General features: G+C 41.6%; 1 protein-coding gene across 1 annotated transcript; it reads right to left on the minus strand.

Moving 5' to 3' along the window:
• Positions 1-32,859: 32,859 nt before the first annotated feature.
• Positions 32,860-116,494, minus strand: LOC120054984 (polypeptide N-acetylgalactosaminyltransferase 9). Its single transcript, XM_039002793.1, has 11 exons — positions 116,254-116,494; positions 105,779-105,962; positions 98,559-98,725; positions 94,151-94,325; positions 86,380-86,577; positions 82,538-82,655; positions 64,568-64,753; positions 62,583-62,720; positions 57,137-57,232; positions 33,427-33,594; positions 32,860-33,006 (listed from the first exon to the last, which is right to left on the minus strand). Exons 1-11 carry the CDS (start codon positions 116,492-116,494, stop codon positions 32,860-32,862), a joined length of 1,818 nt encoding a protein of 605 aa, XP_038858721.1.
• Positions 116,495-144,179: the final 27,685 nt, after the last annotated feature.

Here is a 144,179-nt window from a genome sequence, read left to right on the forward strand (position 1 = left end):
CTTCTTTGGACACTGTGTTAAGACGCTAGGGGTCCGAATTTTTTTCTTTTCTTAAAATATCATTCCCAAGGTAACGGACATTTTCTCTGGCCCAGATCGTAGAATATGCATATACTTTACAGATTAGGATAGAAAACACTCCAAAGTTTCCAAAACTGTCAAAATATTGTCTGTGAGTATAACAAAACGTATTCTGCAGATGAAAACCTGAGAAAATATAACCCGGAAGTGCTAAAAAATGTTTAACTGTGTTTCCTGGACCGTCTTTCTTCCATTTAAAGGGGTATCAACCAGATTCCTTTTCCAATGGCTTCCTCAGGCTGTGACCAGGCTTTAGACATAGTTTCAGGCCTTTATTTTGAAAAATGAGCGAGATGTTTCATAAGTAGTCAGGTGTCCTCCGAATAGTTCCTGCACGCGCGTGAGGAGCTCTACATTTTCCGTTTGTCTCTTAAAGAATAGGTTATGGTCCGGTTGAAATATTATCGATTATGCTTGTTAAAAACAACCTGAGGATTGATTATTAAAAGCATTTGACATGTTTCTACGACCATTACGGGTACTTTTGGGAATTTGTCGAACGGAACACGGCTTTGGTTTTCTCAACATAATGCGCAACCCAAATAGTTTTTTTGTTGTTGTGATAAAGTAATATTTATCGAACAAAAATAACATTTGTTGTGTAACTGGGAGTCTCGTGAGTGGAAACATCCGAAGATTATCAAAGGTAAGCGATTAATTTTTATTGCTTTTCTGAATTTCGTGACCAAGCTAACCAAGCTAATATAAGGCTAGCTGTTGTAGCATTGAAAGCTACACTCACAAAAGTTTGGATTTCTTTTGCTGTAAAGTATATTTTCAAAATCTGACACGATAGGTGGATTAACAACAAGCTAAGCTGTGTTTTGGTATATTTCACTTGTGATTGCATGATTATAAATATTTTTTGTAATATTTTTGCATTTGGCGCCCTGCAATTCTAGCGGTTGTTTAGGAAAGTGATCCCGTAAAAGGGATCCGTAGCGCGGAGAAGTTAACTAACCTCCAGACGAGCTTCAATACCATTCAACTCTCCTTCCGTGGCCTCCAACTGCTCTTAAATGCAATTGAAACTAAATGCATGCTCTTCAACCGATCGATGCCTGCACCTGCCCGCCCTTCCAGCATCACTATTCAGGACGGTTCTGACTTAGAATATGTGGACAACTACAAATACCTAGGTGTCTGGTTAGACTGTAAACTCTCCTTCCAGACTCACATTAAGCATCTCCAATCCAAAATTAAATCTAGAATCGGCTTCCTATTTCGCAACAAAGCGTCCTTCACTCATGCTGCCAAACATACCCCCGTAAAACTGACTATCCTACCGATCCATGACTGCGGCGATGTCATTTACAAAATAGCCTCCAACACTCTACTCAGCAAATTGGATGTAGTCTATCACAGTGCCATCCGTTTTGTCACCAAAGCCCATATACTACCCACCACTGCGATCTGAATGCTCTCGTTGGCTGGCCCTCACTTCATATTCATCGCCAAACTCACTGGCTCCAGGTCATCTATAAGTCTTTGCTAGGTAAAGCCCTGCCTTATCTCAGCTCACTGGTCACTGGTCACCCACCCGTAGCACTCACTCCAGCAGGTATATTTCATTGGTCACCCCCAAAGCCAATTCCTACTTTGGCCACCTTTCCTTCCAGTTCTCTGCTGCCAATGACTGGAACGAATTGCAAAAATCACTGAAGCTGGAGACTCATATCTCCCTCTCTAACTTTAAGCACCAACTGTCAGAGCAGTTCACAGATCACTGCACCTGTACACAGCCCATCTGTAAATAGCCCATCCAACTACCTCATCCCCAACACTGTTTTTTTTCTTCCTCCTTTGCACCCCAGTATCTTTACTTGCACATTCTTGTTCTGCACATCTATCACTCCAGTGTTTAATTGCTAAATTGTAATTATTTCGCCACTATGGCCTATTTCTTGCCTTACCTCCCTTATCTTACCTCATTTGCACACAGTGTAAATATAATTTTCTATTGTGCTATTGACTGTATGTTTGCTTTTTCCATGTGTAACTCTGTGTTGTTGTTTGTGTTGCTGTCACGGCTGTTGAAGGATGAGGACCAAGGTGCAGCGTTGTGAGCGTACATTTGACTTTATTTAAGAATGACACCGACAAAAAACAATAAACCATACAAAACAAACTGTGAAGCTAAAGGCAATAGTGCCAACAAACAAAGACAACTTCCCACAAAGAACGGTGGGAAAAAAGCTCCCTAAGTATGGTTCCCAATCAGAGACAACGATAGACAGCTGTCCCTGATTGAGAACCATACCCGGCCAAAACATAGAAATAGAAAATCATAGAAACACAAAACATAGAATGCCCACCCCAACTCACGCCCTGACCAAACCAAAATAGAGACATAAAAAGGATCTCTAAGGTCAGGGCGTGACAGTCGCACTGCTTTGCTTTATCTTGGCCACGTCGCAGTTGTAAATGAGAACTTGTTCTCAACTGGCCTACCTGGTTAAATAAAGGTGAAATAAAATTTAAAAAATAACCCATAATGTCTAAGTGAAATTATGTTTATTTTTAATTTTTATTATTAATAAAAAATGAAAAGCTAAAATGTTTTGGGTCAATAAGTATTCAGACCCTTTGTTATTGCAAGCCTAGATATGTTCAGGAGTAAAAATGTGCTTAACAAGTCCCATCATTTTTACATTTTTTTATTTGACATTTATTTAACTAGGCAAGTCAGTTAAGAACAAATTCTTAGATGGCCTACCCTGGGCCAAACCCGGACAATGCTGGGACAATTGTGCGCCACCCAAGGGACTCCTAATCATGGCCGGATGTGATACCACATGGAATCGAACCAAGGATTGTGGTGACGCCTTTTGCACTGAGATGCAGTGCCTTAGATCGCTGCACCACTCAGGAGCCGTAATAAGTTGCTTTGACTCACTATGTGTGCAATAATAGTATTAAACATTTTTTCTGAATGACTACCTCATCTCTGTACCACACACATACCATTATCTGTAAGGTTCCTCAGTCAAGTAGTGATTTCGAACACAGATTCAACCACAAATATCAGGGAGGTTTTCCAATGCCTCGCAAAGAAGGGCACCTATTGGTAAAAAAAAACACTAAAAAAGAAGGCAGCCATTTGAGCATGGTGAAGTTATTAAGTATACTTTGGATGGTGTATCAATACACCCAGTCACTACAAAGATACAGGGGTCCTTCTTAACCCATTTGCCGGTGAGGAAGGAAACCTTTCAGGGATTTCACCATGAGGGCAATGGTGACTGTAAAACAATTACAGAGTTTAATGGCTGTGATAGGGGAAAACTGAGGATGGATCAACAACATTGTAGTTACTTCCCAATAGTAACTTAATTGACAAAGTGAAAGAAGGAAGCCTGTACAGAATACAATATAAAACATTACTGAGTACCACTCTCCATATTTTCAAGCATAGTGGTGGCTGCATCATGTTATGGGTATGCTTGTAAATGTTAAGGACTGGGGAGTTTTTAGGATTAAAAAGTAATGGAATGGAGCTAAGCACATCCAAAATCCTAGAGGAAAACCTGGTTCAGTCTGCTTTCTGGGAGACACTGGGAGATGAATCCGCCTTTCAGCAGGACAATAACCTAAAACACAAGGCCAGATCTACACTGGAGTTGCTTACCAAGAAGACAGTGAATGTTTCTGAGTGGCCGAGTGGCCGAGTTACAGTTTTGACCCGAAAATGGTTGTCTAGCAACGATCAACAACCAGAGCTTGAAGAATTTTGAAAAGAATAATGGGCAAATGTTTCACAATCTAAGTGTGGAAAGCTCTTAGAGACTTACCCAGAAAAACTCACAACTGTAATCACTGCTAAAAGTGCCTCTGCAAAGTATTGACTCAGGGGTGTGAGTACTTATTTAAATGAGATATTTCTGTATTTCAATAAATTTGCAAAAATGTCTAAAAACATGTTTTCACTATGTCATTATGGAGTATTCTGTGTAGATGGGGTGAGGAAAAAATATATTTAATTATCCATTTTGAATTCAGGCTGTGACAACAAAATGTGGAATAAGTCAAGGGATATGAATACTTTCTGGCACTGCTGTGGATATGCATTTTTGGATTCATTCCAGTATGCATATGTCACACTGCATATTGTCTTTCCATAGAGAATGCCTCTTTAAAGGGGAACTGCACCCGTTGATATGGCCTCATTATTTGGCTTGCTCCTCAAGAAATAATGGTGACCCAGACAGAAGCCAAACGTGAGTTGGCTTGGGGGTGTAGTTTGATGTTGGTGTTTTTTCAGTGTGTCCTTGCCACCACCAAGACACACCCATCTGTCAGAACCTTGCTTTCCCCCCACTCAATCACAACAAACAAACCTCCTGCAGGTTGAGTTAAAAAACTACAGGCAGATGTATGGTGAGATGCTGGAAGAAGCTTTGAATAGGTCAATAGCCTACAGAGTAATATGAGAAATATGCAATTCCGAATTTATGTAGATATTCTAAACTAAGTGTTTTGATAACTTGAAAATGTATTAACAGGTCCATGTAGAATAAAGAACCCTTTACAGAATACCATAGAAGCAGTGTTCTGCTAATATAACAATGTGGACCTTTCATTGTCATTCCCAGCCGATACAGATCCTCTGCCTATCAGCATTTTGTCTGGTGGTAATGGTGGTAACCTTATCAAACATGTCAGAGTGGTCATACCTTCCTGTGTGGTTCAGTAATTAAATTTTTAATACATTTGCAAACATTTCTAAAAACTTGTTTTTGCTTTGTCATTATGGGGTATTGTGTGTAGATTGATGAGGAAAAAACTATTTAATCCATTTTACAATAAGGCTGTAAAGTAACAAAATGTGGAAAAAGTGAAGGGGTCTGAATACTTTCCGAATGCACAGTATACAACAATCAATGTCTTATATATACACACAAGACAATCCCAATAGGATACACAATATGCACCAAAAGGCAGACATATGCTATCCTGGGCATTCTCTTATCACTCACTTTTGAGGCATGCTACTTTTTAGCAGTGTTTTCAGTTAGAACTTGAAACTGCCTATGGAGGTTATCAAGACTGAGTACAAAATGGTTTCTTTCCCCATACCACTATTACATCTAAAAGTGGAATAGTTGAATAGTTATGGTTATCTCGGACCAAGTTAAAGTAGTTATATTGGGGACCATACTGTGGATAATATTATGTACAAGACACAATTTAATCTGAGAGACTCTCTCCTCTACTGAGCCATCTGAGGCTTTCAAAGTGGGAATGGTCCAGATGAGTTCGTGCTGGAAGTTTAAGAATAATCCTGACTAATTTATTCTGAGATGTCTGCAGTTTGTTTTTAATTATCTTAGGGGCACTACTCTACCAGGAAGAGCACGCATAGTCGAAGTGGCACTGAACAAAGCCTCCACCAATGCCACCATTGCATTCTTATCTAGAAATTTGAAGGGGATCTTGCCAGAAACCTAATTTGATGTTTCACTTTGGAGATAACTTTTTGTGCCATGCTTTCCCCTGTCAGATGGTTATCTAGCACATATCCAAGATAATTAACTGAGTCTTTTGCTATGATGACTATGTCACCTACTACCATCTTAAAGTCAGGGGATTTCCTCAGTTTCACTTTGGACCCTTACAAGGTGGACTCTGTTTTTCCAAGGTGGAGTGACAGCTTATTGTCATACAGCCATTTACTGACATTCAGACGTTCAGCACTGACGGCTTTCTCAACCATATTGTTGTCTTTGTGGGAAACCAACAGTGCAGAATAAATCTGCATAGAGGAAAAGGTCATGTACAGGCAGATTTCAGATCATTTATATACAACAGAAAGAAAAGTGGACACAGCCCACTCCCTTGGGGTACCTGCAGTTCAAGGTTTTGGGTTTAGACAGGGTCCCACCCACATCTACCATCTGTTATCTTCCTTGCAGATAAGAGATAACCCACTTTATGGCTAAGTTGTTAATGCTCTTAGTTTGATTAACAGAATTTCATGATGCACTATATCAAATGCCTTTTGGAGATCTAACATAACCATACCACAAATGTTCCCTCCATCTACTTCCTTCCTGATGTGGTCAGTTAGATATAGTAGGCAAGTGTTGGTAGAATGGGATTTCTTAAAGCCAGAGTGGAGCTCATATAGTAGGTTATGTAAGGAAATATTTCTGTAAATCTGCTCGAACATAATCTTTACAATGTGAGTTACGCAGGGGGTGATAATTACCACAGCAGCCCTTAGAAATCTGCCAGGAATATTTGAAGGCCAGTTGCCTTGGAATGGTCAAGTTTTTTCAGCTTCTTTTTACAGTTGACTCAGACACTTTTTCAAGCGAAAAACTATCTACTTGAATCCCCCGCTGCGAGTCAAACTGCTGGACTTGACTCTCCCCATAACAACCTGATTGACCATGTAACTAATGTATTAGCTATAGTTGTAAAGTAGCTATTCAGAGTGTCTGCAACCATGGCCTTGTCTGATGTAACCTTTCCTCCAATGTCCATGCTAAGATTTCGATCTTTAGTCTTTAATCTGTTACTGTAACCTAACAGCTTCAGACACTTCCATAGTTTATTTGGATTGTTCCTGTTCTCAAACATTTTGTTATTAAAATACTCTTTATTTGCCTTCTCTATCATCCAGTTAGCCTCATTTCTTAGTTTCTCATAGTCTATAAAACATCATTTGCCCTGGATATCCTGAACTCCAGAAAGTGTTAATTTCTTAGCTTAATTGCCTTTAAAATGTTATCGTTTATCCATGGTTCTGTTCTTTGCTTAATTCCCCCCCAACATTCTGAAGCCAGCTTGTCAACAGCATCTAAAAACAATTATTTAAAATTGCCCCAGGCATTTTCCACTTTATTGCATTTCAATACAGTGACCAGTCCAATTTGCTCAAACAATTAACAAAAACATCTGCACTATAGCTCTTCACAGACCAAATCTTTATTAAGTTAAGACAAATAAAACCGCTTTCTGAACCTTCCTATTACAGAAAATGATGGAACGATCACTGAGCCCATAGTTTACAACCCCACTCTTTGATATCCTTGATCTCTCCGACACCAACATGAGGTCAATGATGGTTTAGGTAGAAGGACAGACCCTGGTGTGCCCGTTAATCAGCTGGTGTAAAGTAAACAGATTACAAAATTCTGAAGAGCTTTAAAATGAGCATTTTCCTTTTGAGCATGTCTGTATTAAAATCACCAGTAACAATAACCTCTGATTAAATCAAGCTAATTCTAGTTCGTCACTAATCATAGACAGCTAAAAATCCTATCTATTATTATGTCTCACAATGTGTCTGCATACCAATAACTGTCAAAGACATGACCAGAGGTGACTGTGGACAGATTTACAGCATATAGAGGTGAAACAGATTTACACTCTGATTAAATGTGACATTAATCAACTTCTATCGTCGGCCCATGAACTCTATTTCTACACTACAGCCATTGATGGCTGTACTGTAGGTCTTTAGCATGTATTGACTTGACCTCTGCTTGCCTTGTTTTTTATGCCCTACTGCACATGACCTTATGTCCAAGCCAGTAACCTCCCACTAACCAAACAAACCCCAACAGGAAAGCACGAGCCTATGCCAGAATGTCCTGGTTAATGTAGTGTTTCGTGAAGTGTTTCTGTGAAGCGTACAATGCCCATGCCCACAGATGTTCTATATGTGTATCATTTGTACAGTATGTTGTACCATATTGTACTGTGTTGTATAGTGCCGTGTTGTGGTCTCAACATCCCAAGGACTCCACACCACCAGTCGCTCTAAACATCCACCATTGTTACATTGTCAACCCTCACCAGATGAGCCAGAGCTGACTCAATAATAACCACCTGGCATGACGCATTTCAGGCCACTGAGCCTGGGATAGAACCGTACAATGCTGATTCCTCAGGTGGCTCTGGGGAAGTCGTGGGAGTGGAAGGGGGGTGAAGGGGAGCACAGAGATCCCCCCCCTCTCCTACAAGAAAGAACGTTTAAGTTCAAAGCATGGAAGACGTGTCTGCGAAGTGAAAACAATTGGCCCTTTCAAGTTCCCATTCATCAAAGTGACAGTTGTCGCCACGTGGAAATGAATGAATAAATAAAGGGAATGCATTCAGTGTGCAGATGAAGTGGAGCTGGCTGTGTAACGCAGACAGAACTACTGCAGCAGCTAAAGAGAAGACTGTCAGTGACAGTGGCTGGGTGGGCTGGCTGTGTAACGCAGACAGAACTACTGCAGCAGCTAAAGAGAAGACTGTCAGTGACAGTGGCTGGGTGGGCTGGCTGTGTAACGCAGACAGAACTACTGCAGCAGCTAAAGAGAAGACTGTCAGTGACAGTGGCTGGCAGCCCATGTCAGCAAATAACATCCCGATGGTTGGAGGAGCATTCATCTGTTTATACCCAGCATGATTCTCTCTCTCTTTCACAGCGGCCCACATAACGCATATCAATGCTTTTTGAAAGGGAAGGAAGTGTTTTTGTGTGTCCCCATGAAAGCTTGTTTTTTCGCCTTTTTGTGGTAATTTTTTTTTCACGAGTGTAGTCCAGGCCAGGGGGTTTGTGTGTTTGTGTTGTGTACACACATGGAGAATTTTAAGATTACTTTGAATGTTTATTGATTACCATAGGTACAGTATTTGTATGCATGCAATGTGAGTCATATAGAAATATGTGTATACCCATCACTGCCCTCCACTTGAGCTATGACCTGTCACATATTTATTATTGATTATCATATTCTGGGGATGCTGAGTGCGGAGGTTTCAGTTGCCTTGGTTACCCATTTAAGAAATCCATGTTGACCGAAATGTCCCCTTCTGTTCCGTGCTGTATTTAAAAGTGAATAAAAGCCTTTGATACAAAGCCTCAGTTTCCCATGGAGGTTGAACTCACAAATGATCTCACTTCTCTTATCGTGACCGGTTAAAAATGTACCATGAAAGTAGATTCAGACTAATAATGTAGTTATATGGTATAGTTTAATTTCACTGCATTGTTTATGAGGCAATGATCTGTAGGATCTACATACGAATTAAAGCACCATATTTCAGTCTCATCTGCCCTTCAAAATCACTTACTATTCTTCACTTGAAACCAACTTTTCATTGCGATATGTTGGATCAATCTATCATCTTGGAGTGAGACGTTATTGCATAGAGCTAGCAACTTTTTCTGAGGACAAAAAGCTGTTATTTTCATTATGGTGTAGAACCTCTCATCCATAGAGTATCAGTCTAAGAGTGACACCTTCATCATAAATTACACGGCAGCAGACGGCTTGGTGTCGCCCAACTTTGCGGAAAGTAGCCTATAACCAGCAGGTGGGATGACTTGCAGCGAACCTTATTGATTACCACTCATGTTCCTTTTGAATCAATCTCCATCACCCAATGGCTATTTTCTCCATTATATTTCATTTGGAGAGACAGATGATGGGATGGCCTAAAGGAGAGGCCTATCTGTTCTCTAGGAGAGATTCCATCATGTAAAGGGCTTTGTGTCCCTCACACACAACACAACGCTGGCTCATAGAAGGCGGCAACTCCTTGTCACTGCCTCGATTCCCCTGAGGATTCCACAGAAAACATTTACTTTGGCTGATTAAAACTGCTGCCAAATAACATTACTCCCTTTTTATTTTGGATCAGAACCCCTGTAAAGAGCAAATGAATGCACCGATTCCGCATGTGTTTCTCTGTTGCTCATTAAACTTCTTAGGGCTAGGCCCCTTTTTTCTCCACTTCCTGTCTGAATGACGTGCCCAAAGTAAACTGCCTGTACCTCAGGCCCTGAAGCCAGGATATGCATATAATTGGTACCATTGGAAAGAAAACACTTTGAATTTTGTAGAAATGTTAAAAATAATGTAGGAGAATATAACACAATAGATATGGTAGGAGTAAATCCAAAGAAAAACCAACCAGAAATTTTTGGGGAGCGAGACCATCCTCTTAGAAAGGCAAGTAAAAGGTCATATTAAAAATGTGTTCCCTGGATGCAATTCCTATGGCTTCCACAGGGTCTCTGTAGTCTATGTTCAAGGCTTCAGGCTTGTAACTTCCAAAATAAATTAGAAATATCAGTTTTAGCAGAAGGACATAGTCTTGGAAATTCGTGTTTGTGCGCGCCCTGAGGAAATTACGCACCTGCTAAAATCAGTTTCCTATTGAACATACTTCTTTCCGTAATAAATATTATAGTTTTATTACATTTTAGGGTATCTGAGGAGTAAATAGAAACGTATTTTAACTTGTTGAAACAAAGTTTAGGGGTAGATTTTCAGATTCCTTTCTCTTTATGTTGAACGAGTGTATTACTCAAATCCATGGCGCCAACTAAATGGACTTTTTGGGATATAAAGAAGGATTTTATCTAACAAAACGACATTACACGTTATAGCTGGGACCCTTTCGATGACAAATCAGAGGAATATTTTCAAAAAGTAAGTGAATATTTAATCGTTATTTGTGAATGTATGAAACCTGTGCAGGTGGAAAAATATTTTGATATGGGGCGCCGTCCTCAAACAATCGCATGGCATGTTTTCGCTGTAATACTGTAGCTACTGTAAATCGGACAGTGCAGTTAGATTAACAAGAATTTAAGATTTCAGCCGATATAAGACACTTATATGTACATACATGTTTAAAATCCATATTATTTATGATTATTTATTTGAATTGCGCGCCCTCCAGTTTCACCGGAAGTTGTCCCGCTAGTGGGACCCCTAGCCCCTTAAGAAAAATGTGATCTTGGGGGTGTGGTTCAATTAGGCAGTTACTGATGTTTTTCCCCCATGAGATACCATAGGAACAAAGCCAGTATCACTTCCACAAAATATAAATCTGTAATTAGCTCTGCTGAGGAGGTTTTAGTCATACAAGTTTACATCTATCTAAGGTGGTTGGTGCTGTGTTTCTCAATTTAAAAAATGCGTGACGTGTTGTCTTATGTGCTGCTGGGCAGTCTGTCTCACTGGCTGTGTGTTCTGCGGTAAGATTGGATAGAGGCAATCACTGCAGCTGTGTATCCCATGTTAGTGGGCAATTGGGCATTGTCAAAATCAAAACCCAACCCTCAAGTGAGTCATGACAAACTCACAAAACTCAGTTTTGGATGAGAATTTATGACAAAAATTATCCTATTTACACTTTGTAGTCAATTTCGACACTAGAATAAATGTTTCTGACTAATAGGCCATTTTCTGTCAGAGAAGTTGTTTATTGCCTTCAGTTGCACTTTAATGGCAGAAATCTTTGTGTTCTTTGAGCTTCTCCTGGTTGGTTCTGACGCATCAGGGAATTATTGAAATGGTTTTATTACTGACTCCAAGGAAAATCAATGCCTGATCTTAAAGCTTTTGTGTGAGATATGGTTTCAATTTACGTTAAAAATACTGTGCTGAGGGAAGTGTGAATGGGGATATATTTACATTGAAATTGAAAGATTACAAAGAAAGCATTGGAAAATGTATAAATGACATTACAATTTAGTAATACACAACAATTACACCAAACAAAATCAGTCAAGACCACATTATGTTTGAGCAGTAGTAACCTTACTGGTAACCTTACTGGTTACTGCTGACACAAACCTTATTGTGGCTTACCCTTAAAACCAATCTCCCCCTCTCCACTGAGTATCCTCTCATAAGCCCTTTCTGAGAGATATGTCATACCTTATACAGACTGTGTTCCGGCTGGATTTATATCCCTCCCTCCTCCCAGAGTGAGAGCTCTGTCAGCTCTTGTCCTTCACTCGCCCAAACCCCTCGGGTGCTCTCACCAATCTATCAGGTCCATCAGTGTTTCATGTGTCCTGTGGCACAACAGCGGGCAGCTCAATACTCCCTCTGCTTAAGCAGGCAGTGCCAGCAAGGCACTTCGCTCCTTCCACCAGGTACGGATCTCTCTCCTATAGTGTTTTTTTCAGAGAAATGTTAGACGCCTCAGATCTCCTCCAGGTAAGAAAACTCTCCCCAGTGGTCCACCTGTACCATAAATAATTTGTCTGGGGTATGTATAGGAATGGGTTCAGTTAGATCAAGTGTGGCCAAGTAAATTGGTGGTCCAACTGGCATTTGACTTTGGGATGTTGTCTGTGTACTTTATCTGTTTGTATATATTTTAGTCTGTGTATTCATCAAAGTGGCCTATGATATGCAGATTAGTAAGAAATCCTGAAGGAGATGAATGATAAAAAGAAGGCTAAGTTTTATATCATCCTCCATTTAAAAAATAGTGCAACTCTATAATAGCGGAGCCTATAGGCTTGCGAAGGACATTGCAGAGTGTTGATATACACCCAAAGCTGCCAGCATGTAGCAACCACATCTTCTCCCTCAGCCCGGTCCAGTCCACACAGCCTTCCAATGCCAACACTACATGAGGACGGTATGCCTTTAAATCAACTTGTCACCTATGCTTCCTGATCCAATTTACAAACAGTACAGTACAGTAATTGTTTGAAAAGGTCACCCTATTCAATTCCTCATGGAAAAAGTTGAAGGATAAAATAGCACTGTGTGCTCATAAATGCATTTCCCTCTAGGCACAGACGTCAAATCAATGTCTATTCCACGTTGGCTCAACCAGTGTGTGCCCAGTGGGTTGTTTTCTCACACTCTTACTTGGATGTAGAACATGTTGAAGGCTTATGTATGAATAAAAGGTCTCGAAGGATTACATTATAGGGTGTAGGAATTATTCAAAACCCTATACTGCCTAACTAAACCCAAACTCCCTTCACATCACAACTGCTCACTTCTCCAACAAGCAGCTCTTAGCTGTCAGCCTGTGAATGCTACTCGTACTCCTTTTGAGTGGAGTGCACTTTGGCCATCAACTGTATGGTTTTTAATAAAGGGATCTATTTACCCTGCTAACACATGGAAGACAAAAGTAGACCCCTAAATCCCCATGAAAGTTTCATGGAGTTGGTGGTGTGCTCTCTCTTCATGCTGCAGGTAACTTGATGTAAAAAGGTCTGATTGATTGATTGATTGAGGTAGCACTGTGGTAAAGCCAGAAAATAAAATGGTTGTGCTTTATTTTACAGTACATACAATTACCAGGTATTATTTCCAATAAAAATACTTTCTGTAAAACCACAGGAAAAAAACTCATGATTAGTTTTCCAATTAAGGGTTTAGGACCACAGAGAGGAGTAAGTGACCTTATGTCACGACTCCCGCCGAAGTCGGTCCCTCTCCTTGTTCGGGCGGCGTTCGGTGGTCGACGTCACCGGTCTTCTAGCCATCGCCGCTCCACCTTTCATTTTCCATTTGTTTTGTTTTGTTTTCCCGCACACCCGGTTTACATCCCCTCATTATTCTACGTGTATATTATCCTCTGTTCCCCCCATGTCTGTGTGTGGTATTGTTCGTTCGTTACGTGGGTGACGCTACAGGCTGGTTTTGCGCCGGGTATTGTTGTAAGCCGTGGTTTTGGTTATTTGTACCTATTTGTGTAATTTGTGCGCTATCGCTTTTTTCCTTGGGCCGGAGTGTTGTGACGCAGTTGCGTCCGGCTGTTTTCCCCTGCCTGAATAAAGTGTGCCTGTTCACTCATCTCTGCTCTCTCTGACACCTTATCAGTATGATATAATGAACAAGCCGATGAGAGCAACCAGCCATATCTTCATTATAAATATCACACTATCATCTATAGATGCATTACATTCTTAATGTATTTGTTCACATAATTTATAGATTCATTTAGACATCAAAATGTGTTACTTTTTTAAATATCAGGCAGGAAAAGGTAAATTAAACAGTGTCCTCTAAACATTATCAACAAATATTTTTATGTTTTAAGCAAGACTCCCCAGATTGAAACATAATGTAACCAAAAACTTTAAGAATTATCAATTTGTTCTGTTGTCAGTAATATGTAATATTATATACGGTAACTGAGGATTTGTCCAATACAGAGAGGGTTTCCAGTTGATTGCCAGAGCTAAGTTTGACCTCTTGTGCTTTTCTTTTGCATTGAGACTGAGAGAATAGAGTGGGATCTACCCTGACAGCCAGGGATATGAGCCCTGCAGCGGTGTCAGCTTATCTTCATCCATTTATCCTCTCCTCTTCCTCCTCCTCTTCATTTCCTGCACCAGACTAAATGCATCCTCCATGTTCCTTGTTTTTGGATATGTGACAGGAAATTGAGAGTGAAGAGTAGCCCAAGGTATGCAAATGTTTCTACTGTCAAGATAATGTAATGATGTTATATATACATCCATATACTGGCCCCATTCATTCCTACTGTACCTGTAAGAGACATAGAAATTAGGTGTGGTAGAGAGGATACACACACATACTGTACAATAAATGTCAATCGAGACAGGGAATCTGGTTTTCGTTTTGATGCCAAACCAACATTTACTTGTTATGATAGTAATACAGAGGCAAATGCGTTTCTATGTCATAACACAGTGGCTTACATGCTTTTTATGGCTGATTTCTTTTTTCCTTGCCATGTAATGAAAGAAATTTCCAATATGTTATCAGACAGTGGAAGCAATCTTGTGAGAATTATTTCTCAACCTTGACAATGATTTTTAGAATATGGAAATAGTTTCAAATGTAATATTGTTTTTGTATTGTTCCCTTTTGTATTGTTTGGGCATTTGTATTGTGGGTGTACTGTCGGTGAAGTTCAATCACTGGAATAAGTCTGATAATGGCTATTCAATCTCCCAGTCGGGTGTAAACAACAAAGTCACACATTCCCTCCAAAGAGCAAAGTGTCTTGGTCTCGTCATCATTGGTCATTGGAGTAAAGAGCTCCCTTGTGAGAAGTAGCAGTGAAATTCCCCGGTATTTTCTAACACCCTGCACACATTGTGCCTTCTGGCTGGTGAGTGGGGATGTTTGACTGCCTGGCAAGGCAAGCAGGAGGGATCCCTCGGCTCTGATCTGAGAGACCGTGGCTGATGTTCTATCTCCCTGGCATCACAACAACACTGACTCTTGTCAGACCCTGGGGGTCCCAAACTGTCTCAGAACAACTGTGGATCAAACACTGTGAAACAGAGCTGGTAAGACTGCTATTGTCTCTTTGCAACTTAAAAGGACTGACTCTGAGTAATGTTTATCAGTATGACATGGAGAATAACCAGACCTTATTTACTTGTACTCAAGTTGAATCTGGTTGGTTACCATATGATTTCACAGTACTTATGTTTCAGAATCATTGCACTGTCCTAGTTACTCACCACACATACTGTAGGGTTAAATCGACTGCAGCTATACCACCTCTTTCATAATTCACAAGCTCTGATGTTCTGAATGATGCACTGGGGATAAGATGGCCTGTTTATTTTTCCTTAGAAACCTGAGGTAACTGTGCCAGAAAATAAATAAATAAAGATAATACAAAAACAATATGTGGCATATACAGGGGGGAGTGAATAAAAAACAACAAGGTACTCTAGATATACAATACGCTGGAAAGATTAATGACCGTTCCTGAATATCCCAAACTGCTGTTGTACACACTCCTCTGACAAAACACAATTAATTACCAGCCCCAGTGCATACAATTAGTTTCAAAAATATTGTATTTACTACATGGGCAAAATGGCATGGTTTTGATTAATTGTTCTTGGGGACTAGTTAGACTCCTAGCCCTGATGTGAAGTCACAATAGGCCCTGCTACATCCTTCTATTAATGAAGGGAAATGCATGGTGATTTTAATCATTCAGGCAGGGGGAAACAGTACCAGCACCTAACAGTAGAAACTATAAACAATAAACAACTATAAGAAAATTGGGTCCAATGCAGTCGGTTTGATCGCAATATCAAATCATTTCTGAGTAACAATTAAGTACCTTAAAGTCATTGTTTTCAATGAAAATGGTCAAATAGAAACAAAAAGAGCAATTTCTCAAGCAATAATTTTGCTAGGACTGTCTGGGAGTGGTCTGAGTGGGGAAGGGGAAAACTGAAAATTAGCAGTTATTGGCAGAGAGGTTTGGAACTCTCGCTCTTATTGGTCTATTAACTAATGCACCTCTTGGTGATGTGACCATGCAGGCCAAAATTCCATCCCACTAAATCAGGCTGAAATTTCAGGCGGTCTTTTCAAACAGTTCTTACAACTAAAAGGGCATTATCACAATTAACACAATTTCACAGTATTATTCCAACCGCATAGTGTGGAAATATATATAAAACTTAGAAAAATTACATTTTTGAATGCACTGGGCCTAGGAGACTTAAAGTTTAGTTTGAAATGCCTAAATAAATTACATAATCTCACAATATAGACACAGCACCTTGCATGTTATTGAGAGGTCTTTGGCAAGATGGAAAAGAGAGGAAGGCAGAGGAATCACAGACCAACCTGTAAAATATACTCTGATCTGAATCGATGTGCCGTTTTACACTCTGAGTGGAACTGGAATACATTGATTGCGTCCCAAATGGCACCCTATTATTGCCTATGCTGTATAGTGCACTACTTTTGACCAGGGCCCATAGGTTCATAGGGTTCTGGTCAAAAGTAACGGACTAAATAGGTAATAGCTTGCCATTTGGTACACACACATTGCCTCTTAATCTAAGAACGAGAGAACAAAGACAGGTTGTGCAATATTGTCTGTGGTTATTGAAATTTTCATTAAATGTAAACCAGGACAGTGGCATGCCACAATATCATTAATATTGCATTATTTCTCCTCCAAACTTAGATTTGCCCTTTTCAAATGAGAAGACAAGGAAATGTACTGCAGGAAGCAGGCTCCTTCCAATAATAATGTATTGTTATGTAAAAGCAAAATACGGCATGTGTCATTTCAGATTACAGCGATATGACATGGCTGCTAGAGTGGGCACAAGGTGAACAATGATAAACAGTGCTATTTCTCAATTATGGGACAGCTTATAGCGAAGGGATAGCATGCTGTTCATAGGCTACAACATAAGGCACATTTGAAAATAACTGTAACTGAAATGATGAGTTCCATGCAGTGAGACAATCAGCACAACAACATCTACATGTCAATGAGAGATGACAATTTATTTCCACATCATCACATATGGCTTGCTGATGATTTGATTGGGCTAATAATTTCTTACCTTTTTGTAGACACTGTTCAGACAAAAATAAATTACATGTGTAATGTTACACCTGAAAAATCTGTTTTGATTATATGGACAGACTGTGCTTTGTGTTATTACATCCTCCCAATTACCTGTGTGCTTCCTGAGTATAATACATTGGTACGCATTAGTCCACATAGTCCCTTTTTAAACAATGGGCTACTTTCCCCTAATGATAATCATCTTCCTGGCGCAGCACAGAAATGGTGATTAAATGTTGATTTTCCATCTGAGAGAAGCTGCGGGTGATGTATTTTATCACATCACACTTCTCATAGGGCCGATTACGGAGGTTATCTAAGAGCAAGAAGCACTCTCTCCCTCCCTCTCCCTAGGAAAGACCTTGAGGATACTAGCCCTCTTCTCTGTCTCCTAGTAATAGTAGAAGGCTATAATTCCTTCCACACTAAAGTGGAACTCCTTGTTCTCTTTGGAAATGTCTGTGGACTGTCATGTCATTACAGAGACAGGAGTATGTATAATTGCTGACCTTGTCACTTATGTGTGCTGTGCAAATTTCCCTTCTACAAACTAAATCAAGGACGTGGGGTTATGCATAGATTTGAACAGACATGGTTGATTATTGAATGAGATAAAGCGAGAATAATTTGCATTCACATGGCCGTGGAGAGTACATTGTGGCCTCAAGTCAAGGCGGGTATCATTATTGCAAATTAAAATAGACTATAAGTGGCAGCCTTGGTCAAATTGACTGTATGACAATAACAATAATATAGGAAGAGAAATGAGTCACTGACTTAAAATTCATGTCCTTGGTTTTATAGCTAATATTCATTGGCAGCATGATACCAGTTTGAAAGCCATCGTACAATAGAATAAAGGCTTGTGTTAGGGAAAATATTCTTAGATTATGCCCAAATCCAGGTAGCGAATATATCTTTAGTAGAGCCAAGAAGCAGTCAAGTTATTTTACAAAGACATTCAAACAATAGTTGTTCAGAAATGTTTTGAGAAAACAAGAAATGGTTCATTTTCAGAAAAACTATACAAATCAAAGTCTACTCTCTCCTCATCCACATCTGTTGAAACTGGTTCCCTAATTTGGTTAGGGAACCATGCCAGCCTAATCTCTGACTGGCATTTAAACAAAGCTTAGAGTGTCCTGGAGTGGATTGACATTTGCTCTTAAGACAAGGGGCTTTGTCTGCTCTGCTTTCTGTATCTATCCCTGTAAAATCATACACCACATAACCAAAAGTATGTGGACACCTGCTCGTCTAACATCTCCTTCCAAAAGCATTGCCATTAATATGGAGTTGGTCCCCCCTTTGCTACTATAACAGCCTCCACTCTTCTGGGAAGGCTTTCCACTAGAAAAACATTGGAACATTGCTGCGGGGACTTGCTTCCATTCAGCCACAAGAGCATTAGTGAGGTCGGGCACTGATGTTGGGCGATTAGGTCTGGCACGCAGTCGGCGTTCCAATTCATCCCAAAGGTGTTCAATGGGGTTGAGGTCAGGGCTCTGTGCAGGCCAGTCAAGTTTTTCCACACCGATCTAAATAAACCATTTCTGTATGGATCTTGTTTTGTGCACAGGGGCACTGTCATACTGAAACAGGAAAGGGCCTTTCCCAAACTGTTGCCACAAAGCTGGAAGCACAGAGTCGTCTAGAATGTAATTGTATAATGTAGCGTTAAGATTTCCCTTCACTGGAACGAAGAGGCCTAGCCCGAACCACAACCATTATTCCTCCTCCACCGAACTTTACAGTTGGCACTATGCATTCGGGCAGGCAGCGTTCTCCTGGCATCCACCAAACCCAAAGTCCAATGGCGGCGAACTTTATAGCACTCCAGCTGACGCTTGGCATTGCGCATGGTGATCTTAGGCTTGTGTGTGGCTGCTCGGCCATGGAAACCCATTTTGTGAAGCTCCCAACGAACAGTTATTGTTCTGATGTTGCTTCCAGAAGCAGTTTGGAACTCGGTAATGAGTGTTGCAACCGAGAACAGACGATTTTTATGCGCTACACGCTGCAGCACTTGGCGGCCAAGTTCTCTGTAGCCTACCACTTTGCGGATGAGCTGTTGTTGCTCGTAGATGTTTCCACTTCACAATAACAGCACTTACAGTTGACCGGGGCAGCTCTAGCAGGGCATGAATTTGACAGACTGACTTTTTGGAAAGGTGGCATCCTATGACGGTGCCAAGTTGAAAGTCACTGAGCTCTTCAGAAAGGGCCATTCTACTGCCAATGTTTGTCTATGGAGACTGCATGTCTATGTGCTCGATTGTTTACACCTGTCAGCAACAGATTCACTAATTTGAAGGGGAGTCCATATACTTTTTATTATTTGACAAACTACGCTGAACAAATATCTAAATGCAACATTCAACAATTTCAAATATTTTACTGTTACAGTTAATATAAGGAAATCAGTCAATTAAAATAAATTCACTAGGCCCTAATCTATGGATTTCACATGACTTAGAATACATAAACTCAGCAACTGCGTTTATTTTCAGCAAACTTAACATGTGTAAATATTTGTATGAACATAACAACTGAGACATAAACTGAACAAGTTCCACAGACATGTGACTAACAGAAATGGAATAATGTGTCCCTGAACAAAGGGGGGGTCAAAATCAAAAGTAACAGTCAGTATCTGGTGTGGCCAGTGATGTGGCCATTGCCAACTTCTCTAGGATAGGGGGCAGCATTTTCACTTTGGATGAATAGCGTGCCCAGAGTGAACTGCCTCCTACTCTGTCCCAGATGCTAATATATGCATATTATTATTACTATTGGATATAAAACACTCTGACGTTTCTAAAACTGTTTGAATGATATCTGTGAGTATAACAGAACTCATATGGCAGGCAAAAACCTGAGAAAAAATCCAAACAGGAAGTAAGAATTCTGAGGCTGGTCGATTTTCAACTCATCGCCTATTGAAATCCCAGTGGGATATGGATCTGTTTGCACTTCCTATGCCTTCCACTAGATGTCAACAGTCTGTAGAACGTTGAATGAAGCTTCTACTGTGATGTGGGGCCGGATGGGAGGTGTTTGAGTCAGTGGTCTGGCAGAGTGCCAGTTCCTGGTCACGCGCATTCCACATGATATCGACTTGCGTTCCAGTACTTCTATAGACACAAAGGAATTCTCCGGTTGAAACGTTATTGAATATTTATGATAACAACATCCTAAAGATTAATTCTCTACTTAGTTTGACTAGTTTATTCGACCTGTAATATAACTTTTTGAAGTTTTCGTCCGACGTTCGCCTGGATCTGCGCGAGCGTTTGGTTATGTGTACTATACGTGCTAACAGAAGTAGCTACTTGGACATAAATAATGGACATTATCAAACAAAACAACCATTTATTGTGGAACTAGGATTCCTGGGAGTGCATTCTGATGAAGATCATCAAAGGTAAGGGAAAATGTATGATGTAATTTTGTATTTCTGTTGACTCCAACATGGCGGAGAAATGTTGTTTATATCTGAGCGCCGTCTCAGATTATTGCATGGTTTGCTTTTTCCGTAAAGTTTTTTTGAAATCTGACACAGCGTTTGCATTAAGAACAAGTGTATCTTTAATTCTATGTAAAACATGTATCTTTCATCAAAGTTTATGATGAGTATTTCTGTTATTTGATGTGGCTCTCTGCAATTTCTCTGGATATTTTGGAGGCATTTCTGAACATGGCGCCAATGTAAACTGAGATTTGTGGATATAAATATGCACATTATCGAACAAAACATACATGTATTGTGTAACATGATGTCCTATGAGTGTCATCTGATGAAGATCATCAAAGGTTAGTGATTAATTTTATCTCTATTTCTGCTTTTTGTGACTCCTATCTTTGGCTGGGAAAATGGCTGTGTTTTTCTGTGGCTATGTACTGACCTAACATAATCGTTTGGTGTGCTTTCGCCGTAAATCCTTTTTGAAATCAGACATGTTGGCTGGATTCACAACAAGTGTAGCTTTGTGTCTTTCATGTGTGATTTCATGAAAGATTGATTTTTATAGTAATTTATTTGAATTTGGCGCTCTGCATTTTTACTGGCTTTTGGCTAAGTGGGACGTTAGCGTCCCACATATCCCAGAGAAGTTAAGTACTAAGTATTGCAGTGCATCTCCTCCTCATGGACTGCACCAGATTTGCCCATTCTTGCTGTGAGATGTTACCCCACTCTTCCACCATGGCACCTGCAAGTTCCCAGACATTTCTGGGGAGAATGGCCCTAGCCCTCATGTTCCGAACCAACAGGTCCCAGACGTGCTCAATGGGATTGAGATCCGGCCTCGTCGCTGCTCATGGCAAAACACTGACATTCCTGTCTTACAGGAGATCACGCACAGAACAAGCAGTATGGCTGGTGGCATTGACATGCTGGAGGGTCATGTCAGGGTGAGTCTGCAGGAAGGGTACCACAGGAAGGGTACCACATGAGGGAGGAGGATGTTTTCCCTGTAACACACAGCGTTGAGATTGCTTGCAATGACAACAAGCTCAGTACGATGATGCTGTGACACACCGCCCCAGACCATGATGGACCCTCCACCTCCAAATCGATCCCGCTCCAGAGTACAGGCCTCGGTGTAACAGTCATTCCTTCGACGATAAACGCAAATCCGACCACCACACCTGGTGAGACAAAACCGTGACTCATCAGTGAAGAGCACTTTTTGCCAGTCCTGTCTGGTCCAGCAATGGTGAGTTTGTGCCCATAGGCGACGTTGTTGCCGGTGATGTCCGGTGAGGTCCTGCCTTACAACAGGCCTACAAGCTCTCAGTCCAGCCTCTCTCAGCCTATTGAGGACAGTCTGAGCACTGATGGAGGGATTGTGTGTTCCTGGTGTAACTTGGGCAGTTGTTGTTGCCATCCTGTACCTGTCCCGCAGGTGTGATGTTTAGATGTACTGATCCTGTGCAGGTGTTGTTACACGTGGTCTGCCACTGCGAGGACGGTCAGCTGTCCGTCCTGTCTCCCTGTAGCGCTGTCTTATGCATCTCACAGTACAGACATTGCAATTTATTGCCCTGGCCACATTAGCATTCCTCATGCCTCCTTGCAGCATGACTAAGGCACGTTCACGCAGATGAGCAGGGACCCTGGGCATCTTTCTTTGGTGTTTTTCAGAGTCAGTAGAAAGGCCTCTTTAGTGTCCTAAGTTTTCATAACTGTGACCTTATTTGCCTACCGTCTGTAAGCTGTTAGTGTCTTAACTACCATTCCACAGGTGCATGTTCATTAATTGTTTATGGTTCATTGAATAAGCATGGGAAACAGTGTTTAAACCCTTTACAATGAAGATCTGTGAAGTTATTTGGATTTTTACGAATTATCTTTGTAAGACAGGGTCCTGAAAAAGGGACGTTTCTTTTTTTTCCTGAGATTATATTATACGCATCTATTGGTCACAGATACCTTAAAAAAAGGTAGGGGCATGGATCCAAAAACCAGTCAGTATCTGGTGTGACCACCATTTTCCTCATGCAGCGCGACACATCGCCTTCACATAGAGTTGATCAGGCTGTTGCTTGTGACCTCTGGAATGTTGTCACACTCCTCTTCAATGGCTGTGCGAAGTTGCTGGATATTGGCAGGAACTGGAACACGTTGTTGTACACGTCGATCCAGAGCATTCCAAACATGCTCAATGAGTGACATGTCTGGTGAGTATGCAGGCCATGGAAGAACTGGGACATTTTCAGCTTCCAAGAATTGTGTACAGATCCTTGCGACATGGGGCCATGCATTATCATGCTGAAACATGAGGTGATGGCGGCGGATGAATGGTATGACAATAGGCCTCAGGATCTTGTCACGGTATCTCCGTGCCTAAACATTTCCATTGATCAAATGCAATTATTTTCATTGTCCGTAGCTTATGCCTGCCCATACCATAACTCCACCGCCACCATGGGGCAGCATGCTAACTGCACGCTCCCTCTAAACTTAAGATATCTGTGGCATTGTGTTGTGTGACAAAACTGCACATTTTAGTGTCCTTTTATTGTCCCCACCACAAGGTGCACCTGTGCACATGACGTCCATTACTTTGTATGTGGCTCTGGCTGGTATGGATATTGGAGGAGAACCTACAAGTTGTAGTAAGTGCAGCACCAACGCTACTGTAAGTCTTAATTGAGGTAAGAGTGACACATTATTCAAATGCTTATAAGGGAGTGTGCTCCCACAGCAAAGCATATTCTGGAAACTTCAGCACATACCTCTCACTGAAGACTGTGGTCTGAGTGAGAATGGGATCTGCAGTTCTGTTTGTTTATTGAAACAACTGACTTTTCTATAGTTGTTTTCAATAAACAATATTATTGTATGTGGATCAGAGTGGACAACAACTGTCAGTTGACATTAGCAGTTATAAAACACCAACCCACTGTTGTGAATGTGTTATGAAGTACTCATATACTGTAGGTACCCTTCAAATAAAGTAACACCACTTTTCTTTGTGTAGGGAAAGTCACTTCTTTTTTGTTTTGCTGCGAAAGTCACTTCCTTTGGTTTTAAGTGAACACTGAAGGGTCCAGCCTCCATCAATGATAAGTGCTGGTACTTTATCAGATAGGCTGCAGAGGCGTATTGTAGTTTCAGCACGATTCTTTAGTGACTTTCAGGAAAAATCAAGGGACGTTTGGCTCAAAGTAAGACTGTTGAGTACTTTTAGTTGAAGAGCGTTGTGAACCAAAGTGCTGAAAACTAATGTAATTAACTTTGTTAGAGAGACTTGAAATAGCAAATGTAACTCCCGTTGACGGAAATAAAAAGACTATCAATCATTCATGCAAGCACGCACACACGCACACGCACATACACACACAAACACAAATGTCCAGTACGTCGCTAAGGTTTAAGAGACAGTGAACAGAACAGATCACCTGTTTAACTGTGTCCACTCTCCTGCAGTACTTTATTCTACTTAGCCCTCTGCACACATAAAATAATGCATGTCGCATTACCACATCAGTGCTAGGGGAGATTGATTTCATTCAGCTGTATTATTAGAGAATTGGAGTAGAGCCAATGGACAGGCAGTGCAGTACAGGGGTTGTCTGTGACAATTCAATTACATGGCTCCATCTTTATGCCATTGCCAGTTGACCTGCCTGCTACAGTACAGTTGTTCATGCTAAAGATCTGCCTGATACGGATGGCATAATTTGTCAGTGTTTTGTACAGTTCTTATACAGTATGCCCAACTCAGAGGCCTTGTGGTTAGTGTCCAGCCTGAGTTTGAAAGGTTGCGAGTTTCATCCTCGGTGGAGTCATACCAAAGACTGCAAAAATGGGACCTGATGCGTCTCTGCTTGGCACTCAGCATAATAGGGGGGCTGAATGCACCACTTCCAGACTTGTTTTTCTGTTGCCCGTTAAAGAAAAAAACAGATTTTGGTCTTGGGGGTATGGTTTGATGTGGGTGTGTCATGTTCGCTATATCGTACCTTGGTAGTTATAGTTGTTTGTCCCTCTTGAGTCACGGTAGCAACATTTCCCCCTCTAAATAGTCAGAATTAGATAAATCAAGAAATCTGTAATTAATTTAGATTTTTTTGGGTCAAGGAAGTCCTACTCGTACAATTTTACATCTAGCTAAGGTGTTGAGTGCAATATTTCTCCAGTAAAAAAAATGCATTAAAACAAGTAGTGCACTGCAGTGCAGACAGTATCGAGTCATCTGTTGCTGCATTCCAGACTGATTTCTGAGAACATGTTTACAAATTCAACCAGATGTCAAACTATCATACAGCACAAGGTACATGCTGTTTATCAGTGCCTAAAATCACTATCTGTTCTGAACAAAAATCGAAAGTCAACATGCAACAATTTCAGAGATTTTACTGAGTTACAGTTCAAATTATTGGGAATACAGATATGCATCTCTTGGTCACAGATACCTTAAAAAAATGTAGGATCAGAAAACCAGTCGATATCTGGTGTGATCACCATTTGCCTCATGCAGCACATCTCCTTCGCATAGAGTTGATCAGGCTGTTGATTGTGGCCTGTGGAATGTTGTCCCACTCCTCTTCACTGGCTGTGCAAAGTGACTGGATATTGGCGGAAACTTGAACACGCTGTCATACCCGTCAATCCAGAGCATCCCAAACATGCTCAATGGGTGACATGTCTGGTGAGTATGCAGGCCATTGAAGAACTGGGACATTTTAAGCTTCCAGGAGTTGTGTACAGATCCTTGTGACATGGGGCCATGCATTATCATGCTGAAACATGAGGTGATGGTGGTGGATGAATGGCACAACAATTGGCCTCAGGATCTCATAACGGTATCTCTGTGCATACAAATTGCTATCGATAAAATGCCATTGTGTTTGTTCTCCGTAGCTTATGCCTGCCCATGCCATAATCTCACCCCCACCATGGGGGATGTGTGGGTGACCAAACCGCTCACCCACATGTCTGCCAGGTACAGTTGAAACCGGGATTCATCTGTGAAGAGCACACTTCTCCAGCGTGCCAGTGGCCATCAAAGTTTTTATTTTTGTTCAGTGTAGTTCCATCTCTGTGTATGTCAGTGAAGCTAGCTAATAGCTAGCAGGCACATTGAGCAGTCAGGCCATATTAGCTAAATCAGCAGGCCATGTTAGCTAAATCAGTCACTGGCGAGTGGCAAAGTGTTTCTGTGCCGTTTTGTTTTAACAACTTTCTCACTATCTATTACCGGAGATTGAGTCTGTCTGGCAGTGTTTCATAGCGAATCATGTACCAAAACATGTTGCGGTGGGACACAAGATACTCGCAAATGAGTTTCAAATTTCTTTATATTGGCAAGTAGCAGTTAGGATGCAAGTGTGCATCGTCTCAATTCTCAATTTACCCAAAACAGTCACAGACTCCAGTGATCAATATCAAACACATCAGCAAGACACCACTCAATTATGAAGTTAGGGGCCAAGTGTTCTTTCAACATAACATTTGCGACATTGTTGTTTCCTGTAAAGTCTGAGGCTCTACCATCCATATCTGACATGTCTATTTTCTTCTCTTGAGATAACATTGTGATGTCAGTTGAATGTTAGCAACGTTTGGGCATTGATAAGGATGTAGCTATAGTAGCTTACTGACAAAAACGTCATTGTAGTTGATGACTACTGACAGTATTGTACATTAACTCATGCTGGAGAAGTTTAAGAAAGTATGTTCTCTCTTCCAGTGATTGGTAAAAGGATAACATAAATGTGTTCTATAATACATGCACAGTTGAAGTTGGAAGTTTATGTACACCATAGCCAAATACATTTAAACTCAGTTTTTCACAATTCCTGACATTTAATCCTTGTAAGAATGTCTTGTTTTAGGTCAGTTAGGATCACCACTTTATTTTAAGAATGTGAAATGTCAGAATAATAGTAGAGAGAATGATTTATTCCAGCTTTTATTTCTTTCATCGCATTCCCAGGGGTTCAGAAGTTTACATACACTCAATTAGTATTTACACTCAATCAGGACTGTTTTGCTATCACAGACTGGAACATGTTCTGGGATTCTTCCGAATGCATTGAGAAGTACACCACATCAGTCACTGGCTTTATCAATAAGTGCATCGAGGACGTCGTTCCCACAGTGACTGTACGTACATACCCCAACCAGAAGCCATGGATTACAGGCAACATTCGCACTGAGCTAAAGGGTAGAGCTGCCGCTTTCAAGGTGCGGGACTCTAACCTGGAAGCTTATAAGAAATCCAACTATGCCCTCCGACGAACCATCAAACAGGCAAAGCATCAATACAGGGCTAAGATTGAATCGTACTACAACGGCTCCGGCGCTCGTGTTATGTGGCAGGGCTATTACAGACTACAAAGGGAAGCACAGCCACGAGCTGCCCAATGACACAAGCCTACCAGACGAGCTAAATCACTTCTATGCTCACTTCGAGGCAAGCAAGCACTGAGGCATGCATGAGAGCACCAGCTGTTCCGGACGACTGTGTGATCACACTCTCCGTAGCCGACGTGAGTAAGACCTTTAAACAGGTCAACATTCACAAGGCCGCGGGGCCAGACGGATTACCAGGACGTGTGCTCCGGGCATGTGCTGACCAACTGGCAGGTGTCTTCACTGACATTTTCAACATGTCCCTGATTGAGTCTGTAATACCAACATGTTTCAAGCAGACCACCATAGTCCCTGTGCCCAAGAACACGAAGGCAGCCTGCCTAAATGACTACAGACCCGTAGCACTTACGTCCGTAGCCTTGAAGTGTTTTGAAAGGCTGGTAAGGGCTCACATTACACCATTATCCCAGAAACCCTAGAACCACTCCAATTTGCATACTGAACCAACAGATCCACAGATGATGCAATCTATATTGCACTCCACACTGCCCTTTCTCACCTGGACAAAAGGAACACCTATGTGAGAAAGCTAGTCATTGACTACAGCTCAGCATTCAACACCATAGTACCCTCAAAGCTCATCATTAAGCTAAGGATCCTGGGACTAAACACCTCCCTCTGCAACTGGATCCTGGACTTCTTGACGGGCCGCCCCCAGGTGGTGAGGGTAGGTAACAACACATCTGCCATGCTGATCTTCAACACTGGAGCCCCCCAGGGGTGTGTGCTCAGTCCCCTCCTGTACTCCTTGTTCACCCACGACTGCATGGCCAGGCACGACTCCAACACCATCATTACGTTTTCTGACGACACAACAGTGGTAGGCCTGATCACCGACAATGACGAGACAGCCTACAGGGAGGAGGTCAGAGACCTGGCCGGGTGGTGCCAGAATAACAACCTATCCCTCAACGTAACCAAGACTAAGGAGATGATTGTGGACTATAGGAAAAGGGGGACCGAGCACGCCCCCATTCTCATCGACAGGGCTGTAGTAGAGCAGGTTGAGAGCTTCAAGTTCCTGGTCCACATCACCAACAAACTAGAATGGTCCAAACACACCAAGACAGTTGTGAAGAGGGCACGACAAAGCCTATTCCCCCTCAGAAAACTAAAGATTTGTAATGGGTCCTCAGATCCTCAAAAGGTTCTACAGCTGCAACATTGAGAGAATCCTGACTGGTTTCATCACTGCCTGGTACGGCAATTGCTCAGCCTCCGACCACAAGGCACTACAGAGAGTAGTGTGTACGGCCCAGTACATCACTGGGACTAAGCTGCCAGCCATCCAGGACCTCTACACCAGGCGGTGTCAGAGGAAGGCCCTAAAAATGGTCAAAGACCCCAGCCACCCCAGTCATAGACTGTTCTCTCTACTACCGCATGGCAAGTGGTACCGGAGTGCCAAGTCTAGGACAAAAAGGCTTCTCAACAGTTTTTACCCCCAAGCAATAAGATTCCTGAACGGGTAATCAAATGGCTACCCAGACTATTTGCATTGTGTGCCCCCCCAAACCCTCTTTTACGCTGCTGCTACACTCTGTTTATCATATATGCATAGTCACTTTAACCATATCTACATGTACATACTACCTCAATCAGCCCGACCAACCGGTGCCTGTATATAGCCTCGCTACTGTTATTTTTCACTGTCTTTTTACTGTTGTTTTATATCTTTACTTACCTATTGTTCACATAATACCTTTCTTGCACTGTTGGTTAGAGCCTGCAAGTAGGCATTTCACTGTAAGGTCTACTACACCTGTTGTATTCGGTGCACTTGACAAATAAACTTTGATTTTATTTGATATTTGATAGCATTGCCTTTAAATTGTTTAATTTGGGTCAAACGTTTCGGGTAGCCTCCCACAAGCTTCCCACAATAATTTGGGGGAATTTTGGCCCATTCCTCCTGACAGAGCTGGTGTAACTGAGTCAGGTTTGTATGCCTCCTTGCTCGCACACGCTTTTTCAGTTCTGCCCACAAATTTTCCATAGGATTGAGGTTTGGGCTCTGTGATGGCCACTCCAATACCTTGCCTTTGTTGTCCTTAAGCCATTTTGCCACAACTTTGGAAGTGTGCTTAGGGTCATTGTCCATTTGGAAGACCCACTTGTGACCAAGCTTTAACTTCCTGACTGATGTCTTGAGATGTTGCTTCAATATATCCACATAATTTCCCTATCTCATGATGCCATCTATATTGTGAAGTGCAGCAGTCCCTCCTGCAGCAAAGCACCCCCACAACATGATGCTGCCACCCCCGTGCTTCACGTTTGGGATGATGTTCTTCGGCTTGCAAGCCTCCCCCTTTTTCCTCCAAACATAACGATGGTCATTATGGCCAAACAGTTCTAATTTTTATTTAATCAGACCAGAGGACATTTCTCCAAAAAGTACGATCTTTGTCCCCATGTGCAGTTGCAAAGCGTAGTCTGGTTTTATTATGGTGGTTTTGGAGCAGTGGCTTCTTCCTTGCTGAGCGGCCTTTCAGGTTATGTCGATATAGGACTCGTTTTACTGTGGATATAGATACCTTTGTACCTGTTTCCATCAGCATCTTCACAAGGTCCTTTGCTGTTGTTCTGGGATTGATTTGCACTTTTCGCACCAAAGTACGTTCATCTCTAGGAGACAGAACGCGTCTCTTTCCTGAGCGGTATGACGGCTGCGTGGTCCCATGGTTTTTATACTTGCGTACTATTGTTTGTACAGATGAACGTGGTACCTTCAGGCGTTTGAAAATTGGTCCCAAGGATGAACCAGACTTGTGGATATCTACAATTTTTTTCTGAGGTCTTGGCTGATTTCTTTTGATTTTCCCATGATGTCAAGCAAAGAGGCACGGAGTTTGAAGGTAGGCCTTGAAATACATCCGCAGATACTCTCAAATGATGTCAATTAGCCTATCAGAAGCTTCTAAAGCCATGACATCCTTTTCTGGAATTTTCCAAGCGGTTTAAAGGCACAGTCAACTTAGTGTATGTAAACTTCTGACCCACTGGAATTGTGATACAGTGAATTATAAGTGAAATAATCTGCATGTAAACAATTGTTGGAAAAATTACTTGCGTCATGCACAAAGTAGATGTCCTAACCGACTTGCCAAAACTATAGTTTGTTTTCAATAAATTTGTGGAGTGGTTGAAAAACGAGTTTTAATGACTCCAACCTAAGTGTATGTAAACTTCAGACTTCAACTGTATATACTGTAGCTATGCAGATTTTAAGTCATTACACAAATTTCAGGGTAGGATTCAATTTATTTCAAAAAGCTCAAATGTTTTAATGTGCTGCCCATTTATTAATGTATTTACTTTTAGTGATTTGGTGCCCAGAATTATATGCATTTTGGTTAGGCCAGAATTAGACAGTAAAATAAATATTGGATGGAGAAATTATAATTTTATCTCAGGGAGCTCATAAACATTAATACATTAGACGCAACTTATTAAAATTCACCATAAAGTTACCTCTGAAAAATAGTCAGGAATTGCACAGGGTGTTTCTTGAACTGAACTATTATTCTTAATTAATTACGAGTTAAGATTCAACAGAATAGATAATAGATGGATTATAATGAATGTTTTGGGGCTTTCAATTGTAGACCAATGGGATATTTTATTTTACATATCTTCAAAGTATCCTATATCTACAGCCAGGCTTATGTTTATTTTGAACCCTCATTAAACTATATGCTTCAGTGCTCTCCTCTTTCTTGTACATCCCAGTAATTGCCATCAATGTTTCTGTAGAATAATTATCTGATTGCAGTAACAAGCTGCCTACATATATATGTGATCAGACAACACAACACAGTTTATAGGCCAATAGTTTGCAATGTTCCCAAACCGAGTCTCACAGAATCTCACAGCAGTGTGACTGACTGTATTTCGCAATGGGTCCTATGAGATTCTATGTGACTCACCCTTCCGCCTTAATTTGTCAGAGAGTGCTCCCTTCGTCTGTCTGAATAATGAAGTCACCTCTCCCTGTTGGCTGGGACCCAGGCATAAAAATACTATTGTCAGCATGACAATGAGAAACTACCAGGCCCCCTTCCCATAAGAGCTATGTGTCCTTGTCCACCTGCACCTCTCGCACCCACACCGCTCCCCTTTCTACCACCCCTCTGCCACCCAGCTCATCACTCACTGTCACACTATCTGTCTGTACGGCACGTGAGCGAGAATGAAACGTGTAATGCATACCCGGTCCGACGAACCGCTTTGGTCTCCGCTAGGAGGTGTACAATAGCTATTGTCTCATATTCAGCCGTTTAATGCTAATCCACTAGATGACATTCAATGACATTTCTTGCAAGTAACATTCATCAGCTTTCAAAATATCATCCCTTTGTAAAGAAAATGTTATGGGCACATGTGTCATAGCAATCACAATCCCCTTTGCACCTACATTTTGACCATTCAGTATAAATAAATGAGAGACAAAATATGAGAGGCACCAAAAAAGGTTTAGAGAGAGTTATTTATCTTCAAAGTTGTTCACTTTTTGGCTGGGCATCAGAAAATACAGTGGGAAAAGAGTTTCTTGCTGAGCGTAATAAATTGGAACGCTTTCAGTACTTTGTGAAGACCTGTTATTCTGTGGGTGGGTTTTAACGATTAGAGAGTTGCGAGGCCAGAATCCAGTAGGAGGCTGTAAGTGGAAACACAACAAAGGCAGGTAAGTGGGCTTACGCTGTCAAAGTCAAACAACCACCCGCATCTGGCTTTACATCTGTAAAAATAGGCCCTGGCTTCCATGTAACATGCAGTGAACAGCATTGTGGGTAAGGAAAATCTTTAGAAATCTTGAAATGTTCCAATATGTACACTGCCTGGCTCTGTACACAATGGTTTAAAATATAGCATTTTTTTTTATTAATGCAGTTAATTAAAACATTTTATTATCCTAACTTTTCTTGGAGGACTGATACCAATTTCTATTTCACAATATATTACTATTATTTAGACATCTTTACATTGGTTTATATATTAATTACTTTAACATAATTTTTACATGCTTGTGGAATTGACATTCCCTGGTCAGATGAAGCATAAGGATGTAAAAAGGCACGCTATTGCTCTGATAATTAGTGGCAAGCAATACAGTCAAAAGAAAAATACAAAATAATATCCTTTTGTATTTGTGAGAACAGTAGTTGCTTTGCATTCTTATAAGTTCACCAGGAAGATGAACAGCTTTTTGAGTCATATAAAAAAATCTCTTATCAGGATTGTGAAATGTCCAAAGCAATTATCCAAATGACAGCCTGAAGTAATTACAGATTGATATGGCGACTGATAAGCAATTTCATCTTTTGATCTGCTCAGTCGAATCAACAAAATGACTCGCTCCAACCTCATCTGCAAAGATTCCTGGGATTGGCTTTATATCAAAAACACAATTCTTGTCATTGTCAGTGTTGAACCACATTGTGAGTTTCATTCAAGTGTCTTATTATTATTTTGTACATGTAGGTGCATGTTCTGTAAGAAATGTAGAGTATTTCAAACAGTACTATATAGCTCGCTGTAAGCCTATGGTATAGTCTCCACATTTGACCCCCAGCTCAGCTGAACACATACTATATATTGATCATATTCTTCTGAAGATTCAGCAGTTGAAAGCTTTTTGCTCTAAGGGGAGGGCTCAGTGCACACAGTCCATAGAATAATCCACACACTGTGAACTCATCTCATCAGTCCCAGGGCCTATAGCTATCTCATATGAAATGCTCTCTGACTGTCTGTCCATGGGTTTGTCTTCCAAGACTGAAATTATATAATTTTCTCAGAGGTAATGTCTTGCCTCAATGCCTTGGATGCTTTATCCAGTTCCGTATCATCCACTTTTGACCAGAACACCTCTGCACCACCAGTCGAAGGCCAAAGTTGGCATCTTTGGACATCTCCACCTCCAGGCACCGTCCAGTGTCCCTGCTGATGATTGGACCATTCTGCAAAACAAGACACGAAAGGATCCTATCAAAAACACTGAGATTGAAATAGAACACATTGTTCCAAACAACTTTGTGTAACCTCAAATCACTCTCTATATTCCTGATGGTAGTTATTATGTTCAAATAGTGTTACTATTACCCGCTCCATACAGGCACACTCGGTCATGTGACAGTTGTGAATGCAAATGCACTGAATGGACGTGGGATTTGGCATACTCTTCTACAATGGAGGGACCTTTATCAGCAGCAACAACATTTAATCTCACATTTAACACGTAGCTCATACTATTATAGAGAACAATTTATTTTCCTCAATATGTATGCAATACATGACTCCGTTAATTTGAAGAAGCCAGAGGCTCTTCCAGAAACATTGATCAATTATTGTATTTGAATCCATTTGTGTTTTGTTTTTACCTGTGTAAAATCCCACAGCCTCTGCGAAACCCGCGAAACAGAGTCACATTTTTTCAAGCTGGGCGTGCGCCCTCTTCCGTCGTCAATGAGACATTTTGTATTGGGCAGGAAGGTGGTTGACCCTAGGGGTCCTAACTGCAGCAGGCCCTCTGTTGAGTAACGGGCAAGCTGAAAAACAGAGATGAACATCAGGCAGTTCATTTGATTATAACAAAAAGAAACATGGATCCAAAATGCTGTACATTTGAGTAAATGCTGCAAATAAAATTGGTAAGTAAATGCACCAGAAAGTATTTTCACCATTCATCTCTAATTCAGTGAGCAAATTCATTAGCTGTATGCAGACTTAAGATATTTATGGAGCTGCTAAGTCTATTATCTATGTTACTGTCCTAGGACATTATAATACAAACAAAGGCATAGTTTATTAATGCTTTTTTCAACCAGACATAATCCCTGGTCATTCAATCCAGTACTAGAAAGTGTGTGTGTCTGTGTGTGTCATATCTGTTACTTAAGGATACAGTAGAAATAGCATCCATTATTCATTACACCGATCCTCTAACAGAAATGAGAAGATAAAGATAGGTGGGTCTTCAATACAGCCCAACATCGCAATATTCTGCTCTTCCACATTGTTCCACAGTCATCCAGGTAAAAGGGGGTGTTGTAACGGAAGTAACTGTATGAACCAGAACAAGAGGAGGTCGGGGTCGATCAATATAACGGAATGCTTTTGAAACCATATATCAATATAACGGAATGCTTTTGAAACCATATATCAATATAACGGAATGCTTTTGAAACCATATATCAATATAACGGAATGCTTTTGAAACCATATATCAATATAACGGAATGCTTTTGAAACCATATATCAATATAACGGAATGCTTTTGAACCCATATATCAATATAACGGAATGCTTTTGAACCCATATATCAATATAACGGAATGCTTTTGAACCCATATATCAATATAACGGAATGCTTTTGAACCCATATTGTTGACGACCCGGCGTAGATGGACATTATGTGAGCCTTGCAGCTGAATGAATGGCTGCTGCTGCAGGCTGATATTTTCTGTTACCACTCCCTTAAACCAAATACTCAGAGCCGGATAAACAATATACAAGCCAGCTCATGTGGGGACAGTGGCTGTACTGGAGCTCTGGCTGAAGGTGACAGAGTGCTCTTTGTGCAGAGTGCTGCACAGAGTGCTGCACATAAAGAGACACCAATTTGGAACACATGAAAAATGTGGAATGGGTTCATCACTTACTTGTCCAGACTTTTCAGCTTTTACTACCTTGGGTCTGGTGAAGGTCCTGTGGCTGATTGCCTTTTCACTATTTCTATTGAAATACCAAGGGAATGTATTTCAAATACCATCTTTTCAAATCTTTTGCATGCTGAAAACAAGTGTACAATGTAGATCCTGGAGCAGTAAAGTTGATCCTTGAAGTTAAACTCTATCCATATTGTTCTGTGTCTTGGGATGTTAAAGTGACCTTATTGCCAACACACCGGCAGTCACGAATCATGACCAGTCAAACTCCACCTGACAGTTGAGACCCCCTAGGCTTCTCCAAAAGTGCGCTCTGATGCCGCTGATGGTCATTAGTAGCATACCAAACTTGCCAACGGCTAGTCGCTAATGGCCTGGTACTCTACTGTCCCTCTAATCACTCTGACATCAATGCAAATGGATTGAAAATCAAATCAAAAACTTAACCAGAGCCCTGGCATTAAGAGTCTGAGCGGAATAGGATCACCTGTTGAGCAGCGAGAGCCTGCTCCTCATAGCTGGTTGATACATGGAATGAAATGTGTTCCTATGAGCCTAACATATATTGCCTATGCTATGCAATTGCGTGAGAAAACAGAGTTTTGATGGCCTCTATTAAAAAGAGGAGGATCCCATCAGCTTTCTATAAGCTAGGCCTACTAATAGCCTACTAAGCATATTGCTTCACTTTACAACCGGAGTAGTCCACCTGGCTGGCATGAAAATGAACAGCGGGAAAAGTGTCCTCCATTAGTTATTCAAGTGCATGTCTATTTTCCCCTGCTCCTGTTCTGACAGTTGCATAATAATTGCCCATTCTACAGTAAATCAAAACAAATTTCACACATTTATTATTATGTAGATGTAAAGACAAGATTACAATGAGAATAGTCTGATGGGTGAGAATATTATCACTTGTGAATGATGCCCAGCAGGTGCAGAAATATGTATTTTTATAAACCCAGTCAATGTGCAATCGCGTGTGAAAACAGTTTTGACTTGCCACTATTTTAAAGATGATCCCAGTTTTCTTGTGATACAGTATATTTATTGTTCAATTCTTAAAATTAAGCACATGAATCCGCTTTACAACCGGTGTAACCTACCCGGCATATTAAAAATGTAACCACAGGAAGCTCTTCCTCCATTCACTATTCGAGTGAATGTTTTTTTGGGGGGGGCATTTTAAATTAAAAAAATTCCACACTTATATTAGTAGGCTAATTAGTAGGCTAGAGCACATACGTTTCATGCAACTTTTTTTCAAATCATCATCAGTCGCATCATGCAGCTTTAGTTATGATACAAACCTTAGCCTATATGTTTTGATTTCTAATATATTCTAAAGTTGCATAAATCACTCATGCAGTTATAAATTAAGCATACAGTGCCTTCAGAAAGTATGAACACCCTTTGACTTTTTTCACATGTTGTGTTACAGTCTGAATTTAAAATGGATTAAATTAAGATTTTGTGTCACTGGCCTACACACAATACCTACACACAATACCCCATAATGTCAAAGTGAAATGATGTTTTTAGACATTTTTACAAATTAATAAAACATGAAATATTTAACCCATTTGTTATTGTCAGCCTAAATAAAATCAGGAGTAAAAATGCACTTAACTCACATAATAAGTTGCATGGATTCACTCTGTGTGCAATAATAGTGGTTAACATTATTTTTGAATAACTCCCGCATCTCTGTACCCCACAAATAATTATCTGTAAGGTCCCTCAGTCGAGCAGTGAATTTCAAATACAAAGGCCAGGGAGGTTTTCCAATGGCTAGCAAAGAAGGGCACCTATTGGTACAGTACATTGGTAAAAAAACACAAAAAAAACACACATTGAATTTCCCTTTGAGCATGGTGAAGTTATTAATTACACTTTGGTTGGTGTATCAATACACCCAGTCACTACAAAGATACAGGTGTCATTCCTAACTCAGTTGCCACAGAGGAAGGAAACCGCTCAGGGATTTCACCATGAGGCCAATGGTGACTTTAAAACAGTTACAGAGTTTCATGGCTGTGATAGGAGAAAACTGAGGATAGATCAACAACATTGTAGTTACTCCACAATACTAACCTAAATGACAGTGAAAAGAAGGAAGCCTGTACAGAATACAAATATTCTAAAACATGCATCCTGTTTGCATTAAGGCACTAAAGTAAAACTGCAAAAAATGTGGCAAAGAAAATAACTTTACAGTATGTCCTGAATATAAAGTGTTATGTTTGGGGCAAATCCAACACAACACATCACTGAGTACCACTCTTCATATTTTTCAATTATGGTTGATGGCTGCATAATGTTATAGGTATCCTTGTCATCGGCAAGGACAAAGGTTTTTTTTTAGGATAAAAGGAAACAGAACAGAGCTAAGCAACAGGCAAAATCCTAGAGGAAAACCTGGTTCAGTCTGCTTTCTAACAGACAATGGGAGACAAATTCACCTTTCAGTAGGACAATAACCTAAAACACAAGGCCAAATATACACTGGAATTGCTTACCAAGATGACATTGAATGGTCCTGTGTGGCCTAGTTACAGTTTTGACTTAAATCGTCTTGAAAATCTATGGCAAGACTTGAAAGTGGCTGTCTAGAAATGATCAACAACCACCTTGTTAGAGATTGAAGAATTCAAAAATAATAATTAGGAGATCATGCCAGAGAAGTCGGTGTTTGGTGGATATATTGCCACGGGTGTTGTTAGGCCCGAGACTAAGTGTTATTGCTATGTATCTATGGACATGACACAGTTGTTCGTTCTAAATGTGTTATTGCCATGTCACGTTCCTGACCTGTTTTCCTTGTTTTTGTATGTGTTTAGTTGGTCAGGGCGTGAGTTGGGGTGGGCATTCTATGTTATGTGTTTCTATGTTGGGTTAAATGTGTTGCCTGATATGGTTCTCAATTAGAGGCAGGTGTTTGACGTTTCCTCTGATTGAGAACCATATTAAGGTAGGCTGTTCTCACTGTTTGTTTGTGGGTGATTGTCGCTGTGTCTGTGTTTTGTTGCACCACACGGTACTGTCTCGTTCGTGCATTCGTTTTTCCTGTTCGTGCGTTCTTCGTTTCATGTAGTTCTCATGTTCAGGTCTGTTTAGTTCGTTTTGTTATTTTGTAATTTCTAAAGTGTGCTTCGTCATCGTTATTCTTTTCTTTATTAAATTCATTATGTATTCATCACCCGCTGCGCCTTGGTCCGCTCATTCACCACAAGACGACCGTTACATGCCATATTGGTTGGAAACATTCTTATCCCTTGCTTGCTAGCTAGTCAACTACGGCTAACTTACAGTCACATCAAATGGCACAGTCAGAATAACAGCAAAGTAGCTGCATTTGCATTTGTTTAAGCTGTTTTCTAGTGACATTTATTTGGATACATCCATAACAATGAGCTAATGATGCGCGATTTCACCTAACATAGAAAATGTGCTCGTCAGGATACTGTTCAGAGAAGCTAAGTTAGCCAACAACACAGCTAACACAATCACTTCAAACTGAAGCTGGAAAGACTGAAAACGATCTACAATTAATTTCGTTTGACATGTTTTCTATTGACATTTGTTTGTATACGTATATCCATAAAAATTATGCCAGCTGATTCTTGATTTTGACTGGCTGAGAAAAGCTGTCTGCCTGTCTGTCTCATCCCAATTCCCAACATGTGCATTACTATGGGACAGCTGATGATCAAATTTCAATATTGAAACAATGTACAAATGTCAGAAAGACAGACAGTAAGGTTTATACAAATCTCCGCTGTTAACAACCAAATGCTAGTCTAAAAAAATGGGAGATAATGTCTAGATGCTTTTTATAGTGGAGATCAAGTTTATAAATTGCCTGTATGGGCTGATGAGACAGTGGATTGGTCAGTGAGATGGAACAGAGTAAATAGGCATTTCAACATCATAGTTTTAGCCGGTTGTAAATTGTGGGATACCAGCTGGAATGTGATTTTAACCAATCAGCATCCAGGATTTGACCCATGTGTTGTATAATGTGCAAATATTGTACAACTGTGAGAGAAAAATTACGTATTTACCTGATTTGTTTGATATTAACAGCTAACAATTAATAGTTAACAAATAGTAAGACATTTCTGTTCTATTAAAACCTGTCTAGCCCAGGCGTTCCGCTAGCGGAACTCCTCCCACATTCCACTGAAAAGGCAGAGCGCGAAATTCAAAAAATATTTTTTAGAAATATTTAACTTTCACACATTAACAAGTACAATACAGCAAATGAAAGATACACATCTTGTGAATCCAGTCAACATGTCCGATTTTTAAAATGTTTTACAGCGAAAACAGCACGTATATTTATGTTAGCTCACCACCAAATACAAAGAAGGACAGACATTTTTCACAGCACAGGTAGCATGCACAAAGCCAACCTAACTAACCAAGAACCAACCAAACTAACCAAGAAACAACTTCATCAGATGACAGTCTTATAACATGTTACACAATAAATCTATGTTTTGTTCGAAAAATGTGCATATTTGAGGTATAAATCAGTTTTACATTGCAGCTACCATCAGAGCTACCGTCAAAAATAGCACCGAAGCAGCCAGAGCAATTATAGAGACCAACGTGTATTACCTAATTACTCATCATAAAACATTTCTTAAAAATACACAGCGTACAGCAATTGAAAGACACAGATCTTGTGAATCCAGACAATATTTCAGATGTTCTAAGTGTTTTACAGCGAAAACACAATATAGCGTTATATTAACTTAGCACAATAGCAAACATCACAATAGCTCACAATAGCATTGATTCCAGCCAAACATAGCCATTACGTATAAACCACCAAAAGATATTAATTTTTTCACTAACCTTCTCAGAATTCTTCAGATGACAGTCCTATAACATCATATTACACAATGCATATAGAGTTTGTTCGAAAATGTGCATATTTAGCGGCACAAATCGTGTTATACAATGAGAAAAGTAGCAAAGCTGCCAGGAAAATGGCAGGAGAAATCTTTGAAGAGGCGCCTAATCTAATCAGTAACTATTCCAAAACTTGACTAAAAAATACAGGTTGGACAGCAATTGAAAGACAAATTAGTTCTTAATGCAATCGCTGAATTACATTTTTTTAATTATCGTTACTGCGCAATACAGGCTGCGATAACGCAATGCTATACTGCAAGAAATGGCGTATCATGCATTTTACTTTTAACAACAGAACAATTAATTAAAAGCATAAAGACTGCTTACTATTAGCTGAGCTTCAATCAGAATCTTGGGCAAGGTGTCCTTTCTTCAAAACAATCGTCTTTTGGCTGAAAGATGTCCTCTTGTCCAGTCGAATTAGCCGCTAAACGTTAGCCACCCACTGGAGAGGTGCCCAACAAATGGAAGCGCATGGCATTGAAATCCCAGAAAATCGCAATAAACTGCTATAAACTGCTATAAGTCGGTTTAAATTAACTACCTTATGATGTCTTTAACACCTATAACGAATAAAAACATGACCGGAGATATAGAAATACTAAAACGAAAGCGTTTGCAGGACGCCATTCTGATGTCTTCATGCGTCAAGCGCACTGTTGAAAAGAACGGTACTTCCTGTTCCACGGTCTAATATAAGGTCCCAGATTGCGCAATCGACTCCATTCAAAGTCTCACCGCTTACTGACATCTAGAGGAAGGCGTATGCAGTGCATGTACCCTCATAGCTTGCATGGGGACTTATAAACTGATCTCAGAACAGGGACCTGGATTTCTGAAATCTCACTCCCTGACAGGAAAAGTGCTGCAGAAGGAGTTCTGTTTCACTCAGAGAAATAATTCAAACGGTTTTAGAAACTAGAGTGTTTTCTATCCAATAGTAATAATAATATGCATATTGTACGAGCAAGAATTGAGTATGAGGCCGTTTAAATTGTGAACGATTTTCCCCCAAAGTGTAAATAGCGCCCCCTATCATCAACAGGTTAATGCTGTGTTTCTGTAAAGGGATGGTTTCCACTCTAGCTTCCTGCAGTTAGTCTGGGCGTATGGTCAAGGGAACGGGTTTTGCTAGAGATAGCTTTAGCTGACAATGACTTGGTGATAAATATCTACAGCTGGCATTCCATAGACAAGATGTGGTGTGTGTGACCCGAGACAGAGATAGCCTGGAAGAGTTTAGAACAATCCCTCATTGTCTCATCTTCATCCTGGCATCTGGGAAACTAAGCCGGGTTGGGGGTAAAACAACATCTATGCAGATAACCAGGAGATGAACCCAAGGTGGCTTGTGGTGCCCCCAAGTCAGCACGGGAGGGGTGGAACCAGCCCTGACTAAGCATGTTTAGGTCTCCTATATAAGATCTCTGTTTTTTCATTATCGGTTAAGCTCTCTGCAACATTCACTTTAGAGTGTGCTGTTGACCAGCTTCGTTATTGCAATAATTAATCGATATTAAATAAAGATGATTGTTTGAAGAAATGACAAAGTCTCTCTCAATATAAATTTCCACGACACAACCCAGGTGTGCAAAGCTTTTAGAGATTTATTCAGAAAAGACTCACAGCTGTAATCGCTGCCAAAGGTGATTCTATCATGTATTGCCTCAGGGTGTGAATACTTATGTAAATTAGATATTTTGGTATTTCATTTTCAATAAATTTGCAAACATTTCTAAACACACTTTGCCATAATGGGTGTTGTGTGTAGATGGGTGAGAAAATAATGTATTTAATCCATTTTGAATTCAGGCTGTAACTCAACAAAATGTGGAATAATTCAAGGAGTATGAATACGTTCTGAAGGCAATGTAGGAGGACCTGTGTTACGGCCGTCAAAGGAAGTGGACCAAAGCGCAGCGTGGTGAGCATACATATTCCTTTCATTTAGAATGACGCCGACAAAACAATAAACAATACCAAAACGACCGTGAAGCTTAAGGGCATATAGTGCCACAAACAAAGACAACTTCCCACACAGAAAGGAGAGAAAAGGGATACCTAAGTATGGTTCCCAATCAGAGACAACGATAGACAGCTGTCCCTGATTGAGAACCATACCCAGCCAAAACAAAGAAATACAAAAACATAGAATATAGAACATAGAATGCCCACCCAAATCACACCCTGACCAAACCCAAAATAGAGACATAAAAAGCTCTCTAAGGTCAGGGCGTGACAACCTGTTTCAAATGATCACTTTGTTAACCACTTAACACAGAACAGCTGCATGTGCACACTCCCTCAGAAATCGTTTGGGGAAAATATCCTTTCTATTTTATTCAGCTACATTCAATTGTGTTCTTCTTACCATATAATAATATAAAATAATGCCCCAGGAATTATAAGCAAATCTTATCTGCTAAATGAACTAGTGTAGCCCACAGCCATATGGCATAGCCAGATCTGGGCCTAACATAAGGACAACTCAGAATATGCTATTCTGTTCTTCTGAAATAATCCATATTTTCTTCATATCATTATGTTTCTTTAGACCTGCCTGTAATAATAGATTTATTGTGATGGTGTAGGCTATATTACATTTATTTACTCAACATTTTCAAATGTAGATGTTTCAAAGGTCCGCATCACTGGCTTGTATGCAATGCGTGGAAGCCTGGAGATGCTAAACGTATTTATGTTAATTTATGGTCAATTACCATGAGACCGGCAGTTATTTGGTTGACAGTTACCGTCTGACAAAATTTCATGACCGACACAGCTCTATCTATCTGTATCACAAAGTGGTAGCTGTTTTTCCATACTGTTTGAATCACTATAACCCTGTTTGAACATGAATTCCTTCCTGGCAGCAAGACGAATACATCTTAAACGATTATGTGATTTAATTTGTCATTCATTCATTTCACTCTTGTTTTTTCTTCTTTCAAATGTCCTCCAACTGACTTTCCATCCTGGTGTTTAGGGGTTGTGTAATGTGTGGCAACTGGCGTGATAAACTGATTCATCAGTAGTGGAAATGAGAACTGTAGACAGTCCAGCAATATAATCCCTGTTAAGATGTGTTTACAGCGTTAAGGAGTGGATGCCTTTATTTCCTAACGCAATTAAAATCTGACTATAACAAATAATTTTCCACCATAAGGAAATTATTATGCCAAGCCAATCAACCTGTTCTCAAAACATTAGAGCCTGATGCTCAATTACTTGGCGCAGTAAAGTTTGGGTGGGAGCCTCTTTGGGGCAGGCTAATCATGAGTTCACTAATTGGCTCATTAACACTAGGCTGGGGTACAGTATAGTAAATATGATGTATGTGTGTTATTGTATAGCAGGAAGTATTTCAGAGTGAGACTTCTTGCTATGGAAATCCCCCCTCCGCACCTCGTTCTACCACAGAGCGACAGCTCTGCAATGTGCCACTCTGAGATTGCTATACTGTACTCCACTGTACAATTACATTAGTTTGAGGCCTATCATCCCATTTCTATAAAGCTGCTGACTATGCTCTCCGAACAATTACACTGTATTGGTAGCTTTTCAATGTAAATAGTATATTTTTTTATGACTGCTGAATACCAACTATCAATCACTTAGATCATGTACTTTCAGGTAGAGATACCTCACGAAACAACTGCTCTATATCCCTCTAGATCGTGCGTTCTTCTGTCTCTTCTCTCAACTCCCTACTACATCGCACAGTTTGGGCTTGATCTAAATTTATCTATAGAAAAACTGCACATTGCGCTCACAGAAGAAAACTTAACAAAATGGAATTCAATTTAACTGAACTGATGTTGGTAAATTAGTTGTTTAATAAACAAAAAATACAGTTGAAGTAGGACGTAAACATACACTTAGGTTGGAGTCATTAAAACTCGTTTTCAACCACTCCAAAAATGTATTTAAATTTGTGTAATGACTTAAAATCTGCATAGCTACAGTATATACAGTTGAAGTCTGAAGTTTACATACACTTAGGTTGGAGTCATTAAAACTCGTTTTTCAACCACTCCACAAATTTCTTGAAAACAAACTATAGTTTTGGCAAGTCGGTTAGGACATCTACTTTGTGCATGACACAAGTAATTTTTCCAACAATTGTTTACAGACAAGTTATTTCACTTATAATTCTAATTCACTGTATCTGTCACGTTCTGACCTTAATTTTCCTTTGTTTTGTCTTTAGTTAGTATGGTCAGGGCGTGAGTCGGGGTGGGCAGTCTATGTTATGTGTTTCTATGTTTAGGTTTGTCATTTGGCCTGATATGGTTCTCAATCAGAGACAGGTGTTTTGCATTGTCTCTGATTGGGAACCATATTTAGGTTGCCTGTTTTCACTGTTGGTTTGTGGGTGTTTGTTTCCTGTGTCTGTGTTCATGCCACACGGGACTGTTTCGGTTAGGTTACTTTGTTATTTTGTATTTTTTGTCGTGTTCAGTGGATTATATTAAAACATGGACACTTATCACTCTGCGTCTTGGTCCGATCCTTGTTAAACCTCTTCAGAGGAAGAAGAGGACGACAGCTGTTACAGAATCACCCACCAACCAAGGACCAAGCAGAGTGGTAAAGGACAGCAGCAGCAGCGGCAGAAGACACAGGATTCATGGACTTGGGAGGAGATTCTGGACGGCAAAGGACCCTGGACTCAGCCAGGGGAATATCGCCGTCCCAGTGCAGAGTTGGAGGCAGCAAAGGCAAAGAGGCGCTGGTATGAGGAGGCAGCATGGCGACGCGGTTGGAAGCCCGAGAGTCAGCCCCAAAAATGTGTGGCTAAGCCAGGTAGGAGACCTGAGCCAACTCCCCGTGCTTACCGTGGAGAGAGAGGGCGTCGTACTGGTCAGGCACCGTGTTATGCGGTGGAGCGCACGGTGTCCCCAGTACGCGTGCTTAGCCCGGTGCGATACATTCCAGCTCCTCGTATCGGCCGGGCTAGGTTGGGCATCGAGCCAGGTGCCATGAAGCCGGCTCAACACATCTGGTCTCCAGTGCGTCTCCTCGGACCGGCGTACATGGCACCAGCCTTATGCATGGTGTCCCCGGTTCGCCAGCACAGCCCAGTGCGGGCTGTTCCACCTCGCCGCACTGGCCGGGCTACGGGGAGCATTCAACCAGGTAAGGTTGGGCAGGTTCGGTGCTCAAGAGCTCCTGTACTCCTTCACGGTCCGGTATATCCGGTGCCACCTCCACGTACCAGTCCTCCGGTGGCAGCCCCCGCACCAGGCTGTCTCTCCGTTTTCTCTCTACAGTTGCTCCCGCCTGTCCAGCGCTGCCAGAGCCTTCCTCTTCTCCAGCGCAGCCAGAGTCTCCCGTCTGTCCTGAGCCGCCAGAGTCTCCCGTCTGTCCAGTGCCGTCTGAGCTGCCCGTCTGTCCAGCGCCGTCTGAGCTGCCCGTCTGTCCAACGCCGTCTGAGCTGCCCGTCTGTCCAGCGCCGTCTGAGCTGCCCGTCTGTCCAGCGCCGTCTGAGCTGCCCGTCTGTCCAGCGCCGTCTGAGCTGCCCGTCTGTCCAGCGCCGTCTGAGCTGCCCGTCTGTCCAGCGCCGTCTGAGCTGCCCGTCTGTCCATCGCCGTCTAAGCTGCCCGTCTGTCCAGCGCCGTCTGAGCTGCCAGCCAGCCAGGAGCTGCCAGAGCCGTCAGTCAGCCAGGACCTGCCAGAGCCGTCAGTCAGCCAGGACCTGCCAGAGCCGTCAGTCAGCCAGGACCTGCCAGAGCCGTCAGTCAGCCAGGACCTGCCAGAGCTGCCTGTCACGCCGGCGATGCCGGAATTGCCCCTCAGTCCGGAGCTGCCCCTCAGTCCGGAACTGCCCCTCAGTCCGGAACTGCCCCTCAGTCAACATCTATGCAGATAACCAGGAGATGAACCCAAGGTGGCTTGTGGTGCCCCCAAGTCAGCACGGGAGGGGTGGAACCAGCCCTGACTAAGCATGTTTAGGTCTCCTATATAAGATCTCTGTTTTTTCATTATCGGTTAAGCTCTCTGCAACATTCACTTTAGAGTGTGCTGTTGACCAGCTTCGTTATTGCAATAATTAATCGATATTAAATAAAGATGATTGTTTGAAGAAATGACAAAGTCTCTCTCAATATAAATTTCCACGACACAACCCAGGTGTGCAAAGCTTTTAGAGATTTATTCAGAAAAGACTCACAGCTGTAATCGCTGCCAAAGGTGATTCTATCATGTATTGCCTCAGGGTGTGAATACTTATGTAAATTAGATATTTTGGTATTTCATTTTCAATAAATTTGCAAACATTTCTAAACACACTTTGCCATAATGGGTGTTGTGTGTAGATGGGTGAGAAAATAATGTATTTAATCCATTTTGAATTCAGGCTGTAACTCAACAAAATGTGGAATAATTCAAGGAGTATGAATACGTTCTGAAGGCAATGTAGGAGGACCTGTGTTACGGCCGTCAAAGGAAGTGGACCAAAGCGCAGCGTGGTGAGCATACATATTCCTTTCATTTAGAATGACGCCGACAAAACAATAAACAATACCAAAACGACCGTGAAGCTTAAGGGCATATAGTGCCACAAACAAAGACAACTTCCCACACAGAAAGGAGAGAAAAGGGATACCTAAGTATGGTTCCCAATCAGAGACAACGATAGACAGCTGTCCCTGATTGAGAACCATACCCAGCCAAAACAAAGAAATACAAAAACATAGAATATAGAACATAGAATGCCCACCCAAATCACACCCTGACCAAACCCAAAATAGAGACATAAAAAGCTCTCTAAGGTCAGGGCGTGACAACCTGTTTCAAATGATCACTTTGTTAACCACTTAACACAGAACAGCTGCATGTGCACACTCCCTCAGAAATCGTTTGGGGAAAATATCCTTTCTATTTTATTCAGCTACATTCAATTGTGTTCTTCTTACCATATAATAATATAAAATAATGCCCCAGGAATTATAAGCAAATCTTATCTGCTAAATGAACTAGTGTAGCCCACAGCCATATGGCATAGCCAGATCTGGGCCTAACATAAGGACAACTCAGAATATGCTATTCTGTTCTTCTGAAATAATCCATATTTTCTTCATATCATTATGTTTCTTTAGACCTGCCTGTAATAATAGATTTATTGTGATGGTGTAGGCTATATTACATTTATTTACTCAACATTTTCAAATGTAGATGTTTCAAAGGTCCGCATCACTGGCTTGTATGCAATGCGTGGAAGCCTGGAGATGCTAAACGTATTTATGTTAATTTATGGTCAATTACCATGAGACCGGCAGTTATTTGGTTGACAGTTACCGTCTGACAAAATTTCATGACCGACACAGCTCTATCTATCTGTATCACAAAGTGGTAGCTGTTTTTCCATACTGTTTGAATCACTATAACCCTGTTTGAACATGAATTCCTTCCTGGCAGCAAGACGAATACATCTTAAACGATTATGTGATTTAATTTGTCATTCATTCATTTCACTCTTGTTTTTTCTTCTTTCAAATGTCCTCCAACTGACTTTCCATCCTGGTGTTTAGGGGTTGTGTAATGTGTGGCAACTGGCGTGATAAACTGATTCATCAGTAGTGGAAATGAGAACTGTAGACAGTCCAGCAATATAATCCCTGTTAAGATGTGTTTACAGCGTTAAGGAGTGGATGCCTTTATTTCCTAACGCAATTAAAATCTGACTATAACAAATAATTTTCCACCATAAGGAAATTATTATGCCAAGCCAATCAACCTGTTCTCAAAACATTAGAGCCTGATGCTCAATTACTTGGCGCAGTAAAGTTTGGGTGGGAGCCTCTTTGGGGCAGGCTAATCATGAGTTCACTAATTGGCTCATTAACACTAGGCTGGGGTACAGTATAGTAAATATGATGTATGTGTGTTATTGTATAGCAGGAAGTATTTCAGAGTGAGACTTCTTGCTATGGAAATCCCCCCTCCGCACCTCGTTCTACCACAGAGCGACAGCTCTGCAATGTGCCACTCTGAGATTGCTATACTGTACTCCACTGTACAATTACATTAGTTTGAGGCCTATCATCCCATTTCTATAAAGCTGCTGACTATGCTCTCCGAACAATTACACTGTATTGGTAGCTTTTCAATGTAAATAGTATATTTTTTTATGACTGCTGAATACCAACTATCAATCACTTAGATCATGTACTTTCAGGTAGAGATACCTCACGAAACAACTGCTCTATATCCCTCTAGATCGTGCGTTCTTCTGTCTCTTCTCTCAACTCCCTACTACATCGCACAGTTTGGGCTTGATCTAAATTTATCTATAGAAAAACTGCACATTGCGCTCACAGAAGAAAACTTAACAAAATGGAATTCAATTTAACTGAACTGATGTTGGTAAATTAGTTGTTTAATAAACAAAAAATACAGTTGAAGTAGGACGTAAACATACACTTAGGTTGGAGTCATTAAAACTCGTTTTTAACCACTCCAAAAATGTATTTAAATTTGTGTAATGACTTAAAATCTGCATAGCTACAGTATATACAGTTGAAGTCTGAAGTTTACATACACTTAGGTTGGAGTCATTAAAACTCGTTTTTCAACCACTCCACAAATTTCTTGAAAACAAACTATAGTTTTGGCAAGTCGGTTAGGACATCTACTTTGTGCATGACACAAGTAATTTTTCCAACAATTGTTTACAGACAAGTTATTTCACTTATAATTCTAATTCACTGTATCTGTCACGTTCTGACCTTAATTTTCCTTTGTTTTGTCTTTAGTTAGTATGGTCAGGGCGTGAGTCGGGGTGGGCAGTCTATGTTATGTGTTTCTATGTTTAGGTTTGTCATTTGGCCTGATATGGTTCTCAATCAGAGACAGGTGTTTTGCATTGTCTCTGATTGGGAACCATATTTAGGTTGCCTGTTTTCACTGTTGGTTTGTGGGTGTTTGTTTCCTGTGTCTGTGTTCATGCCACACGGGACTGTTTCGGTTAGGTTACTTTGTTATTTTGTATTTTTTGTCGTGTTCAGTGGATTATATTAAAACATGGACACTTATCACTCTGCGTCTTGGTCCGATCCTTGTTAAACCTCTTCAGAGGAAGAAGAGGACGACAGCTGTTACAGAATCACCCACCAACCAAGGACCAAGCAGAGTGGTAAAGGACAGCAGCAGCAGCGGCAGAAGACACAGGATTCATGGACTTGGGAGGAGATTCTGGACGGCAAAGGACCCTGGACTCAGCCAGGGGAATATCGCCGTCCCAGTGCAGAGTTGGAGGCAGCAAAGGCAAAGAGGCGCTGGTATGAGGAGGCAGCATGGCGACGCGGTTGGAAGCCCGAGAGTCAGCCCCAAAAATGTGTGGCTAAGCCAGGTAGGAGACCTGAGCCAACTCCCCGTGCTTACCGTGGAGAGAGAGGGCGTCGTACTGGTCAGGCACCGTGTTATGCGGTGGAGCGCACGGTGTCCCCAGTACGCGTGCTTAGCCCGGTGCGATACATTCCAGCTCCTCGTATCGGCCGGGCTAGGTTGGGCATCGAGCCAGGTGCCATGAAGCCGGCTCAACACATCTGGTCTCCAGTGCGTCTCCTCGGACCGGCGTACATGGCACCAGCCTTATGCATGGTGTCCCCGGTTCGCCAGCACAGCCCAGTGCGGGCTGTTCCACCTCGCCGCACTGGCCGGGCTACGGGGAGCATTCAACCAGGTAAGGTTGGGCAGGTTCGGTGCTCAAGAGCTCCTGTACTCCTTCACGGTCCGGTATATCCGGTGCCACCTCCACGTACCAGTCCTCCGGTGGCAGCCCCCGCACCAGGCTGTCTCTCCGTTTTCTCTCTACAGTTGCTCCCGCCTGTCCAGCGCTGCCAGAGCCTTCCTCTTCTCCAGCGCAGCCAGAGTCTCCCGTCTGTCCTGAGCCGCCAGAGTCTCCCGTCTGTCCAGTGCCGTCTGAGCTGCCCGTCTGTCCAGCGCCGTCTGAGCTGCCCGTCTGTCCAACGCCGTCTGAGCTGCCCGTCTGTCCAGCGCCGTCTGAGCTGCCCGTCTGTCCAGCGCCGTCTGAGCTGCCCGTCTGTCCAGCGCCGTCTGAGCTGCCCGTCTGTCCAGCGCCGTCTGAGCTGCCCGTCTGTCCAGCGCCGTCTGAGCTGCCCGTCTGTCCATCGCCGTCTAAGCTGCCCGTCTGTCCAGCGCCGTCTGAGCTGCCAGCCAGCCAGGAGCTGCCAGAGCCGTCAGTCAGCCAGGACCTGCCAGAGCCGTCAGTCAGCCAGGACCTGCCAGAGCCGTCAGTCAGCCAGGACCTGCCAGAGCCGTCAGTCAGCCAGGACCTGCCAGAGCTGCCTGTCACGCCGGCGATGCCGGAATTGCCCCTCAGTCCGGAGCTGCCCCTCAGTCCGGAACTGCCCCTCAGTCCGGAACTGCCCCTCAGTCCGGAACTGCCCCTCAGTCCAGATGTGCCTTTCAGTCCTATGAGCCCATTTATTAGGGTTACCAGGCCAAGGTCGGCGGCGAGGATCGCCGCTCGTAAGAGGCCACGGGGGCAGTTAAGGAGGCGGACAAAAACTAGGGTGAAGTGGGGTCCGCGTCCCGGGCCAGAGCCGCCACCGCGGACAGACGCCCACCCAGACCCTCCCCTATAGGTTTAGGTTTTGCGGCCGGAGTCCGCACCTTTGGGGGGGGGGGGGGGGTACTGTCACGTTCTGACCTTTATTTTCCTTTGTTTTGTCTTTAGTTAGTATGGTCAGGGCGTGAGTCGGGGTGGGCAGTCTATGTTATGTGTTTCTATGTTTAGGTTTGTCATTTGGCCTGATATGGTTCTCAATCAGAGACAGGTGTTTTGCATTGTCTCTGATTGGGAACCATATTTAGGTTGCCTGTTTTCACTGTTGTTTCCTGTGTCTGTGTTCATGCCACACGGGACTGTTTCGGTTAGGTTACTTTGTTATTTTGTATTTTTTGTCGTGTTCAGTGGATTATATTAAAACATGGACACTTACCACTCTGCGTCTTGGTCCGATCCTTGTTACACCTCTTCAGAGGAAGAAGAGGACGACAGCCATTACAGTATCACAATTCCAGTGGGTCAGAAGTTTACATACACTAAATTGACTGTGCTTTTAAACCGCTTGGAAAATTCCAGAAAATTATGTCATGGCTTTAGAAGCTTCTGATAGGCTAATTGACATCATTTGAGTCAATTGGAGGTGTACCTGTGGATGTATTTCAAGGCCTACCTTCAAACTTAGTGCCTCTTTGCTTGACATCATGGGAAAATCAAAAGAAATCAGCCAAGACCTCAGAAAAAAATTGTAGACCTCCACAAGTCTGGTTCATCCTTGGGAGCAATTTCCAAATGCCTGAAGGTACCACGTTCATCTGTACAAACAATAGTACGCAAGTATAAACACCATGAGACCACACAGCTGTCATACCGCTCAGGAAGGGGACGCATTCTGTCTCCTAGAGATGAACTTACTTTGGTGCGAAAAGTGCAAATCAATCCCAGAACAACAGCAAAGGACTTTGTGAAGATGCTGGAGGAAACAGGTACAAAAGTATCTATATCCATAGTAAAACAAGTCCTATATCGATATAACCTGAAATGCCGCTCAGCAAGGAAGAAGCCACTGCTCCAAAACCGCAATAAAAAAGCCAGACTACGCTTTGCAACTGCATATACTTTTTGGAAAAATGTCCTCTGGTCTGATGAAACAAAAATAGAACTGTTTGGCCATAATGACCATCGTTATGTTTGGAGGAAAAAGGGGGAAGCTTGCAAGCCGAAGAACACCATCCCAACTGTGAAGCACGGGGGTGGCAGCATCATGTTGGAGGGGTGCTTTGCTGTAGGAAGGTCTGGTGCACTTAACAAAATAGATGGCATCATGAGATAGGGACATTATGTGGATATATTGAAGCAACCTCTCAAGACATCAGTCAGGTTAAAGCTTGGTCGCAAATGGGTCTTCCAAATGGACAATGACCCCAAGGATACTTCCAAAGTTGTGGCAAAATGGCTTAAGGACAACAAAGTCAAGGTATTGGAGTGGCCATCACAAAGCCCTGACCTCAATCCTATGGAAAATTTGTGGGCAGAACTGAAAAAGCATGTGCGAGCAAGGAGGCCTACAAACCTGACTCAGTTACACCAGCTCTGTCAGGAGGAATGGGCCAAAATTCCCCCAACTTCTTGTTGGAAGCTTGTGGAAGGCTACCCGAAACATTTGACCCAAGTTAAACAATTTAAAGGCAATGCTACCAAATACTAATTGAATGTATGTAAACTTCTGACACACTGGGAATGTGATGAAAGAAAGAAATGCTGAATTAAAACATTCTCTCTACTATTATTCTGACATTTCACATTCTTAAAATAAAGTGGTGATGCTAACTGACGTAAAACAGGGAATTTTTACTCAGATTAAATGTCAGGAATTGTGAAAAACTGAGTTTAAATGCATTTGGCTAAGGTGTATGTAAACTTCCGACTTCAACTGTAACTGACATTTTAGTTAATCGCTCAGCACTACATTGAGTACATTGAGTAGAAGTTTTCTACAAAACTTAGAAATGTGCTGTTTTCACATATGTAGACACTGGTATTGTGAGATAATGAAATGAGGTTGAAAAGTGGTGAAATTGCCCTTAAAACCTGTTGAGGATAGAGGGCGCTATTTACACTTTGGGGAAAAATCGTGCCCAATTTAAACGGCCTCGTACTCTATTCTTGCTCGTACAATATGCATATTATTATTACTATTGGATAGAAAACACTCTCAAGTTTCTAAAACCGTTTGAATTATATCTGTGAGTAAAACAGAACTCATTTTGCAGCAAACTTCCTGTCAGAAAGTGAAAAATCTCAAATCGAGGCTCTGTTTCAGGCCCTCCCTATCATTTTGCTTGAGATTTATGACTATACATGCACTTCATACGCCTTCCACTAGATGTCAATAGGCTGTGAGAGGTGAAATGGGGTCTCAATCTCTTTCTATGGTCAAAAGAGACAGCTTGGAATGACATGACCCCAGAATTCGTTTGTTCAGGAAGCGCATAAAGGTCACCAGTATTGGCTTCTGAAAAGCAATCGTTATAGACGTCTTATATCTCCGGCTTTGATTTTATTTGATAAATGTGAAAATATCATCGTAAAGTATGTTTTTTCAATATAGTTTTATTAGATTATTGAAATTTTTTCGGGAGTTTAGACGTGTTGCGTTCTTTGCGTTTGGTGACGAAGGAGAGCTTAGCGCCACTTGGCTAGTTTTGCTTGCTCATTCGAGAGGGAAAAATGGCATTCTAAAACCAAACAACGATTGTTCCCGACAAAGGACCCCTTGTACAACATTCTGATGGAAGCTCAACAAAAGTAGGACCCATTTATGATGTTATTTCATATATCTGTCGAACATGTGTACTATTAGTTTGCGCCCAGATTTTGGGCGCTCTCTCGCCATAACGTAAGCTGCATGTCGTAATGAAGTTATTTTTAGAATTCTAACACGGCGATTGCATTAAGAACTAGTGTATCTATCATTTCCTATACAACATGTATTTTTTAGTAATGTTTATGAATAGTTATTTGGTCAGAATAGGTGAGTGTCAGAAAAATATCCGGACATTCTGGGAAAAAGATGCTAAGTTTTCACAATGTATAACCACTGATATCAGCTCTAAATATGCACATTTTCGAACAAACCATATATGTATTGTGTAATATGATGTTATAGGACTGTTATCTGATGAATGTTGAGAAGGTTAGTGAAAAAATTAATATATTTTGCTGGTTTATTCGCTATCGCTAACGTGCCTATCGCTATCGCTAACGTGCCTTGATGAATGAATGCGGTTGTGTGGTAGGCTATTGTAGTAAGCTAATATAATGCTATATTGTGTTTTCGCTGTAAAACACTTAAAAAATCGGAAATATTGGCTGGATTCACAAGATGCTTGTCTTTCATTTGCTGTACACCATGCATTTTTCAGAAATGTTTTATGATGAGTATTTAGGTATTTCACGTTGGTCTCTATAATTACTCTGGCTGCTTCGGTGCTATTTGTGACGGTAGCTGTGATGGTAGCTGCAATGTAAAACTGATTTATAGCTCAAATATGCACATTTTTCGAACAAAACATAGATTTATTGTGTAACATGTTATAAGACTGTCATCTGATGAAGTTGTTTCTTGGGTAGTTTGGTTGGTTCTTGGTTAGTTTGGTTGGTTTTGTGCATGCTACCTGTGCTGTGAAAAATGTCTGTGCTTTTTTGTATTTGGTGGTGAGCTAACATAAATATACGTGGTGTTTTCGCTGTAAAACATTTTAAAAATCGGACATGTTGACTGGATTCACAAGATGTTTATCTTTCATTTGCTGTATTGGACTTGTTAATGTGTGAAAGTTAAATATTTCTCAAAAATATTTTTTGAATTTCGCGCTCTGCCTTTTCAGTGGAATGTGGGAGGAGTTCCGCTAGCGGAACCCCGGGGCTAGACAGGTTAATAAATCCCCTTAGGGCTAGGGGTCCCGCTTAGTGGGACACTTCCGGTGAAAGTGGAGGGCGCGCAATTCAAATAAATAATCATAAAAATTATGGATATTAAACATTTAGGTAAAAAGCTTAAATTCTTGTTAATCTAACTGCACTTTCCGATTTACAGTAGCCGTTACAGCGAAAGCATACCATGAGATTGTTTGAGGATGGTGCCCCACATCAAAATGTTTTTCCACCGGCACAGGTTTCATAAATTCACAAATAGCGATTAAATATTCACTTACTTTTTGAAAATCTTCCTCTGATTTGTCATCCAAAGGGTCCCAGCTATAAAATGTCATTTTGTTAGATAAAATCCTTCTTTATATCCCAAAAAGTCTGTTTAGTTGGTGCCATGGATTTGAGTAATCCACTCGTTCAACATACAGAGAAAGGAATCCAAAAATCTACCCCTAAACTTTGTTTCAACAAGTCAAAATACATTTCTATTTACTCCTCAGATACCCTAAAATGTAATCAAACTATAATATTTCTTAATATTTCTTTCCTATGTTCAATAGGAAACCGATTTTAGCTGTTGCGTTCTGTCTTCATTGCGCGCGCATACATGAATTTCCAAGACTGTGTCCCTGTACTTAACCTCTCTTGGGTACGTGAGACGTTAGCATCCCACCTCTTCAACAGCCAGTGAAACTGCTGGGCGCCAAATTCAAATACAGAAATACTCATTATAAAAATTCAGAAAACAAAACATATTTTACATAGGTTTAAAGATTAACTTCTTGTGAATCCAACCACGGTGTCAGATTTCAAAAATGCTTTACGGCGAAAGCATACCTTACGATTATTTGAGAACATAGCCCAGCAAACAAATCATTACTAACAGTAACCAGCCAAGTAGAAGAGTTACACAAGTCAGAAATAGAGATAAAATTAATCCCTTACCTTTGATGATCTTCATATGGTTACATTCAGCAGACATTAGTTTACTCAATAAATGTTCCTTTTGTTCAATAAAGTCTCTTTATATCCAAAAAACCTCTGTTTTGTTCGCGTGTTTTCTTCAGTGATCCACAGGCTCAAACGCAGTCAAAACAAGCAGACAAAAAATCCAAATTGTATCTGTAAAGTTCATAGAAACATGTCAAAAGATGTTAATATTCAATCCTCAGGTTGTTTTTAGCCTAAATAATCGATAATATTTCAACCGGACAATAACGTTGTCAATATAAAAGGTAAACAAGAAAGGCACTCTGTCGGTCGTGCGCATGAAAAAGCTCTGTGACACTTTAGGGTCCACTCATTCAGACTGCTCTTACTTCCTTATTTTTCAGAATACAAGCCTGAAACAATTTCTAAAGACTGTTGACATCTAGTGGAAGGCATACAAACTGCAATTTGAGTCCTAAGTCAATGGATACTGTAATGGCATTGAATAGAAAACTACAAAACCCCCCCCAAAAAAACTTCCCGAATTGATTTTTCTCAGGTTTTCGCCTGCCAAATCAGTTATGTTATACTCACAGACACTATTGTAACAGTTTTGGAAACTTTAGAGTGTTTTCTATCCAAATCTACCAGTTATATGCATATCATATCTTCTGGGCCCGAGAAGCAGGCAGTTTAATTTGGGCATGCTTTTCATCCAAAATTCCGAATGCTGCCCCCTACCCTAGAGAAGTTAAACTGATATTTCTTATTCGTTTTGGAAGTTACAAGCCTGAAGCCTTGAACATCGACTGCTGACACCCTGTGGAAGCCATAAGAATTGCATCCTGGGAGTTAGAATTCAGTATGCCCCTATACTTTCCATTGAAAGAGCATCGGCTCTCAAAAAAAAAAAGATTCCGGTTGGTTTTTCTTTGGATTTTCTCCTACCATATCTATTGTGTTATATTCTCATAGGCAAGTCGACCATACAGTACAGAATCCCTGGACAGAACACAGCACATTTCCTCTCCCTATGGGGGTTGAGCAACAGCAGGAGACCAGCGTGTGATGTGAAACACCCTGCTTGCATCCACAATGGCACCCTATTCTGTATGAGAATGACATCCTATGCCATTTGGACGCAGCCCCTGACTACTACAGATCCCTTTGCTGGGGTCTTAAAAGGCCTCTTAGCATAAATGGTTCAAGGACCATCCACTGCTCCATGTACACCACACAAATCAGGTATTCCTGCTGGGATGAGCCAGGTGGGTTGAGTGTGGTGACCCTGGCCCTGGAATCCCCATCCTCTGCCATGCCCTATATCAGGATTAGCCCAAATGGACAAGGTGAGCCATTGTCATCTTGGTTTTAAACCTCCTTACAAGAGGCATGGGGGAAACAGAGAGACTAATAAAGATTTATTCCGCACAATTACATTTTTTATACGTAATAGGAAAAGTTCAGTAAAATCAAAACGACTCTAAAAATGGAACTGCATCCTGTGTAGTAGCTTTGTAATCTAATGATACAATGACATAACATTCATTTCCATTTGTTTATTTCCCCTGAGGGTAGGATTAAAGACTCAGTGTAGCTTTACTGGACCGCACTGACCTCTCTCTGGAGGAGGGAAGGGGAAAAGAGCCAGCCAACACTCTGCAACTATTTTATATTCAGCATGCGACTGATAATAAACATGTCACTCCGCATCCAGAGGGGGAAAATATCAGCCATGAATAATATTTGCATGATTGCAGGCACACAAAAATAGTTGCAAAGACCCTTTTGCCCTCACACTCACAGGTCAGCACCTAGTGAATATTCTATAATGGAACTACCAGGGAGGCCATTGATTAAAATATTAGAATAAACAAATGGGAAAGCAAAAATCAATCGCATTATGAATTATACTGAACAAAATTATAAACCCAACATTCAACAATTTCAACAATTTTACTGAGTTACAGTTCATATAAGGAACAAAGTCAATATATGTATTTTTTTTTATTAGGCCTTAATCTATCGATTTCACATGACTGGGCAGGGGAGCAGCCATAGGTGTTCCTAGGAGAGCATATACAAAAGAGAGTGAAATCTGTTAACCTGTGAGGACATCCCGTGGCAGGGGTAGAGAATGGCTTTGTCATCGTCCTCTGATCCCTGGTCCAGACAGTAGCCACTGGCCTTACTGTTCCTGACCTGCAACACACCAAAAAACATAGACACTTTACTGTTCCTGACATGCAACTCACCTAGTAACGGGCACTTTAGTGTTCCTGACCTGCAACACACCAAACAACACAGACATTTTACTGTTCCTGACCTGTAACACACCAAACACAACATATACTTTACTCTTCCTGAACTGCATCACACAAAACAGCAGACACTCTACTGTTCCTCACCTGCAACACACCAAACAACATAGACACTTTACAGTTCCTAAACTGCAACACAAAAACAGCACCTAAAATGTACTGTTCATGACCTGGATCACACCAAACAACAGACACTTTAGTGTTCCTGACCTGCAACACACCAAACAACAGTCTATTTCCTGCTCCTAACCTGCAACAGATGAAACAACAGACACTTTACTGTTCCTGACCTGCAAAACACCAAACAATAGACACTTTACTGTTCCTGACCTGCAACACACCAAACACCACATATACTTTACTCTTCCTGACCTGCAGCACACCAAACAACACAGACACTTTACAGTTCCTGACCTGCAACACACCAACATCATATATACTTTGCTCTTCCAGACCTGCAGCACACAAAACAACAGACACTTTAGTGTTCCTGACCTGCAACACACCAAACAACACAGAGACGTTACTGTTCCTGACCTGCAACACACCAAACATTTACATTTAAGTCATTTAGCAGACGCTCTTATCCAGAGCGACTTACAAATTGGAAAGTTCATACATATTCATCCTGGTCCCCCCGTGGGGAATGAACCCACAACCCTGGCGTTGCAAGCGCCATGCTCTACCAACTGAGCCACACGGGACCACACGGGACCACAAACAACACATATACTTTGCTCTTCCAGACCTGCAGCACACAAAACAACAGCCACTTTAGTGTTCCTGACCTGCAACACACAAAACAACACAGACACGTTCCTGACCTGCAACACACCAAACAACACAGACACGTTCCTGACCTGCAACACACCAAACAACACAGACACTTTACTGTTTCTAAATTACAACACACAAAACAACTCAGAAACTTTACTGTGAATGACCTGCAACACAACTAACAACAGACACTTTACTGTTCCTGACTTACAACACACAAAACCACACAGAAACTTTACTGTTCCTCACCTGCAACACCAAACAACATACACTTTACTGTTCCTGACCAGCAACTCAACAAACAACCGATACTTTACTGTTCCTGACCTGGAACACACCAAACAATAGACACTTTACTGTTCCTGACCTGCAACACACCAAACACCACATATACTTTACTCTTCCTGATCTGCAGCACACAAAACAACAGACATTCTACTGTTCCTGACCTGCAACACACCAAACACCACATATACTTTACTCTTCCTGACCTGCAACACACCAAACAATAGACACTTTACTGTTCCTGACCTGCAACACACCAAACACCACATATACTTTACTCTTCCTGACCTGCAACACACCAAACAATAGACACTTTACTGTTCCTCACCTGTAACACACCAAACAACACAGACACTTTACAGTTCCTAACCTGCAACACAAAAACAGCACCTAAAATGTAACTGCAACACACCAAACAACATACTGTTCCTGACCTGCAACACACCAAACAACATACTGTTCCTAACCTGCAACACACCAAACAACAGATCATTTACTGTTCTTGACCTGCAACAGACCAAAGAACACATACACTTTAATGTTCCTGACCTGCAACATAACAAACAACAGATACTTTACTGTTCCTGACCTGCAACACACCAAACAACACAGTCACTTTACTGGTGCTAACCTACAACACACCAAACAACGATACTGTACTTTTCCTGACCGGCAACACACCAAACAACATATGATGTACTGTTCTTGACCTGCAACGTAACAAACAATACAGATACTTTAGGGTTTCTGACTTGCAACACACAAAACAACACACACACTTTACTGTTACTGACCTGCAACACACCAAAGAACAGATACTTTACTGTTCCTGGCTGGCAACACACAAAACAACATACACACTTTACTGTTCCTGACCTGCGAAACACAAAACAACATAGACACTTTACTGTTCCTGGCCTGCAACACACCAAACAATGCATACACTTTACTGTTCCTGATCTGCAACACACCAAACATGGCAGATACTTTACTGTTCCTGAACTGCAACACACCATACAAAAAACACTTCATGGTTCCTGACCTGCAACACACCAAACAACACAGATATACACACATGAAGATGGAAATCAGGCTACGCTTAGATTCAGGGAAAGATGTACTAAGTGCATGTGTCTGTGCAAAGTTTGCATTTATTATTTTCAGTAAGGGAATTAAATTTTATAAACACAAAACTGTTGTTATAACAGTCTTATCGAACCTATTTTCTATAATTTTTTATAACCTCTTGTCCAGAATATACTGTAAAATATATATATTTTTTAAATATTAGTAATAAGAAACGGCACTTTATCATCTCACATCTCATAAAGTAAGAATGTACACACTACAGTGATGAGAGATTCCATTTTAACCCAATGAGCCAATGATGTTTTGGACCCCTTTAAAACAGCTACAGACTTCTGGGATTTGTTCTGGACAATTGTATTTGTCTATTTCTTCTGCATCCATAGATACTGTACCAACCATTATTCTGTGTTTGTGAGACAAGGGCGGAACCAGAAGGGGCCCGGAGTCGGGTCTTTTTACAAAAACATATGTAGAGTCTTAATAGTTTGAGCTAGTAAAAGCTATCTATAAAAAGCTGAGACTCATGAATACGCACATGTGACATGTCTATGACACTGACAAGCATTAGAAGGTAAGGGGTTCTTCTACAAAGAAGATCACTGGAAATCCCAGGACATAGTGTCTATAATACTCTAATAAACTCACATAGTTGCTGTCACAAACTCCAAACTCCACACAGTTGTCACTGAATAGTTGTATATGAATTTCCCAGTGAGCAAACAAATTCATTTTTATCAGGTTTTTGCTTTGGCGGGCCTTATTTTTTTGATTGACATCTGTCAATAAAATTCATGAATGCTCCCAAGTTGCGCAGTATCACATCCGGCCATGATTGGGAGTCTCATAGGGTGGAGCACAATTGGCTCCGCGTTGTCCAGGTTTGACCCGGAGTAGGCCGTCATTGGAAATAAGAATTTGTTCTTAACTGACTTGGCTAGTTAAATAAAGGTTAAATATAAAATAAATAAAAAATAAAAAATGTGTTGTTTTGTGTTGTAATTATATTTAGCCTCACTTCATAGTGAGGCTAAATATAAGGGCTGAACATGCAGCTAAATTAATGTCAGATATATGAAAAGCCAATTTTTGCTGGGGTCTCGGGACTGATAGGCTTAATCTAAGATCATGTAAGCAAAATAAACCTCTCTAATCTCTTAGACTCCTCCTAGTCCAGATGGTAGTGTGGATTAGTGTGCCTTTAAGACTATGTGATTGAATGTGTATCACTTTATTTCCACCTTGTGAATGTAACGGGTGTGAAATGGCTAGCTAGTTTGCGGTGCTAGCTAATAGCGTTTTAATCAGTGACCACTCTCTCTGAGACCTTGAAGTAGTTGTTTCCCTTGCTTTGCAAGGGCTGCAGCTTTTGTGAAGCGATAGCTAACAATGCTTCGTAGGCAGCAGTTGCTGATGTATTCAGAGGATCCTTGGTTCAAGCCCAGGTTGTGGTGAGGAGAGGGACAGAAACAATACTGTCACATGAAGATATCTATCATGTTGTGTTGTCTGGTTAAAGTTTAAAGTTTTATTAGTCGTATGTATTTGATACACATGGTATACACCGTCCAACCAACCATGCTTACTTGCAGTTTCCTTCTCGACAATGCAACAACAATAAGAAATAATAAAACACAAGAATAAAGACAATTATAAAGTAAATGGCTCAGTAGAACAGAGTAAACATTTTAGCATAAGTATAATACAGGAAGGTAGAATTTATAGTCACGTGGGGAAGGGGGGATCGGGGGGGCAAGTGTTTAAATTGTGCAGTATTTACAAATCATAGTAAGAAACTGGTAGCAGCAGCTGTGATGTGTATGTAGCATGAATGTGTTTGTGTGTGTGTGGATGTGTGTATGTCTGAGCTGGTGGTCAATCAAGTTCAAGTGTTCAGCAGTCTGATGGCTTGTAGATAGAAACTGTCTCTGAGCCTGTTGGTATCCGACCTCATGGTCCGATAACGTCTGTTCGACGGTAAGGGAGTGAACAGCCCGTGGCTGGGGTGTGCGGGGTCCTTGATGATGCTGCGGGCCTTCCTCAGGCACCGTTTTCGAGTAGATGTCCTGGATGGATGGGAGCACGGTCCCAGTGATGTACTGGGCCACTGGTCTGGTCAGTGCAGGGGGTGCAGCTGTTGTTCAGCTGCTGCGGTATGGCAACACAAGGTAACTGTTCCAAGACTTGAATCCATTTGCAAGAAGCAGGGCTAGCAGCATTCATGGGGCCAGGGCCGCCAACATTGTGCTGCTTGATGAAGTTACGGCCTATTTTAAATCTGATATATGCCGACCATATAATTGAAAAGCTTATTGATTTTCTCCCCCGACTCTGATGTCGAAATCAATAAGTAAAAGTCTTTTTATTTTACAATGATTCTGAATTGGCTGTCTGACTTCTTGCGCTCAATTTCTCATCCTGTCATAATCTTTTCCGCTGTGCAGGGTTGTGCAGCCGAGCTCAAACAATCAAGTTGGCATCGAAAGCTAATAAGTGTGTAATTAAAACTCATTACGGCGAAATTGCATCAAATTTTGTAGCTGCGCAGCGTTTCTGTGGAAACATGATACCTTTACCTTTCGATGACTCCCTCTAAATGAATGTATTTCCTTCAACATGTAATCTTTGCAGAAGTGCAGAAGCGGTGAAATACAATGTCAATGGTAGATTGATTGAGTGCACATTATGTAAACATAGCTCGCGTAGTACTGTATGTGACATTAAGGAAAACACTGCTTCTTATATTGAAGCTCTTATATGCAAATACAGAGAAAAAAACAAAGCACACCCTGCAATCACTGCAAGAGACAAGTGCGTGCCAAATAATTCAACAAAAGACTGAAGGAAAGATTTTATGAATTTGTGGGTTTGCAAATGAACTCATTTGAAATGTGTATTATTTGTAGAAAGTGTCTTCAAACACACAGTAGGCTGCAGCTATTCCACTCAAATATTTTTTTGTTTTTTATTAGTGAAAAAGTAATCGGGTATTCCACTACACAGTATAGGTACTCCACTCAAAACATGCTTTTGTTTTTGTATCGCTATCGTTGATAGTGAATAGTGAACAGTGAATGTCTCACCTCCCCATATGTGATTGTGTTGTTGTAGATGCGCATCTCTGGGTAGACATTTTCCAGGTACCAGTGGAAGCTCCGACACTGCAACCTCTTCCTCAGGGCTACCCGCTCAGACACGTCCCCATAGTCAACCCCAGGGTTCTGGTAGCAACAGGAAAATAAATCACATTTAACATTTATCCAGGAGGCTATTACTTATTATCTACTTAGCTAAGCAACATGTGACTACACTTGTTGTGGTTTGAATAGAAAAATGGAGGCCTGGAAAGACTGCTGGAAGGAGGAAGGGTAGAAAAAAGGAAAAGAAAAGAGAAGCTGAGAGAGGAATAGTGGGTTTGGTTTAGAGATGGATGGATGGTGGCCTGTCATGTGGGACCCTCATTGTTCTTTCATTAGACATGTATGCTGTGCAAATTCTAATCAGCTGCTTAATTATGAGTCCTCACGGCCCCGCCGTGCCGGCTGGTGTTGTGCATGGAGGTGGCTGCTTAATAACTGCTCTGCTCTGAGCTCTGCACTGTGCCCTGGCCTCTGCAGCAGACATACACTGCCTCATTAAGAGGCACACTGACTTTAAAAATCTCCCTTTTCCACGGGTATCAACCATATTTTAATATCTGAGAATAATGGCATTGTCCTCTGTCTTTCTAACTAGCTACAACATTAGGCTAACAGATGCATACCATTTGGGAGACGTTATTTGGACTACCTGATGGTGGTAACCACAGTGAATCATAGACCCTGCACTCCTAGCAGAGTAACCAATAACCAATTATTCTGTGTGTGTGGTGGAGGGAATGGGAGATGGATTAGTTATAACATTAAACGTTTTGTACAGTACATAAAATAACTTCTGTGCCATGGGACAGAGAGGCAAAAGCACCATGCCAGTGGGATTGTAATTACATAAAGAATGTTATGCGATAAGCTAGTTTGTCTATAGGGTGCTGTCTTAGTTACTGTCGGAGGCCTTCAATCAGTAGGCTGCTCCTCCTGCATGCATCCATTGTACCTCTCCCTTCTTCTCCCTAGCTTTCTGCCACATTTACAGAGGCATTGGCCTCCCTAGGATTGTTACCTTAATGTGGTCCTGTGCAGGAGGCCTTGTTTGAGTGAAACACAATCCAAAGCTTGTTTCTACTGACAATAATGTTTTGAAAAACATACAATTTCTACCAGGCTGTGTTTTAATAAAGCATTGTCACCTGCCCCCTGTGACACACAGATCTTTTGCAGTACAGAATATTTTTGGGATTATTGAAAATTATTATTTTCCAAGCCCATTTCAATGGCTCTTGAAAGCAATTACGTCTAAACTGATGTGTATGAAAGTGGACTCTGATTAAATGAAAGGCCCCCTCATTCATTTGGTTTCAGCTCTCAGCTCCACCACTCAGAGCCAGACGTCGTCGTTCAGATCTCACTGAGCTGCTCTGAAGGTTGAGTGGGATGAAATCTGAATTCTGAATTTCCATTGAGGCATAGTCTCTCTAGAGGGGCCCTGCCCGGCACAGAACAGGATGCTGGTCTGAATGAACAAGTGGTGAGGATGGAGGATGGAGGATTGATGGATGGATGGATGGATGGATGGATGGATGGATGGATGGATGGATGGATGGATGGATGGATGGATGGATGGATGGATGGATGGATGGATGGATGGATGGATGGATGGATGGATGGATGGATGGATGGGTGAGTAAAAGAGCAGACAGTGTTCGAACTCTGTGTTCGAACTCTGCCTCCTGTGCGCCATAATACTGTGTTACCCTGCTGAGCTAAGGCTTTGGTATTAGCTAACACAAGTCTTCAGGTCTTAGGCAAGGTTACTCATGAGCTTGGTTCACCGAACCACCTCCATTACACTCAATAGAAATACACCCTGTTTTGTCATAGAATGTCATTCTATTTCTATCTTCACACAAGCCTTGACCGTGGCCGTATGTTTCTCCATAGGTCCGGCGCTGTCAGACCATGGCTATGCTCACATTCATGGGGATATTCCAGGCCATGTAGACGTGGGACTTGTACTCGTCCATCCAGACCTCGGCGGCCCGCAGGGCGTTCCTCTTGGCATAGTAGTCAATGTCATTGTTGTACGGCTTCTTTGTCCGCTCGATGTGAGCCACTCTGGCGCAGGGCAGCACCTCCATGCTCCCGCCGCACTGCCACACCTAGAGAGGAGACAGCAGAGAGAGGACAGAGTCAAGCCTAGTCTAGAGGATTGTTTAGTAGTTCAGACAGAGAAAGCGTCTGTATCTGCAAGATTTCCTGCTAGCTGTTATAGCTGCCTCCTTGTTTATCTTTTTACGGAGGAGGTTGTTTGCTTGATGCAGCAATTAGGTTCTACAGGCCATTCTTTTCTGCTGAAGTGGGTAAAAACAGGCCTGATAAATGGGTCTGTATGGGAATGGCCCATATATATGAGTGTCCCTAGAGAGTTTCCTGTGACACACAGTAACCCTGGCACTGGATTGTGGTTGAATAGTGTCTGTCTGTGAAAAAGTGGTAATACATAAAAATAGGTGGTAAAAGCATGTAATCCTGGAGAAAAACGTCCATCACTGCAAAAAGTATTGACTGACTACGGGCCTGAAAAATGCAGTGACACTCAACTGTGACCGACTCAATACTCAAGGAAGGAAAATAGTGGCTGCTTCATCAGCAACAACTACCAGAATGAATTCTTCCAGGTTATTGGAAAACAATTCCAACCTAAGGTGTCACACCCTGATCTGTTTCACCTGTCTTTGTGATTGTCTCCACCCCACTCCAGGTGTCGCCCATCTTCCCCATTATCCCCTGTGTATTTATACCTGTGTTCTCTGTTCTTCTGTTGACAAACAAGACGAACTGGCAAGTCAACCAGCGTTTTTGCCCCAGCTCCTGGTTTTCCCAGTCTCTCTTTTTCTCGCCCTCCTGGTTTTGACCCTTGCCTGTCCTGAAAATTAGCCCACTTGCTTGCCTGACCACTCTGCCTGACCCTGAGCCTGCCTGCCGACCTGTACCTTAGCCCCACCTCTGGATTATTGACCACTGCCTACCCTGACCCTGAGCCTGCCTGCTGTCCGGTACCGTTGCCCCACCTCTGGTTTACAGACCCCTGCCTGCCTTGACCTGTCTATTGCCTGCCCCTGTTGGATTATTAAACCATTGTTAATTCAACGGTGTCTGCATCTGGGTCTTACCTTCATACCTGTTATAAGGATAACACTTGCCCAGACACAAAATTACAGCATATAAAGGAAAGTCAAAAGTAGAGAGGGAGAGAGAACTTAAACGAGAACATTTCCAACACCAGAGCAGAAAGATAGAGGACAGCATATGGTAATGTAGTCCTCTTGTCTTTTAAACTGCAGAGCCACCAGCACGCCGAGAGTCTCTTAATGACAATCTTCACAATGCAGAACAGATGTTCCAAACCATTAACATTCCACTGAACCCAACATTTACCTCATGCTCAGCATAAGAGGACACAGATAACTGCCTGCATGCCGCAGAAAAACACCCTGAAGAAACCAGGACATCCACCAGTCGAATTTATAGTACCGAAATACTAATACGTGTTTTAATTACATACTAATGAGTTACCACCCTAAAGTAAAAACTAAATTTAGACTAGCAGTGACATCACCATTGTTTTGGAGGGTGTAGTAAGGAATACTTGACATGATAGTGACTTACTGTAGGTGTACCACTAATGTTTCATATTTTGTGTTAGCATGGATTCCACTGTGCTCCTACTTTATGTCAAACATAAAAGGGGTTCGTACCAAACTGCATGCAATGATGCATGTTGGTCCACTGAGTGAGTGTGGGCATGAGGCAGAGCAGAGGGAATTGAGTCAGTAGGAGAAATGTCATTTCTCAGATTCCATTGATTGATGGATCCCTAGTCAGGATACATTGTGGCAAAAGTTTGTTCTCCACCCTTTTTGCTGGACAGGGCTGCATAAATGAAACCCATTGCATTTACTTGGGCCTTCCACTGACACTAAAAACAATGCTTGCATTGGAAAACATCCCTTTGTTAAGTGTATGACCCCAAAAAGACTGCCGCTATGCAGAGCATATACTCCTCCATCTTTTCCCTAGCAGTTTGTGGCAGCTTATGTTGGAACTTCTTGTACTTCACCGCACATAACGCAGAGGTATTTGAGCGATTGTATTACAAGCACTATACACATAGAGTATGCTGTGCTGAGTGCTAACAAAAGGAGAAAGTATTCAAATATACCAAATCAATTCTTGCTGGTCTGTGAAATTCATTGAGGAAAGATGTTGGAGCCGCTAAGCCCCCAAGCCATATGGTACTGTGTGCCACGTTCATGGAAATTAAATACATCAAATATTAATCAAGTCACTGTTACCATAACTTGCATGTACTGTACAGTACCACTCAAGTGTGTTTAATTGAATGTTAATAAAGGCATAACATTAATACATTTGTTTTCTGAGCCATTCCCTGGCTGTGAAGGCCTTTGCCCTCCTCCAACTCACACCCTCAATGGTTGCATTTGACTCAATCAACCTCCATACTGACCCAGATTTGTTGTAAACCCTCTCTTAGATTAAACAGCAGTGAAGTGTGGAGTGACCCTGGACTAATAAATCAATCAGCGCTATTACCATTACATGACCAATAGGCACCTTCATGGCTACAACATACAAACGACTTTCATTCATTGTGTGTCTGTGGATGACATTGCATTCACTAATAGATTACTTATTATTTTACTGATCAATGGTTAGGTTTCAAATAACAAAGACCTAATCAAACAAACACAGACTCATCTTCAACCCTGCCTCTACTAAAGCACAAGCACTTAACTGATGAACATGCAGTGGTAATACACTATTATCAACATATTCAAATAATGATTGACATATTTTCATTAAAAACTTTATTTTGATTAATTTATTCCTACTATTTCATCCTTCCACAAGATATAGTCCCAACACAAATCTAGGGTTGCTACCCAAGCCGGCTGGTTGTTCGTTCTATCGGTTTGGTTGCCAGAGATGCTACCCAGTAGTTCATTCTTTTTGCTCTGTATCTATGGACATGGCCCAGTCGTTTGTTATAAATGTTCCATTGCCAAACTGGCTGGCAACGTTCGTATCTCTTGCTTGCTAGCTAGCCAACTATGGCTAACTTACAGTCACGTCAAAAAGTGCAGCCAGAATAACAGCAAAGTAGCTGCATTTGCATTTGTTTAAGCTGTTTTCTAGTGACATTTATTTGGATACATCCATAACAATGAGCTAATGAGTTGCAATTCTGCCTGGCATAGAAAATGTGCTCACTCGTCAGGAGCTAGCCAACAACGCAGCTAACACAATCACTTCAATCACCTATATTCTCAGTCAATGTGCACACCAGAGTAATAGCTGGATCGTAAACAGGGATTTGCCAGATAAACGCTGTAGCTTTAGTCTGTACATAAATCATAACCCTCTGTGGTGCCTATCAGAGTCAACAAGAAACTCCTAGCTAGGCCTCTGTTACAGTCAGGACATTTTCAATGTGTTCTTTTTAAAACTGTGCAGGATAGCATTGGGTGATTGCAGAGATGGATCTGCACAGGTAATGCTTGTTTACTTATCAAGTGTGTCTGAGTGGGTGTATCAAATCAAATCCAGTTCTATTTGTCACATGCACCTATTATAAATGGTGTAGACTTTACTGTGAAATGTTTGCTTACAAGCCCTTCCCAACGATGCAGAGTTTAAAAATAAAATAGTAACACAAGAGGAATACAATTAAATACACAAGCATGAAGCTATAGCCTATGCAGGGAGGACAAGTACCAGATCAATGTGCAGAGGTACGAGATATGAGGTAGATATGTACTGTACATGAAGGCAGGGTAAAGTGACTAGGCATCAGGATAGATAATAATAAGAGTAAGAATAAGGAACAGAGTAGCAGCAGCAAAGGATCAGTGTAAAAGTGTGTGTCTGTGAGTGTGCGTTTGTGTTTGTGTTGTGTCGGTATGCGTACATTTGGGACGTATGGTTTTAACAGTGTGCGTTTATCTAAGATTGTCCTTTCTGTCTATTCTTGTAATCAGCCTGAATGACATTGAAAAAGCCTAATCAGATCAGACCAGACAAATCCTCTATGACAGGGTAGGTTTGGGAAATAAATAGCTAACAGACATCACAGAACATGGAGTCTGAGGAGAGTCAGGTCAGTTCCTTTTTTAAAACACACAAAATCATCAGTGATAATGTGACCTTTGCAGCATAAGAGATAGAGAGTGTTAGTCAATCAGAGAGAGAACAGGTGGTGTGCAGCAGGCCAGTACCAGGCAGAGGAAGGAGCAGACTGCAGGCTTCTCATGTATGTCACGTCTGTTCCAGGATGTCTTATGACGCTGCTGCCACTCTCTAGTAACTTTGGAGGTCTCAGCCAGGGCATTAGCTAAACAAATCAGACCAAATGCCTTTTTTTCCCTGGACACAAAAGGCATAATGATGATGTGATGATTGCACCAGGGCTGCGTGGAAAACACATTTATGCCATGCTGACAGAGCCTCGCCAGCACAGCTTGCGCCTGATCTCCTCAAATAGACAATAATTGATCTGTATGTGAATCATCTGGCCTGTCAAGTCACGTTAAAAAGTGTTTTCTATAAGCAGTAATCAAACTTCTCACTACCACAGTAAAACAATAATTATCTCAAATATATTAAGTTAAATTGGAGTCTTGCCCTGATATATGGTTGTTGATTCATATGGCATCATAGGAGTCAACAGCCATGCATCAGGGTAAGTTGGTGAACAACACAGAAGTATCATACACAGATTACCTTTTCACCTCTAAATAGATTATGAAACAAACTTCTTTAAGTATCTTATTATAGTTTCATAGGAATATATAGTGAAGTCTGATTTGCATAAATTCCTCTTTAAACGCAGGATAGAGATCATTAAGAGGCATCACCTAACATAGGAGACTGTTTACTTTGATGGAGAGGTAATTTAATTGCTAATATAATTGCCGTTGTGTGGCGTTAGTTAATTGGCACAGGACCATTTGGGTGAGCTAAGCCCTAGAGGGATATAGGAAACATCAACTGTAAAAACCATAAAAACTATTAACAGCAGTAAACAGAATTGGAAACAGCACCATTACACAGTATCGCTACTAACCCAACATATTGGAGAATCTAAGGTCTATATAAGGTTCTGTTAAAAAGGCCACAACAGGCCTGCAAGTTGGGTTGCAAAATTCTGGTAACTTTATCCAAAATTCCCCGGTTTCCAGGAATCTTCCAACCGGGATTTCTGTAAAACCTGGAAAATGTTCCAGAATTTTGTAACCCTACCTGCAAGTCACATTATGCTGGCTTGCAAAGTTATGTTGAATTTCTTTTGTTGATGTGACATTTAATTTTGAGTCAGTACCACAAAGATAAGTAATAATGACTTTTCATTGATTTTGAGATCAACTTACAAGAAGTATTTGAGTAAAAAAATGCAATGGGGTTTGTAGTGTAACTAGTGTGCCGAGTCGGTCCCTTCCAGTGACTTTAGGAGCTTCCTGGAGGGTCACAGAGTTAAGCGCCAATATTTATTGGTCATATTGTAAGCATGGTTGACTAAGCTAAGGACAATGGACCCTGGCATGACCCCAGCGGACCTCTGGTTACTATAAACTCCATGTTGTGTATGTCTGTTATTCAGAAAACTGTGGGGACTGGAGGGCATTTGCCAAACGAAAAACATACATTTTCCATAACTACAGTATGTCACAGACAGTCAACTCTAAATGTATTGTAAAATGCCCTTGTTCTGCAAATTGCACACCTTTTGAGATTTGTAATCATATATACATGTACAGTGCCTTCGAAAAGTATTCAAATCCCTTGACTTTTTCCACATTTTGTTACGTTACAGCCTTATTCTAAAATTGATTAAATTTTTTTTTTAAATCCTCAGCAATCTACACACAATACCCCATAATGACAAAGTGAAAACAGGTATTTTGTTTTTTTAAATGTAATAAAAATAAAATCTAAAATACCTTATTTACATAAGTATTCCGACCCTTTGCCATGAGACTCGAAATTGAGCTCAAGTGCATCCTGTTTTCATTGATCATCCTTGAGATGTTTTTACAACTGGATTGGAGTCCACCTGTGGTAAATTCAATTGTTTGGACATGATTTGGAAAGGCACACACCTGTCTATATAAGGTCCCACAGTTGACAGTGCATGTCAGAGCAAAAACCAAGCCATGTGATCGAAGGAATTGTCCGTAGAGCTTTGAGACAGGATTTGTGTCTGGCACCATCCCTACGGTGAAGCATGGTGGTGGCAGCATCATGCTGTTGGGATGTTTTTCAGCTGCAGGGACTGGGTTACTAGTCAGGATCGAGGGAAAGATGAACGGAGAAAAGTACAGAGAGATCCTTGATGAAAACCTGCTAAAAGGCGCTCAGGACCTCAGACTGGGGCGAAGGTTCACCTTCCAACAGGATAACTCAGGAGTGGCTTCGTGACAAGTCTTTGAATGTCCTTGAGTGGACCAGCCAGAGCCCAGACTTGAACCCGATCGAACATCTCCGGAGAAACTTGAAAATAGCTGTGCAGCAACGCTCCCCATCCAACCTGACAGAGCGTGAGAGGATCTACAGAGAAGAATTGGAGAAACTCCCCAAATACAGGCCATACCCAAGAATACTATGCTGTAATCGCTGCCAAAGGTGCTTCAACAAAGTACTGAGTAAAGGGTCTAAATACTTATGTAAATGTGATATTTCAAAAAAATGTTTTTTATATAAATTGTCATTATGGGGTATTGTGTGGAGATTGATTAGGGGGAAAAAAACACTTTGATCAATTTTAGAATAAGGCTGTAACATAACAAAATGTGGAAAAAGAAGGGGTCTGAATACTTTCCGAAGGCACTGTATGTGTACATACAGGGAGGTATGCCATCAGCCATACGGTTATGAAAATCTATACCTTAGGTTAGCTAATGGTCTTCTCCCATTGACAATCACACAAATCACATAATTGACATTTCTGAGTTATAGCACTTGATACATTCAAAAATATAATCACCTCTCCCCACTCTTACATACTGTAAATGTATCCAATTAGCATAATCAAAGTTCTGGTAATAGTCAAGCTTCTCAAAGACAGTGGCTTTTAAACCGTTTTTGTATTGTGATATACAGTCCCAGCTACAATGCCTACAATCTTTTGAATATTCTTGTGACCTGTCAAATAAATTAGCTTTGACTCAGTTTTCCTTCTATATACTACTAATAATATAATAGCATATGCCATTTAGCAGATGCTTTTATCCAAAGCGACTTATGCAAGCATACATTTTTACGTATGGGTGGTCCTGGGAATTGAACGCAATAACCCTGGCGTTACAAACTCCATGCTCTATCACATGACACAAGGGGACCAGCCACCAGTATCTCCTGACCCATAGTGGGAGGGAGACACACTGACTGCCCTAAAGGCCCTCATTTCCATTTCTGCCACGGAGCTGCAATTCTGGGATCAATTTTGTGTCAAGTCAGAGCGAAGCAACCAATGGATGAGGGAGGATTAAAGGGATTGGGATATCTTAACCTTTTAAAACAAAGCCAGGTGAATTTCTTTAACAGTTTTACCGCCGGAGCCCTTACAGAGATTAACACTACAACACAGAATGGAAATATTCACAATGAAAAATAAGAAAGACATACTTGCATTTGTGGGCTTGTTTTACCACTGAGCTGTGTGTGTGTGTGTGTGCTTAGTTGTGTCTTAGGAATTTGTGTCTCTGTCTCTGTTCTTAATTGAAATGTTTCTCACTGGCTTCTAGAGTCTCTGTACCCAGGAGAGCTCTCTTCCTTTTAATGTAATATCTGATTTGCCCATTTCAAAGACATAGCAGGAAATCCTGACCACAAAGTGATATATTCTCCCATGAAGCTGTTTGGCTTTATGAAGTGAAAGAAATATTCCTCACATCTGTTTCTTGTAAGTTTTTGTGATGTACAGTGTGACTTTAAAGATGAATTCAATTTGAGAACCCCCACCGTGTAGTGTGGACATCTATAGCATTCAAACCACTGATGTAATCACTCCCCCATGCAAATCCCAAACACATCAATTGATTCAGCATGTGGATATGAAGAACAAAAATGGCATGATAGCATAACATCTTTCCCTCAAAGCTTCAGCTTGAATAGTAGAATACTTAACATTTCCTCTCTAACAGGCCATACTAATAAATCATGAGTGGTAAACCTTGGTTTGAGCACAATTCATTGGGCCTACACCCGTCAACTGGTGTTTTTGTCAGCATCCATGTTACATGCATGCAACACCATAGTTAACACATTCAGAACTAGTCAGACCATTGTCTCTAAGGCTGTTAAGAATGACTAGAAGACCAGGCAGCAGCATCATAATGTGTTGCAATGCAAAGTCTATCCCGTCCCCTCCCAAATGGGGTGTCCAATGAGATGAGTGATGTTTCAAGCAGAATGAACTGAAGGTCTCTCTCATACCCAAAATGTAGAGTTCAAATCAGGATGTCTCAGTGATGTGATGCAGCGCTTTCAACTCTACGGTCATAACGTGCAAAGCAGTTGAATCCCCTGCTTTCTCATCGGCAGTCCCCTTAATTGTAGTGAGTTTGTCTGGCATACCAGTGCATTCCTCACTACTTAAGTGTTTCTTTTTGTAACAGCAGATTAGCTGTAAAAAATAATTTCCATCTTGTCAAACACATCTAACACCATCAAACACCCTCCAATTAAACTAACAAATTAAAAACGTGTTTTCTATAATGAGAAGGATGATCCAAGTTCAAGTCTGTGCATTTCAACGTATATTTAGGTAAGTATGGCAACTTCAGACAGAGTTGGATGGTTAATTAGCTTCACTTTTTCTTTTTGCATAACAGGCTCTGAAAACAGAGGGTTATGAAATGAACAATATGTCTTAAAGGATCTTAATTGCCTCGTCAATGTGTGTTTAAAGATAGGTGCAAGAGCAGTCACACTTGAAAGAGGCCTATAATGAAGTTTATGACTCATGTAGATAATAAGTGCGCTGACAAGTTCTGCCTAATTGCTACTCCCTGTGGCCCTGAATAGGAAAACTCTCTGTCTGGCTGTCGAGCGCTACAATATGTATTGAAACCCACAGAACCTTGTCAATCTCCAAAAGGCATTCAGGGATTTCAAATACTTGAAAATAAGCTGGATGGGCTGTTGTTAGGGAATCATTTTGCTTTTCAAAACGTGACTGTCCCGCCTGTTCGGGCGGTGCTCAGCGGTCGTCGTCGCCGGCCTACTAGCTGCCACCGATCCATTTTTCCTTTTCGTTTGTGTCTGTCTGTTTTGTTTACACCTGTGTCCTATTAGTTAATTCTGGTGGGTTTATTAACCTCCGCTGCCTGCTAATTCTTTGTGCGGGATTATTTGCTGTTGTTGCTCTGTTAGGGGTGCGTGTTTGCGCCACCGGGTTTTTCCCCCCACGGTCGTTGTACCGTTTGGATTGTAATTAGGAGTAGAGGTTTCTCCTCCGTGTGTTACATTACTTCCCTGTGTGTGGCGACTTCGTTGGGTGTGTTTCCCCACCTGTTGTTGTTGTGTTGGGACTTTCAATAAACGATTGTGCTACTGGGACTTCCTTGCTCTCCTGCTCCTGACTCCTGCACCTACCTTTTCTTAGGAGGCACCTAACAGTGACCTTTTTAAGCATTTAGTGGCAGATTCCTGGGTCAGCACTATACCTTATAAAACAATATAAACCCAGTCAAATTATCTGTGCGCACAGACACAAAATGTTTTTTTATTTTTATAATTCAATACAGTAATGTGAGATCTATATGTGAAACATTTACATTTGACATTTTAGTAGTTGAATCACTTATCTGATGCTCTTATCTAGAGCAACTTACAGTACATGTATTAATCTTAAGACAGCTAGGTAAGACAACCACATATCACAGTCAAACATGCAGGATACAAACATTCCTTTCTAGCTAAACAATGGATTGGGTTGTATATTGTTTAGCAAAAAAAAAATGTTTTCATACACATCTAAAATATACGAATTCAAGATCTGAGAACAGTAATATTTTATATACAAATAAAGGTACCCATAAGCAATCATTTCTGATGAGAAAACACAAATGTGAAACATTTGTGGATATAACGTTACAAAAATAAACTCTTGATCTATTTATACTTATTTACTTCAATATTAACTTATACAACTAGAATAGCCAAATTGTAAACTCAAACCATTGAATGAATGGAGCATTAAAATCGTTCCTATATGGTATTTTAAGAAAGGTCTACATCACTGTTGTTCCTATTCTCCTCTGTTTCCTCCCTCCTCTGTTTCCTCCCTCCTCTGTGTCCTCCCTCCTCTGTGTCCTCCCTCCTATGACTAGTGGTGAGGTAGTGAGATAAAACCTACTGAAATGAAGCCTAGAGTAAATACCTCTCAGTCGATTAAGCCCCAGCAGATTGATTCAGGCCCTCTAAATAATGTATGTCTTGAAAAAGACAAATACTTGATCAATATGAAATGGTCCACCCATTGTTACCTTTGCACTGTTCCTATTGATGAAAAACAGATCTTTCCTCCCACGTCTTCTCAGTTAAAGGACTGTATTCTCTGAGAATTAATCATTCATGTAATGGGGAGATGAGCCAGTGGAGGAACGGAAAGGAGAGGAAGAAATCCACATGAGAGATACAGTATATTTGTAGTCGATATACGACACAGTCCAGGTCTCCTGTTGTACTGATCTCTCACACAAATGTACATATTTCTCATCATCTATCTCCATCTTCTCCCATGACTCTTCATGTCTGCCTTCAGACTGTGACGCAGTAGCCTAATGGGCAAATTCCCTCATGTAGTGGCTCAAATCCCCTCTCCTCTTCGGATATAATGATTTTGTACATGCTTCATCTTGAGATGTTGCTTCAATATATCCACATAATTTTTCTTTCTCATGATGCCATCTATTTTGTGAATTGCACCAGTCCCTCCTGCAGCAAAGCACCCCCACAACATGATGCTGCCACCCCCGTGCTTCACAGTTGGGATGGTGTTCTTCTGCTTGCAAGCCTCACCCTTTTTCCTCCAAACATAACGATGGTCATTATGGCCAAACAGTTATATTTTTGTTTCATCAGACCAGAGGACATTTCTCCAAAAAGTACAATCTTTGTCCCCATATGCAGTTGCAAAGCGTAGTCTGGCTTTTTTATGGTGGTTTTGGAGCAGTGGCTTCTTCCTTTCTGAGTGGCCTTTCAGGTTATGTCGATATAGGACTCGTTTTACTGTGGATATAGATACTTTTGTACCTGTTTCCTCCAGCATCTTCACAAGGTCCTTTGCTGTTGTTCTGGGATTGATTTTCACTTTTCGCACCAAAGTACGTTCATCTCTAGGAGACAGAACGCGTCTCCTTCCTGAGCGGTATGAAAGCTGCGTGTGGTCCCATGGAGTTTATACCTACATACTATTGTTTGTACAGATGAACGTGGTACCTTCAGGCGTTTGGAAATTGCTCCCAAGGATGAAACAGACTTGTGGAGGTCTATATTTTTGGCTGATTTCTTTTGATTTTCCCATGATGTCAAGCAAAGAGGCACTGAGTTTGAAGGTAGGCCTTGAAATACATCCACAGGTACAACTCCAATTGACTCAAATGATGTCAATTCGCCTCTCAGAAGATTCTAAAGCCATGACATCATTTTCTGGAATATTCCAAGCTGTTTAAAGGCACAGTCGACTTAGTGTATGTAAACTTCTGACCCACTGGAATTGTGATACACTGAATTATAAGTGAAATAATCTGTCTGTAAACAATTGTTGGAAAAATTACTTGTGTCATGCACAAATTAGATGTCCTAACCGACTTGCCAAAACTATAGATTGTTAACAAGAAATGTGTGAAGTGGTTGAAAAACGAGTTTTGATGACACCAACCTAAGTATATGTAAACTTCCAAATTCAACTGTATACACAGTGGGGAGAACAAGTATTTGAGACACTGCCGATTCTGCAGGTTTTCCTACTTACAAAGCATGTAGAGGTCTGTAATTTTTATCATAGGTACACGTCAACTGTGAGAGACGGAATCTAAAACAAAAATCCATAAAATCACATTGTATGATTTTTAAGTAATTAATACTGTAGCTACATATTCCTGAGGGGACTTGAAAATGAAGGGCAGTATTTTGGTCTCATGAGATGCTGTATCAGCAACCATAAGTGAGAGATGGAAAATGCATGACGCAATAAATGTGTATTGACACCTCTGGCAGAATTCATCATTTCTATTCCTTCTTGATATTTTTTTATTTTTGCAAACTCAGCCTCATGGTAAGCAATGTTTTCATCTCTGATACCAGGGTATGGGTTTCAAATTAGACTTATTTATAAGTCACAGTGAACTGCAGCATAAATAAACTACCTGAATACTAATATTTTGGAAGAGCTGCAATGGCATCGATAATCAACATCATTAAATATCATTACAAAAATTAACTATTTTGTACACATACAGTACTGGGATAAATGGTAAAACTGTGATATCAAGAAACAGCAGAAACATTTACTTTAACATCTATAGTCTATATATCTTCCTCTCTTTATGATTTCTCCCACATTTCCATGAAAGCCCCTCCTATTCCCTGTAGTGTAAATACATCTCTAAACTGTACAGTGGAGGCTCTTCAGGGGAGGAAGGGGAGAACCATCCTCCTCAGTGAATTTCATAAAAATAAAAATAGTGAAACATAAAAAAAGTTTTCCTTTTTAGATAAAACTATAATGAATATATTCACGTCAACAAATAATTGATTAAACACACACTTTGGAATAAAGGTCTACAGTAGCCTCAACAGCAGTCTGTAGGGTTGCACCAGCTGGCTATCAGGGTTGGGTAGGTTACTTTCTAAATGTAATTAAGTGGGTGTCCAAGGCATTGTTCAGGTGGTCGGGGAATGGGATTCCAGAGATGGACTTTGCCAGGGTTGACAAAATGTGGTGGTACCCCCCTCCACCACCCCTCATCTGCAGCTCAGCACCGGTGATGGAGAGGTACTTTGCCCATCCTCTGCTGCTCTGGATGCCCAGGAAGCTCTGGCAGGTGAAGCTGTATTGCCCACATTCTGACTGTGAGAGGGGGGAGTTGACCTCATCAGGACTCCACCAGAAGATCAGGCAGGTTGTGGATGTGGACGGATCTTACTATCTGGCAGCCGAATACCTTCAATGTCCCAAGTGCAGTAGGAAGGTCATCAGTTGGAACCACAACATCCTTTCCCAGCTGGATATAGGCCACAGCATCCAGTTTCCCTGCATTTTGACAGCTAAACTCGTCTGTGACATCAAGGTAGTTCGTCTGATGAGACAGCGAGGTCTGGGGAACAGCAGCAGCCATATACAAAAGAAGGTGGAGGAACAATGCAGTCCTGGCTGCAGAGGACTAGACCTTACCTGACTGACTGCAAGCTCTACTCCAGTGCAGTCAGTGTTGGACTGGTGACACCAGTGGCATTCAAGAGCCCCCCCCCCCCCCCCCCCCCAACATGACATCTGTGCCCAAGTACTGCTGGCAGTATGCAGGTATACGCCCAGGATGTCCTGCACCGACTGGTTGAGGTCAAGGCCGGCATTACCTCCCAGTTTGGCACGGTCCTCAAGATCGACTCAACCAAGAAGTTAGTAAAGAAGCTGGCAAGCCACAGTGCCAAAACTGCTGTGTGGGCCACTAATGGGGGAAATGAGCATGGACAAGTCCTCATGTCTGTGCTCACAGCCAGTGAGGGCAAAAGGACTGGGCCCTATGGTCGTTGGCCTCATCAAAAGGTATGCGGATGCTGGAGTCACAACACCTTCCATCCTGTATGTGAACAGGGACTGTTGCGGAGCAAGCCACATTCAGAAGATGTTCGCTGCCTGGCCACAGCTGAAGATAAAGCTGGACATGTGGCACTTCATGAGGCGCATTGTAGTTGGTTGCAACACCGACTCCCACCAGCTGTATGCAACGTTCATGAATCATCTCAGCCAGTGCATTTTCCAGTACGACCAGGATGACCTAAAAGCACTGAAGGATGCAAAACGAAAAGAGCTGGAGGCAAAGCTCATGGGTCCATTAGACGTTGATGTCATGCGTAACATCACTCGGAGTGAGCTGGCCCTGCACTGCCGAAGAACCACACGTGGCACAGAGGAGACCCAGGCTCTGATCACTGAGCTCATCAATGGCTTTGATGGTGAGAAGGGGCGTGACTCCTTGGGTGTGCCTCTGATCAACTCCTGCAGGATGGAGGACATCTGGAGGACACAGATCAAGCATGTGGCCTGCCTGCAAGACCCAGCGGGTGTCCAGTTATATATCCAGACTGGCATCAGCATCAAGGGAGGACTTCCCCTGCCCACATACAGATGTGCCAGAAGTTCCACATCACTAGAATGCTTCCATCTTCACCTGAACTGATTCCTCCCAGGTAAAAACACAATCAAAACAATTCACTTTTAAATGTACAATTACTGTTGTCTCTGTTTGAACTGGTGGTTGTATTCGAATGTACCAACCTTGTGAATTTATATTTCAGGTACACTAGCCAGTGATACCTTCTGTCAGACGTACCTGGTTGATGGATTGGCACGGTGGAATCAGGACCATGCTGTTGCAGCTACAAGTGACAGGAAGGAGCCACACTCCTACAGTGTCATCCTTCGTCACATTGCCAACACCCTCGGGCAGGATATGCTTGGAAAGATTATGGTTCCTTACACTGTTCCACGTAAATACACTGGTAATGGCAATATGATTTTTATGTAATATGTAATAATGCCGCTTTTATATTTAATATAAACAGCAACACATTTCTCTTTGTGAAATGTTATTATAGAATTATTCCATACTCAGTCTGGTGTATTCTCATATATTTTTTTCTTTAGGGGAGGTAATAGGTTTGGGGTACCTCTTCAATCAGACTGGTTTGGTGCTGCAGGATTACGAGGCTGCCATTGAGGAACTAGAGACAGGTGATCCTGATGTCCAAGGGGAGGATGAGAGCTTTGTGGAGCTTGTGGAATTTCAGGACCTGACAGTTCCAGTGCTGGAGACAGCCCTGCCTCTTGGCACCTTTCGTTCTATTCCCACCCCCTCTACCAGCATCCAGTCCACATCTGCATCAGTCAGTCCCCTGTCTTCCACTCCTGTACGTGCTACTCCACCACCTGAGCCTCTGTCCTCCACACCTGTGCTCGCCAGTCCATCAGTCAGTCCCATCCTCCACTCCTGTATGGGCTACTCCCCCCCACAGGCAGGCAAGAGTGTGCAAGGCGGTATTGAATGTGTCACTGTCTGTCGCCTTGGCTGTGTTTGTAAATTCACTCTGGAATGCCAGAGTCTGCTCAGTGCGCTCTTGGGCGTTCGTAAATTCAGAGCGTTGTCAGATTATCCGCTTGCTAATGAGAGAACACAAATGAGAGAACACCTCACTCTGACCATTTTATTCGCCCTAGCAGAGCTGGTTAGGCTGCTTTCATGTTATCTAGTGCGTTGACTGTAACTGTGCGGCTGGCAACAATTTACTGACACCCGTCATATTCAACAGGTGTTGCGTGTTATTAAATGAATGTTACCCCTTTGATTACTCACATTTTTCACTTGGCCTGTGCATCTGTACTGAACAAAAATATAAACGCAACATGCAATAATTTCAAAGATTTTACTGAGTTACAGTTCATATAAGGAACTCAGTCAATAATCTATGGATTTCACATGACTGAGAATACAGATATGCCTCTGTTGGTAACAGATACCTAAAAAAAAAGATAGGGGTGTGGATAAAAAAACAGTCAGTATCTGGTGTGGACCACCCTTTGGACCTCATGCAGCATGACACATCTCCTTCGCATTGAGTTGATCAGGCTGTTGATTGTGGAATGTTGTCCCACTCTTCACTGGTGTGTCCAAACTTTTGACTGGTACTGTATATATTTTTGTTCTGTATACATTGTAAACTTTCATTCATAGGCTAGGTTGGAGCAACCTCATGATGGGTATATGGAAAAGTATAGTGTCATGTAGTAGCCTAAACCTATTGATGTTACATTGAACTGGGTGAATGGAATATGAATGACAGTCATCCAATATGCTGTAATAGAAATAAGGCCAGGCTCATCAAAAACAAAATTGTCCTCCCTCATCTTAAACATCACTGACCGCCACTGATACCGTACATTGAAAGAATTCAATAAGATCATACACTTCTGATCTTGATTCCCTCCGATGACTTTGTTTTATTCAGCTACTGCTTACCCCAAGATCTCCTCTACCACACAGAAGACCACTGTGGCCTGTGAACCCAGCATCTTCTCTCTATCAATCGATGAGATGGCCTCAGAGACATAATTGCCCCATGCAACAGAGAAGCCCATCTCCATTCCATTAGAGGCTGTACAATACAGTATTTATGGTGGTGAATCACAGTTGGTTTGTTATTCAGCCATTCTTATACAGGTATATCTGTTTCATTTTCCTCACAATGACAGAACTAGAGAAGAAAAGGTACAAGTATTTGCATAGGCATTATGGTGAAAGACAAAGAGAGACTGTTATGTTACGACATTTGTGACATTGGTGTTATTATTGCATGAATCAAGGAGAGTGCAATTACTTTATGTAAGCATTGTGCAAATGTCAGACCTGACGCAAGTCATTCAATGGAGCAGAATGACAAAGTGGAGTACATCAGTATAAAACACACACTCCAGTGGGTTTCATATAACACTCTATTTAGTGGCCGTATCTGAATCAATCTCCTACCTTATGAACCGACCACTCAGTGGCATGGTTTGCTGCATAAAGGCAGGTCCGGTGAATAACAAAACAGAGTTTAACCTTGAAGACTGAAATTCGGGGGTGGCGTACTGAACATTGGAATTACTATTAGGCTCAATGAAGAATGTGACTGTTCACTGGTAACAAACCTGAAACAACCATTTACTTGTTGCCTGAATGTCTCTTACTATTCAGCGGGAAATCCTTTCTATTGATGAGGTCACGCTAGTCCATTTAGAATGATGAGGACTTTGAGACGGTCATCAGCTACTATAATATTCTGTCCAGGTTCCTCAGAGGGGTTGAGTTATCAATAAAACAACCAAGATCTATCTCGCCTCTGAAGTGCATTTCCAAAGGCTGCAGAAACCCTTCTGAAGCACCGTTCAAGCAATCTGAAGATTTTAAACTGGATGTGATGACATTAATGAAGGATACTTTTTCAAGCACGTCTCATTCCAATAAGCCCAGAGTGAGTTTAGATTCAGAGTGGTTCCACTTGGCTGAGGAGAAACATTTTCTGAATTTAAAAACGCGACCAATTCTTCAACCAAGCCTCTGCTCACATGAAGCGTTAAATTCAACTCAAAGCAGCTGCAAAGAGATGATCATTTTCAGTATAGGGCTTTAAAGCCATAGGGTTGACTGAAATATTTGCATTAAGGATTTTCCCTCCCGTCTGAGAAACATATTTCTAACATCTCTCAGTTGACGCATTTGGGTATTGTATCTTAAGCTACTACCCGTATTCTACAAAACACAAGGAAACTTAATCGTGAGCCATTCCAAAGAAGGGAATATAAACACAATAAGTAATTTCAATAGGACTTTCCAAGTGAGCCGGCGCTGTACCTAATATTGGATTTGTAATTACTGGTATTATGTTCCAGCACACTAGTCTTTCCTTTCCAATCCCACTTTCTTTAGCTGAATAGGCTTGTTAACAACCTCAACTTCCAATGGCACTTCTAACTACTTTTTGGTGTGATTATGATTTTGTACCTTCATGTTGTAACTTCTCAAAAATAAATGTGTCCATTTGATTCTATCAAAAGAATGTGGACGTATTCAATAAGCAGAATGAGCCAGTGTTGTACTCACGCGCATGCCAAGCTCAATGTTCTCGCCTCCATAGACTTCCATGCCAGGATCGAGGAGGCCGATCTGGCCAAAGTATTCTCTGTCCACCACAAAGGAGCAGCCGATCATAGCTGGTGTCCTAGATGAAAAGACAGAGATGGAGAGAGGCTTTTAAAAACAGTGTTCATTCCCCTGTCACTGTCTTGATCAGCCTCAGTGACTAACCAGTGCACTCTGTTGAGTAGACCCTTTACTAAAAAAAACAGGATTCATAATAATGTTAATAATTGCTTTATGGATGTATGAGAGGGAAGCTATGATGGGGACAAGGTCCTCTAGTAAATATAGACTGTCAGACACACACACACACAAACCTCCATGTAAGAGCCACCTGTGCTGGCCTGATGGATGGGCCACTCTCCTTTCCACTCCAGCCTGCTCTCTCTAGGTCTCTAAAGGTGTTTTTATTTCCGGGCCACTGTCACCCTAGGCTTGCTTTTACTGGCTTTAGCCATTGCATTTAGTGCTCTATGACAGACTTCATAAAAATGTCATATAAAAATATAGCAGTCCATGATGTGTGATGACAAACAGAGTCAAAAAGCTTATTTTCAATCTGATCAGTGGGTAGCTGTAGTCTACTGCAGCATGGAGCCTAGTACGCCATACATTAACATGCACAGCGGAGAGTGCAGTTCTGTACGGCTGGCCCTACTGTATGTTATCGGGAGGAGGTTATTAGAGAGGAAGGATGAAGAGGGAACTCTATAATGATTAATTGACACTGTGTTATTATTCAAAAGGAGGTTGTTTAAGGATTTCAAGGATGCTGTGCGCATTTATATTTGTTTGCATATAGTCGTGTTTAGACGATAATTGCAGTAGTTTTGTCTTCCCAAAATAATCTGCATGGAGTGTGCTTTATGAAATTATTATGTGGGGTAAGGAAGAAAGACACAAACACACACACGTACACACACACACACACACAAACCAACATCTGCGCAATCACTGCTCTATAGATATCTTGCAGAAATCTCCCTTTTCCATTGGGCAAACTGCTTACACACTCATCCTCGGTCTGGTTTTTCACCTCCTTTTCTTATTTTATGATGTTTTTCAGTCAGTCAAAGTTTATAAAAGCGACGTTTTTGCTATTACAGTGCCTTCAGAAAGTATTCACACCCCTTTACTTTTTCCACATTTTGTTATGTTACAGCCTGAATTTAAAATGGATAAATTGAGATGTATTGTTACTGGCCTACACACGATACCACATAATGTCAAAGAGGGATTATGTTTTAAGAACGTGTAACTAATTAATATAACATGAAAAACTGAAATGTCTTGAGTTAATAAGTGTTCAACCCCTTCATTATGGCAAGCATAAATCATTTCTGGAGTAAAAATGTCCATAGTCACATAATAAGTTGCACGGACTCACTCTGTGTCCAATAATAGTGTTTATCATAATTTTTGAATGACTACCTCATCTCTGTACCCCACACATACAATTATCTGTAAGGTCCCTCAGTCAAGCAGTGAATGTCAAACACAGATTCAACCACAAAGTACCAGGGAGGTTTTCCAATGCCTCACAAATAAGGGCACCTATTGGTACATGGGTAAAAAAAAAAAAAAGCAGACATTTAATATCCCTTTGAGCATGATAAAGTTATTCATTACACTTTGGATGGTGTATCAATACACCCAGGCACTACAAAGATACAGGCGTCCTTCCTAACTCAGTTGACGGAGAGGAAGGAATGCGCTCAGGAATTTCACCAATGGTGACTTTAAAACGGTTACAGACTTGGGAAATGTTCTTGTTACATACAACCTCGTTAGCTCAACCATTTTGTGGACGGGACACCGATCCTGAAGAAGTTGACCTTGATAGGAGAAAACTGAACCTAAATTACAGAGTGAAATGCCAGTACAGAATACAAATATTCCAAAACATGTATCCTGTTTGCAATAAGGCACTAAAGTAAAACTGCAAAGAATGTGGCAAAGAAATTAACTTTATGTCCTGAATACAAAGCATTATGTTTGGGTCAAATCCTAAACAACACATCATTGAGTACCAATCTTCATATTTTCAAGCATGGGTGGTGGCAGCATCATGTTATGGGTATGCTTGTCATCGGCAAGGACTAAGGATTTTTTTTTAGGATAAAAATATGTGGAATAGAGTTGAGCACAGGCAAAATCCTAGAGGATAAACTGGTTCAGTCTGCTTTCCAACAGACACTGGGAGACAAATTCACCTTTCACCTTAAAACACAAGGCCAAATATACACTGGAGTTGCTTTCCAAGGTGACATTAAATATTTTGATTGGCCTTGTTACAGTTTTGACCTAAATTGGATTGAAAATCTATGGCAACACTTAAAATGGGCTGTCTAGCAATGATCAAAACCAACTTGACAGAGCTTAAAAAAGAATAATGTGCAAATATTGCACAATCCAGCTGTACAAAGCTCTTAGAGACGTACCCAGAAAAACTCACAGCTGTAATCGCTGCCAGAGGTGATTATAACATGTAATGACTCAGGGGTGTGAATACTTACTGCATGTAAATTATATTTCTGTATTTCATTTGATACATTTGCAAACATTTATAAAAACATGTTTTCAATTTGTCATTATGGAGTATTATGAGTAAATGGGTGAGAAGAAAAAACAATTTAATTCATTTTGAATTCAGGCTGTAACACAACAACATGTGGAATAAGTCAATGGGTATGAATACTTTCTGAAGGCACTGTTGTGGATCTATTTTTGGATGCCCAAACACCTGAGCTCTGAATAGCCATAGGCCTACACTACATTATTGTTGATGGGCAAAGAGATTTAGGAAACAAGTACAGGAATGATCTCCAATAGAGATCAGCACAGCCAACACACTCCACCTGCCCCTTGAGGCGCGGAGTGTCAATAACAGGACTGCAAATAGCACCTGCAATGTTTGCAGCCATCCCACTGCTGTTTTTGACAAAACATTTCTACATCTCATGAACTTGATAAAATATCTTACAACAGAAACAATTGGGTTACTGTAGTCCATATGAAAAGGAATCCTCTTACAATATTTAATAAGAAAAGTTGAGTTTTTCATGCTTGTTCTGTATGTCCGTTTAATCTGTCTCAGGGGGGCAACAGTAACACCACTTAACAGAGCTCTGCTTAACATTATTTCCAGTGCTTAACATTTCTGTCTCTAACTGGCAAAGCATGGTTCGGTTGTGATCCAAATAGTGATCAGCAAAGTAGCATGGCCATGATGTCAGAACAGTCTGATTGACATTTTCCTCAGAGGAGAAGTCTCATATTGTCTCTTCTGTCTCTGTTGGTTGGCTTCTGACATTGTGTTAAATTATAATCATAAGCTAAATCAGGCTTTAATGTCTCCACCAGAAGACAAATGGCCCATAGCACATGGCTCAGCAGTCACCTCCAGTCTTCAGACACAGCATTAGGGGCTGTATGAATAATTAATTACAACTATTTTATGACCTGATTTGTGTGTGTTGCCATGACCTTGCCCCAGCCAAACACATGTCCGGAGAAATATATGACTATTTCTGTGTAATTTAGGAAATATGACATAATAATAATGCTGAACATATAAAAAATACATAAAACATGATTTACCTGAGGCTCCTAGGTGAATATTTACTGTAATAATCAACTCTATGATTACAGTGATAACATTTATTCCATACAATACAGCACCAATGAACTGTACTGTAGACCAAAGTCATGTACAGTGCTCACTGTATGAAATTACACTAATGACCCAATATCAAGGTTTCCTCGTCAAAATGGAAGGGGTGCTCAACTATGGTGAGGTGTGTTACCTGATGGGGGCTGTCTCGTCGCCCTTGTCCAGCCACTCCTGAGGGGGGATGATGTACATGCACCACAGGCCCCAGTTGTAGCCGTGGGCCGCGTTGGCGTACTGCTGCACCTCGAACGTGTTGAACTTGATGTTGTCGATGGCCGGGAGGATGATCCGGGTGTGGTCCTCCTTCACTCTGGTCAGGATAGGCTCCGCCCTTTGATAAGAGAAGAGAGACATCAGGGTTGAGCTATTGTACTGTGACACTGTCACAACCATCAAGCAATCATCCATCAACATCGCTTTAAAACACTGCAGAGAAATAAATGAAATACATATGGCCAGCAATAAAAAAAAAAAGCAGTGTTGGCTCCCTCGAGATCTTTATTTCTCATCTACAGGGTTGCCAGACATTCTCAATAAAAGCCTTTTTCCAAAAGCCTGCCAAAGTCTTCAACAGTGGCTTACTCTAGGGTGTTTTGCTTGGCACGTTCGGTGTCAGAGTACATCAAACTGTGTGCAGCACCCTTGGTGTTGTTGTCCCCTAGTCATTGAAGTGGCTGGCTACAGAGTGTATGTGTTTGTTCCATTCATTTCCTACTCCCTTGGCCTATGGCATGCATGCTGATACCTTTGGGTAGATGGAAGGGGAATAAGGGTCTCTGTCAATTCATTTGCCATAGTGTTAGCCCTGGCTATACATGTACTTTGATCATCTGTCTAATGTCAGGTCTGCTTCAGTACAGCTTTAGAGCAACTACTCATACCTAGAAGCTGCATTTCGTACAATTTTCAATCTGACAGGCTGCAATTATGATCCATAATTAGCGTAACTCTTTAGAATACCCTCTCCCTCATCTCCCTCCATTCTCATCCTCTATCGCTCTCACCATATTTTCTTCAGCTCTCTCTCTATCCCCTTCTCTCTCTCTCTCTTCCTCCCCTTTCTCTCTATTTCTTTAAAAACCAAACCCATTTATCTTCCAGAAGCAGAAGTATTCTTTATCACATCCGGGTAGTGGAAAGAGTGCAGGGAATGGATCCAAATGGAGCTATAAGTGGGTTTCCGGTAAAAAATGACTGACAGATGCACTACTAAGTAAAAGCAATCATTTAATAAGAGCGGCGTGATTGTAAAAACCTTCCCATCTCATTCGGGAAGATTGGCATATGAGAGACCTGGGCCTCTACTTACTTTAAGGTGTAATGGAAAGGATAAAAGTATGTGTGGGAGAGGGGTTGACTTCCCCATCTGCTGTTGGAAAGTTGGCCAGTGTCCAGGTAAAGAAATGTGTTGATGAGCTACATTTTCGGACAAACATAATTTACCGTATGTGCTTTGAACAGTCAAACTTGAACGATGAAGTAATAAAACGTGATAATTGAAAGGTGCTAAAAAACATTGCACCGCTAACTTATTGTCACTGAACACTTGAATTGAAAACGTCTGCATTTAGAGTCATTAAACGCTAGGATGTTTGTGTAGCCCTAATCCCCAGGTTATTTTTGAGATATCTATTGCCAATATGTTATTTCTCAGCCAGCAAATAAATATTATATGGAGTTAATTCTACTTAGAATGAGTAGGCCAAGTTTTACTTCCCTCAACAACCTTCTGTAAGCGTCATATTGCCAAGTGCCTAACATGGATAGGCAAGGATGAATAGATTATATCTACCACATGTTGAGATCTTGCTTTTGGTGGATCCTGTATGCATTCTCTAACCTTGAGAACTCAGAAGCCCCATCTTCTCCAGTACACTCCATCAGTCATTCATCTTCACCTGTCCCTCGACAGTACTGTAGCAGCCCAGCGCTAGCTAGCAGCGTGCTCAACACTAGCTACCTCACCGGGTATCTCAGAAACAATGAGGGATCAGGTTTGACTGATGAGGTTTTTCACCCCCCCCCCCCCCCACTTCTTCTCCTTTCATTTCATATGCACCATCTCCGTGACGGTTATTCACCCACATCGGTCCAGATTCAATTTGGTTTCATATTCAAGTAGTGTTTTTTTCCCTCAGTGATGACTCATGTAATCTTGTTCAAATACATTGTCGCAATAGGTCTCATTGTTTTTCTGGAGCTTCTCTCATTTTATTACTACCTGGTCTGGTCTCAAGCCTTTTTCAACATATACATGTACAGACGTTTTGGACAAATGGAACATTTTGTGAGTTGTTTACTTGATGTCTACATGCAAAAAAAATAAACAGCCCTGTGTGTTTTTAACCCACTCAAAACCAATGGAAGATGTCTAATATTGTGATCAACACTTATTTTCCTGACCTAAGGAAACACACCTGCCTGGGGTTGAGCAGCATCATATGGCAGGATAAAAATGCCCTGATTTCAATCTGTGCGTACTTAAGTCTACATGCCATCTTCTGAGGATGGCTCCTCTCCTTATCTGTCCTACCTTTGTCCTCTGCACAGAGCCCAGAACGCAGGCCGCTGAGATTACGACTCCATTCTTACAGATTAATGGAATTCCTGTGTGACACATCTTGAATTGGGAAAGTTTCTCAAACACAGATTTATCAGATAATGGAATCTAGCTTCATTCACAACCATGCAGCCACAGAACTGCAGGCGCTGAGTACCTAAAACAGGATCTGTTTCATTCGTTTACAGGTTAATGCACCAGAACACGTGAGTTGCCCATGTAGAAAGTCGAGGGGGTTTCATTGTGACCTACTGTAGTTTTTATGAGCGCAGTAGATGTGAGTATGTGTGTGCATGCACATTTGTTTTCGTGTGTGTGTGAGAGAGAGAGAGAGAGAGAGAGAGAGAGAGAGAGAGAGAGAGAGAGAGAGAGAGAGAGAGAGCGAGAGAGAGAGAGAGAGAGAGAGAGAGAGAGAGAGAGAGAGAGAGAGAGAGAGAGAGAGAGAGAGAGAATGTGTGTGAGCGTGTGTGTGCATGCACATTTGTTTGTGTGTGTGCGCGAGAGTGTGTGTGTGTGTGTGTGTGTGTGTGTGTGAGAGAAAGAGTGTGTGTGTGTGTGTCTGCATGTGAGAAGCCTTTCATCGCCTCCAGCCATGTTCTAGCACATTAAGACTGCACACTGTGCACAGATCTTGGACTACCCAGTCACACAGTTGTCTTCAGGGCTGTTTTGGATAGATAATGCATGAATCTGTAGCAAAAATATTCATATTAGTCAATACTACTCCTGTAAAAATGACTGTTCTGAATGAAATGTACAGATGTAGGATCTTAAATTGATCACCCTGTTGCAGGAGAACAGGAAATTAAAAACCTTTCATGTATTTGAGGTTTAAAAATGCTTTTGAAGTTTGTAATTTCCACTTTGAAATTTCAGACTTGATTTTCCGTTACGAAAAATTTATCAACCCCTATAAAAATGTGCATATGCATATAATACACATAATAATTCACATTTCCTGTTGCTGCAGCACTACAGTATTTTCCTGCTGTAGCAAACTGTCTCAAATTAAGATTCTACATCTGTAGGGATCATTATTCACACTGAATTTAAAGTTACAGTGTCAGGTCCACTGAATAAGGTTTTGGCAATATCGTTATAGAGGTTAGGAGCTTGCAATACTATCTACCTTTAGCTTTTATGTCTTGATATTACTTTGATCATTTTCAGTTGACCTGGTAGGTATATATGCTTGGGGATAAAAGCTGATAATACTGTAGTATTAGCAGCATAAATCTCTGTCTATTCTGTATTTTTGGATGCCCGCCTAGTGTGTGGTTTGTGAAGCACTCACTGTGTAAGCGTTACGCCATCTTCCTCCTTTCAAGACGGATAAACACTGAACCAAGACCAGTCAGTCAGAGCAAGAAGAAAGGTAAGGCATGTTTCAAGACGGATAAACACTGAACCAAGACCAGTCAGTCAGAGCAAGAAGAAAGGTAAGGCATGTTTCAATTTAGCTGTGAAAAAAAAGGCCACAGGGTTTCCAAAGCTCAGTACTGTTGTTAAATGAAAAATAATACTTTTAGCACACTTTCACAGCAAGCAGACTGAGCTCATTATATCCACTAAAAGAGATACAAGCTTTGAGAAGAGACCACAAGTGTCAAAATATGTCTGATTTTTAAACTGTTTTGCACAATGAAAAAATGAACTACTCAGTATAAGGTCTATGAGATCTTATCTACCCTTTTTTACATTTTTTGGAAATCAAGTGTTTAGTTCACAAATGTATCCAAGAAAAGCACCTCATTGAATCCTATTCAAATATATTTCAATTTTCTGAACAACGAATGCAAAGCACACAATCCAAACCATTTGAGAGGTCCTTGGAAGAGGTTGGAACAGTCTCTTATTTTTCCTACTTTCCATTCTCTGACCTCAATCTGAATCCTGGGAAACGGTGGGATCACAAGGCGTAGCAGCATCACAGCACCATCAAAGCGTGGGGTTGTGACCTGTGCATTTCATTACAGCCATGCAGCCTACATCCAACACCCACAGCCTTTAATCTTTCCCCACACACGTAAACCGCTCGCATGGACTAATAATGAATCATTAATAACCTGATTGCAACAGTGCAGAATTCAAAAACCAAATAAATATACATTTATCTGAGGCTGCTCCCCCTGTGAGCTCAGAGTTCAAGAGGCACGGATGCCCTTTACAACCCTGTCGTGTTTCCACCACATTAATTGTATTTACAGAAAAATGGAGGTTAGCGGAATTAGAACGTTCGCCTCGGAATGGATGACCCGGTTTCTCAGCATTGGATGTATAGTTGTACTGCTATGGCTTTTGAGGGAAGGAAAGCACTGTGTAAGCTTAGATGATACAGCAATAACGCAATGCAATGATATAACATCTACCCATCGAGAAAATGTCATACTGAATGTAAATATGTTCCATCCATTCCAACAGTGAAAACTATTCAAACGTGAACTATTCATACTTAATAAACCAACATGGGTTCAAGGAAATTGAGTGTCAAAGTACATTTATGATGCAATTATATCAAACTATCCTAGAATTCCGTATGTGTATAATCAATTCTATACTAAGGGTAAACAATATCAACTGAACAGTTTCTTGGCTTCAGAATGCCAGCACATTCACTTGGCTCAGAAAACTGGATGCCTGCATACATTACTAGCTCTAACAGGGTAATTCACTATGCCTCATGACAAAAAGCAGGGGAACAATCCATCTCACCTATCACTTATGTATCTGCCATAATGCATATTCATATGATGATGAATAGAGGGGCTTGTGATTGCAACGAATGGACACATCTAAGGTTTCTTCTAGTATTTGAATAAGGGCCAGCAGCACAATACACCACATACTGAACATTCAACACGTGTCATATTTTTTGCTATTCACACTGAAATCTATATACTCAGCTCTGTGCAAACACAGAAGAACACTCACAGTTGAAGGGCCAAAAATGTGCTGTGTGCAACACAAATCAATTTCAATCAAATTGTATTTGTCACATGCTTCGTAAACAACAGGTATAGACTAAAAGTGATATGCTTACTTACGGGCCTTTCCCAACAATGTAGAGAGAAAGAAAATAGAGAAATAATAGAAAAGTATTGACATGTAATAATAAAAGTGATAATGAATACACAATGAGTAACGATAACTTGGCTATATACACGGGGTACCAATACCGAGTCGATGTGCAGGGGTATGAGGTAATTGAAGTAGATATGTACATATAGGTAGGAATAAAGTGACTACAACAGGCAACAGGAAAGATAATAAACAGTAGTTAGTGCAAAAGTTCAATGCAGATAGTCCGGGTAGCTATTTGGTTAACTATTTAACTAACTATTTAGCAGTGTTATGGCTTTGGGGTAGAAGCTGTTCAGGGTCCTGTTGGTTCCAGACTTGGTGCATCGGTACGGCTTGCATTGCGGTAGCAGAGAGAACAGTTTATGCCTGGAGTCTTTGACAATGTTTAGGGCCTTCCTCTGACACCGTCTGGTATAGGGTTCCTGGATGGCAAGGAGCTCGGCCCCAGTGATGTACTGGCCCGTACGCCGTACCCTCTTTAGCGCCTTGCGGTCGGATGCCAAGGATTAACCAAAACATGTTTCCTAGAGTGATGTAGTGCCTGATGTTTTTCATCTCATCTATATCATTATTTTTGTCTACATTCTATGGCTTCTTTGAGAGAATATGTCGAATCCAAGGGCACAGTTGTCCATTTCATAAGCTGATGTACAAATATAATGTAGACTCATGTAAAACAAATGAACGGCTGCTGTACCAAACAAAGGAGCCACACTATTAAAAAAAGTGAAACGTGAAGTGTGTGTGTGAGTCACGAAGGCAGCAGGTGAACTAAGTCAAAAGAAATTCAGACTGATCCCTGCATGTACAACAAGAGAGCGAACATCAGAAACAATGAGGGTGGTTCCTGTGGAGGTGAAAGGGTGGTGAGGGGACGGAAAAGCACATCCATTTTTTTCAGGAGCAGATGGGGAAACAGATGAGGGAACCACCAGGGAATCAATTATCATCACTCACTCCAACTCCTGATGAAACCAACCAACCGACTCCCCCATGTAGCTGGCTGGCTGGCAGAGACAGCTGGGTTTGGAGTGGCCATTAAGTTCCCACTAAAAGCCCTCCTGGTCCAGGATAAAGGTACATGAAATTCTCCTCCGCCCAGAAGTTGAAAGGTCGGCGGTGATGAATGTATAGCGGATCAGATCACAGTAAACTAAAAGCCCTCCTGGTCCAGGATCAAGGTACATGAGATCCTCCTCCGGAGGACTAGACTAAACTCAGAGGGCCTTGAGCCTTTTTACCTTTAATGCTGTATGTTGATTTATTATAGTCAAATGTGTGTAGGAATCACATAGTCGTTTACTCATAACTAGGGAGGAGGGGACAAGGAGTTTTTATGACCATGTGACCTCACTTGTGACCTTACTCCAGGCCCTAGATTTTCCTGGTCCAGGGAAACTCTAGGCCCTATTCATTACAAATGATGGCATTCAATACTCTTGAACAAGATATTTAACCACACTTTTATTGAAGTGATAAGTACATATATTTGGCAAATATTTGTCATCGGTCTTCTCTTCCTGTTCTGTCTGATGTTTGAGTTATGAAGCAATGGCAATATCTTGTTAGGTGAAGTACCTGAGCTACAACCAGGGAGGCAGAGAAACAATTTATTACCCAAACCTTCGGTTCCAGCCCTCACCCAGCTTCCCCGCAGCTTCCCCCTAGCTTCCCCAGGAACACACCACACACACTCAGTCTTAAAAAGCCTGACAGGATGACAGGCTCGAATTAGGTGCCAAATACAATGCGCTTGAGTGACATGTTTGGTGGTAAGCATGACTGTCAGCCAGACATTGGGTTGAGACCCCCATCCTGCTTATAAGACTAAAGTCTAAGGCCTGAGGAGGGTGGGAACAGTGTGGCAAACACAACATTTGAGCTGTTCTCTATTATTTTATTCTGCCACCACCGTTAAAACGTCAGCGACTTACAGGACAGCACAGTACAGTACCGTACCATCATTGAAACCCACACAGTGTATTTTCTATTGGCCATTAGTCACAGTTCAGGAGTGATGAGGAAAAGCTTATAAACTGTTCTAACTCCTTCCAAAGGAAGGTCATATTCCCTGAATGTGCTGCCTCAGTAAGAATTCCTCGTAGCGTAAGCACTGTTTAGCTGACGCTTAATCAAAATGCTTAAGGAGCGACCCGCATATTTCATTGATGATTATGTAGGACTACAACCGTTGCACTCTAACATGAACCCCAAGAGGGAAAAGGAGAATGAAGAGTGTATGAAGATGAAGCACAGTTCTTACCAGGCAGTGTTGAACTCTACATGGGCATCAAAGAAGCCTACGACCGGGGCTGTTGCAGCGTTCCAGCCGTGTATCCTGGCTCGAATCAGGCCCTCCCTCTTACTGTTGCGGACAATCTTTACCAGGCCTGGGTAACGCTTGTTCACATACTGGTCCAGGTTGAACTTCAGCTCCACTGGAGAGACAAGAAAAAGAGAATCAGTTCTGTTGGAAAACAGAAACACAAAGTATTGGCTTCACCACAAATGCATAGTTTGCAGAAAGTGTTTGTATCTAGTATACAACAATCAATTAGCATTGTTTGTCTGAATAAAAATGGGGTAATGAATTTCCCCAAGAAGAACACAACAGAGCTCAGCAGCACGAGTTACGTAAAAGTAGAACTAGAGCGACCCAGCACAACACAGATGACTTTATTATTTCTGTACTGTAAAAACATTCCCTCCCTCTCCCTTCACTCTACTCCAAGGGATGAGCCTGGCTTTCTTTCCATGTCGCTGTCTTACCTGTAAATAAAGTCTGTGAGGTGAACAAGCAGTTCCACAAATGGCCCGACTGACTGACTGAGCCCACCTAATGTTTTTGGAGGATTTGTGAGTGTTTGAGGTTCTCCTCCCAGGTTGCTTAGTGCTCTACCTTCTATGGGAGAGAGAGAATAGTAAGGGCGAGCAAAGCTTCATAATGGATCTGACGCCTGGAGCTGTCGCCTGGAGCTGACGCCTGCTCTGTACATAAATCAACCTCTGAAAGAACACCTGGTCTAATCTGTAGGTCTCAGTTGGATAGAGGAGGTGCTGTCATTGGAGGTGTGTTCAGTACTTTTTGTCAGAATGGGTAAAGCTGGTCTGCCTATAACATTAAAGTGGCAATCATCAGTAGAAACATTTACAAAGCTGCCTCCGCACCCCTGGTTTGCTAAAAAGCTGAGGGATGCGGCTGGAGAAATGTAATCAATCTCAAATTCATAGGCAGAGCTATGGAGCTATGCAAGGATTGACCAACCATGATATAAACATTATAGTTTGAACCATGTGTTGAGGCTACATAGTGTTTGTTCACAAACATTGGGGTAAAACAAGTTTAAATGTGGGTTCTGATGGGATACGACAGTTGAACAAAGCTCATGTGGCATTTATATTAGAAGTCATATTCTTCAAGAATGGGTACATGTCATTCATTTATAAGTCCAAACATGTTTGTAGCAACTGCTGATTGCGCCTTTAAGCAACCTTTGACTACAATGTGACACTAACAGACAACCAACGACTAGAGCCAAATGTTTTTCCCTGATCATGTGATCTGACCACGAAAAACTCTGGGCCGTAGCGATAGACGACTGTGATCTGACCTCTACACCCTAGTTGAACGTTTTTCTGGGCTTTTTTTCTGTTTGTCTATGTTTAAGTTTACTAGAATGGCTTGTGAGCTGTGTGAAAACTGCGGCACCACTGATGCAGCTAAAAGATTATGGAACCCAACAAAAAGTGCAATAATTGCATGGCTGTTCTGCTGGGGGGAGAAACGTTATAGGATCCCCTCTGGTGCCCAGCAAACAAATAGAAATGTGGATTGCATCCGTGGCACTGGAGAATTATGAACCATGGACTATGTTTTAAAGGGATCGGCGGTGCAAAACAGCAAAGAATAAATAACTATCCATCATACTGTGAATGTGGAATGAATACATATTTCACCATACAGGGAGCCAAAGGATTTCAGGGTGAAATGGTCAGATTGTGAGAGGCCTTCTGCTGTGTCTGATAGATTTTTCTCACATGCATTGGTTTAATTTGATCCCTCTAAAGGCTTACACATTTTCATCTGCATATATCAAGTGGTTTATTTTGATGTATGACTTCTAGACGATGCCTATTGCCAAATACGTCCTGCGTGGTCACCAGAGATCAAAGGCCAGTGTGTAGCCATGTTGATTAAGGCCAATTGGCAGCGGGTTACGTCATATAATACATAACTTATATAGCCTATACCACTGACAGAGAGAGAGAGAGAGAGAGAGAGAGAGAGGGGAGAGATTGGTCATATTTCTTGTCTTGATGATCAACTGCAATCCACTTGTATTTGGATTAAGCTCTCATGTCACGTTATGAGCTGTATTCAATTTTGCTGCAGTTCAACAGATCCCAGCTAGCACATACCGTTCTGAGAACCATATGTTTCCTAGAGCTTGGTGAGAGTGTGGTTGTCCTACGGTTCCTTTGCATACAAACAAAACACAAGATTCTGGGAATGGTGTAGGATGCCCAGCTAGCAATTTTTTTTTATTTAGAAACATACACATTCTGTTCTCAGCGTCAACCAAACTTTCTCCATCTTCTATCTTGTTAAGTGTGTTCAGGTGTGTTGGCCGCGCGCACTAACTGGCCACAATTCATGTTAATGAGTGTTTGTTTCCTTTAAAATGGGGTCTGTTTGAATAGACTAAAATCAACACCTTTAATTGCATGATTAATGCCTAAGCAAATGAATTTCCATGGGTCCTATCTGTGCTTGGAGTTCAAAACAGTTAACCCAAACTAAGCTAACAGTGTTATTAAAACTGTTATTGAAACATGTTCTCAGAACATTAATAATTTCAGTTCTAAGAACATTAATAGAATCTCCCAGGAAAACTTTCAGTGAGCCATAGTAAAACGTTCTCAGAACCTCCCTACAACCTAAAAATAAACGTTCCCAGAACAGGTGAAATTTGCCCTTCTGTTCTCAGTACATTAAAAAAACATTACGTTTTACCATTCAGGAAACTTAACGCCCCAGAACCAATGGGAAACCAAAAACGTATGTTCCATCAACTTCCATGGAACCAAATGTGCCAGCTGGGATGCTATTTTTATTATATGAACCATTAAGTTATTAATTTACTTGCCATATTTGGAGTTGAAATTCCAGAAGGCCTATTAAACATTGTCCTTCTGATAATATTTAAGCTGCAACAATGAATGAGTGTTTGGGACTGTTACTGTATGATATACACAGCAAGCTAAACTTCATCAAGTAGAACAAGCATTTGGTTTCCCTGCGCGCCCGGCACTCACTAAGGCAAAGGAGCAGCCCAATAAATGTCACTCTCTGTCCCAGCTAAAGGATATGTCACAAAGACAAGGCAAACATCCCACTGGGCACAGACAATTCAACGTCTATTCCAAGTTGGTTCAACGCAATGTCATTAAAATGACGTGGAAACAACGTTGAGTCAACCAGTTTGTGCCCAGTGGGATGTTCCCTGAGTGTGATTCATTATGCACAAAGTGAGCCTCTGTGCCTTACCTCTAGTCATTTCTCAGAGCCGTGGTCAAATGAGAGGTGACAGGCATAGCCAGCAAGAAAAGGTCAAGTAGCCTAGCCTGCATATTAATAGTCTGTCACTGGAGAGAACAGCTTAAACATCTGCACAAATTATCATCACCAATCACAACCAGTAAATATTGGGGTAGATGGATAGGGGGAGTACTTGGTTTGGTATTTTGCCGCGGCTCCCATTTGTGCCTACTTTATTTGGTTTAAATGGATGCCTATTTAAGAGCCTCTACATGGAGAGTGGGCAGGTGCCAATGTTGACTCTTACTTGGTCCTCTTTCAGTACGTTATTTGTGCCTCCTCTCTACGCCTGCCGGGGAGAAACTGGGACTTAAATCCAGCTTCATGCCAAGTGATGGAGGGCCAAGTGTCGGTTGGAATCTAGTTCATTGTCCCTCTCTGAAACAGGCAGGATTTTGGGAGTCGTGGCTGAGCGGGGCCGGCTGCCACGGGCCATGCAGGTGTGTGGAAGCAACCAAAGCCCCATGTTGACCAAATCACAATGAAGGCTGTGCACTGCACATCAGTTCAACAGGGGATAGAGGCCTCACTAACAGTGTTTAAGAGCACACCCCCAAGGGTTCTCCATTCCTCTCTACTTTGCCCTCGTTCATTCTCTTCTCTGAACACACGCACAACCAACACACACAGAGAGAGAGAGGGGGAGAGAGAAAGAGAGAATCACACTTAAGTTAGAAATGTATTTTGTGTAACTTGACTTATTCGATCACGGCTGTTCATTTATTTTATAAGGGAATTGACTCCTTTGGCACTTTTCCCACACACAAACAGATGCAATCTTTTGTTTGTGACTCCACCCTACACTTTTAAAGAGACAAAAATGAATTGGAGAGGTAATGTTTGTGGAGCAATTAGCCACAAAGAAAATGCAGTAATGCAGTAATACAGGGATTGTGGTTATTCGAATGAGATATGGGAAGCAAAACACTAGGTCAGCTAACAGTAGCAGCACCGTGACAAATGTAACAAGGGCTTTATAACTTCACTTGATTGATCATTTGATTGAGTACAGTCAAAGGGAATGAACAGTTAGATGGTTATACTAAAGAAGCATCTGAACTAGACGTCTTACCACTGTCGCTGTTGTCGTCCACCAGGATGATCTCCTTGAGAAGGTGTGCAGGGGTGTGGTTGACCACGCTGTGGACGGACCGCAAGATGACCGACAAGGCCTCGTTCACAAAGATGAACACCACTGAGATCTGAGGGAGGTCCTCTGGGTAGGTCAACTGCTTGCACCTGTACGGAAACAAATCATACGGTTTTATAATTATGGAACTCATGGAATTCAGGATTTGGCCAGTGAACCGGTAAAAGTGAGCTGCCCTCTTTCATTTGAATAAACCAAGTCTTGTTTGAAAGTTCTGAACTTTCATTGTAAAAGGAAGAAGATATTGAAATGCAAAAGAATGTGCATTTAAATATCTTCTGCCTTCTACAATGAATGTTCAGAACATTCAAACATAAAACACTATTCATTCACCGAGTGTACATTTACATACATTTAATATATGAAGACTTGTGTGTGTGTATGCTCAGTGAATTAATAGTGTTTCAAGTTGATTCCCCTTAAAGCATACCACGGTCCCGAGACGTTTTCTGACAAAGCAAAGTAGGGGAAATAGGAACACTCTTTAATGTGAGGGTTGTGGCAAGGGAAAGCTGCAGCCTGGCTGTAAATGAAAGATGCAGCACCTTCCTGGCTAGCTAGATCTATAAGCTGGAGGTTAGAGGCAGATGAGGTGTAGAGAACAGGGCTGGGAATGACACCAACACTGATGGGCTAGGGATTTCCTCCCTCTCTCTTTCTATCTCTCTCTCTGGCTTCCCTCTCTCGCTCTCCAGTCTCCAGAGCCAACAGTCTCTCTCTCTATGTCTCGCCCTATCCCTCCATCTCCCACAATTCTCTCTCTACAGCCCAGGATCTCAACAAGAGAAAACGCTCTTGCTGCCACTGATTAGGCCTCTCACACCAACGCATGGTAACTGGAGCTGTGGAGCAGTGATTGCAATCCAATTTCATGTTGTCGTTTTCAATGACCCAGTTAATGGAATGAATAGCACACGCCCACAGTAGTGGTTGCTGCTGTACACAAGCACGTAAACAGGCACCATACAGTAGCGTTTAGATTTCCTATATTTTTATAAGCAGTTCATCATAGTCTTTTTGACTCCTCCCATTGCGTTTCCCTAGGGCTTTCACAGTAGCATAAGGCTTTGCAGGCATCTAAAGGTAAAGCTGGTCATACTGAAACGGATTCCTATGGCAACAACCAGCACACACGAACATCTTGTAAACCATCGCCCACCAGCATCTTAATTATATTTCAGCTGCTGTCCCACTGGGCACACACTGGTTGAATCAACGTCGTGTCCACGTCATTTCTATGAAATTACGTTGAGCCGACGTGGAATAGGCGTTCAATTGACGTGGGGTGTTATTTAATCTTTAAATTGTTTGGGTGTAATCATATTGCACCTCAATTAGGTGTAAATGAAGTACTACTCACAATAAGATGTGTTTATATTTTCAACAATGTTCTCACTTATGGTTGAAATGAATGGGTTATGAGGCGGTGGTGGCAAAATATCAACAACAAATTCATTCAAAACTTAAATCGACTTGGTTCTGAGTAGATGAGAGCAGAGGTCACAAAGAAAAGGAGTCATTTAAAGCTGGAATCCTTAATGGTGAAATTGCCACAGTCCGTTTGCGATATTACAACAACAAAGACGTTACTACAAACGACCACAGTTTTTTTCTCCCCTCAGACATCATGCATAATAGAACAGCAGCATAAGTGCTGCAATTCTTTTTTACCACGATGCACGAGGATCCCCAGCTCTGCTTCATGAACAAAACAAAAACAACGGCCGTGGGGCAGACAGTGGCGCTGTTTTCCCTACTGTTTCCGTAATTTTCCGCACAAAAGTTTAGTATTTCGTCCCATATTCCTACTACACAATGACTACATCAAGCTTGTGACAAACTTGTTGGATGCATTTGCAGTTAGTTTCAGTTGCGTTTCATATGATTTTGTGCCCAATAGAAATTAATGTTAAATAATGTATTGTGTGATTTGGAGTCACTTTTATTGTAAATAAGATTAGAATATGTTTCTAAACACTTCTACATTAATGTGGATGCTACCATGATTAAGGATAATCGTGAATGAACCGTGGATAATGATGAGTGAGAAAGTTACAGAGGGTAAAAGATCATACCCCCAAGACATGCTAACCTCTCACCATTACCAACAACAGGGGATGTTAGCATGTCTTGGGGGTATAATATCTGACCTTGTGTGTGTGTGTGTGTGTGTGTGTGTGTGTGTGTGTGTGTGTGTGTGTGTGTGTGTGTGTGTGTGTGTGTGTGTTTGGCCTGCACTAACAGTTTCTCACCTCACAGCAATGGGAAATGACAGGAGCGAAATGTACAATGACATGGAGAGGAGAGACTGTACGGGTGTTATACATGGTCCATTTTAGGGCCTGTCCTTTTTAAACTGTACACAAATGATGTTGGTAGAAATGTTTAAAACACCACCTGTATGCTGACGACACAATTGTTTACTCCTGTGCCTCTTGTATAAATGGTTAAGTGGCATCTGGTTAAATGAAAAGCTCAATTTTAAACAGCACATTAAAACGTAGGTTTTTATTTTAAAAACAAATCAGGTTTTTCTATGTCAGTTAGAAAGGAACTTGTGCAAGGGACATTTTTATTTGTGTTGGACTATGGTGACACTATTTACATGCAAGCTTCCGCCAGTACCTTCAGGGTGCTGGCCACAGTGTATCATGGAGCACTTACGCTCATAACTTATGCAAGATCACTCATATGTTTGCTCCTCACTAACAACAAAATCCCAATCCTACAGCCTCCGCTCTCAGGACTGAAAGGGGGAAACAATCCTTCTCTCCTACAACGCTCCAACACCAAGCTACAACAAAATTGAAGCTGTACTGTACATTATTTTGTCTAAATGGGTCATACTGTTAAGGTATTATTTGCAGTATATTACCCTATTCAAGTTCAAAGTGAAGTTCTATACGATTATTTCAGTTACAGTCAATTTCTATTTTATTCTGTCAGGAAAAGATTTGATTGAAAATCGGAATTGGTTCACATATCAGTTTATATACGTTTCCTAGTTTGTTTTTGCTTCTATACAGAAAGTTCCATGTTTCCTCTCAATAATATCAAATAGGACTGTTTTAGTTGATAGGCTTTTCAGTGTTTTCCTGAAATCCTTCCAAAGGGATTCCTTTTCTCTCAGCAAGTTTATTTTGTTCTCTTTCACAGCTGTTCCACCACCTCTTTCAAATCAGCCATACATGCATTATACGTAAACACGAAGCCATATCTGGCAGTGAATACAAGTGAATCTTTGTGCAATAGTTTTCCTTTAGTGGGGGACAGCCACAAGCTGACAACCATGCCAAATCGAATGATGTATGTTTTATTTGGGCTAAGTTTAATTTGTCATGGCTAGTATGTGTATGAATATGGTTACCGTAAGAATAAAAGCCAGAAGGGGCCGGGGAAAGGCACCAGATCACTTCAGCTGAGTTGTGTCTATGGGCAAATTCAGTATTGAGGTTGTCAAGTGATATTGTAGCTCCAATGCCCTAGTTACTGAATTCAATTTAGGACATTGCTCAACCTTAAATTCGTGCCTGTCTGCTGGAACGGGGATGTTTGTAGGTCCATAACAGTATGAGCGATCGACTCATCTGTTTGTAATGGAACTAAGCTCACTGGCGAGCTCTCATAATTCAACCTAGAACGATCTGTGACAGAAACAGAGCGCCAGATTAAGACTTATTCCCATCGCACTCCCTTTTCGGCCTGCGACGCTGGCTGGCCGGCCCGTCTGCTTTTCACAGCCATGTTATTCGCTTTGAAATTTCACATTAACCTGCGATAACCTGTGCTGCACAGGAAATGAAAGCAACTCTACCCCTATAGAAAAGATTGTTCTCAAAAAGACATTAGTTTGCCTTGTCATTTCGCTGCCCTGTTGAGGAGATAAACTCAGCTTTTGTGAGAGAAACATTCGAGCTGAAGCCTTTTACTTACAAATGGCCGCTGCGGTGACCTTGCGATCCCATTCCAGGGTATCAGAGGCTTAAGAAATTAGGTAGCGCCCAGCCGTGTGACCTTCCTGCTTTATAGTCTAGTTCCCAGTCCCAGATACGTCTATGTGGAACCAACCTCAACATTGGTTGCATTGCTTGATCTCAATGAATATAGGAGCAATATCGTGACATGTCTTGCTACAAATGATTACAGATGATATAGATGAATTGAAATAGAAAATATTGTACAACTTCTCATCAGGGGCTAAAAGAGCCAAACTAGGCAAACTAGAGAGCAACAGAGAGCTAACAGCATGGAAATTGCATTTTCACATTGACTGTGAGGTATAGGCTAGAAGTGTCTTTCATTTTCTTTCTCATTCAGATGCTATTCTCTTCTGCCCTCTGTGAACCTCAGGTGCCAGCTAGTGCATCATTCTTATTGGCCCATCCCTTCTCTAAGACATAGTATTGCAGCATTGTGCTACAGGCCACCCAAGGATGGGCAACATGGTGTGGTGTGACGTCAGTTCCTGGATGGGATAATAAAGCCTCAAGTTAACTTCCTCTGGATCAATGTTAGAAAATGTCACCGCTGGAAGGATTGGCAACATAAAGCTCAGACCACTGGACAGTGAATGGAGATAAAAGGGTTTAGGGAAATGGTCTGTCTTGACAAGTCCTGATTTGACCATGATGATAGTGGGCTGTAATTAGAATGAATAGATCGGTTGTAGGTCTTAAAACCCTACAAAAGGAGAAAGACAGTGTAATACAGAGACAGAGGGGATGAGGAGTGTGAATGTAGAGATCATTCAATAATCCCCCCCCCCCCCCGGTCCAAGACTCCCATGCAATTATGGCATTTGACCAGAGGTGTCTTGTGTTACACTTTCCACACTATCCTACAGACCCCAATCCTATACTTTGCTGGCTAAGGTTTTTTCTTTTCACATTGTCCTTTCAGGCAATGTTTCAGAAACCAAGGCGGCTGCATAAGCAGGCCAATGCGGTACAGATCGGCTTGGCTCGGCTCAGTAGTGTGGAAATGGTGTCAGTATATTGAAGGTGTGTCTTGTGTGTTTCTACACAGCCCAATTCAGTCCAATATGCAATGCAATGCACCCACATGGTATGAAAATAGCCCTATCCCTTTCCTGCACCAAGGATCACACATCAAAGTCCTTGTCTTGTTCCAATCAGTAGACATCTTGCTACCTATGTCTAATTAATTACCCCAACAAGGTCGTTCAAAGTGCAGGGACCGTGTTTGTTTTATATCATTCCAGCCATGGTGCAATAATACGCAGAACTGTAAGACACAAATATGTTAAGCTTAAACATATTGATTTCCTTTATGCATAGGGAGCCCACTGTATCTTCATCAAACAGTGTGTCTATATGGTTGTTATGATCTGCTTGGCTTTGGGGAAGTGTTTCACCCTCTGGAATGACATCTAAAGAAAGGGCATATCTTGCTGCATATGTTTGTTAATGGCGTGAACAATGTCTCACACACACACACACACACGTCACACACACACACAGCATAGAACTGCATGAATCATTATTATTTCCACAGCTGCCCCTTGCATTATATGTCAAACACAGGACTGGCGGTATGATTATCTATCACGAGGGAGTAAACAATACATGGAAATAAACGGTATAGCCAAACCGTCAACACTGACTTCCTGTACACACGATCAAACCGTTAACACTGACTTCCTGTACACTTGATCAAACCGTTAATACTGACTTCCTGTACACATGATCCAACCGTTAGCACGGGCTCCCTGTACACATGATCCAACCGTTAACACTGACTCCCTGTACACATGATCCAACCGTTAACACGGGCTCCCTGTACACATGATCAAACCGTTAGCACGGGCTCCCTGTACACATGATCAAACCGTTAACACGGGCTCCCTGTACACATGATCAAACCGTTAACACGGGCTCCCTGTACACATGATCAAACCGTTAACACGGGCTCCCTGTACACTTGATCAAACCGTTAACACGGGCTCCCTGTACACATGATCAAACCGTTAACACGGGCTCCCTGTACACATGATCAAACCGTTAACACTGACTCCCTGTGCACATGATCAAACCGTTAACACGGGCTCCCTGTACACATGATCAAACCGTTAACACTGACTCCCTGTGCACATGATCAAACCGTTAGCACGGGCTCCCTGTACACATGATCAAACCGTTAACACTGACTCCCTGTGCACATGATCAAACCGTTAACACGGGCTCCCTGTACACATGATCAAACCGTTAGCACGGGCTCCCTGTACACATGATCAAACCGTTAACACTGACTCCCTGTGCACATGATCAAACCGTTAACACGGGCTCCCTGTACGCATGATCAAACCGTTAACACCGACTTCCTTTAGACATGATCAAACCGTCAACACCGACTTCCTGTAGACATTATCAAACCGTCAACACTGACTTCCTGTAGACATGATCAAACCGTCAACACTGACTTCCTGTAGACATTATCCTCCTCATAAAGAATCATTTCCTCAAATCCTCTTTTCCACCAAGCAGTTTTCAGCTGGTTATTAATTAGTAACCCGTCTTTTCACTCTTTCCCTTGCTCGCTCTCTCCTCTCGCTGATTTTCCAGCATGAAAGAAAGGAGATTACAAAGCGGATGTGGATGAAATGAATTGTTATCCCCAGCAAAGCCCAAAGAAGTCTCTGGACGTCTCTCTCTGTCTGTCTGTTTTTGTTCTCTGACACGGGCTGATCTGAACACCAGTGGCATGCCTTATTATTCGCTCACAGTCATTGTATCACAGATGTAGTCCCACATTCTAAATATAAGATTCATTTTAAAAAGGCCATTAATATTCCTACTGGGGTCTCCACGGTCTCTTTCATAAGAAATACTGCTGGACTCTCTCTTTTATTGCATTATTAACTAGCCTGCCGCCCCACTATCAACATCTTCTCTGGCTGTCTGGGACAATGTCTTTCCATGTAAGGAATACTCATGTCTAATGCAGCTGCCCTGGCCTAGCTACTGTACAGAGACGAGACAAATCTAAAAACCCATTTTTGGGTTCTCACTGTTTTACCTCAATTCAGTTGGCTCTTCTATTACCTACAGATAATGTTATTTTCTTTTGCACAAATAAATATAATAAAACATACTAAATGAATAAATAAATAAAGTCAAACCTACTTTTTGGGTCTGTAGTCCGGGATGCTACGATCCAGGGATATGCGGTCACTGAGCTGGGCGTTGTAGCCGTACTCCTCGTACTTCCCCTCCCCGTCAACCTGGCTGTCGTCGCCCAGAGTGGCAGCTGCTCCTCCCTGGCCCAGCCCCCCAGGCCCCTCCACCAGCCCCATGGGCTTCGCCAGCCCTAGAGGACAAACACAGACATCCACACACATACACACACACACAGAGACACAGAGAGTGAGACGGACAGACAAAAAAAAAAGACAGAGAGTGGTAGGTGAGAGGAGAGGCCATACAGAGGGACAGGTGATTGACATTCATGGGCTGTGAGAATCATGGGGAGTGCATCATTACACTATCTGTCTTTAAAGGTGCTGAAAATACCAGCCTGGGCGTGGATTTCTCAAGATGACAGAGTAGAGCGAGCAGCAGAGAAAAAGCAGTGGTGCAAGACATAGAGAGACATATACAGTATAACGTCTGCATTCTACTTCTATGGCACAAGCATTGCATTGGAGATATGTACACAGTGTACAAAACATTAAGAACACCTTCCTAATATTGAGTTGCACACCCCCTTTGCCCTCAATTCGTCAGGGCAAGGAATCAAAAAGGGGGGCGAAAGCATTCCACAGGGATGCTGGCCCATGTTGACTCCAATGCTTCCCACAGTTGTTTCAAGTTGACTGGATGTCCTTTGGGTGGTGGACCGTTCTTGATACACACAGGAAACTATTGGGGCGGCAGGTAGCCTAGTGGTTAGAGCATTGGACTAGTAACTGAAAGGTTGCAAGATCGAATCCCCGACCTGACATGGTAAAAATCTGTCGTTCTGTCGTTCGGCTGTCATTGAAAATAAGAATTTGTTCTTAACTGACTTGCCTAGTTAAATAATGGTAAAATATTGAATGTTGCAGTTCTTGACACAAACAGATGCACCTACTACCATATCCTGTTCAAAAGCACTTAAATATATTGTCTTGCCCATTTACCCTCTGAATGGCACGCATACACAATCCATGGCACACATACACATGGATTGTGTATGCGTGCCATTCAGAGGGTAAATGGGCATTGTCTCAAGGCTTTAAAAAAATCTTTAACATGTCTCTTCCCTTTGATCTGCACTGATTGAAGTGGATTTAACAAGTGGAACATCAATAAGGAATAATAGCATTCACCTGGATTCACCTGGTCAGTCTATGTCATGGTCTTTTTTTGCAGGTGTTCTTAATGTTTTGTACACTCAGTCTACATTTCCCTGGTACTGATCATTTTACAGGATATCAGGTCTAAAATCACTGTTGGAATTCTCCTCATTTGGAGAGGCACATTAGATACACTTTCCTTATAACCTAATTAGAATTAGACTGAAACTGATTGGGACTGACAGGTTTACAGATACTATTGGTCACCATAGCAGTTCTCTAGACTGTTATAATTCCCTGCAGAGGAAGGGGTCAGCTCTGTAAATACAGAATCTATCAACAAACAAATACAGCTTTTCAACTGCACATTGATGGCCGTTCACTAAGTGATTTTAAGTCTTCCCACTGGGCACACAGGTTGAACCAACGTGGAATAGATGTTGAATTGACATCTGTGCACAGTGGCTGTGCACAGTGGATCACACATCAGAAATAAATCTGTCAGTTAAGTCTCCCACTAGTGTAACCAGTGGTGGAAAAAGTACCCAATTATCATACTTGAGTAAAAGTAAAGATACCTTAATAGTATAAAGCATTTCAAATTGCTTATAATAAGCACATCAGACAGATTTTTTTACGGATAGCCAGGGGCACACTACAACACACAGACATCATTTACAAACAAAGCATTTGTGTTTAGTGAGTACACCAGATCAGAGGCAGTATGGATGACCAGGGATGTTCTCTTGATGAGTGAAGTGAGTGAATTGGACCATTTTTGTGTCCTGGTAAGTATTTTTGGGTGTCAGGGAAAATGTACATTATTTTCTTTAGGAATATAATGGAGAAAAAGTAAAGTCGTCAAAAATATAAATAGTAAAGTACAGATACCTAAAAAAAAAATACTTAAGTAGTACTTTAAAGTATTTTGACTGATGTACTTTACAGCACTGATTGTAACTGACATCCGATTGAATGTATCAGACATTGATGCTCTTATTAAAATGACACAGTACAATGCATTTAGCAGACTATAACACATTTCCCCTGTCTGTGACATTTTTAAAAGGGAAAGGTTTATCAGAAACGAAGGGCACAATGGGTTATCAGAAATTCGATTTTCCGAGATCTCAGCAGTCTCATTTTTTTTTATTTTTTTTATTTAACCTTTATTTAACTCATCAAGTGAATGCTCTTGGAAGTGTTCAGTCTTTAATCACAGAGAGGGATATTTTGCTGTTAAACTTTCCAGACCGACTTCAAAGTCTGGCTCATAATGATAGTTTTGGTTTGTATTTATATTCCTGGCTCTTTCTTTTTTTTACCTTTCACCTTGTTTGTTTAAGTATGGAGACTGCTGCACCTTGTCTACTATAGGTATGAAGTATTATAGCGTTTCTGGTTTGGATATTTTAAACTCTGCTACACAGTGTAGGGGCTTAATTGTATCTGTGTGTCATACTTCCAGTGTGATCTCCACAGGTAAACCATGTTGCCTCTTCTCAACAGATGGACAGAAACAGCAAGTAAACAGGCCATACTAATGAAGATCTTCTCCCCAAGCCATTGCAAAGAAAACATTTTGGGGATGAGGGCTTTGAGGTTCTGGGAGATTTGCCACTGGAGCTGAACGGTTGGCGGTTGCAAGCTGTCACCTGTCACGAGAGGGATCACATCAGGGGAAACGTAGTGGTGTCATCTGACACCCTGGGTGGGGTTCAGTAGCTTTATGAACCCAGTCTGAATCCCAATCGCCGCTCTCATAACACTGAGGCAATCGAAGAAGCAACTGAAAGTAAAATCTGGAGTGCCTCTCTGCGTGAGACTCGGAAACAGCCTAACATCCCGCAGTTTTGTTTTCCGCAGTCCTTCTTAGTTTGCTCCCCTCACTTTCCGCTTCTTCTGGCTGGTTGAAGAAAATTCCATTAGAGGATGAGCGGATGCACATTGAGCCAGGAAGTCTGTCTGCCATTTGCTGCTGCCTGACAGAGTGGAGAAGAGGTATTTTAACATAGGCCTCGTGCGACTGACATGGTTTGAACCCTGGTCTCTTACACGTCAGAAGAGCACATTAGCCCGCTAAGCTAAAGCTTAGTCAGTGGTCCAGGAAGCCAATGAAACTCTACGTCTAAAGCAATGTTACTCATCATCAGTGGTGTAGTGGAGGGTAAATACAGTTTACCCACCTTTTCATATTTTGCGTGACAGTTTACCCACCTTGCCGAAAAATCCATTGTAAGTATAGGGAACGTTACTTTTTTTCACCGTGACTGAGGATCAGAGTTTACCTTCCTATTTTTTTACCACTACATCACTGTTCATCTTGTGAGTGTGGTCCAGAGTACTGGTTTTATCCTGTGTTTTTACGCATTATTGAGCAGCAACAGCAAACAGAACCGGCTCAGGGATTTGGTGATGATTGGTTTGGAGCTGCCTTTGTTGTGCTGCTGCCAAAACAATTGGGCTTTGATAATACCTCAGAGAATAATTTGTTGTAGCTACAATTTCTCACTCTGCTGCTGATTCATCTTTCATGTTTTTCTCTCTTGAGGCTGAATATTCTGTTGATTGGAGCAAAGCAAGGAATCCTTACAATGCCACAACTTATTAGTGTAAATAGAGGGGTTAAGCTTTGGATGAAAAACGACAAGTCCGCTACAAGGATGTATAAATTAAATTGGGTTTTATTACAAACCACTCTGAATTGGTACAGTAGATATTGCTAAGTGTGTAAAGCTACTTGAGATATTAAATTAGACAAGCCTCAAGCCATTCAATATAAATCATATTCCAGACACAATCGAACATTGAATGATTGCATTCACTAAAACCCATGAATAGGTTGACTCATTATCTACAACAATGAGAGACGTCCCAGACAAGGCAACAAAATACAACAATATGCTTCTGCGATTCATCATTGAAATATATTGGACTCTCATTCAGAGTAAAGATTATTGTGACTCAGGTTGGGCAAACTACTTGGGAAACAACAATGGCATATGCTCCAGCTACCACAGTGTTTGGCCAGAACTCTGAATGTCAATGCACCTCTATGACTAATCGTGTTACTGTACAGTTGACCACAGTGTTTGAGCACTGTGCTTGTACCATTGGGTTGGACCTGTATACAATGTGCAGAAACATTCATTTGTTCAGTCAAGGCAGACAATATGCCTACCATGATGTAGTTCTGTGACTATGAAGCAGAATAAATCTGTGAAGGAAGGGTAGGGGAATCAAGTCAACAAGATTTCCCCAGGACACTGACGACAGGTTTATTAGATTGACTTATAGGGCACTTTTAAAGGACTTTTCGTGTCTGGGGTAAAACTGTACATTGCTTATTCACTATGGCAAAGCCACCAAAAAGAGCTTCAAGCTTTTTAGCGTAAACACAAGCATATCTACAGACGTGTGTAATCCTATCCTATTGTGATGATTCATGTTGTATCACTGACACATCCTCAACCCAATATCCTCTACTTCCTCTAGTTTCATTCTTCAAACTACACATTAGCAAAACATCTTAATTATCCCACAATGAGGTAATTACAGGGAAACATCTGGTTGTTCCACCGTAAACACACAGGTGCTATTCCCTGTATTACGAGGTTTGCAGCACGCTATTGGGAGATAAAGGTTTGCATTCAAAATGACACCCTAGTTCACTACATAGTGCACTACTTTTGACCAGAGCTTTATGGGCCCTGTTCAAAAGTAATGCACTATATAGGGAATAGGGTGCCATTTGGGACTCAGAGGAGGATGATGTACTGTTCCTATGCACTCAGATGGACAGATGTGTCTGTGCAGATATAACGAGAAAGACCATCAAACATCAATCTAGGTGCACTATGTCCAAGTGCATATCTATCTTGATGTTCAGTCACTCACCTCAGGATCCATTTTTACAGAGGCACCCGCAACACGACACATTAAAGTCATTACAGTGATAAATTATGCAATAACCTTAAAAAAGTGTCTAACTTGGGCTTTTCCGATAGACGTCAAACTAAAAGACATCCCCATTTTGTGAATGATTTAAAGGAAAAGTGGAGTTATGTGTGTCAAAAGTGAAGCTGAGATGTTATAAATATTGATGTCTCGGATGTGGTCGAGTGATCTGTTGTTCAAGAAGAGGAAAATAACTCCCTGTGGTTGGTTTTAAAAGCTACAATGTGGGCGATCCATAAAACATTGGCAACACGGGAAAGGCATTACGCATAAAGTCCTGATTTTCTGCTCTTTTCAAAAAACGCAAACCAATGGGTCATAGGGGTGACTCGTATTTGGAAATGATCAGAATGATCTCTCGAGACCCAATGTGCCATCACAACAATCTAAGCTTGCATGGCAACACATGCAAAGGTCTGAAAGTGGAAAGAACTGTTTCAAAAGAAGAAGTACACAAAAGCACCATTTAGCAATTATAAGGCAAAAATACTTTATAATCTAGTACAGCATATCTGTCTATAAATCATGTAATACGCCAGTTTCCTAATGAAAAGGAAATATTTTCACACAGATCTAACCTCTCATTTAGGAGGGCAAGGACATATTCATATCAGGGCTTTGTAGGGAATCATCAAATTAAAGTATCAAAATAACCACCATATGAAATCTCTCGCTCTTCCCAAAGTGTCATTATCCTGTAGATAGAATGCAGATTGTCAGAAGAGGCGGTGAATTCATTACAGAGATTCAGATTCCTAAAGACTGGAACTGATGAAATGATTATCATCTGTTTCTGAAAATGTTTGGTAGATGATTCCTTATCTACATATCATTACTGGGAAATATATTTAATTCCTTCACAGGCTCCATTCCCCCTCTCCAATCTGTTGGGGAGTTGTCTGTGGGCTCTCCAATATACTGAAGAATTACGGATGAATACTATTAAGGTATGGGGTATGGGAGATGAGACAAAATTACATTTCTAATTCCTTGTCAGGATTTCTCTCTCTCCAGGCTTTATTAACAACATTGCTCTCTGCAGCATAATCAAAGGGTTTATTTCCCAAATGCTTTACCCACCAATTTTTCACATTTGTGTTTTTTCATTAGAAATGATTGCATATTGGTACCTTCATGGGTGTGTAAAATATTACTGTTCTCCGATTTTTTATTAATCAATTTTTTTTGCAAAACACTATATATCCATTGATCAGTTGAAATGGAATGTTCGTATCCTGTATATTTGACTGTCTCACCTAGCTATCTCAAAAATGAATGCACTTACTGTAAGTCGCTTGTCACGGCCGTCGAAAGAACTGGACCAAAGCGCAGCGTGGTGAGCGTACATATTCCTTTTTATTTGAATGTCGCCAACAAAACAATAAAAAATACAAAACGACCGTGAAGCTTACAGGGAATAAGTGCCACTAACAAAAGTCAACACCCACACTGAAAGGAGGGAAAAAGGGATACCTAAGTATGGTTCCCAAACAGAGACAACGACAGACAGCTGTCCCTGATTGAGAACCATACCCGGCCAAAACATAGAAATAAAGAAACATAGAAAACAAAACATAGAATGCCCACCCCAAAATCACACCCTGACCAAACCAAATAGAGACATAAAAAGGCTCTCTAAGGTCAGGGCGTGAAATCGCTCTGGATAAGAGCATCTGCTAAATGACTAAAATGTCAAATGTAAATGTTTTACATACAGATCTCATTTTACTGTATTGAAGTTTTCTAATATTGACGTCACAAATGTATCATTTGTAAATTTCTTAATTAGAAATGTAGTTATTTGATACATTTGACTGTGTAAAACCTAAAGCTAAGTTACCAATGTTTCAGAAAATGTATATATGTCATTTTTAAATGAAACTCTTCAATTGGGCATTATATATAGGAGTCATATCTAGTGGTGCAGATGGAACATCCATGCCATCTCATCACCTCCACTAACACAGGATGAAACCAGGAGTGACATGCATCACTGATGACAAACACTCAGCCCTGCTCAGCTCAGCCTGTCTGTTTTAGGACAGCATTGGGTTGGAGGCTGTGACATCTGAATGCAACTGATGTTGAAACTAAAATAGCTGTGCAGCAACACTCACCATCCAACCTGACAGAGCTTGAGAGGATCTGCAGAGAGCAATGGGTGAAACTCCCCAAAGACAGGTGTGCCAAGCTTGTAGCGTCCTACCCAAGAAGACTCGAGGCTATAATTGCTGCCAAAGGTGCTTCAACAAAGTACTGAATAAAGGGTCTGAACACTTGCAGTATGTAAATGTGATAGTTTTTTTTATTTTTAATACATTTGCAAACATGTATAAAAACCTGTTATTTGCTCTGTCATTATGGGGTATTGGGTGTAGATTGATGAGGGGAAAACATTTATTTAATCAATTTTAGAATAAGGCTGTAACATAACAAAATGTGGAAAAAGTCAAAGGGGTCTGAATACTTTCCAAAGGCACTGTATTTATTGATGATTATTGATAAACAAATAGACTTCTGGCCCAAAACATGAATACACCGATCAGAGAGGATCTATCTGTGAATCTAAAGTTGCACTGATAGTAAGTAGAGATCTGGCATTTTGTATACACTGTTTAGGTCACAACACTGTCCTATAAGCCTGTTAACCAGAAGCTTAAACCCAGATAGACGCTTATCCAGCAGAGGAGAGTGCCTCTTCAGCAGAGGAGAGATGCTGATAACCCTCTTCTCGGTTATTTCCGTACTGAAAGAGTTGCTGATAACACACTTCACTGTTGTTTTGATGAGGAATGACCTCATTGAAATATTAGATAGTGCTAGATGATATTAGATCATATTGGATACAGTGGTTGCATCCCAAATGTCACCCTATGCCCTATCCTGTATAGTGCACTACTACTTGCCCTATGGGTCCTTGTCAAAAGTAGTGCACTATAGGAAGTATAGGAAGTAGGGTGCCAACTATAGGAAGTAGAGCGTCATTTGTGATGCCAGTGAAGCGGCGTTTGCAACCAAACGGACTGGTTCACAAATCTATGGAATATTTAAACCCACACATTAACCAATATCACACAGAGTCAAATACAAAATGAGGGCACATTGTCCAAATCACTGACTGAGCAGTACTGGAACAAATGCTTGCACAATGCACAGGAGCTGCATCACTTTGCAAAGCCATGTAATAGAAGAAGATTGGGCATTTTAAATGTCCTCTAAATCTAATTGGGCCTTGTCTTAATCCACTGGCATGTCACTGTTGGACAATAAACAACTGAAAAATGGGCAATTACTTCAAATCGCTGCCGGACATGGTAATAGTTATTGGCACGCAAGGTTCTCACTCTGTACAGCCAATCCCAATTGCAATAGAATACAATTAGTGGTCTGTGCCCCATTTACATATCGGGTAATAAATCGGGATATAAATGTATGATTAAGTGTGTCAATAAATAGTTGGATGCTAAACATGGAGGGGTTGGTGACAGGAGGGAAGGATTCCTCCAGACTCTGTCTGACTCTGTACACTTCAGGGAAAATACATTTAAAAAAAGGTTTTAAATAACAATGTTTTTATTGTCACACACCAGATAGGTGCAGAATCTAACCTCTCATTTAGGAGAGCAAGGACATATTCATATCAGGGCTTTGTAGGGAATCATCAAATTAAAGTATCAAAATAACCACCATATGAAATCTCTCGCTCTTCCCAAAGTGTCATTATCCTGTAGATAGAATGCAGATTGTCAGAAGAGGCGGTGAATTCATTACAGCGATTCAGATTCCTAAAGACTGGAACTGATGAATCGATTATCATCAGTTACTGAACATGTTTGGTAGATGATTCCTTATCTACATATCATTACTGGAAAATATATTTAGGGAAAATAGATAATTTTTTGGGGGGGGGAATAACAATGTTTTTCTTGTCACACACCAGATAGGTGCAGTGAAATGTTATTTTTACAGTTAGCCATAGTAGTTCAGCACCTCTGGAGCAAATTAAGGTTAAGTGCCTTGCACATCGGCAGAGTTTTCACTTTGTCAGCTCAGGTATTCGAACCAGCGACCTTTTGGTTACTGGCCCAGTGCTCTATCTGCTAGGCTACCTGCTGCCCTACATACATAAATACATGGTGGCTCCCCGGCCCCTTACACTAGAAAAAGCCCCCTGAATGAGAGGATGCATCATATATTTGGTGAGGCAGTGCCTCCTGGCTTTGCTCCAAAGGTCTTGACAACTTTTGAGAAAGGGAATAAACTGACTTCACAAACACTTTCACCAAAATCCTTTTCATAATACAATAGTTCCGTCATTAATGAGCCTTTTGCTGTGCACCAAGGCCAAATATCACTATGGTGGTTTGATACAGTGAGTACACAACTTATCTTTTAAGAACCTGCCTCTATGGAAATGATTTTATGTTTTTATTTTATGATTGAGGGAATGATTCGCTACTTCAAACAAATCAGTAATGGCACAGGCTGCTTATCATAGGATTTGTATATAGTATTGATAACATATGGCTGATTCTTACTGCATTTGGGGAATTGACTGTATAAAATGCTACATGGTGATGCATACTCAATAGTCTCTACAAGGGTTAAAAGGCCCTCTCAAATTAAATGTTGGACTTTTCAGTCTATGGCTCTCTCATGTTTCATGAGCGAGTAGGACCATGGAACACACGGAGATGTTTTTTACACGATTTAAAGGATGCTGTTTTGCCAGGCAGACCAAATCTCCTACAATACATGTCAGTGACTAATGAAATAAAGCTAGTAAGGAAATAAAGCTTGTTCAGCACCTGATAAAGAACCATTCTATTGGAACTTGTTTTAGATTTCAGACAGCCCATCAAGATGATTGTATTGGGGCCAAGGGAATGAGACAGGCAGAACTCAGTAGTCAGAGGCAGGGTTGTTTTTAATACAAAACTATTGGCTAAGGTCGTTGATTTCAGTTATTGATAGGGATCACACCAAGTTAAGTGAACATATTAGGAGCTGTAGCATTGATTCTACTTGAGTAAAACATATTCACTAGTTGGCAATAGTTTGTAACACCATGAAGAGCCACCATCCATTACAGGATGACTCACGCTGCACAAAATAACTGTACCTTACTGACTGACACCATCTGATTGGCTGATATACCAGTTGTATATTATTTTATTGACCATTGTCTGATCAAGTCCAATGTAACATACATAGGCTGTTTATAGTTGCTCTGTAGTAATATGAAAGTAACTCAGGATGTACATAACTATAGAGATATGACTCCACAATTAATACTGACAATTAAAAAAAGATCTCATACTTGAGTAAAGACTATACTGAATGTTGTTAAGTAAGTATACTCCATACCGTTTAATTGGTTGTAGACAACGTCCTCGAGCCGCTCCAGCCTCTGAAGTATAGACTGCCTGTCCACTAAATTGGACACTTTTCCATTCCTGGTTCTCAGTCTCTGGTCTGATATCCTGCCGATCTGAATGAGTTCCTCAGAACGGTCTTGTATTCTGCAGTACACTGAGAACAATATGATCCCCACAAAAACAAAAATGTTAACCGTGAGCAACGTTTTTATTTTGCGTGCCACAGCCATGTAACCCAAGAGAACAGTCGGGCTTACGCCGTCAAGCCAAATAATAATCCATTTGGAGTATTTAGCTAACTCTCGGCTCTGTAGCAGTGAAAAGCAGACGCTTTCAGTGGAAGTCAACTTTGGGAGTCCTGAAACGAGGAACTGTCTTTTCAGCACCACTGAGATACCGGCGGCACGCTTCTTTCTCTTGGGCTGGTGTGGAGCTACTACTGTTCAAGCTTATGGTCTCCCAGACTGTGTATCCAGATGCTATACTGAAGAAGTTGAAGGTTGACAAGCATGCTGGACAAAACAATGTTTTCTCTTTAGATCAACGCAGTACGCCTATATCTTCACAGACTCACTGCTGGTGGAGAGAAATATGTCTTCTGTGGTGTCCACTATAAATGCATTACGTCAGACACGAACCATAGTCTTAAATAGGATATCCTATGTATTGTAGCAAAACATATCTACGTGCACTGTAATGTGGAAAGTCGTCAAATCTCAGTCACAAGGACAACATCAGCTCGTCCATCCTTAACAGTGCATAATACCGTATTTGCAAAGCAGCATTCGATATCACTGCTTTGACATTTCCCCTCTCAAAGGCGTAGTGGTCACAGGATTCGTCCTGATCCTGAAATAGATTCGGATGTGTCTCGAAATGTGCACATGCCTCCCTCAATTATGCAGTGAGTTTCTTCCACCAATCCACCATTGGTCGCAATAGAACGTTGAGGTGGTGACAGAAGTTCAGAACGGGTTTGTCCTCAAATGCTGTCAAACGGTTCCGATGCTCGCACTGCCTCTCTGCATGGTGAGCGAACCAACCATTCTCTGTTGCCAGCTCTCGCATGCTGTCTTGCATCCCACCCTCTCTCTGTTCAGACGTCTCTCAGAGGAAGAGCGCAGGGAAAGCGGTACTGCGTTGTGACGTTTAGCGGCACAGTCATGAATATTCACGAGCTGTCTCAGGGATAAAATAAACATGAATATAAAAAGCAATTTTCTTGGAATTCTTACGGTGCACTGTATCCGGCCACTTAATAACAATAACATAACATGATAACAATAATATGTCATTAGAAAATGTATTATGCAACCCTAGGCTATGTCCAATATGTGTATTGACTATTGTACCTCGAGTTGATGAGCTTGTAAGTATCATAGCTACTGTTTTTCCCATTGCAGCATTAGTAGTTATGTCCAGTCAGCCAACACATTCCAGAGGATATGTGCTCCTAATTTGTGTCCTTTCTAGTGGACATTAGTTTTTGGTCCATATCTCTAAGGCCTTTACATGCCACTCTGCTGTACCTTTGAGAGGGTTTTATCAAAAACATTTCTGGTTCTTCAAAATGGCTAGGTTCACAACTACCACTAATAGGCAACTATCTCCGGAATAGTTTGGTGGGTTTTCAGAGCAGTGTAATTATGTGTTTCACATTAAATAAGAGCTAAATAAGAGCTTGTTAATACATGTTATCTGTAATGTACATCAGGATGCATTCACTATATATATATATATATATATATATATATATATATATATATATATATATATATATATATATATATATATATATATACACTATTATTAACCCCCCTCTATGGAGGACAAGTATCTTTCAGTTTTTATTACTACTTTTTTGCTACATATGCATACATTTTACATATACATTTTGCATACACATTTTAACTATATTTTTTACTTAAGGTCCCCATTTACTGTATTGTAAAATGTTTCATATTTACTATCAACCAAGTCCTAATGGCCACTACAGTGTCTTTGAAACATATTATTTTCACCCCAAAGACTTCTGTGATGTAAAAAGTATATAATTCCCAAACGTATTTTGCTAGGTCTCAGGAGCTATACAAAAGTAACCCTGTAAGGACAATGCTAGAGGGTCAAATGAATATCAAATGAATTAAACACGTTTGACCTGGCAAGATTGATTCGAGATTGATTGTATTATCCTAATATCAACAGAATAAATCACACACAAAATAGTCAGGTTGATTGAGATACCATACTCCCAATAAGTTTAACTGAAATTAAAATAACCTATACATTTTCCATCTCCCCTTCAGAACAACAGACAGAAAATGGTTTATCAATTATTGTTGGTATATGACTTAATTGATTGCTGATTGATTTCAAGTCAACCTCTTTAGAGATATCTTAATGTAGTTAGGCTACACAAAACGCAAACAGGTATCACAGGTGTAAGTAGCCTACGACGTAAAAACGTGTATCAACTTCACCTATCAGGTTTCAGGTAAGACCCAAGTGCAGACTGTGTTGAAGTAGGCAGGCTCAGGGTCAGGTCAGGCAGAGGTCGATAATCCAGAGTAGGAGCAAAGGTATAGGACGGCAGGCAGGCTCAGGGTCAGGCAGAGTGGTCAGGCAGGCGGGCTCAGAGTCAGGATAGGCAAGGGTCAAAACCAGGAGGATGAGAAAAAGAGAGAAACTGGGGAAAAACAGGGGCTGAGAAACCGCTGGTTGACTTGAACAAACAAGACGAACCGGCACAGACAAACAGAAAACACAGGTTTAAATACCCACGGGATAAGTGGGGAAGATGGGCAACACCCGGAGGGGGTGGAGACAAGCACACGGACATGCGAAAAAGATCCGGGCTTGCCATCACCTACCAATGCAAAATATCATGTACAGTGCCCCTCAGAAAGTATTCACACCCCTTGACTTTCCACATTTTGTTGTGTTACAGCCTGAATTTAAAATCGATTAAATGTAGATGTTGTGTTGCTGATCTACACATAATACCCCATAATGTCAAAGTGGAATTATGTTTTTAGAAAGCTTTACAAAGTAATATAAAATTATAAGCTGAAATGTCTCAATAAGTATTCAAGCCCTTTGCTATTGCAAGCCTACTTAATTTCAGGAATAAACATTTGTGTAACAAGTCAGATAATAAGTTGCATGGAATAACCCTGTGTGCAATAAGTGTTTAACATGATTTTCAAATGACTACCTCATCTTTGTACCCCACATATAACAATTATCATCTATGGTCCCTTAGTCGAGCAGTGAATTTCAAGCACAGATTCAACGACAAAGACCGAGGAAGTTTTCCAATGCCTCACAAAGAAGGGCACCTATTTGTAGATGGGTAAAAAAACAAACAGACATTGAATATCCCTTTGAGCATGGTGAAATTATTAATTACACTTTGGGCGGTGCATCAATACATCTTCTTCCTAACTCAGTTGACGGAGAGGAAGGAAACCGCTCAGGGATTTCACCATGAGGACGAATGTAATTTTAAACCAGTTACAGAGTTATTAAATGTCTGTGATAGAAGAAAACTGAGGATGGATCAACAACATTGAGGTTACTCTACAACACTAACCTAAATGACAGAGTGAAAAGAAGGAAGCCTGTAAAGAATAAAAATATTCCAAAACATGTATCCTGCTTGAAATAGGGCACGAAAGCAGTGGTCTCCAACCGGTCAATAGCGATCTACTGGTCGATCTCCAAGTCATTCCTAGTTAATCACCAAGCATCTCTGTAAAAAAAACAACGATAAAGCCTTGCATTCCAAATGTTTTTATTTGTTTCGTGTTGTTGGCGGTAGGTGCACTAGATTAAGCAGCCCTGGCGCTGGGAAGGCAAAGTGTTCCCATTTTGAACCATTTCATGTGTTTGAAGGTAGAAGAAGCCTTGAACATGCAGCAAAATTGATAATGTGAGATTACAAAACTTTTAAAACCATGACTAGAGAGACTCAACAAATACAGCCAAGACCTGCTGTTTTCTTTAGTAAGTTCATGTTTAAGTTGTTATTCAGCACTGTCAATACTTTTGTAAGCTAAAAAATTTGCATTCTCCCTAATTCCAATCACACTACAACCAGCTGCAATGAATGAGTATAGCAAAGTGTTCCGATAATCTTCTGTTGTTATTTTTAGCATCTAGTGTCTTATAATATCAAGGAATATTTCACTTTCTCTGGTCATAGGAGTAACAACATGAATTGGTGCTTGAGGCAGAAATAATGCAGTGTGACTTGAGTTTCACCATCAGCTAGAAGACTGTGTCCCCTTTACTCGGTGGAGGGAGGGAGAGCGGAGGGACGGTGAGTCTGGTGAAAGACAGCCTCACGGTTGCTCCCTCCCTCCCCTCAGACTGACCATCAGATGCAGGCCACCTGTCCATTAAAAAAAAGGTATGCAGTGGTAATGTATTGGGCCTATAGCCTACTGCACAAACCTCATTGCTATTGATCTGTTTTAATTGGTTGATATTACATAGGCTTACGTGTTTTTAAGTCATGTTTAAAAAAAATCTGTATGGTTGATCTCAGCTTCCATTTTGACTCAGAAAGTGATCTTGACTCAGAAAAGGTTGGTGACCATTGCACTAAAGTAATACTGCAAAAAAATCTGGGAAATAAATTAACTTTTGTCCTTGTCACACCCTGATCTGTTTCATCTGTCTTGTGCTTGTCTCCACCCCCCACCAGGTGTCTCCCATTTCCCCCATTATCTCCTGTGTACTTACACCTGCATTTTCTGTTGGTCTGTTGCCAGTTTGTCTTGTCAAGTCTTACCAAAGTGTTCTCCTGTTGTCCATTATTTCTAGTTTCTGTTATCTAGTCCTCCCGGTTCTGACCATTCTGCCTGCCCTGAACCTGCCTGCCGTTGTCCCTTATTGACGCTGTCTTGGATAACCAACCCCTGCCTGCCCTGAACCTGCCTGCCGTTGTCCCTTATTGACGTTGTCTTGGATAACCAACCTCTGCCTGCCCTGGACCTGCCTGCCGTTGTCCCTTATTGACGTTGTCTTGGATAACCAACCTCTGCCTGCCCTGGACCTGCCGTTTACCTGCCCCCTGTTTTCTGAGATTTGAACTGTCTGCCTCCTGTGTCTGCATCTGGGTCTTATCCTGTGTCATGTTAGTCCTGAATACAACGTGTTATGTTTGGGGCAAATCCAACACATCACTGAGTACCACTCTTCATATTTTCAAACACACTCCTAGAAAAAAAGGTGCCATCTAGAACCAAAAAGGGTTATTTGTGTGTCCCCATAGGATAACCCTTTGAAGAACCCTTTTTGGTTCCAGGTACAGTTGAAGTCGGAAGTTTACATACATCTTAGCCAAATACATTTAAACTCAGTTTTTCACAATTCCTGACATTTAATCCAAGTAAAAATTCCCTGTCTTGGGTCAGTTAGGATCACCACTTGAATTTAAGAATGTGAAATGTCAGGATAATAGTAGCGAGAATGATTTATTTGAGCTTTTATTTCTTTCATCACATTCCCAGTGTGTCAGAAGTTTACATACACTCAATTAGTATTTGGTAGCATTGCCTTTAAATTGTTTAACTTGGGTCAAACGTTTCGGGTAGCCTTCCACAAGCTTCCCACAATAAGTTGGGTGAATTTTGGACCATGACTCCTGACAGAGCTGGTGTAACTGAGTCAGGTTTGTAGGCCTCCTTGCTCGCACACGCTTTTTCAGTTCTGCCCACACATTTTCTATAGGATTGAGGTCAGGGCTTTGTGATTGCCACTCCAATACCTTGAATTTGTTGTCCTTAAGCCATTTTGCCACAACTTTGGAAGTATCCTTGGGATCATTGTCCATTTGGAAGACCCATTTGCGACCAAGCTTTAACTTCCTGACTGATGTCTGGAGATGTTGCTTTAATATATCCACATAACTATCCTTCTCATGATGCCATCTATTTTGTGAAGTGCACCAGTCCCTCCTGCAGCAAAGCACCCCCACAACATGATGCTGCCCCCGTGCTTCACGGTTGGGATGGTGTTCTTCGGCTTGCAAGCCTCCCCCTTTTTCCTCCAAACATAACGATGATCAGACCAGAGGACATTTCTCCAAAAAGTACAATCTTTGTCCCCGTGTGCAGTTGCAAACCGTAGTCTGGCTTTTTTATCGGGGTTATGGAGCAGTGGCTTCTTCCTTGCTGAGCGGCCTTTCAGGTTATGTCGATATAGGACTCGTTTTACTGTGGATATAAATACTTTTGTACCTGTTATCTCCAGCATCTTCACATGGTCCTTTGCTGTTGTTCTCGGATTGATTTGCACTTTTCGCACCAAAGTACGCTCATCTCTAGGAGACAGAACGCGTCTCCTTCCTGAGCGGTATGACGGCTGCGTGGTCCCATGGTGTTTATATGTACTATTGCGTACTATTGTTTGTATAGATGAACGTGGTACCTTCAGGCGTTTGGAAATTGCTCCCAAGGATGAACCAGACTTGTGGAGGTCTACACATTTTTTTTTCTGAGGTCTTGGCTGATTTCTTTTGATTTTCCCATGATGTGAAGCAAAGAGGCACTGAGTTTAAAGGTAGGCCTTGATATACATCCACAGGTACACCTCCAATTGACTCAAATGATGTCAATTAGCCTATCAGAAGCTTCTAAAGCCATGACATCATTTTCTGGAATTTTCCAAGCTGTTTAAAGACACAGTCAACTTAGTGTATGTAAACTTCTGACCCACTGGAATTGTGATACAGTGAATTATTAGTGAAATAATCTGTCAGTAAACAATTGTTGGAAAAATTACTTGTGTCATGCACAAAGTAGATGTCCTAACCGACTTGCCAAAACTATAGTTTGTTAACAAGAAATTTGTGGAGTGGTTGAAAACAAGTTTTAATGACTCCAACCTAAGTGTATGTAAACTTCCGACTTAAACTGTATAAGCCTTTTGAGTTCCATGTAGAACCTTTTACACAGAGTGTTGTACATGAAACCCAAAAGGGTTTATCCTATGGGGACAGCCAATGAAGCCTTTTGGAACCATTTTTTCTAAGAGTGCATGGTGGTGGCTGCATCATGTTATGGGTATGCTTGTCATTGGCAAGGACTCTGAAGTTTTTGGGGATAAAAATAAAAGGAATGGCGCTAAGCACAGGCAAAATCCTAAAGGAAAACCTGGTTCAGTCTGCTTTCCACCAGACAATGGGAGATGAATTCACCTTCCAGCAGGACAATAACCTAAAACACAAGGCCAAATCTACACTGGAGTTGCTTACAAAGAAGACAGTGTACATTTCTGAGTGGCTGAGTTACAGTTTTGACTTAAATCTGCTTGAAAATATTTGTCAACACTTGAAAAGGGTTGTCTACCTATGATCAACAACCAATTTGACTGAGCTTGAATAATTTTGAAAAATATAAATGGGCAAATGTTGTACAATCCCGGGGTGTGCAAAGCTCTTAGAGACTTACCCAGAAAGACTCACGGCTGTAATCTCTGCCAAAGGTGATTCTAACATGTAATGACTCAGAGTTGTGAATACTCATGTAAATTAGATATTTCTGTATTTGATTTTCAATAAATTTGCAATGAATTCTATTTTTTATTTTATTTTTTACTTTGTCTCATTATGGGGTATCTATTGTGTGTAGATGGGTTAGAAAATCCATTCTGAATCACGCTGTATCACAACAACATGTGGAATAAGTAAATACTGTAAATACTGTAAGTGTCACGCCCTGACCTTAGAGAGCCTTTTTATTTCTGGTATGGTTCCCAATCAGAGGCAGCTGTCTATCGATATCTCTGATTGGGAATCATACTTAGGCAGCCTGTTTTCCACCCTAGTTTGTGGGATGTTGTTTTTGCACAGTAGCTGTTTAGCCCTGCAGAACGTTATGTTTGTTTATCCTTTGTTGTTTTTTGGGTGTTCATTCTAATCAAGTACAATGAACACTTTCCACGCTGCGCTTTGGTCTCATTCCGACGACGGACGTAACAGTAAGGTTTAATACCCTTGTTAATAACCTAGAAAAGGGTGTTCTATTTTCTTTCCTTTCTTATTATTATTCTTACAACATTTCCAGACAAATTCCTTGATTTCAAGCCTCAATGGCTAAAAGGTTTCCTATTTCAAGAACACAATCCTCCAAGAAATCAGTCCCCCAGTCCTCAGAATGGAGGTTCCATCTACCCAATTGCCAGTTGAAGCTCTTATCTATGCTCACCACTGTGTACCCTGCCTGCCAGAGACCAACTGCTGCCTGATCAGTGGTTCCAAATAAATCACGATTCTAGTAAATTACAGTCAACAGAGCCAGTCCCTGTGTACTTTCTCTTGATTAGAGTAACCCAGAAAAAGGCCTTCCAAAACATTTTCATCCCTGGCCTTTCTCCTCAGAGTAGCCAAGTGCAGATGTATGCTCTTTGATTTGTTTGACTTTCCAATACAATTAGAATTGGGCTATAACTGTAAAACGTTTATTGAATGGTAGGGGGACGGAGAGCTCAAGGCTTATAAATGTTTTCTCGCACTAGAGTAAATTTCTTGAGACATTTTAAGATAAACGTTTTACAGATAGAGGTTGATAGTCCCAGCAGACCTTTTCTTTTTACCAATCCATGTTTTTCTTCAGGAACCTAGTCTGACACCAAGGCCTTCAAGAACTAGCATTCTTCATTTTACAACTGCGGTTCTTGTGCTTTATCAGGACAGCTTGGTTGCCAGCTTTAGACTTATCAGGGAGATCTTTCTCATTTCAAACTTTCCCACGTTGGTAATGGAATTTTAATGCTGTTACCCCCATTGGTAATACCCCCAAAACACATCGAACTGATACGGGTGCTCATTAGTCCCACCATTACTTTCTTCAATCTCCAAATCAAGAATGACAACATCCTTTGTACATACAGCCTTTCCCCCTAAAGCAAGCAGATGTTTTACTTAATTGAAGCCATTCTAATTCAAACCATTCTGAACAGTGAATTTTCATTTTATGAGATAAAACAAGACATATGGACTGTTTAACATTCAATGTTAATGAACAAGAATCAAAGACATTGGTCCATTGAACTTCACAACTGTATGATGACAGGCCATGGTCTATCCTGTTAGGCTCAGAGGAGGTAACACATTAGGTAACATGTTGGCTCCTCGGTTGTTATTCATACACATGTATCTATCCCTTTAGATATCATGCTCTGCATGACAAGTAGATTTGAAATAATTGGCTTTATCTGCAGAACTTAATGAGGTTTCCTGCTGAATATGAATCACATTACAAAATATGCTGATTTGGTTTGTGGAGAGAGAAGTCTGCTGCTGAAACAGACAGGCATGGGGAATCATTCAGTAGCCCACTGGTCCACTGCTGTTCATACTATTAATATTAGTATTACTACTATTATGACTACGATTATGATACGAATATCACTGCTGCTGCTGCAATCTACACACAATACCCCATAATGACAAAGCGAAAACAGGTCTTTAGAAATTTTACCAAATGTATTAAAAATAGAAAAACAGAAATACCTAATTTACATAAATATAGTATATTATTGTGCTACCTTCATTCTTCCCCCTTCTTTCCCCTCCTCTCCTAAACTTTCTATGTGACCGGTTCCTGTTTTGTGTATTCAGCACAAGACAGCTTAGCCAGACATAAACTAACTCTGAGGCCTTTTAGCCGTATTAGCATTGGAGGCTGTCAGACACACCTTACTCATCCACCTCACAGTGTCTCTGCACGTCTCTATCAAACCTATGAAAGTGACATGATGGAGAGGAGAGGCTACTGAGCCTCATTTTCCATGTTGAGCCCCAAATCAAATTGACATTTGACAAGAAATGCCTCAATTTGGAATGTTTTAATACGCTGTAATTGAGCATGTGTCCCTTGTATTAGTAGGCTAAAGAAATGTACCCCATATATACACTATCCTACAATGTTAAGAACGTAAGTAGAAATGTCCAATACGGGCCTGCAGTTTTTCATGTGACTAGTCAGTCACCTAGTCAGGAAAACTCCTGTGAGCCATTTAGTCTACACAACTTGTTTCCCCAACCTTGAACAGATGCTTTTAGATGAGTGCGCAGAACGTTCTCATCCTCTGAAGCCTCTCTCCATCCGCATGTGGTTCACAGGAGTCAGCCATGGTCTGCATCCCAAATGGCAACTTATTACCTACATAGTGCACTACCTTTGACCAGAGCCCCATGGGCCCTGATCAAAAGTAGTGCACTATATAGGGAAAATGGTGTCATTTTGGACACAGACATAGTCTGCTGAATCCTTTAGAGATGTACTGCGGTCAGAAGAGATGCTATTATGCAAGAATACCCAGATGTCAGACCGATCATGGACATCCACGGTGTGAGTCTACTGTAGAAATGTCCAGACCAAAGGAAACAGCAGACAAAGTGCAAATAGACACTCATTCCCAGGAAACAGATGCAAGGGCCAAATGTAGAGTTTATTGCACTACTTTAGCAGGTAGGAGGTGTTAAAGAAGGTTTCACTGTTCAGCCTTTTGTCCACTTGTAATGGAGGTTTTGATGCAACTTTTCCTTACCCATTAGACAGAGTTGTGGCTACTGTTGCTTTTAGCATATGGTTCATGTTTTTTGCTACCAAAGAATTCATGGGTTATTACTGTGTAGTTACCATTTCATCATGTCAATACATGATCATTTCTGAACTGCAAAATAAAGTGCCAACACAACAGGTTTACATTTCAGAGTACAGTATATGAAAGCAACTAACACAATACAGAATAAAACCAACCAATGTGCGTCTGGGATTACAATAACTGGTAGTGGATGCAGAGTTAATTACTGTGCTTTTCTCAGATGTACACGTATACAGGCACAAACTGTGTCTCGTTTAAACATACTTTCCTGTACAGTGGTGCCTGCCCTGACAGTGTGCCAGTACTAAGTTCATACATTATCACTTTGACCTCAGGCTAACCCAGATCTATCTGCCTTAACTTGGCTCATTTTGATCCGCCCAAGCAACTTCTCCTGCAGTACAAATGGGACCGTTGATTTGCCTAATGCTTTAACGTCAATTACAATATTAATAACCCAGTGGAATGTTAAGTTTGAAATGGGTTGATGGTGCTTTTGTTTTTCCCAGACTAATGCAGTCTCACTGAAAGGAGGCAGTTGAGCCGGCCGACGGGACCGTCAGTGTTTATTAGCAACAAGCCTCATTAAGAGACAATGTGCTCCCTGAGCTTCATACACTAGTCTCGCGCTACCCATAATTCATCATTCTTAACCACTCTGGTCTCAGATGCAAGTCGTTTTTTTATAAGTTCGACCAAACAGACACTCTTGAGGGAGGTTGTCTGTTTGACAACACATTGGCCTTGAGCTGAGATGGTTGTTCAGACAGCTGCTCAAAGGTATGGACATGATGTCAAACTGAAATGATGGGGTTTATCAATACAATTCAATACAAGCATAAACCTGACTTTTTCCATTTGACTAGGGTGGGAACTCTCCAGACTCCCCTGAAATGTTTCTTGATTTATGGCAGAAGCAATTACGTTTCGCCAGTGTAGCGAGCGTTGATAGGAGATCGGTCCAGGTAATTAGAAATAATAATGAAACAGCTGGCCAAGGGAATGAATCACTGCATCAAAAATCTAATCAAAGATAAATGGACTATCCATATTACCTCATCATTATGCCAGACAGATTGTTGTTTTAAATCCCTGTGTGCACACTAATCATTATTCTATACTGACGATCCAGCTCTGTTCCTGTAAGTATGCAGATTGATTGGGTCTCTGTAGGTTTGTCGCTGGAGACAGTGAACGTTCCCAAAGCTTATGGTTTATGATTTACTGGCTGAATGCTAAAATAGAAAGATCATTATTTCTTATGGTTAACAATTTACTGTAGTCGTCCAGGCCAGGCTGCTGAAATGAACATCCACATGTACTGTGTGCATTCCACATGTGGGTCTACTGTACAGTGTGTGTATGTGTGCGTGTGTGTGTGTGTGTGTGTGTGTTGGTGTGAGGGTGAGTGTGTATTTGTGGCTAAGATCTCTACATTTGAGTCCTTGGTAAGATGGATAGGTGAGGCAAACAAATATCACAGTCACAGTAAGTACATTTTTCCAGCAAAGTCAGTGCCCGTAGGAAAAGACAAACATGTTCGGAATATGGGCAGAGACTCTGCTGTCCTAGCGTCAGGGAGAAGCTCGGTCCACCGTTGGGGTCCAGGGACCGAGAAGAGCTTTGACTGGGCTGAGCGGGAGCCTACCCACCGTAGGGGTGAGACGGCCAAGAGATCAGCGGTGGCAGAACAGAGTGCTCGGGTTGGGGTGTAGGGTTTGAGCATAGCCTGAAGGTAGGGAGGAGAATTTCCCTCTTGCTGCTCCATAGGCAAGCACCATGGCCTTGTTGTGGATGAGAACTTTTGACTGGAAGCCAGTGGAGTGTGCAGAGGAGCAGAGTGACATGGGAGAACTTGGGAAGGTTGAACACAAAGTGTGGTTGCAGCATCTGGGTAAGTTGCAGGGGTTTGATGGCACAAGCGGGGAGCCCAGCCAACAGAGAGTTGCATTAGTCCAGACGTGAGATGGCAAGTGCCCGGATTAGGACCTTTGCCGCTTCCTGTGTGAAGAAAGGTTGTACTCTATGGCCGTGGCTTGCTAAATAAAGCAGGCAGACAGGCATCGAGGCATTCAGTTACTGTTTGATTGAACGTTAGAATGGGCACAACGAGTGGCCTAAGTAACTTTGAGCTTGGCATGATCATCGGTGCCAGGTGCGCCGGTTCCAGTATCTCAGAAACGGCTGGCATCCTGGGCTTTTCACGCATGACAGTGTCTCGGGTTTTCCAGAGAATGGTGTGACAAACAAAAAACATCCAGTCAACGTCCTGTTGGAGAAAACAGCTCGTCGACGAGAGGTCAAAGGAGAATGGCAAGAATTGTGCATGCTAACAGGAGGGCCACAAACAGGCAAGTAACAGCGCAGTACAACAGTGGTGTGCAAAACGACATCTCGGAATGCACAGCTAGCCGGTCCTTGTCGCAGATGGACTATTGCAGCAGATGAACACACTGGGTTCCACTCCTCCCAGCTAAAAACAAGAAGAAGCTGCTCCAGAGCGATCACCAACACTCGACAATTGAGGAGTAGAGAAACATTGCCTGGTCCGACAAATTCCAGTTGCTGTTGCATCATGCTTATGGCAGAGTCAGGATTTGGCGTAAGCAGCATGAATCCATTGTCCCATCCTGCCTGGTGTCAACGGTACAGCCTTGTGGCGGTTAGGTCCCTTGATACCAATTGAGCAACGTTTCCATTCCCCGAAGAATTCCGACTGGTCTGGAGGCAAAGGGGGGTCCGACTCGGTACTAGATGGGTGTACCTAATAACCTAAAGGCTACTGAGTGTATATATGCATAACCTAGTGCATGCATCTAGATCAATCCACCAAAAGTGGGGATTGGCACCACAGAGCAGAGCAGCCCAGATGGCCAGACTAAAATCCACATTTGGAACATTGCATTGGGGAGCCACTGTGTCAGGCCAAATCACATCCGCGTTTCTCCTATCAAAAGCCTTTGTAACATACTTTCAACAACAGCGAGAATGTGTTCTTCTTTACTTAAAACTTCTCTAGGATAGGGGGCAGCATTTTCACGTTTGGATGAAAAGCATACCCAAATTCAACTGCCAGCTACTCATCCCCAGAAGATAAGATATGCATATTGTTAGTAGATTTGGATAGAAAACACTCTGTTTGAATCATGTCTGTGAGTATAACATAACTTATTTAGCTTATTTGTGTTCGTCTGACCAGATTTTGTTTTTGTTGAGGTGACTCTTTTCAATGAGTTTGCATTGGGAATACAGATTTCTAATTGACCTTCTTGCAATTCATACCGCTTCCACTGGATGTCAACAGTCTTTAGAAATTGGTTGAGGGTTTTTCCTTTGTGTAATGAAGAAGTACGGCCATTTTGAACGAGGGTCACTGGAAGTGTCCAGTTAGAGGCGCGTGACCAGACAGCTAGCTACAGTTTGTTTTAATCCTGTATTGAACACAGATCATCCCGTCCTCAATTTTTATTTTTTATTTTTTATTTTATTTTATTTTTTATTTATTTATTTATTTATTTTTATTTTTATCCCCTTTTCTCCCCAATTTTCGTGGTATCCAATCGCTAGTAATTACTATCTTGTCTCATCGCTACAACTCCCGTACGGGCTCGGGAGAGACGAAGGTCGAAAGCCATGCGTCCTCCGAAGCACAACCCAACCAAGCCGCACTGCTTCTTAACACAGCGCGCCTCCAACCCGGAAGCCAGCCGCACCAATGTGTCGGAGGAAACACCGTGCTCCCGCCCCCCTCGGTTAGCGCGCACTGCGCCCGGCCCGCCACAGGAGTCGCTGGAGCGCGATGAGACAAGGATATCCCTACCGGCCAAACCCTCCCTAACCCGGACGACGCTAAGCCAATTGTGCGTCGCCCCACGGACCTCCCGGTCGCGGCCGGCTGCGACAGAGCCTGGGCGCGAACCCAGAGACTCTGGTGGCGCAGCTAGCGCTGCGATGCAGTGCTCTAGACCACTGCGCCACCCGGGAGGCCCCCGTCTTCAATTTTATCAATTATTTACGTCAAACAATACCTAAAGTTGTATTACAAAAGTAGTTTGAAATGTTTTGGCAAAGTTTACAGGTAACTTTTGAGATATTTTGTAGTCACGTTTCACAAGTTGGAACCGGTGTTTTTCTGGATCAAACGCGCCAAATAAATGGACATTTTGGATATATGTCAACGGAATTAATCGAACAAAAGGACCATTTGTGATGTTTATGGGACATATTGGAGTGCCAACAACAGAAGCTCGTCAAAGGTAAGGCATGAATTATATTTTTATTTCTGCGTTTTGTGTCGCGCCTGCAGGGTTGAAATATGCTTCTCTCTCTTTGTTTACTATGGTGCTAACTCAGATAATAGCATCGTTTGCTTTCGCCGAAAAGCCTATTTGAATTCTGACATGTTGGCTGGATTCACAACCAGTGTAGCTTTAATTTGGTATCTTTCATGTGTGATTTAATGAAAGTTAGATTTTGATAGTAATTTATTTGAATTTGGCGCTCTGCATTTTCTCTGGCTTTTGGCCAAGTGAGACAGTAGGGTCCCGCCTAAACTCAGATTTTTGGATATAAATATGAACTTTACCAAACAAAACATACATGTATTGTGTAACATGAAGTCCTATGAGTGTCATCTGATGAAGATCATCAAAGGTTAGTGATTCATTTTATCTCTATTTCTGCTTTTTGTTACTCCTCTCTTTGGCTGGAAAAATGGCTGTGTTTTTCTGTGGCTATGTACTGACCTAACATAATCGCAAGGTGTGCTTTCGCCGTATATCATTTTTGAAATCAGACATGTTGGCTGGATTCACAACAAGTGTAGCTTTAATTTGGTGTCTTTCATGTGTGATTCCATGAAAGTTAGATTTTTATAGTAATTTATTTGAATTTAGCGCTCTGCATTTTTACTGGCTTTTGGCCAAGTGGGACGTTAGCGTCCCACATATCCCAGAGAAGTTTTAACAGAGAACAAACATATACTGTGGGAATTAGTCAGACAGCATTAATGCCATTTAAAAGCCATTTAAAAAAATGGAGGCACAGCACAGGAGCCAGCCGACATCAAAGCTGCGTGTGTCTCTCTTTCTCCCCTTGCTAAAGCCCTTGTCTGTGTGATTGTAATTAAAGACAGAGACGTGGGCAGTTATTCCAGAGAAAATAATTGTGTGGCAATGGAGAAAGAGAGAGAGATAGAGAGAAGTTGATGAAAGGAGGGCGGTGGTTGGTGACTGCAAAAGGCTACAGGCAGGGCGCCGGTGGGCGGACGACTGAGAGGAGGGGTGACACATGGGGGGACTACAGGGGCTCAATACTACTCCTCTGCCACTGGAACTCTCTCTCTGCTCCCCGTTTTACCACCTCACCTCCTGGGAGGACACTTTCGTGTCTGGAAGATGGTAATAGAAAGGTGGTAATGGAATTAAAAAGTGTGGTAGCAAAATATACTATACAATATAAGGGCCTATATGATGTAGATAGCAATGGTCAATACAATACATAAGTAACACTTTACATGCATAATGCTATTACTATAGTACAGTAAGTAAAGCATAGTGTTTCTATACAGGTACATAGGAGCAATGTGATGTAAAGTGTTGCCATTGCCTGCAGAAATACAAATATTGTCAAGAAAAACAGAGTAACTTGTGCTTACGATCTATTATGCTAACTACTTGGCATATTTAATAGACATCAGGCTTTTAGATAATACATTTTTCAGAAGTTATTTTTGAATGGGCTACCAGCAGACTGAGCACAGAAACTAACCAAGTTTGAATTACAGATTGCTTGCTTACCCCATTTTTCAGTGTGACATCTATTTTAGCCCCAAGGGTAAGAAAGTCAATTGAAAGTTCATTCGAATGTCTTTGATTAATGGTTGCTGGAGGACGGATTCCTTTAATCTGTCCACTATTCAATTGTTTCATTTGAAACCACACACACACACACACGCACACACACTGTGACGATAGTCGTCATATTCCTCCTCCTCAGACGAGGAGAGGAGAGAGGGATCAGAAGACCAATGTGCAGCGAGGTATGTAGACATCATGAATTTATTAGACAAGACGAACACTGAACCGAACTATACTTGATAAATACAAAATAACAAACAGACAACGTAGACTGACCTGAACATGCAAACTACATAAAATGAAGAACGCACGAACAGGAAAGAACGAACGAACGAATGAGACGAGACAGTACCGTGTGGTGCAATAAACACAGACACAGCGACAATCACCCACAAACAAACAATGTGAAACCACCTACCTTAATATGGTTCTCAATCAGAGGAGATGAAAACCACCTGCCTCTAATTGAGAACCATATCAGGTCACCCATTTACCAACATAGAAACACATAACATAGAAATGCCCACCCACACTCACGCCCTGACCGACTAACACATACAAAACAACAGAAAACAGGTCAGGAACGTGACATAACCCCCCCCTCAAGGTGCGTACTCCGGACGCACTACCAAAAGTCTAGGGGAGGGTCTGGGTGGGCATCTGACCACGGTGGTGGCTCAGGCTCTGGACGAGGTCCCCACCCCACCATAGTCAATCCCAGCTTCCGTAGCCTCCTCAAAGTGGCGACCCTCGCCACCGACCTTGGACTGGGAACCCTAGACATGGGTCCCGCTGGACTAAGGGGCAGCCCCGGACTGAGGGACCGCTCCGGACTGGCTGGCTCTGGCGGATCCTGGCTGGCTGGCTCTGGCGGATCCTGGCTGGCGGAAGGCTCTGGCGGATCCTGGCTGGCGGAAGGCTCTGGCGGATCCTGGCTGGCGGAAGGCTCTGGCGGATCCTGGCTGGCGGAAGGCTCTGGCGGATCCTGGCTGGCGGAAGGCTCTGGCGGATCCTGTCTGGCGGAAGGCTCTGGCGGATCCTGTCTGGCGGAAGGCTCTGGCGGCTCTGGCTGGACGGCTCTGGCTGGTCCTGGCTGGACGGCTCTGGCTGGTCCTGGCTGGACGGCTCTGGCTGGTCCTGGCTGGACGGCTCTGGCTGGTCCTGGCTGGACGGCTCTGGCTGGTCCTGGCTGGACGGCTCTGGACAGACGGGCACACCTGTAGGGAGGAGACGGAGAGACAGCCTGGTGCGTGGGGCTGCCACAGGACCCACCAGGCTGGAGAGACCTACAGGAGGCTTGATGTTAAAAGGAGGCACCTGAAGGACCGGGCTGTGGGGGAGCACTGGAGCTCTGGTGCGCAGCCTTTGCACCACTCCCCCAGGCTGGAGTACTATTCCAGCCCGTACCCTCCAGAGTGCAGGCACAGGTTGAACCGGGCTGTGGATGAGCACTGGAGATCTAGTGCCTACTACGCGCACCTCTCCCTTAGGCTCCACTCCCACATTTGCCCGGTACGAGCGAAGCGTAGGCATAGGACGCACTGCACCCTCCCAGCGCCCCGGAGACACAGCACGCAGAGCCGGCGCAGGATACCCTGGACCGAAACTGCGTACCGGAGACCAGACGCGCTGAGCAGGCACGATACGCCCCGGCTGGATGCCCACACTCACACGACACTTTCGGGGGGCTGCCCTATAGCGCACCGAGCTATGGGCACGCACTGGCGACACCGTGCGCTTAACCGCATAACACGGTGCCTGACCAGTGACGCGTTGCTTAATATAAGCACGAGGAGTGCGCTCAGGTCTGCTACCTGGCTTAGCCACACTCCTCTCTAGCCCCCCCCCCCAAAAAAATTCTGGGGTTGCCTCTCGTACCTGTCGCGCTGCCGTGCTGCCTCCTCATATCGCCGCCGCTCAGCTTTCGCTTCCTCCAGCTCAGCTTTGGGGCGGCGATACTCCCCAGCCTGTGCCCAGGGTCCTTCTCCGTTCAAAATCTCCTCCCATGTCCAGGAGTCCTGGGATTTCTGCTGCTGCTGTCGCTGCCCTTTTCCCCGCTGCTTGATCTTTTGGGGGTGGGTGATTCTGTGACGATAGTCGTCATATTCCTCCTCCTCAGACGAGGAGAGGAGAGAGGGATCAGAAGACCAATGTGCAGCGAGGTATGTAGACATCATGAATTTATTAGACAAGACGAACACTGAACCGAACTATACTTGATAAATACAAAATAACAAACAGACAACGTAGACTGACCTGAACATGCAAACTACATAAAATGAAGAACGCACGAACAGGAAAGAACGAACGAACGAATGAGACGAGACAGTACCGTGTGGTGCAATAAACACAGACACAGCGACAATCACCCACAAACAAACAATGTGAAACCACCTACCTTAATATGGTTCTCAATCAGAGGAGATGAAAACCACCTGCCTCTAATTGAGAACCATATCAGGTCACCCATTTACCAACATAGAAACACATAACATAGAAATGCCCACCCACACTCACGCCCTGACCGACTAACACATACAAAACAACAGAAAACAGGTCAGGAACGTGACACACACACACACAGGTAATTATTCAGAGAATTCTCCCAGAGTAAATGTTTGTGTTTCACATTTCGCCCCTCTGCTGCGACTTGACTTGATTCAAGGCTTTTTAACAACAACCAGCACTGATGGTGGATGGTATGGAAGCTATAGGCTATACCAATACTGTATGTTTGGAGTTAAATCATTTACTGCCCAATATCATTGGGTGTAGCATTTCACAACAATTCTGTATGGTAACCGTTTAGCTCCTGGTTTGTCAGTGGAATAGTTGGCTGCTCTTGGATGGACAGCAGATATTGCAGCAGTTGTCCATGTGCATTTTCATTGCTGTATGATGAATAATGACATGACAGGGATTCCAGTCTTCATAAGACTTCATACTCAGGCTGTCATATAATATCCTTAAATAACCTAAAAGCTCCTGAGATGAGACAACAGAAGGGCATCACAGTCAAGGATTTGTTGTCTGTGTAAAAGGATGTTTTCATGACTCCCAAAGCATTTGGAAGATGATTGTAGAAAAATTCCTTCTGCCTGAAGCAAATAGAACATTTTAAAAGCATGATGTTAAGACATGTATTCTTTGATGTGCAGACTTTTTTCAGTTGGCCATGTGAGCAAAATGCCTCACTGTGTGGAAGTCGCATTATATATTTCCCCAAAAGAAATCTCTGTCTCTGAAATGAACATTTCCTCAAATGCTATGTTTGAGGAATTCCTCATTTACATTTTAGTGACTACTAGACTAGAGCTTGCTGCAGAAAGATTTCGCATTGACAGTCATTGGAGAGAGTTCCATTGATTTTTTTCAATAAAGTGAATGGATATGGATTGAAATAAGAATTGCAGAAAACTTTTCTGGTAACATGAACATGATAAAAAATGTGATCATGGTAAGTAATAACCTTGTGACAGTGCCAACCAATCAAATACCATATGTGGTCATAAAAATATTATCTGTAGTGGCTTGTGACCAACATAAAAGATAACTACTATTAAGCAGGCTACCATATGCACATCCTGATTTCATAGAGTGGAGCGTAAAATTGTAATTTGTGAGAAAAGCCAGTTCTCTGAAATCCTCCTGTTAAAATGACCTATAAATGACGATCCCAAAAAACATTTCAGCGTCAACACAGCTAAATGGCGATCAAGATCAACACAACAAAATAACGATCTAGGGTCAGTTAAGTGATTTGTTGAAGGATTGTTGATATTGATGATCATGGACCAGGACTCACATGGGGAAATGAGGACGTGCTTACTATATGGTCAAGGATGTTTACCATATGTTTATTAAGCCATTCATTTTCATTGAAAATTAGAATTGTCCTTTTCAATGGATTGGATGTGTATTGCGCAATAATAACAATCATTTGTATTTGAAAGCCCTATGTTGAAGGATTTCTTTCACATTAAATTGTTTATTTTTCTCATTGTAACAAATTCAAATGTTCTAACCCAGCTCTATGGCGGTCTCTTTTGATAACACTACAATACAGTGCTATTCTCCCTGACAATATGTGTCCCCAATAGACACAAAGGACTCTATTCAATCAGTATTGCAAGGTAGCAGCAATTGAAATGGCAGTTGGATGCACTCTCAAGCTGATTGAGTAAAGCTTATTATCTGCAGCCGTCACAATGAATCCATTTCATCAGCCAAGCAGCTCTCGTATTAACTGTCCCAACTCATTTCATCAGCCAAGCAGCTCTCGTATTAACTGTCCCAACTCATTTCATCAGCCAAGCAGCTCTCGTATTAACTGTCCCAACTCATTTCATCAGCCAAGCAGCTCTCGTATTAACTGTCCCAACTCATTTCATCAGCCAAGCAGCTCTCGTATTAACTGTCCCAACTCATTTCATCAGCCAAGCAGCTCTCGTATTAACTGTCCCAACTCATTTCATCAGCCAAGCAGCTCTCGTATTAACTGTCCCAACTCATTTCATCAGCCAAGCAGCTCTCGTATTAACTGTCCCAACTCATTTCATCAGCCAAGCAGCTCTCGTATTAACTGTCCCAACTCATTTCATCAGCCAAGCAGCTCTCGTATTAACTGTCCCAACTCATTTCATCCAATTGAATTTGCCCAGCTTTGTATCACTGTGACAACCTTGAGTCTCTTTTAAGCAGATTAAATTTTTTTCATGGAACCTGTTACGTCTTGGTGGCTGGAGCAACATTGATTAACTGATTACATAATGTAAATACAAAAGCATGATAGGGAGACTTAGACCTTATCACAAATATAGTACATGCAATGTTGTTTTCCTTTCTCTCACTGGGCATAAAGGGCATTGAATATCATCACAAAGTTCAATCTAGACTTGGTTTCCTCTATCGTAATCGCTCCTCTTTCACCCCAGCTGCCAAACTAACCCTGATTCAGATGACCATCCTACCCATGCTAGATTAGGGAGACATAATTTATAGATCGGCAGGCAAGGGTGCTCTCGAGCGGCTAGATTTTCTTTCCCATTCGGCCATACGATTTGCCACCAATTCTCCTTACAGAACACATCACTGCACTCTATACCCCTCTGTAAACTGGTCATCTCTGTATACCCGTAGCAAGACCCACTGGTTAATGCTTATTTATAAAACCCTCTTAGGCCTCACTCCCCCCTATCTGAGATATCTACTGCAGCCCTCACCCTCCACGTACAACACCAGTTCTGCCAGTCACATTCTGTTAAAGGTCCCCAAAGCACACACATCCCTGGGTTGCTCATCTTTTCAGTTTGCTGCAGCTAGCGACTGGAACGAGCTGCAACAAACACTCAAACTGGACAGTTTTATCTCAATCTCTTCATTCAAAGACTCAATCATGGATACTCTTACTGACAGTTGTGGCTGCATTGCGTGATGTATTGTTGTCTCTACCTTCTTGCCCTATGTGCTGTTGTGTGCCCAATAATGTTTGTACCATGTTTTGTGCTGCTACAATGTTGTGCTGCTGCCATGTTGTGTTGCAACCATGTTGTGTTGCTACCATGCTGTTATGTTATTTGCTGCTGCCCTGCTATGTTGTTGTCTTAGGTCTCTCTTTATGTAGCAGTGTGTTGTCTCTCTTGTCATAATGTGTGTTTTGTCCTACATTTGTATTTTGCATTTGTATTTTATTTTATTCCATCCCCCGTCCCCGCAGGAGGCCTTTTTGCCTTTTGGTAGGCCGTCATTGTAAATAAGAATTTGTTCTTAACTGACTTACCCAGTTAAATAAAAGTTCAATACAAATAAATAAAATAAAAATTCCACTGTGGTATTTCCAGTGGCAGGTTAGCTTTATGTTTTGTGTGCTATTAACATTGCTAGATTTTCTACAAAATGGATGTACTGCTTCAAAGTCATTCACCTTACAGGAATACTTAAGTAACCAAGACACCCATGTAGAGTGAACATTTTTAACTTGTAAAAAGTAGTGCACTTCATAGGGAATAGGGTGCCATTTGGGACGTGGGCAGTATATTGAGCTGTTGACACTTCTGCAGAGGAGAGACATTACTATTAGCAAGGCTCAGTCTGGGATCAATCATACTGAATATTGTAATCTGCGCTACGACTGTCTGGAAGACAATAGTATTGCAAAGTTGAGTCAACCGCTCATCAATTTTGGATTAACTTGTGTATCTCCTGGTCTTTTAACAATTTGGATCATTTCACTATGACATTGTTTGTCACTGAAGTAAAACACTGAAAATGTGTGGTTAGTTAAGTAAGCAATAAGGCATGAGAGCCCATGGGTATATTGTGAATAACACACAGCAAAGGGTTCTTAGAAATGACGCGTTAGAGAATTGCTCGGAAGACAATTCCCATTTTAAGTGCATTTACAAGTCTCAATGATACAGAGAAAAGAGAAAGAGAAACCAATCGAAGGACTGACTCAGCTAATGGTAGTTATGGATCATTCCGTGTTAGCGTAATTTAGTTGAGACAATTTTTTTCTTTAAAATGCATACCAAACAAAAACAATGAATCTAAAAGTTTTACAAACCCTAGAACTCTATGCACAAGGACAACCTTGAACAATTTCCACTTAACATTTTACAAAAACACATTTTCAGGAAGAACTGTGCACATGCAATGTTTGGTAACAGAATAAAACTGACAAGAGATTTTACCGTAATTCTGTTACCAAATCTTTGCATCTGCAGTTTTTCCAGTAAATGTATTTATTAATTTACTGTGCACATTTAAAGTGATTTAAAAATCGGAGTCTCAGCTTAATGCCGTTACCATGGAATTTCCCTTCTGCATCTACACAGTACTATGCTAAAACAGTAAGGTCCTGGGTGGTTCAGAGAGTTGAAGTTGTGCTCCTTTTACATGCTACAAAAGACATGATAAAGGAAAGCATTCATGTTTGCAAGTCATAACTGAGTAATGATTTAATTTAAGTTAGGGCTGTGTAATGGAGTTAAGAACATGCCATGTTGTGCAGCCCTAGTTTGAGTATTCCACTATTTAAAAATGAATTACAGAGAATTAAAGCACCATTGACTAAAATTAAAGCAACAACCATAACAAAGTACTGTACAGTAATTCAATTTTGGCAGTTTTGAAAAACAGTTTTGAAAAACTCCATTAACACCCAGTAAGTTAACACCCAGTCAGTGACATCTGAATTTGTCCTTTTAGACAAAATAAAAAACAAACATTCAAGGCTCCTCTAAAATGTAACAAACACTTTTTTTATTGCTCTAGTACTTAAATGCTTTTTATCCAACCAAATAGAGACTGGGAGTGTTAGAATTGAATGCATAATGAAAAGCTCAGCGCAGAATTCCTTGATAGCTGTGGAACAAATGCCCCTGCTGGGCTTGCTAATTAGTTTAACTTGAGTACTCAGCCATTTTCTTCCCTATTCACATATTCATTTCATGCAAATGGTTATTCGCAGTGGAGCCCGGGCAAAAAAACAACATGTTCCCTGCCATTCCAATTTGCTGTTATCACATGAAAACATTCTGACAGTGTTTATCTGCTGTCCACACCGTCGCCTGGTGATCCGTAGTTACAGAGACTGTTTTAGCTAGAACAAGGTGATGGGTACACCCCTGGCAATGAGATCACCTTTCCAGGAAAGAGACACTCTCTGACGACAGAGAGTGAGTGGTACCTTGGCAAGATATGAGTCGAATTACAAATTAATGTTTAATGTAAGGTAACATGTAATGTATGTAAGGTAACACTATAATGTAAGGTAACACTATATGTTGGTTCCGCTATATACTATGCCCAAGGTGGTAAGGGTAGGCAACAACACATCCGCCATGCTGACCCTCAACACAGGGGCCCATCAGGGGTGAGTGCTTAGTCCCCTCCTGTACTCCCTGTTCACCCATGACTGTGTGGCCACGCACAACTCCAACACCATCATTCATTTTGCTCCAGCCATCCAAGTCATAGACTGTTCTCTCTGCTACCGCACGCAAGCGGTACCGATGCACCAAGTCTGGAACCAACAGGACCCTGAACAGCTTCTACCCGCAAGCCATAAGACTGCTAAATAGTTAACTAAATAGCTACACAGACTATCTGCATTGACCCCCCCCTTGCACCAACTCTTTTGACTCGCCACATACGCTGCTGCTACGATTTATTAACTATCCTGTTGCCAAGTCACTTTATTCCTACCTATGTACATATCTACCTCAATTACCTCGTACCCTTGCACATTGACTCAGTACTGGTACGCCGTGTATAAAGCCAAGTTATCGTTACTCACTGTGTATATATTCCTTGCATTATTATCTTTCTATTATGTTTCTATTTTTCTCTCTGCATTGTTGGGAAGGGCCCATAAGTAAGCATTTCACAATTAGTCTACACCTGTTGTTTACGAAGCATGTGACAAATTAAAATTGATTTGATTGAAATGTTGAGCACTCTCACAATCCTATTGCAGCTGGTTGCCTTACAGTTGTATGTTGAATCAACAAATTCTGCTCGAAGAGAGCTGTACGTTTGCTTAAAACCACTCAAAACCACACCTATCATTATCATATTTCCCAGCAAGCTCAATTGCAGGTTAATTTTCAAAATTGTTGGTTTCAATACCTGTGTTTTTGCATGTACATTGATTAGTTGATTAATGTTATGCTACACAAACATAAATAACATACATTTTTCTAAACAAATCCAATCTATTAGAAGTTGGACTTGGGCATCCTGTTACTGAAATGGTTGTTCCGTTTATATGATTTAGGTAGACAGCAATATCAGTCTTCTATACCCTGGCAGTTATTCTCAATGCAGGTTGTAGGTGAGTCTAAGTTCCAATTGTTGGATATCCTCACTCTGGCTGAAATCCATTAGGAATGACACATCACTTTGTAAGCCAGAATAATGTGACGTGCAGGCTTGACGTGGGTGTAACTAGGCCCTAAAGAGTGTTTTGTCATAAATTGTTACATTTTACACTGGGAAATATGCAAGTAAGGTAGAATAAATTCTTAAGTTGAATTATACAGGTAACTGCCAAAATAATGGAAGAGCTTGAGTAATTGAGGGATACAAAGTATATTGAAAGCAGGTGCTTCCACAGTTATTTAAGCAATTAACATCCCATCATGCTTAGGGTCATGTATACATGCTGGGCAGACCATTTTTGGAGGGCTACCATGTCTATGCCCCCATAGGGTAACAATGCCCCCATCCCCAGGGCACGAGTGGTCACTGAATGCTTTGATGAGCATGAAAACATTGTAAACCATATGCCATGGCAGTCTCAGTCACCAGAGCTCAACCCAATTGAACACTTATGGGAGATTCTGGAGCGGCGCCTGAGACAGTGTTTTTCACCACTATCAACAAAATACCAAATTATGGAATTACTCGTGGAAGAATGGTGTTGCATCCCTCCAATAGAGTTCCAGACATTTGTAGAATCTATGCCAAGGTGCACTGAAGCAGTTCTGCCTCGTGGTGGCACAACGCCTTATTAAGACACTTTATGTTGGTGTTTCCTTTATTTTGGCAGTTACCTATACGTTCACTCAACCTAAAATTCTAAGTTGAGTGAACATACAATTTAACTTGAAAATGTATGACTACCTGACTTGATGACTCCTTGCTGTCCTCAGTCCACTTGGTCGTGCTGCTGCTCCAGTTTCAACTGTTCTGCCTGCGGCTATGGAACCCTGACCTGTTCACCGGACGTGCTACCTTGTCCCAGACCTGCTGTTTCAACTCTCTAGAGACTATATGAGCGGTAGAGATACTCTGAATGATCGGCTATGAAAAGCCAACTGACATTTACTCCTGAGGTGCTGACCTGTTACACCCTCTACAACCACTGTGAATATTATTATTTGACCCTTCTGGTCATCTATGAACATTTGAACATCTTGGCCATGTTCTGTTATAATCTCCACCTGGCACAGCCAGAAGAGGGCTGGCCGCCCCTCATAGCCTGGTTCCTCTCTAGGTTTCTTCCTAGGTTTTAGGCTGGGTTTCTGTACAGCACTTTGTGACATTAGCTGATGTAAGAAGGGCTTTATAAATAAATGTGATTGAAATTTAATTGATTCAGGTATATGCCCAATTTTTTTGCAAACTCAGAATCCTATTGCAGCTGGTTACCTTATAATTGTACATTGAATCATATATATTTTTTACAGTACAGGAAAACAACAATGACTTCATCCCAGATGACACCCTATGCCCTAAATAGTGACAAGGCCCAAAGGGCTCTGGTCAAAAGTAGAGCACAATATAGGGAATAGGGTGCCATTTGGGATGCGCTCAACATCCATGGAAGCCTATTGATTTCCAACAATAACGACAACAACATAAACTTAGGCTCTGAGTGGTCCCCTAAGGCACAGGCATTCACGGCAGCCGCCACTGTGGTTGTTTCCCTGGGATAATATGCATTGTATAATGACTATAGTCATTGGCACATGAGAACCTTTGCTGCAGAACGGATGTGCTGCTTCCTTACAGCTGTGTTTCTCAGGAGCCTCTCTCATCTCATCTCTCCTCAGTGGCTCACTCACTAGGCCAGAGGCTCTCTCTCGCTCTCTCTAACTCACTCACAATTTATAGCACTATTACAGCAGACTACAACCACAGTTTTACTGCATTAATTTACAGTAATCGTAAAAGATTCATCACCTTTTCTAAAATAATGGGTCTTACAAGGTACACGTTAGGCATACCTTCTACAACAACAACCGTTGCCACAGATGCAATCGTTCGGTGGCATTAGGGATTATTTTTGATGATTTTCCAACAGAGCAGAGGCTGTAGGTTCCCACAGACATTTAAAGGGATGGTCGCTATGGAAGAGAGCCCATTTGGTCTCTGGGCCTCAAGGTGACATTGAGCCTCCACAATAACGCAATGGCGGCATGCTACTAAACACCGTTTTATGTATCCTTCATTTATCCAGTTGAGTTCCATTAAGATATGAATCTATTTTTCAATCCTGTTCCCTGACCAAGAGGTAGCAGCATAAACACCGATAGCATTTAAAAACAGTACGACAATTGTGTTCGTCAGGGTGTCACCCTCACGATGACTACAATTATGTAGTTCATTGGACTCCTCCATCAGACAGTAAACAGAGCTCTGAAGTATTCAGTGGTTCCTCTCCTCCACTACAAAGACAGAAGCATCATCATTTATTTCACGCATCACCTCCCATCACAGTTAGTTCACAGTAGGAGGCGTCACAGATGAAGCATATTAAGCCCATCAACAGTTCCATTGGAGCTCTCTCTCTCTTTCACCATTTTTACGTTCCTCTTTCTTTGTGTGGCTCCCCCCTGTCTGTCTTTATCTCTCTCAGTCCGCCTTTTTCTATTCTCTGTCCTTCCTTTTGCTCTGTCCCCTCTCTTCCGCTCACTCTCACTGTATCTCTATC

The sequence above is a fragment of the Salvelinus namaycush genome, chromosome 1 (assembly GCF_016432855.1).
Source record: "Salvelinus namaycush isolate Seneca chromosome 1, SaNama_1.0, whole genome shotgun sequence".
Lineage (NCBI taxonomy): Eukaryota > Metazoa > Chordata > Actinopteri > Salmoniformes > Salmonidae > Salvelinus > Salvelinus namaycush.

Bases quoted from the DNA above. Each gene is read 5' to 3' on its own strand.
- LOC120054984 (XM_039002793.1), bottom strand. From the start codon at position 116,494: ATGGCTGTGGCACGCAAAATAAAAACGTTGCTCACGGTTAACATTTTT. The intron at 105,963-116,253 runs GTATGGAGTATA...TTTGTCCTCTAG, and splicing joins TGTCTACAACCAATTAAACG to GGCTGGCGAAGCCCATGGGG. The intron at 33,595-57,136 runs GTTAACAGATTT...TCTGTTTTTCAG, and splicing joins GCCACGGGATGTCCTCACAG to CTTGCCCGTTACTCAACAGA.